At 37.5% G+C, this 116,659-nt stretch overlaps 5 protein-coding genes across 7 annotated transcripts in view; 3 read left to right on the top strand and 2 right to left on the bottom strand.

The window, feature by feature from the left end:
- Nucleotides 1-2,117: 2,117 nt before the first annotated feature.
- Nucleotides 2,118-4,273, bottom strand: sod3b (superoxide dismutase 3, extracellular b). The gene is made up of 2 exons (XM_053501413.1): nucleotides 4,199-4,273; nucleotides 2,118-2,966 (listed from the first exon to the last, which is right to left on the bottom strand). The coding sequence occupies exon 2, from the start codon at nucleotides 2,946-2,948 to the stop codon at nucleotides 2,343-2,345; it is 606 nt and encodes a 201-aa protein (XP_053357388.1). The 5' UTR covers nucleotides 2,949-2,966; nucleotides 4,199-4,273; the 3' UTR covers nucleotides 2,118-2,342.
- A 2,774-nt stretch (nucleotides 4,274-7,047) lies between these two features.
- On the top strand, nucleotides 7,048-11,889 carry ing2 (inhibitor of growth family, member 2). The gene is made up of 2 exons (XM_053501313.1): nucleotides 7,048-7,359; nucleotides 10,274-11,889. The coding sequence occupies exons 1-2, from the start codon at nucleotides 7,221-7,223 to the stop codon at nucleotides 10,990-10,992; spliced, it is 858 nt and encodes a 285-aa protein (XP_053357288.1). The 5' UTR covers nucleotides 7,048-7,220; the 3' UTR covers nucleotides 10,993-11,889.
- Nucleotides 11,890-16,018: 4,129 nt separating this feature from the next.
- stox2a (storkhead box 2a) lies at nucleotides 16,019-72,303 on the top strand. 2 transcript variants are annotated; one of them, XM_053502842.1, is made up of 4 exons: nucleotides 16,019-16,720; nucleotides 56,322-56,474; nucleotides 64,051-66,544; nucleotides 71,237-72,303. In XM_053502842.1, exons 1-4 carry the CDS (start codon nucleotides 16,399-16,401, stop codon nucleotides 71,436-71,438), a joined length of 3,171 nt encoding a protein of 1,056 aa, XP_053358817.1. In that variant the 5' UTR covers nucleotides 16,019-16,398; the 3' UTR covers nucleotides 71,439-72,303. The 2 variants fall into 2 exon arrangements, with proteins under 2 accessions (XP_053358817.1, XP_053358818.1); XM_053502843.1 differs by lacking the exon at nucleotides 16,019-16,720 and adding an exon at nucleotides 30,939-31,934.
- Nucleotides 72,304-84,869: 12,566 nt separating this feature from the next.
- On the top strand, nucleotides 84,870-94,717 carry tmem134 (transmembrane protein 134). Its single transcript, XM_053501290.1, has 8 exons — nucleotides 84,870-85,035; nucleotides 87,927-88,177; nucleotides 88,675-88,742; nucleotides 88,946-89,032; nucleotides 91,472-91,548; nucleotides 91,780-91,824; nucleotides 91,998-92,051; nucleotides 93,254-94,717. The coding sequence occupies exons 2-8, from the start codon at nucleotides 87,971-87,973 to the stop codon at nucleotides 93,334-93,336; spliced, it is 621 nt and encodes a 206-aa protein (XP_053357265.1). The 5' UTR covers nucleotides 84,870-85,035; nucleotides 87,927-87,970; the 3' UTR covers nucleotides 93,337-94,717.
- A 5,722-nt stretch (nucleotides 94,718-100,439) lies between these two features.
- irf2a (interferon regulatory factor 2a) overlaps nucleotides 100,440-116,659 on the bottom strand; it is an 18,307-nt gene continuing 2,087 nt past the window's right edge. The window contains exons 2-9 of one of the 2 annotated variants that reach the window (XM_053502334.1): nucleotides 116,503-116,599; nucleotides 116,311-116,410; nucleotides 115,612-115,788; nucleotides 105,260-105,297; nucleotides 105,055-105,151; nucleotides 104,727-104,912; nucleotides 102,457-102,497; nucleotides 100,440-101,376 (exon numbers count right to left, since the gene is read on the bottom strand). In XM_053502334.1, coding sequence (XP_053358309.1) covers nucleotides 101,104-101,376; nucleotides 102,457-102,497; nucleotides 104,727-104,912; nucleotides 105,055-105,151; nucleotides 105,260-105,297; nucleotides 115,612-115,788; nucleotides 116,311-116,410; nucleotides 116,503-116,599 — 1,009 coding nt within the window. In that variant the 3' untranslated portion in view covers nucleotides 100,440-101,103. The remainder of the gene's footprint in view (nucleotides 101,377-102,456; nucleotides 102,498-104,726; nucleotides 104,913-105,054; nucleotides 105,152-105,259; nucleotides 105,298-115,611; nucleotides 115,789-116,310; nucleotides 116,411-116,502; nucleotides 116,600-116,659) is intronic. The other variant, XM_053502335.1, reaches the window with a different exon arrangement.

The raw sequence follows: 116,659 nt of genomic DNA, 5'->3' as shown, positions 1-116,659 counted from the left end.
TATATATATTATTATTATTATTATTTTTTTTTTTTTACTGTTGTTTTATTTTCACACATTGTTTAAAAAAGCTGAAATAAGTATGTCACAAACTAAACTCCACATTCAACATTTTATGCCTTTTGGATCAGACTAAACTGGCCAGCCTTCACTCCCCACACATGACTATTTTGCCAGTTTACCGTTTTCCTTCCGTGGATTAATTTTGGTAGGTCCTGACCACTGCAGTCTGGGAATGTCACTCAAGAGCTGCAGTTTTGGAGTTGCTCTGAGCCTTCACAATTTGGTCCTTGTCAAGCTTAGTGAATTCTCTGAAATGAAATGCTTGCCTTTTTTTTTTTTTGCTTCCAACACATACACTTTAGGAGAAAATGTTAACTTCCTGTTTGATATATCCCATCCACTTCCAACCGCCATTGTAATGAGATATTAAAAAGTGCCAGATTGTGATGGCTGGAGGACTGGGTTAGAGCAACTCCAAAACTGCAGCTCTTGTTGGATGTTCCTGTCCTGGAGTGGTCAAAACATACCAAAAGTGATCCAAGGGTGGGAAATCTGTGAACTGACAACAGGGTTATTGGCGGCCAAGGCTCACTGATGCACATGGGGAGTGAAGGTTGGCATGTGTAGTCCAATCCAATAAAAATGTTGTTTTGGTTGCAATGGGGGTGAATGAAGCTGGTGGTAATAACATTATGGCTGATCAGTGTAATTTAATAATGTAGATTATTTGGTGTAGAGACGTCTTTTTATGATCTGTGGATCTTGTGTACCACAATGCAAATGCACTTTTGAATGAATTATAATACAAATTGTTGCTCAATTGTTGTTGTTTTTTTTATTTGCTGTCTGATATTCTAGATAGAAGTTAGCTGGACTGAACCAAGACCTGCTCTGGTTTATAAAAAAGAAAATAATAACTTAAGAGTTAAAGTTTACTGCAGGATTTGATAAGATGTTTTAACAAGTACTATTACACCGTAATAAAGATATTTTTTACACGCCAACACTCCAAAACATGACCTCCAGGTTATCATAATATTCAACATGGCCATGATTTATCTTCACATGACCAAGACTTTTTAAACGTAATACAAGGCCACATGCAAGGAAAAAGACAAAATAAAGATAAATACTGCATCACATATTTAGAAATAACTGAACTGGGTTAGGAGAAAAGGCATATTTACATTGACAATTAACTAACGGTGTTTGCTCAAATATGAAACTGTACAGTTTAGAATAAAGCATGTGCCAGATCAGCATCAACATGAGCTGTGTACTACATGGTCATTACATTTGAAGTATTCGTGAAATAAAATATGCAGATCTACAGTAGTTTCCTGTAATCTAGTTTAAGCAGGAATATGATTCGGCGTCTTGAGCTTAACACCACTGTCTCTTAGTTTGACTGTAAAAGACATGTACCTGTACAGTGTTCACACTGTTTTGACACGGCACAATGTTCCTTCACTTCATTACTTGTTATAAACAGGAGTTGTCTAAAGCATTCAGACTGAGGAAACATTTTTTAACAAAAAATAAAAGAGAAAACCACAATATACAAATCTTATGGAATGCAGAAGATCATAAGTTTATTTTGTAAACATCATATATTTCATATATAAGGGGAAATTTAAAAAAGTACATTTTTAAGAAAATCATGTTTCAATTTGGTTTATTTTAACTAGCAATTATGGCTATTTATATTTATGCAACCAAAACAGCACAAACATTTATTTACTTATTTTTATTTATTTTCTGCCCATGGGGCAGCTCAGCACTCTGCTCTGTGCATGTCTGTGACTAGTATCTTTAATAGTTTAACATTATAGAGATTTTATTTTGTCTGTGTATGCCTTTAAACAGCTTGTTGAAGATCTACGTATACAATATATGGAAATAGTTTTTTATTACTTTTATCTTCTTTTAATTTTTTTACTCCATCAGCTACCACCCATTTAAGAATTAGCTAAAATTAACGTTTACATACAAGATTAGTAAATTCTTATATATATAGTTGACAAATTTATGATATAATTCTTTCTTTCTATCTTTCTCTGAGCAAGAGAATACAAAAAAATAAGAAATTAAATAACTGCAGAAGACATAATAAAAAAAGTGATAATAAAAAAGGACACAAAGAGGTTTTATCTCTTCTGTTTACATAATATTTCTGTATTCACAATATCCACATATCCATATATTGTCCCACCCTGATGACACCATGACAGCAAGCTAAGATATGTTTATGCTAAATTATCATGACATAACATCATTTCATTTTTTTATGACAGAACATCAGCCTGATATATCACCACACTCGTATGCACAGACTTCTTTTAGGGATGAGATTTATTCCAGAGTTTGGAGCTGCTCATTCCAATTACACAACAGGCCAGTCGTCCTCCTGCGTTCCCATGGAGAAGACTCCCGGCATCTACTCCTCGTCCCATGTCGTCCTTCTTCTCATGGATCACCACGGCACGCCCGAGCACTGATAAACTGCCGTAGAGAGTGGCTTTTATGGATACAGACCGGCGAATCTTACCATTGCGAGGAATAAAGTTTCCAAAATCTCCAGGATGAAGCGGATGGTTAACTCCACCTGGGTTGTAATGGCCGCCAGTGGAGGTGCAGCCTTCACTTAGATCTCCATATTGATGAATGTGTATTGCTTGAGACTGAGAACTAGATGCAGGCAAGCCGTGTAGTTTTAACATCACCTGTAAGCTCTCATCTGGTCTGGTTTGTTTAAACAGGACATGCCCATACACTTTGGGCAGTCCTAACCCCAACTGGGTGTTGGGATGCATTCTGCAGGAGGCGTACAAAGAGCCGTTAAACAGATCATGCTCAGGAGGCTTCAGTGGGAACTTTTCACTCAGGATGGGTGTGTGAAAGAAAAAGCTGAGCAGAAACACCACTAAGAGTGTGTATGCTGCCATTTTCACTTTTGATTATTCCTAAAGAACAGGGAAAGTAGAAAATTAGGAATTATCTACAGAACACATTTAAGCAAAAGCTATTTGTTTGTCTTCAGTAAATCCTTTCTCCTGGTCAGGCTCACACAAGCCTATTAAGCTTTCATTATGTTTTAAGGAGAAACTGGAGAACGCAGAGGAACTTGCAGACCTGCTGTGTATTGGTACCATACTGTGTGATGAGGTGTTCTTCTAGTTTATCTAAAATGAGAGCACCATTTCAAAATATAATTTGAGCGCTAACATTATTATAAAGTTATATTTCGGTGCAGAATCAAAATGTGTTGATAAATTTTCTACCACAAAAGCACAAGTTTAAATTAATGCATCCATTCTGATAACATTATTATGGCATAGAGAAGTCTTATTCACAGTAAGATGTCTAAAGGACGCTCTGCATGAACTGAGTTTAATAAAGCACTAATATGAAGACATTTTTTCCAGGGTAAGGAGATGTTTATTTAAAAGTTATGAACGTTAATCAATAATGTTTATGTAATTGGTTTAAATAAAATAAAATTCAGTTTATCATATTGCCTAGATTGTGATGAAAAAAAGATATGTCACTCTACATGGCACAGTCCTAAGCCGTAAGAGATTTTGGTGTGTTTCTGTTTACTGCTCTTTAAAGTTATCTTTTATGTAATTTTATCTTTTACATCAAAATATTAATAATATTTTTCTTGAAGCAAGACTTTTGCATAGTACTGTATAGTTGATATCATATTTACTAATTAATAATTAATTTTATGTCCCAAATCTTCCTCTCCAGGCTGTCAAAAGTGTTCTTTCCTGCTTTTAAATAATATCATCTGTAATATCATCACAGTAACATAGTTTTTTTTAATGATACCAATAATCGTTTTTATTGATAAAAGACCTTTTATACAATCGAAATGCAGCTCAAATTGCTTTACATTGTGAAATAAAGAAAATAACTAAAGAGCCAAACAAATAAATAAAATGCAATCATAAGCCAGAGTACTTCTACATGCTCTAGAAATACTTTCTACAGATAAAGCAATACTGTAATATTTCTTACAGATAAAGAGAGCAGAATTGCAGTTTGTCTATCAAACTGTCCTGCAGTGTTCCTACACATTCACCTCTCTATTCTATAACACAGTCACAGTACATTACCCTCCAGAATATCTTTTTTAAATCAGTCTCATATACAGAACACCATCAGAGTTTTAATATACACAAAACTTTACCTTTGTCTTGGGGCTGTTAGTCCTGCTGTGTGTGCGCGCGCGTATGTGTGTGTGTGTGTGTGTGTTTCTGCACCTCCTCCCTCCTTTCCTTCATTCTTTTATAAACACTCAGCCTGAGAGGTTGTGTAAGTCTGGGTCAGATTTCAACGTTTTTTTTTTTCTTTTCTTTTTTTCCCCATGTGTGTGTTTTGTTACTGGAGTGTGTTATTATAATTTCATGAGTAAATACTGTCTCATGAGAAGAATAAAGGGTCAAATGCTATAAAATATGAAGACTACTACTACTACTACTACTACTACTACTGATAATAATACACATTCATATTTACATAATGTTTATGTTGTTTATGCTATTTTTAATGCTGTTTCATTTATATTAAAAAAATAATTTAGAATTCTATTCTGCATTTTTAGTTTTAAACCCCCAAAAAATACACATAAAGTGTAAACATAAATACAATTTAAGTAATAGTAGCATTTTTGCAATATGTTAATTAAATAGCAAAGCTATGAGTGTTAAAAAAAACAAATAATAGCAAAATAACATAAAAATAAATAACAAATACCAAAAATAATACCATAACAAAGCTATTATGTATGTTTCTCTTGCCATGTACTGTTTATTGAGGATTTAAAGCGACATGAATAGCTACATAAGAAAAGTTAATAAAGATTATATTGTTTAAAGGTCCTTAAAAGCTAGATGATTGGTAATAGCCAATCAGAGTGGTGCATGCGTTTACGTCAAGGCCTTATTTACATATCGTGTTCGGGTTTATGAATAGATATGTAATTTAGAACAAACAAGAGTAATATTACTGTTTTAAGTTGCATACCCATGTATATATAATATCTACACGTACAGAATTTGAAACTTCATATGAAAAATATTTCCAAAAGCTACCGTCTTTTAAACAACTAGACATCTGTCGGTGGTTAATAAGACTGGACGCCGATCTCTTCACTGCGCATGCCTGAACACTTGCTTTCTAAGCTACGCGCTGAGAACCCAGTTTCTCCATGTGCTTAGGGGAAAGTCCCCGGACACTGAACAGAAATGTTCTGCCTAAACCGCAGTTCATGAGCTTGTAACGATACTACTTCCTGCTAAGACGTCACTTCCTGGCTGAGCAGAGTATCACAAGCCATGATGGTCAAGTCCAGAGAAATGCAGGTACTGCAAATCCGCACTGCAACTGAACGGGGCTCATTCTCAGGATGCGCGTCTCTTTTGGATGGTTTCATTCTCAGGATGTGCGTCTACCTTTTCAGTATTATAGTATATATTCCGGTAATCATAAACAAAAAAAAACTTAAACGGCGGACTCATTTTTATAATCACTTATCCTACAACCAATGTCACTGCACTCCGATATATGGAAATATTATTCACCATTTTATGAATTAATTGAGAAGTAATTCGGTCCGTTTAACAACAGCCCCTTCCCCCTCCTCCTTCCACCCTTTCGTAGAGGAACAATCCTTTTCCATGGAAACATGGGCCGCCATTTTCAAACTTCCGCTCTGCGGAGACGATGGTACACATTTCGCAGGGACGCCGTATGAAATGCCTTTAAATTCATTGCGAGCCAAGAACCGCCAGATTTGTAAAGCCTTCTTTATAAAAAAATACTTTTTTATTTTAAAAGTCGTAGCATAATAATGAACAATACTTGCACGTATTAAGTCATAATTAAGTCGTATGAGATATTAAGTCATAAGTAAACGTTAGTAAGTCGTAATATAATGTCATTATTTTAGATCATAAACATGCACATATCACTGAAAACACACATAAAATTACTTTGTTTTGTTTATAATGTTTGTTGAGTAAAATAAATTTCACTTCAATATGCACAACGTTGTTAACATCATTTATTGTTATAGCCAAATGTAAATATACCAATTTGAGATCTTCACTTTCGTCCTTCCCAAAAAAGGTGTAAATGTTTAAAATAAAAATAATCATATATACTGACTATATATATTAATGTGTGTGTGTGTTTGTCTATTGGTCAGAACTTGCTCTTTCAATGATATCTTTACGTTTCATACATTGGAGGACCTGTGGAGGATATGTATCTACATTACATATACATATCTCAGAAAATTTTCTGTCTGTATGTCTGTCCAAACAGATTTTTTTCACAGCATCACACAAAACTGACAGATTATAATAAGATTTTTGCAGTCCATAGATAAGTTTAACATGCACCATACGTAAAATCATACTGTTGAGTAAAAACAATGTTATGAACAGTACTTTGCCAGATTTAATCTACTTAATTAAATAAGCTACTTGATCAATGTAAACAAACCCCTGTACTAATAAATATTAATTAGAAAAGGAAAATTTTATATTTCTACTGGGATTATTTAATATTTTCACAGCTGAAATAACAGTGCTGAGTGAATTTTAACACACTGGAGACGTTTTAAGACGTTTTTGATTACTCATCTCAGATTTACTCTCATTACTGAATAGGCAGTGTATTTGGCTGATGACAAAAGAAGTATCGAGTAAAAGTAAATCGAGTGGAAACCAATACAATACACATTTGTATTGTACCTGTACGTGGGCTTCAATCTGAAATAATAATATCACTGATTACATTAAAGCTGATCAGCTTATATTCAACTTCAACTATTTCTAAAAACTATTTTACTGTCAATGACAGCTACTATTAAATCGTGTTTATTTAATTATTTAATCAGGCGTTTATCGCGGCCGCCTAAACCGGGTCCTGAGGACGCAGAACAGCACGAGCTCTGATCACCCTTTCCCCCGCCTCCCCCCTCCCCGCACCTAACGCGGCAATTTTTTAAGATGGGCGGATCTTGCGCGTGCGCATTAGCAGCAGTTTTGTTTGAGGGGAGTTCTCGTAGTCAGAGAAGTGAATTTTGCCCGGAAAGGCAAGAAGAGACGGAGAAAAGCACATACAAACAGAGCGGTTTAACCAAACTTATGAGCGTCTTGTTTGCTCCCGGAGACCTCCTGGCTGCTTAATGCGTGGCTTTTACGATGTTAGGACACTATCCGAACGCGGAGAAATCGCAGCTCGTGAGCTATGTGGAGGATTACCTGGAGTGTGTCGAGTCGCTTCCTCTGGACATCCAGCGAAATGTCTCACTCCTGCGGGAAATCGACACCAAATATCAAGGTTTGTAGAGTATAAAGTCTGTATTTTAAATCCCGCGTTTGTGTTTCGGAGATCCTGTTTGGAGATCTCTAATCTGAGCGGATCTGTTTTCTCTTTCAAACAGACCCAGGTTTTTTTTTTTACTATAAAGCTGTAAACACTTTACATACTAGTATTCTTCATCCTTATCTTCTTCTCATCATCATACAATAATACATTTATAATTACATTTCACTTTTCATATTAATCACACAATAGTCTCTCTCTCTCTCTCTCTCTCTCTCTCTCTCTCTCTCTCCACCCGCCTTCAGCCATTTTGCTCATCCTTCTTCCACTCTGTTCTGGTTTTCTGCTTAAATTTCACTTTAATGAAAACACTTTTGTTCTTCATCTCCATTTCTCTCACCACACGGGTCCTCCTGCTTAAGATGTAGATTATATTTAGATCCCAATCCTGGGAATCAGATCCAGTCCATGTTTTTAGTGTGTTCATACACACACACACACACACACACACCTGAGCAGGTAATCTAGTGTGCTATAGATGTGCTGTATACGAAGTATACAGTGTACCATAGAAAGAGTAATACATACAGTAGGGTGAGTAAATAAATATTTCCGCCAAATTCACTTTGTTACCATGGCGACAAATGTTTATGACCTATTCGGACCAGGGGTAAGAAATTTTTAGGTAGTATCAAGTTCTGTTCAAATAACTGGTGTTTTCTTCTTCTTTGTTTTTAATGGTGGTTGGAATCCAGAAGGTTACATTATTGAAAACTGTAGGTCTCATTCTTCCTCATCTTCCCGACCTCTTAAAGCCAATTTTTCATCTAATGCTTCTTTCCCTGATCTTTTTATTTCTTATACTTCTCGACATGTTTCCTCTCAGTACCACTAGTTGCAGTTCTTTAGGATGTATCACCACCACCTACGGGTCTCTCTGTCTCCTCAGCTTCCCTGTCTTTTAAGGCTGACTTTCCGGTCCAGTCTTCCTCAAAAACAGCGTTAAATGTTTCCTTCTCTGGTTAATGTTTCCGTCTCTGGACCCTTAACTATGCTTTCTATTCTCCCTAGTAATCACGCCACAATATGTAGTGTTTACAATGTAGTATGATGACATCACAGTTTTTTCCTGCTCTATCACGCCTCGTTTCAGGTTCAGTTACATGAGTGTAGAGATACCGTGATGTACAGAGACACACTGATGCATTCTGTAAGGATGTGAGTCACCAGGTGGCTTCTGATTGGTCAGTGGAGAGGGGAGTCCCATTGTGTAGGTGTCAGTTTTAATAAACATTTTCAGAGATCGGATGTATTAATAAGCGTTGATTTTGGTTAGTACAGTTTGAATAGTTAAGTAGTTACCAGATTTGACGAAAAGACGAAAAAACCTTTACAACACCTTTAGCTTTGATTTCAGAACAAAATTATTTCCCATGCTCCCAGAGCCACTCTTTCACAACTAAGTACTGTAATACGGCCGTGCCATCAGAGAAGAAAAACTCTTAAGATGTGATAACTTGGTCATTCAGTACATTCAGGTCATCAGCTGACTTCATTTTATTGCCACGTAACATTGCTGAGCCTAGACCTAACCAGGTTAAGCTACCCCAGATCATAACACTGTCTTCAGAGGCTTGTACAGTGACCAATAGGGTCAATCTGATCTAATCAGATCACATGACCTTTTTCCATTACTCCAAAGTCCAATACTTATGCTCCCTAGCCAACCAAAGGCTTTTTTTCTAATATAGTTTTTATAGTGTTAAAAAACAAGAGGTTTTCTTACGGACACACAGCTGTTTAGTCCCAATCCTGTAAGTTGTCATCACATTGTGTGTATGAAAATGTATTTACTTTTACATGGCATATTAAACATGGGTTTATTTTTCCCCCACAAAGGTTCAGCACGGCAGCACTACCCTTTCTGGTTTCGATAATATGTTGAAGGATTCTTAACCCAGTTCCAGTCATTTCAAATCTCCTTAATTGCTTTCTTTGCTTAATGCACTCCAATAATTTGACCCTTCTGAAATGGTGACCTTTTTTGGCTAGACAGTGTATTTATAGGAATATTTACTTTTAGTTATATATTAGGACACCATGTTTTATCCAAGAAGACGTACAGGTGAGTAAGTGATGTTCAGAGATACAGTTTGGTTAAAAAGCCTATCATGCGCAAAATCAAATTGTTCGGCTGTGATCTAAGGCTGTGATCCTAATGGAGCTTAAAAGTAAAGGGTTTGTTTAATTACAAATCTCCACAGTGCCAGTTCTTGAAAATTTTAAACATGATTCAAGTCTTTCCATTATAGCACTGATTGTTCCAAACAAAAATCATAAGAACGCCCTGATTGATCCAAACTAAGATCATCTAAATGCAGCTGTGTTAAAAAAGTTTAAATGTGCCTGTTGGTCCAAGCTAAAGTGATCAGAATGTTCCAGTTGATCTGAATTAAGTATGTATGTATCCAATGATGTAAACTTTAAAGCACTTTTTGTAAGTTGCTCTGGATAAAAGCGTCTGCCAAATGCCTAAATGTATATTAAACTGATCTAAATGTACAAAAGCTCCAATCCAGCATCGTTTGATTGAACAGTCGTTTCAAGCTCTAAAACCTAAACCAGCTAAAAACTGAAACCAGCTGAAAATCTTCAGCTTTAGAACATCCACACTAAATAAGTCCTAAAATCATCTGAAAGTCAGCGTTGATCTTCGTACACACTGTTTGTGTTAGTAAATAAACAACCTGAATGTGTCAGGGCCAATGACCCTGCGTGGACATTGGTTGATTGACCAAGTTAATTTTGGTTAAAGGAAAGCGGTGTAAATTAGTTTCTGTAGAAGTTTGGTGTAAAGTCAGTCCAGATGTTTAAACTCCTAAATGCAGCCCTTTCACTCCTGAACTTCCTGTTTGTTTTTTTTTCTCAGAGATCCTAAAGGAGGTAGATGAGGTGTTCGAGAAGTATAAGAAGGAGGCGGATGGCGCTCAGAGGAAGCGTCTCCAGATGCAGCTGCAGCGCGCTCTGATCAGCAGTCAGGAGCTCGGAGATGAGAAGATCCACGTAGTCACGCAGATGATGGAGGTGGTGGAGAACCGCTCGCGCCAGATGGAGGCTCACTCTCCCTGCTTCTTGGACCCCGTCGACGCCGAAAGGCCGCCTGAAAAATCTCGTCACGAGACAGGAAGTGGCGTGGCTAACGCTGTAGCAGAGCGCGCATCGGCACGCAGGCCCCGCCGTCATCGCAACAGCGAGAGCCGTGACTCATGTTACAGCGCAAATGGTGCAAACGGGGTTCTGGAGGACCCGAGTGACGAGCCTGCGTCTCAGCCCCCTCGTGAGAAAAAGTCCAAATCGGCGAAGAAGAAGAAGCGCTCGAAAGCGAAGCCAGAACGCGACGTTTCTCCCGCCGTCGAGTTTAACATTGACCCGAACGAGCCGACATACTGCCTGTGTGAGCAGGTTTCTTACGGGGAGATGATAGGATGCGATAACGAGCAGTGCCCTATTGAGTGGTTCCACTTCTCCTGCGTTGGACTCACCTACAAACCCAAGGGCAAGTGGTACTGTCCCAAGTGCAGAGGAGACAGTGAAAAGACCATGGACAAAAGCACAGAGAGGCCCAAGAAGGACCGCCGGTCCAGGTAGTGGCTCAGGATCGAGTCACATGTACGGTGACCGAAACATCAAGCCTGAGCCACGCCTTCGGAATATTCCAGACTCTTCCTGCTCCACAGATTCATTCTGATCTTCCTCACACACTAAACATGAGAACTTTTTTATTGTATTAACATCACCTCAGTGTGCTGATTGGTCAGAGTTTAAAACATCCTAAAGCAGTGATAGGTTAGTTTATAAACAACATCTGGAATGGCTCAGAGATCTGATTCGCTGTCGAGCAAAGCGAAAGTGGACTCCGTTTGTGCACTTCCCCTCCACGCAATCCCCGGGTTAAACCCCATCCGCATCCTGGGGGCTGTTCTGTTTGGTTATCACTTTATCTGTGCAGAAAGATGAACGAATCAGCATCACTACTCACATCCCAGAATGCATTGCTATCTTTTTAAACGCTTTACAGCACGTCATGTTTCAGTACCACCGCCTGTTCAGGCATCGCGTTGTTTCTCGAGTTTATTCGTTAGATTAGACTGAGGGAAATAAAGGCGCAAGCAGGTGAGGGAGTATCACAGAGAGCGCGGGAGCAGAAAGCCGACTGCCTAAAGACTTCCTGCGAAAAGACTCACAAAACTGCCGTCAGTGTTTATATGATGCTGAAGAAACGTTTTCAGACTTTATTTTTTCATTTCAGAGTCAGTTGTGTTGTAAAAAGAAAAAAACGCACAGGATTGGAGCCGTGTTTTTTATTTTTTATCTTTGGATTTCATTTAACACCGAGAATGCTAAAATGTCTTCCAGTGTGAGAGAACACTTGTGTGTTTTCGTTGGTTTGACAAGTCTGGTGTAATATTGGGTTTGGGTTTTGGGTTTAGGTTTCCTTTACAAGAAAAAAAAGTTTTGTGTATTTAAATAAACCTGTGCTTTACATCTCGGCTTGTCTTTGGTGTGTTTGTAGTTTTAACCGGACAGAAGTGCCACATGATGTGACACGTTTGCCGTAAAAGTGAGACATAAGACATCTGAGAGATGCTTAGATGTCTTACCCTTTATACAGCGGCTTTATAACTAATCATATAAACTTTGGCTCTGATTTGGATTTTTATATAAAATCTTGGGAATCTATTATTTGATTATTTTTTCATGTTAGGAAAACTTTTTCCTTTGGTATCTCCACTAATGATCATGTATGTTGATACATTTCCATTATGAAACAGAAACTCAAAGTGATGATGTGTGAGAACTAGAGCTGTGATTTAATTGATTTTGCAATTTAATCGATCTTTCGTCAGTCAATTCAAGGAATCAATAGGTCAGTGTTTGATAAATTGAGAATCTCAGAAGCTGAGAATTTTAGCTTTTATTTAGCTAAACTTGCAAATGTTAAATGCTTTAAAACTGGTAGAGTCCCTGAAAGATATACCACAGCTTTAGCTGACCAAACAAAATCTTCTATTTTCCACTTGCAAGGCTGTGTCTTTGAGTGTATGAGCAGTTGGTGCATTACTGCCATCTACTGGACCGGATCTAAGAGCAGAGGGTTGGCAGGAAGAGAGATTGTCTTCTCTATAAGACATGTCATTTAAGCAATTAACAACGTACACAGCGTTTCAGTGTTTATTAGATTCTTATAGTAGTTTTTTATACGAAAATAGCTGCCAGGACCGAAAACAAATCGAAATGAATTGACAATCACAATGCCCAAAGAACTGAACTGACTCGAGTCTATCACTGATTCAGTTAGAACAGTCAAAAGCAGTTATAATACATCAGACCACACCCTCATCCAATGTAACTAAACCTGACACAAGTCATAGTAGAGATTTTATTCAGTCTTAAATTTTCTAGCCGTGGAGGATTTCTTAAACTTCTTCTGTTGGTTGAGATTGCCCCTAGTGCTGGCGCATATACATTCTGCAGAGCATTTAATTGGACGAAAAGATGAGTACAGAACAAGTTGTTAAAATTATAATTTTTACACAAGTGATTAGGAATAAAATGATTTGAGTTTTTACAAAAAGGTGTAATGTTTTTTTACCCGAAGATATTGTCATGTTGATAATCATTTAAAGAGCATTTGATTAAAAAAAATTCTTAAAAGTTACAGAACTATGTTTTAACCGCATTGCAGTGCTGAAAATTTTGTAGCGATTTTTGCCAATCAAATGAAATTGCAGCACAGAATTATATATACATACTTTAATTGTGACAAATTATTATTCAATTCATGTAATTCGACGTGCTGTTTTGCTTTGCGGAATTTTGGCCCTGGTATACTTAAATCCAGATCTCCTAAAACCGTATTTAAGTTGAAAGAATGATGGAAGTAAAAGAAAATAAAGGTCACTTATTTTATACACACACACACACACACACACACACCCATAAAGGCAGACAGTTATGAAGCCTTTATTTAAAGATGTAATCGTCTTGTATTTTACGGTCTCATTATCTTGACTCTTTACTATCTTGACTATATATATATATATATATATATATATATATATATTTATTATTTATATCATATATATGATTATTTCACTTGTGACACTCAGTCTGGGTGAAAAAGTTTCACATCTGTTTCTTTATACTTTTTATTTAGTTGTTCTAACGAGTGAAAAATCCACTTCAAGTAATTTTTTAAGAACAGATAATCTGATCCAGATGCCAAACATAAACCCTTCGACTAATTATTTTCTATTTTATGACAGGCCAGTTTAACTCTGCTAGCACATTTCTCCATACTGATCCTACTGCAATACAATACTACTGTACAATATAAGCAGTAATCAGGGACGCGGCCTGCAGGGGGCAGTGATGAGCAAGCATCTCCAACTCACTGTTACTCTCGGCATTTTCCCACATCTACAGGACAGAGAATTTTTTATTTTTGCTGTCAATATCTTTACTACGAGAAAGAGATAAAAAGAGTCTGGTGAGGAAACAACACACCTTGGGGTGGAATAAGAGGTAACTAGGGATGCGGTGTTATAGTGGTAACAGTAATGCTTTATCACAACTGTCTTTTCCTTACTTACAGCATAGAGCATCTTATTTCTGTATTCAGATTAGTCAGAAGGTGTTGATGAAGTATATTAATGAAACACAACTTGGTGGTATGATGATGAGTTCATGTTAGTACAAATAAACAACATCGGCTTTTTCTCCATTTATAGTTACATTAAATATTGTGGAATACCCAGACTGTAAAAAATAAATCCAAAATACCTACAGAAAACATAAAAAAGACAACCAAAATGATCCTTCGTTTTTTTTGTTAAATTCAATTCAATTCAATTCAATTTTATTTGTATGCATGCTTTTGTGGCATAGTTTGAATAATTAAATACGTTTACTTTATAATTTGTGTTAGAAATCCCTATTAGAATTAAATGTATGTTTTTACAGTTCACCACTGATGCAGCAGGTTTTATTTCAGGTTATGATTTACTTCTGAGAGTCTTTCATGTGACAGGTGCAGGGTGTAGTGTTCGCTCAGATGAGATAAAAAAAAAATAGTGTCACTTTCACATCACTTAAGATCTTGTGCTCGCAGTCCACTGATCACAAACTTTTCCCCAAAACACTGATGTAATTTAAGTCCTCCTTAAATGATCCCATCAACAGGAAGTAAGTTTCAGGGCACCTCCCTTCTGACAAGGCTTTAATTTGGAGTAACTTATATAAAAAAAGGTTTTGTCTGTACATTGGTTAGAACTCACTCTTTCATTATATCTTTACCTAAAGGTAAACCCATGCCATAAATCTTAAATCGAATCCTGGTCAGAATTTAATTAAACTTTTGCAGTACTTTGTTGTCTGTCTGAAGTTTAACCGGCACAATAAGTCAAATCAAAATGTTGAGTAAAAGAGATGTTATGAACAGTTATGTGCCAGATTTAATAATGTACTTAAACAAGGATTGTCAGTAGTTTAAAAAGCTTCTAATAATTGGCTACTTGCTCAATTTAAACAAACACCTGCACCAATAGATCATAAAGGATAAACAAATAATATAAAAATGAAAAAAAGCTAGGCCAAATATTTTTACTGAGCTTGCTTAATATGTTCACCGCTGAACAGAAGTGGTATAAGTGGTTATTAACAACACGCTGGAGTCATTTAAAGACAAAATTTAATCTTTATCTGATTTACTTTTCGATTTCTCCTCTGTGATTCGCTCTTTTGCCCCTTTACCAGTCCAGTATTGTATTTGGATGATGACGAAAGAAAAACAACTAAGTGTAAACAAAAATTAAGATACTACCTTAGAATTTAATTTTTAATTTTTTTGGATTAATTAACTTAGGCAGAGAGCTCTGCTGCGCAAAAAGTTGATAGAACAAAAAGTTAAAAGTTACGAGTTCTGCTGTACAAAAAATTTAAAAGTTAAGGTGCAGGTAGAAGTGTGGGTAGAAGTGTAGTTGTAAGTGGTAGGTAAAGGTGTAAGTGGAGATTTAAATAGTTTTATAATTAAGCGTTTTAATAAGTTTAAACGTAAATTATTTCCTTTATATTAAAATACACAGACCAAAAATGAAAAATAAATTGAAATGAAAGCACTAAGACAGCAAACAGCCAAATACAGCTTTTTTAATAGACATATTTCATTTTAATATAAAACGAGAATATTTTTTAAAATTTGTTCACACAACCCCACATTTCATATAAACTACTTTAGTTTTTTAGTTTTCTTTATTTAGTTTCTTTTTTAGTGTGGCTTAATTTTATATTATAATCCCTTAAACTTTAGCTCATTAAAATTCCCGATCGGTCGTAAATATCGCGATATCATCAGTATCGTGCCTCACCGCAGTCCAGCCTGTAGGTGGAGCGACGGAAACATCTGCACGCGCTTCATACCTCCTCCTCCTCGCGCGCGCCTATCCGATACGCAAAAACCCGGTCAGAGGGAGCGTCAGGAGTGTCGAGCTGCCGGGCACGTAGAGCGCGCGCCGCGCCGGGACACATAAGCGACACGCGCTGTTTTCGTCCATGCGATTATTTCAGAGAGGAATTATAAATCGTGTGTGTGTGTGTGTGTGTGTCATTTTTTTTATTACTTTTTTTTTTTTTTTTTTTGGAACGAGGCATATTCTCTAGGAATGTAGGGAGGAGTGCGCGTGCCGGTGCATTTTATAAAAGACGTGAAAATGAACGGATGAATTGTGCGTGCACAACCCAGTGATGATTGACCTGTTTTCCGCCAGTAAACGTTTTTATCATCACATTTATTATCACTTATTTACCGCTCTTGCGTGGCGTCATGATCTGGTGCTCGGTGATGGACTGCACGGATTTCCCGTGAACTCGTTCCTCAGACCGCAGATGAGCCAGTGAGATGTGGCGGGGTGCCGGGGTGTTGCATGCGCAGTGAAGCTGCAGTGTGGAGCGAAGCCTTCATGGCCTTCCTGTGAGAAGCCGAGTGAGAAGGTGGAGATGGAGAAGTTCCTGCAGATCGCACCTCACTCTCTGGCCATTGTGCTGAGCCGCGTGGGCTCGGACGACTCTCCCACGGTCACAGAGAAGCTCCAGCACCATCACACAGGATATGAGATCTTTGCTGACTTCAAAGCTGAGAACATGCAGCACTTCTGGAACAAGAAGGTGACGGACGCCATAGCTGAGACTTTCTTCCTGGGATGGATAGACGATCACGTCCTGCTCATCCAGGGCAAGGAGGACCACTTGGAAGTGCTCAGGGAAGGATGGACACGCAGGGCCCTCAAACCTCCACGAGGCTTCGAAATCAAGTGCATAGGTAAGTCTGGAGAAGAAGTGTGTATCGCTGGACTCTCTGGAATCTGTAGTGGTTGGTTTTTGCATTTCCTTCACTTTACCTTTGGTGTCATTGTGATAAGTTAAATTTTCTCAGATCTCCTTAAATCACACCTAAAGTGCCCGCCATCTAAAGGGTAGTGGTAATGTTTTCGATTGACAGGAACAACACCATCGTTTGTTATATAACTGATGACTAAAAAGTGAAGCAAAATTAGCATCACGAAGCATTCTAACGAACTCATATGAGCTGAATATGTCCATGTTGTGATGGCTTTAAACTTGGCTTTGGCTTTAAAATGGCCACCATGACTGTTTTTAGTTGTGCAGTTTGCTTTTATGATCTTCTTACATAAAAGAATGTGACAGGAATCATAGAGAAACATTTATTATAATTCCCAAAGAAGTCCACATGGTTTAAGACAACACTAATAGGATTTAGCACATTATTGTCTTATACCCTTATCTGTTTAGTGAAGTTGATATATAGCCTTCATGTTTATAGAAAAGTAATGTCATTTTAGAGCAGATCTAAACTACTTCAGAGCTGATTTTAAAATACTAGATCATAGCAAAACAGATAACATCAGATCACACCAGACTACTCCATATAAAAACTGATCAGGTTGAATTAAGATTTTAATGTTACAGGAAAAGTTAAAAAATAAAATATCATCACCCTGCACTATTCTGGCTAGCTATAAGCATAAATGAAGAAAAAAAATGTCACATGCTAGCTTACATGGTGATTAGCTCTATATGAATAAACACACTTAACCAGATCTTGGTTGTGGACATTACGGAGATGTTACTAATAAAGCCAAAGTAAAATCTACTGGAGATTTAAAATCTGTGACTCTTTGACGCTTATTCAGAATTGTTGGTCAGTGCCTGTGAACTTCCACCACATGGAATGTGTAGAGTCAATAATAATTAACTTGGGTGTTTGTTTTGGGGGAAGTTTTAATGGGTTTCATTTTCAGTGTACATTTGTTTGCATTTTGGAATGAAAAATTTATGAATTTTTTCTCACGCCAGGCTTTCAGGGTTTTTTGTTTATATATATATATATTTTTTTTTTGGTTCACGAGTTCAGTGCTTGGTGACTAACAGCTTCATAATTCTACTGGACAAACAGAATCGCTTCAGGGGTGAGAAACCACCATATTGGGAGTTGCATGAGTGATAAGGAGCATGCACAAACACACACACATACACACAGCCAATTCTGCCATGTAGTGATGCTACATGCCTTGAAAGTATTGGAACACAGAGCCAGTTTGTTTTTGCTACACACTGAAGACATTTGAGTGTGATCAAAATATTGATCAAAATTTTAGCTTTAATTTCCTGAAATTTACACTGAGATGCACTAAACTCAGAATATGGTGCCTTTAATGAGAGACCATACAACCTTTAGATGAGCAAGTGGTTAAATTTAATATTAATGACACATAATATTTGTTTGCTTATCTCTTCAAATTGTCTTCATGAACCAGTGACCCACTGATATCCCCAAACTGTTACTTTTGTGATGCTTTTCTTGGTCTGTAGTAAAGTTTCTTTAAATAGTGTGAGTGATTTGGAAGGTTTCTCTCTCTAGTCTCCTATTCAGCTGGTGAAACGCTGATCATGGTCTGATGGTAAACTTGTCCGTTCTAAACCTTTAGATCATTCCTCCTGATGAAGTCCTGTGTTGTTTTGCAGCGTTTTTTAGGTCGTTGTCTTGTTGCATGATGAAGCTTCTCCTAGTTGCATTTCTCTGTAAATTGAGAGAGAAAGTTTCTGACAGACAGAGATTTCTGAATACATTCTGTTCCATCATTTACATTTACATTTAGGCATTTGGCAGACGCTCTTATCCAGAGCGACTTACAAAAAGTGCTTTCATGAGTTCCATCATCAATTAAGATTAGAGAGAACATTCCAGAAGCAATCATGCAAGCCCAAGCCATGCTTCTACCGCCATCGTGCTTGATTTCGTTCTCCACATCACCTTGATGGAAGTTCATTTTTGTTCCAGAACTTTTGTGACTCATTCCTGTGTTTCTTTGTGAATTCTAGTCTTCTGATTCTTACTGCACAAACAGCAGCCTCTATGTTTCTTCATGTGAGATCTTCACCCATGCCCTGTGGAGATTGTTGTCTCTGACTCTCTTTTTTGGGTTTTTCTTCAGCTCTCACAACGTGTCTGTCTTAGTCCGTGTCTGGTTCTTGGTATACCATTGGTTTCTTTCAAAATTTCTTTGCTTTTCTCTCATAGCCAGCTCTATAATCTTAATGTTGGTTTATTTATTTATTTTTATTACAACAAATCCGGCATCATGCAAAAAACAAAAGGCTATAGCTAAGAATAGATGTTCGGTACTATTCACTGTTTAAACTCACAATATAACAGGTCACACACTTGGGCAACAAGAAACACCTGTCACAAATTCTGAAGAAAAAAAAGAATCTGTAATGTATGTATGACAAATGAAGTCTTTTTCTTCTTCTTTGATAATATATTTGTATATATGTTTGCGTTTGTATGTGTGAATGGGTGTGTATATACATGTGTGTATGTGTCCTTTTAAGCAGAAAGCTAACTCCAAATAACATTAACATTAAAGATGATCAGCATGTATATGTAACCTGGAATAAAGGTCTACTAGCAGGATGATGAAAGTGTGTGTGTGTGTGTGTGTGGTTCTCAAGTAAATCTCAGATCAGAGATCATCACCTCAGTGTAGGTCTCAGTGGTCTGTTAATAATAAGAAAAGAGATTTGGTTAATCATTACTCAGGCACTTATAGCTGTAGAACAAACGCAGAAGTAGCGGCTTTTCTCTCGTAAGTCCTTGCTTTTTAGGCAGACCCGGGCAATAAAATGGTTTTATTGCATCATGTTGCATGATATCCAAAACCGAATAAACAACCGTAACACTGTGTCTCAAATCACATCTACGCACATAGCATACCAGTCACCTAGACTTTCTGGGTTATTAAATACTTTTAATTAATCAATTATTTAATTGATTGATTGATTGATTGATTTTCGATTTATGATGGGCATTTGGACAAATGCACATTTTCTTAACATGATAGTTGAATACACATAAACAAGATGCACTTTTTTTCCTCAATGTATGTGTTATTTAAACATATCTAGTGGCCCAATCCCAACTAATTTGTTATGTAAGACAAATTAGTAAAGCAAAAATAGTTTAAACAAACTGAATTATTATAATTATAATAATTTTTAAAAAGCCTGTAAAAAAAATACTGCTCACTCTTTACGGCTGCAAAAAATTAATTAGAAATGTTGAATACAGCACATGACCTAAACTGCAAGTGCGCCCTCTTGGACAAGTTAATAGATATGTAAGCTACAGAGAAATACAGTGCAAAACCATCATTATAAGTTTAATGGATAAAGTTATTAAGATCAATTCATCAAATATATTATGAATCGTTAATTAATCATTAACATCTTTTATTTGAAAATATTTCAGAGTAAAAGCAGTTAATTATTTAGCACATTTTTTGTCATTTAATGACATTTGCATGGCATGTACAAGTGTGAGAAGAGTGTGGAGTGTTTTTAAAAATATATATTATTCTGCTTTCTCTCTGGTATCTGTAAATGTTATTTATGTAAAGTTCGTGCACTTGGGGGTTGTGACTGCTGTCATAATGAGGGCCGTGTCTGTGTGACTGCAGGGCCATGACTATGCAATCCCATTCAACTAGTTTAGAGACAGAACAGTAGCACTTGGTCTCATCCAGACATGGTGGAAACCTCTCGTAGATGCTGTGGTAGATTTAGCGTGCTCCATCAAAGGAGTCGAGGTCACTGAGCTATATGGAAGGATTTGTTGATGGACACAAGCATCCATGCTGCATGCTCTCAGTTTCAGAACCAACCATCCTAGCTGAGAGTAATATTTAAGTAGTTCTAAATTACTGCGTGACTTGCAAACACAGAAATCCTTGCAACAAACCTGTAATAATTATTGTGAGTGGGACTCATTTGAGTTTTATGAGGTTTGAAAGTTTTTAAGTTGGACGTGTTTGAAACAAAGTGAATGATGATAGAGTCACCTTCTGTACTTTCGTTTAAAAAAAAAACCTCCAATTGAATATGTTTGTCTCACTGATGGGAGTTTTGATGAAACTACTGGATGGTTCCTTATCATTTTCCTGTGGGGTGAAGATAATTGTGTATAATCAGATGTTTGAAGGTTAAAGTGTGTGAGATAATCAGCATGCTAGCACACATTTATGGGCTGTAAACTTACCTTCTCATCCGAGCTCATTTTTTCATCTTAGTACAATAGGTGTTGAGTGCGAGAATCTAGAGAAGCCTTTCATTATGCCTTTATGAGTTCGGGAAATAAGAGCTATGGTGGTGCTCATGGTGAAGGAGCAGGATGGAAGGATGGAAGGATGGATGGATGGATGGATGGTTTCCTCTGAATATGCAGGTGTTAAGGTTTCATGTTTCGACCAAAGGTCACAGATCAGGAATTTCAGGTGCTTCCTGAACAAGGCTCACACAAAGGTATGTTACAAAAGGGAAGAAGGAAGGTGTATGAGGATCTAAGACTGACTTTTTAGCCAGTTTGAACAAGATTGAGTTACATTCTGCTAGGAAATAATGTAATAATAAGCTGGAGCTTCTCTGTGATTTTGTTTCTGTTTTGATCAGACACGCTGGTGTTTTTCTTCCTCCTCCCTTAAGGAAATTACATACGACTGTATTATTTTCACCAACTCTGCAGTCGTCTGTTCAGTTTTTGTCCCGTTCCAGAGACACACCTCTGTGATTTTGCAGAAAGTCGCTGCCTCCTGTATGGGGGAAAAGTTTTTTTTAAACACCGCTGCACAGTTATGTTTAGTCATTTATGTCTAGAGATCTTACAGACTAATTAAAAGCGTTTTAATTTTTTTTAATATTGTAATGTAAGTTCTAGCAGATACAATCTAAACAGACGTCTCTCTTACACTCTATTTTTTTTTTTTTGCGTGTATGTGTGTAAAATAAATTAATGGCACTGCAAATTGTGTTTTTTTTATTATTTCTGCTTTAGAGAATAAAACCTAGGACTTGACAATGTCTCGCCATGCTGAGTTTGTTTCCGTTTCAAACCAGAGGAGGAAGGAAGGCATAAGGACCAGCAGGAAAATGAACCAATGTTACAGCACACACACCCACACACAAGAACGCTAACGATTACTGTTTATCAATAGCAGGAAAGGGAGGAGAAGACGGGAGAGAATAGCGGGAAACGAGCAGAAAAATAACAAATCTACACTACAGTTAGGAAGTTAGTAAGTGAGGCAGGGAGAAAGTGAGGGAGGAAGAGAGTGTGGAAGGGAGTGAGAAAGTGAGGGAATGAGTGTGTGAGTGAGTGAATAAGTGAGTAAGGGAGTGAGTGAGTGGATGATTGAGTATGTGAAGGAAGGAGGGAGTGAATGAATAAGTGAGGGAGTGAGTAAGAGTGATGTAAGTTATTAAGTGTGAGGGAGGGAGGTGGAGGGAGTCATTAAGTGAGTGAATGTTTAAGAGAGTGAGTGATTAAGTGAGGGTGTGAATGAGTGGACATGTCCTCTTGGTCAGGGTTCTATCCGCTCTTTCCTCATCCATGAACCTCTTCTGTCCTCTATCTTCTAAATCCAGCTCTTGCTCTGCTCCTTGGCTATCAGCTGTGTGACTCAGCAATCACAGAGAATTAAGTAGAAGGAATCAGGACTCATCACAGATCTCATCTCGAACTGTACTCTCATGTCAAAATTCCACAGGGAAAAGTGGAATCAACATAGCTCATCAACATAATTTTTTGATGCATAACCCTGAATGAATTAATACTACACTCAAGAAAGCAAGGATTATTCCCAAGCTGAAGAAACCCACTTTGGATCCTCTGTACAAGTAAAGTTTAAAACTTTTTAGCAGTCTGAAAAAGCTTTTTGAATGATTAGCTCAACATTTTAAACCAACCAAAAGAACTTCACCTAAATAAACAAGAATTTTCATAGAGATTTTCATAGCATCCTATTACCTCACACCACTTATCAGACCCTGAACTGCACCATGTTCCCTCCCATCCTCCAGCACTGCTTGACTGCTCCATCCATCCCCTATGGTTCTCTCTGTTTTGGCCCCCTGGTGGTAAAATGAACTTCTGGATGTCTGAACAGCTGAGTCCCTGGCAGTCTTTAAACAATGTCTAAGCACCTACTTCTTCCTGAATTAGCATTGAAATGCGTCCTTGGCCCGTCTTTAGCTTTGATTTTAGCAAGCATTTGCCATGGCATTGTTTCCCCAATGTTTTGCAATGTCACAACATTTATTTCAACACAAATTTTGACTGAGATCTTGTTTTGATTCCAGGAGAGTCTAATCATCCATTGTCTTCTCCAGCACGCTCGAGAGGTCCTCACTGAGGTTAAGGTTAGGATTCTGTTAAGTCGAGTTCATGTAAGAAAATGATCTCTCTGTCACAATCTAAAATCTGAGTCTTGAGCCATCAGGGAAGGAAAACTCCATTGATGTGACAACCTGGTCTTTCAGTATATTTAGGTTGTCAGCTTACTTCATTTTAATACCACATAACGTGGCTGAGCCTAGACCTCACCAACTGAAGCAACTCCAGATCATAACACTCTCTCTAGAGGCTAGTACAGTGTCCACTATGCATGATGGGTCCATCACTTTATGCGCTTCCCCTCTTACAGTACCCTGACTCGTCCATCGCTCTGGAATTGGGACAATATGGACATATCGGACCACATGATGTTTCCCTTTGCTTTAAAGTGAAATCATTATGCTCCCTAGCAAACTGAAGGCTTTTTTCCCCCAATGAGTCTCACTAACAAGTGTTTTTATGGACACACAGCTGTTTAGTCCCAGTCTTGCAAGTTCCCTTCACAATGTAATTATGGTAATGCTTTTACTTTCACAAAAAAAGGAAGAAAGCAAGAAGAAAAAAAGTATTGACTGCATCATTTCCCTTCATTGACTTTCACATCATTACAAAAAGTGTTTTGTGAGTTTCTAAGTCTTTAGGTGTGTAAGGAAGACTATGTGCTGTGTCATTATGGTGAGTTAAGTTACCTTCCTCCTGCACCAGCCATGTGTGTGTGTGTTTGTGTGCGTGTGTGTGTGTGCAAGATACATATACACTTTGTCGCAAAGTTTCTCTGTCAGCACACACCATATTTAAAAGTAAAATAAAACACACACACACACAAACACACACACACACACACACACACACACACACACACAGATCTGGTAGTGTTGATTAGGCATTGTGTGTTGCTGTTACCTGAGTTCCTTTCAGCTCGTCACACACACTGCCCTTTTGGAATGTGGACGATTTTCATCCCCATAACTCTGTACATTTACACTTTACTCAGTCTTCTACTGCTCACACACACACACATGCGCACACACACACACACACACACACAAACACACACCCTTAGGGCATGTAAAAGTTTTACTTAGATTCTCTCTTTCTCAAAAAATGTTTGTGTCAGTCTTAAGGAAAGAAAGAAAAAATTATAAAGAAAGGAAATAACAAAATAACAGAAATATAATTAAAACAGTGAAGTACAAAAAAAAAAGAAAGAAAAACTAACAAAAAAGGTTAATAATTGAAAAAGGAAAATGTGACACAAACAGACAAAAGACAACAAACAAAAAATATTACGGGGGATTTTAAATAACAGAAAGTAAATGAAAAGTAAAAAAATAAGAAAAAAAGGAAAAGAAGAAAGAAATAATAAGAAAAAAAAAAGAATAAAAGGGGAAAACTCCAAGACAAAAAATATATATATATAATATATAATATATATATATATAATTGATGAAATGAAACTAAAGAATAGGAGGTGTGGCCTAAATGTTGGAGGCGGAGTTATATATTAGACGTGACTTCATTTATTTTAATACAGACATACGTAATATTTCTGGAGCATGCATGAGTGTGGGATCTGCATGGCTACGCTAAATTGGTAGCTTTAAGCTTCCTTTAATTGTTAGCACCATTAGCCTTATGGCTCCAGTGCAAACTGAACATGTATCAGCTGATTTCCTCTGTCTTTTTCCTTTTAAACCATCCTATGTTTTTTGTTTGTCGCGGGTATCGTAAAATAATCGGCGTAATTACATCAGGGATACTGTGCTATATATTACATAAATGAGATTAAATGTATTATATTGTTATATCAATATATGTTCTTGTCCTTGCTGTATAAAAGGGTTAGATAAAGATTTTAAACGTGACAGATCCTGCACTCATCACTCAGACAGGTCGCGTGTTTTAGATCTCACGTCTCTCAGAATAGCCGAGGTGTTCGTAACGTGGCGCCACTCTGGGGAAATTTTGTGAACACGTCGTTTCTGTGTCTTTACAAGTTCTCACTTGAGCATGGGTGTTCTGCAGGAAAGCATGAAATTATAGTGAGGACGATAACAACACTTCTGCTCACGTGGCAGCCTGGGAAACGTTGAATGTTTGATAGAGCCATGTTCAGCCTTTGACGGTGAAATGGCACATATTGTATTGAATATTTTACTGATGTATTTCTTAGTGTATGTAACACTAAGTTAGGAAAAGCGTTAAATGGATTGACTGACTAGCGAACAATAATGGACATTAGCAACATGTAGACTAACCATGTGCATTCTTATTTACACAACCATGTTTAGTGCTGCTTTTGTACTAGTGCTAGCATTTAGGGGCTTGATTATGTATATTAGAGAGTGTTTGATTGGATATAAATTGGACAAAAGACAGGCTGATCATAATCAGCAAAAGATTTTATTTTCACCAAGAAAACTTCTAAACAGAATTAAAAAAATTACACTCGATTAATGCGTACATACAGTGCTAAAAACACCAATTTAGGTTTTATAGCTACTTTTGCATGACACGCATTTGCAGTTACATTTGCTTGCTATATAAGACTGCAACATCTTTATTTAAATGCGGAAAGTTCCTGGTCTTCAGAGTCGAGTTGCGCATTTGCTTAAATAAATTGTCTCAGCCTTACATTCAGATTATTTGTGTAGTTTTCAACTTATCTGAATTTTCTTGAGAAAATGTGTCCAAGAGCGTTATTAAATGTCATCTAAATCATGGCTTTTAAACAAATTCAGTATGTTCAGTATGCTTAAAGCTAAAAAATAAATCAGAGATAGAAAATGTGGACTAAAAAAGAAAATGGAATTGTTTTTTTCTCTTTACTTGTCAAATTTAACACTTATTAATAACACTTGTTATTGAGCAGCACATAGAACAGCACTTGATCCAGCACACCATTAAAGCTCTGAGAGTTACTTGTGCATATGTTGTTTAGCCTTTACTGCACTCTGATGTAGAAAACATTTAACGTAGAAATGTTCAAGTCAAATGATTTATATTGTGAGGTTGAGCAAAGTGACATACAGAGAGAGGTATAATACTAGTCTAAGCAAATTAAGGATTTAAATAATACATGAAACTATCCAAGAGAACACACTATATATCCATTTTGTACAGCCGTGGTAGGACCTCTAGTCAACTTTCACACACTACGGGCAATTTGGGAACACCAATTAGCCTAATCTGCATGTCCCAACCTGTGCATGGAGTTTGCGTGTTCTTTCCGTGCTTAGTGGGATTCCTCTGAGTTCTCCGGTTTCCTCCCACAGTCCGAAGACATGTAGATTAGGCTAATTGGCGATCCCAAATTGCCCGTAGTGGGTGAATAAGTGTGTGTATGTGTGAGTGCCTTGCCATGGATTGGCATCCGGTGGAAGTGTTAGTGTTATAGACGATGAGTGAGGGTTTTGCCCCCCAAAAACCCTAAAAAACCCCATAAAGTTTAAACAAATTGACTGATGCATAAACACAGTTTTTTTTTTTTACATGAAAGCAGGTGGAGACACACTGGCGTAGTAGTTAGCACCTTTTACCTCCAGGGTTCGGGTTTGATTCCTGTCTTGGGGCTGTGTGCATGGAGTTTGCATGTTCTCCCCATGCTGGGTGGGTTTCTTCCAGGTGCTCTGGTTACCTCTCACATTCCAAAGACATGCAGATTAGGCTAATTGGCAGTCCCAAATTGCCTGCAGTGTGTGTGTGTGTGTGTGTATGTGTGTGCGCCCTTTGATGGATCGGCACCCCATCCAGGGTTCAAATGACCCCGTCAAGTCTCCTGGGATAGGCGTATACAGGACAAATTGAAATAGATGATAAGTGAGTGACACAAAGATGATCAAAATGATTTTAAAAAATTTCATTCATTAGTGGTGTCAGATCACCTGCCTCCTGCTGGTTGTTGGTCTTTTGGCTGCTCCCGGCAAGGGGTTGCCACAGCGGAATACCCGGTCTGCATAACAACTTGGCACAGGTTTTATGCCGGATTCGCTTCTAGACACAAGCCTCCCATTTTATCTGGGTTTGGGACCGGCTCTGTATCCAGTGGCTGGGGGGTTTGGGCACTGGCTGGGAATTGAACCCACCAACCTTCTGCATGGCAGGTGAAACATGTACCACTGAGCCACCAGTGCCCCTCCTGCTGGTCATAGGGAGAAACTCAAGGTTCAGTCTTTCTTACAGATATTTTTTAAATAATGGCCTTGTACTCAGAAATTGAGAATAAAGTGTTTAAAGGGAAAGGGCTTTGCTTTTCAGTACTTATTAACCACATTAGCTGAAGTAAATTAGACACCATATTTGCTGATTCATTACTTTTAAGGTCAAATAAAAAATCAAAAAAACAAATGGTAATAATTTTAGGCCAAGTGTTTCTTTTCAAACCTTTAGCAAAAAGTCTGTCATATTTGTTTCTCCAAAATCTTCAGATTACATTTAAAACCAGGCACTTTTCTGAATTAGGACTCTCTCTCTCTCTCTCTCTCTCTCTCTCTCTAGCTGCAGAGCCAGTGAGCTCATCGGCTGTTGCCATTGCATTGCCATGGTTACGGCTGCAGTTGCGGCTTAAAGAGAAGATGGCTGTCGCGCGTGTGTGTGTTTTACTCCTCTTCCCTTTTGTATGAATGAACAGAGTGATCTTGGCTGCATAGTCCCTCCTCCCTCCCTTTCTGTCTTATTTCTGTCTGTCTCTGTCTATCTTTTTCTCTGTTTTTCTGCCTTTCTGTCTGTCTATCTCTTTCTCTCTCTGTTTAACTGTCTTGCTTTCTCTGTTTATCTGTTTGCCTGTCTGTTAGTCTGTCTCTCTGTCTTCTGGTCTGTCAGGCTCATTTCTTTCTTTCTTTCTTTCTTTTTATTTCTCTCCTTATCTGTGTGTGTGTGTCTTTCTGTCTGTTTGTCTGGCTTTGTCTCTTCCTCTATTTTTCTTCTCTCTATCTCTCTTTGAAACACACACACACACACACACACACACACACACACAGAGACACACACACAGAGACACACACACACAGACACACACACACACACACACACACACACACACACACACACACACACACACACAAGAATATGCAGGAGTATGTTGACAGACAAAAACTCAAACTCAACAGCATAATAACAACAACAAAAACCCATACATTATTTATTACCCTGATTATAGTAGGCTCTAAAATGGTGTTCCTAATGTAGTTCCCCTAATGTAGTGTACTGTTTAGTGTAGAGTACCCTATGAAACAGGGTGTAGTGCACTTACTGCACTTGCGGTGTAAATTATTACTGTGTGTATAATAAGAATAGAAATGAATAAACTGAGCTCAGAGCTGCAGTAACCGGTCTCTGCCACTAAGTGGTGCTGTAGCGCTGAGAATAAACAGCGCTTTATAGGTTTTCAGGCTTCATAACAAGAGTCAGTGCAACTCAGGCACCTTAATACTTATTACTACATATTAAAGAGCAGAACTTCAACACTTACCATTTTAGGAGATTCAGACCCCATTATATTGGTTGGATGGAAAACACTCTGATGCCAATTAACAACAGCAAATATCTTTGTGTGCTTAGAAACCTGAAAAAGTAGTATTAAAAAAAGGTCAATGTGTGAGTTTTAAAAGCAGTAGAAATATAAATCTAAAATACAGTTTTACAATTTTAATATCTGAACATCACAAAATGTATAATAAATTATTGCATAAAATATATAAATATATATAGTGAAATACAAAAAAATACATAAATACAATAAATAAATAATTGAATACACAATGTCATATAAAAAACTTTAACTATTAATCTAGAAATGTATTTTGAATGAGAAATAATAATAATAATAATAATAATAATGCACAGTGTTGGATTCAATACAAACAAACAAATATAAAAAAGTAAAATATATAATAAATAAAATACACTTACTTTATTTGTATAATAATTTATTAAAATGAAATGAACACAAATAAATTAGAAATACACAATGAATACAAAGAGCAAATACTACACAAATAAATAATAATACATAACATATAATAGTCTGAATAGTATGAAATCATGGTAAAACAAATTGATAATTATAAAAAAAATAACTTATTTAACACTGAAATGTCACACACATTCATGTGCATGTGTGTGACTTTAGTGATTGTCAGTGTTAAATGAACTGTGAGTGTGTTTAATAAAGGGGGCGGAGCAGAGTCATCTTGCTGTTCTATCAGCCACATATCCCTGCCCCCTCATTTGTATTCATGAACATCAGCATTGTTAGTTGTTGATCAGTTTCATTTCATGTGTGTGTGTGACAAAAACGTTCACTGTTACAGAGAGTAAAAGACTATCAACATTCATATTAGAATAGTACACTGAATATTATTACGCATAATAATATATTAGGATACAAACCATGTCCTGATACTGTTTATGGTTTGTGTGTGTGTGTGTAAAAATGCAGAAGCCTGTCCCAAAGTACAAACTATTTGAATAACAGATTATGGCATATGCAGTTTTGGTCCATAAAGTGTTGAATTTTGGGTGATAATGTCAATAATGCAGTTAAATTGATCTTTTATTGGTTGAAATTAAATGGTTTAAAATTGGCACATTCTGTGAAATAATACCACAGTGTTTGCAGAAGATACAAATTTCTATGCTTTTATCTTCCTTTAAGTACTTCTAAAACATCGTTTAATGACTGGCTGGTGCATTTCCACCCCCTACTGGACTGGAGCAGAAGATTGGCAGGAAAACATCACTTTGTAGGAGACATGACATTTAAACAATTAACAAGACACGTGACACAGCATTTATGTGTTTGCTGAATACTTTTAGAAGTTTTTAATACATTAAAACATGTAAAAGTTGCCATATGAAAGTGTGTTTCTGCACATCGGACAGTGATTGCATTTCAAGAAAAATTGAAAAAAAAATCCTTATTGTTATTTTAAATAATGATGTAGACATTTTGTGTTTAAACAAATTTAAACATAAAATGTCACATTATTTATAACTTACTTGTTCATTTATATGCTGAAAAAATAATCTTGTTTTTTTTTTTTTTCAAACACCTGCAATATTTTCTAAAATATTTAGCCCTTTATGGTTTTGAAGAGGGTTTTTTTTTTCTTAGAATGATACTTTTTCCAGTTTTCTAACTGCCTTGGCAGTTGCAGCTCACCTAACGGCCAGAAGAAGGCTGGACATTACATACCGCTGCTTTAATCAGTGTTCTAGCAGTTAGACAACTGAGAGACAGAGAGAGAGAGAGAGAGAGAGAGAAATAGAGAGAGAGATAAAGGGAGAACGAGGAAGTATAGGAAGAGAGGCCAAGGGCAAGAAACTAATGGAAAGAAAGACAAGGAAAGACACGCAGATAGACCAAGTGAGACAGAGACAGGAGAAAGCGATACAGAGAGATAGAATGAGGATGAGACAGCTAAAAGGGAGACATGTGTAATGCCATCAGAACATTTCTGTCAGTCATTCCTCTATAAGTTGTTTGGCCCTAGCAATTAAAAAAAATTTTTTTTCGCTTTTTAAAGTTGTTATTATTTCTGTTCTTATTTGCCACACAAGCTGTCCATCACTTCATCTTGTAATCTCCTCCTTCTCTCTCTCTCTCTTTCTCTCTCTCTCTCTCTGTCAGACGTGTGCACTCACACTCGATCGCTCGGTCTCCCGCTCTCCCCCTCCCTCGTTCCCCATCCTCACACACACACACACACACACACACACACACACACACACTCTCTCTCTCTCTTTCTATCACACAAACGCACACACATACACACATACACACACGCACACACACACCCTATCAGTGGAAGGTGCTGGCAGTAGCAGCAGAGGAAGAAGGGATGCAGGCGTGTGAATGAGTGTGCGTCCTCCTTCAGCGTGGATTTACTGAACAAAAGAGGAGCAGCTTCTCTCTTTTTATTTTATCCTCCATTTTTTTTTCTCCTCTGTCTCTCATCTATTGGCTTGCTGGTGCTGGTGGTGCTGGTGGGCTTGTTGTTTTTCGAGGCTGTAGGAAGACGGAGGACGAGTGCCCCTGCCTCCTGTTTCCTGCTTCACATTTGCGTTCCTTCAGTGTTTTTCGAGGTCGCCTCCTCCTCGAGGACTGCACTCGTTTTTTTTATGTTCTCTCTTTCCCAGTGGAGGCCTTTTGTCTCGGTGCGGCGTTGAACGGAGCTATTGTTGGACACGCAGGCCTCGCTCTGCTCTCTCTTTCTCTTTCTCTCTCTCTTTCTCTCTCCCTCCGCAGTATCCTTCCCTCCCTCCCTCCCTCGCTCCCTCCCTCCCTTTTACTCCATCCTCTCATTCTGAGGCACCTTGCTTAAATCCGGAATCCATCCTTCTGTCCATCATTCTTAATGTGTGTTCTGTGGAGTGTGTATCCCGATGTTTGGCTTCGGGTCATCCGGATTGGCTCAAGCCGAGCCTGTGTGTCGTTCCTAGTGCGTGTGTGCGCGTATGTGTGTGCGAGTGTGTGTGAAGAAACCATGCATCTAGCCTGATGCCAGGACCGGGGTGCCCCATTCCAATGTGGGAGGATTAAAGCATCACATCTGCACCCCCCTTCCTCCCCACCCCTTTACCCCTTTACCCTCTTGCTTCCTCACCCTTTTTTTGCCCCTTTCCCATCCCATCCCATCCAACGCAACGATGAAGAAAACACGCAACCTGCGGCGCGCATGGCCCGGTCCGGACGGACCCGATTTGGGCTCCGATCGCGACAAGGACTACCGGCTCCACAAGCACTTCCCCCCTTCTCTCCCCCCTCTTGCGCCCTACATCGCTCAAGGTGGGTGCAACTTATATTAGCCTAGCATCCAAAAAAAGGAAAGAAATAACTGGAGCACATATATGCTCATCTAATATACGTGTGTTTAAAAAACTATTTATATGTATTCCAATATATATATAATTTTAACGAAATATATATATATATTTATTTTTTTCCTTAACACATAAACACATTCTTAGCCTGCTAGCTTCCTGCAATTGCAGCATCAAGCTCCAGCGTCTCGGCCTGGTTCCGTCTTTCTCTACCAGAGTGTGCGTGTTACAAAAAAGGGGTGTGTGTGGTGATGCTCATGTTTTTCCTGAGCGATATCGAGGTGTAGAGATTAGATAACGAGAGGGAAAATAGAGGAAGCATATAAGCCCTCATCCACCATTTTGGTCCTTGGCTTGAGAATTACATCACCGAGGTTGTGATAAAAATTCAGGCAGCCGGCCTCTGAGTACGCCACAGCTTCTTTCATGACAAGGATGAAAATGAGAGCAGAGAGAATGCGAGAGAGAGAGAGAGAGAATCTGTAGTAAGAGAGTAAGAAAGAAAAGGGGAAGAAAAAAAGGAGTGGAGAGATAGGGTCCGTTTTTTCCCTCCATTTTGGTGATGGCTGCATCGTCCTGGTGTGTGTTAGCGCAGGGCAGTTGTGTTGATTAGCATCGGCCATGGTGCGGTGACGAAACTCTGTGTCAAACGTCACTTCTGTCCAATAGAGACAAGAAGGAATAGAGAGAGCGAGGAAGTGGAGAGTCTGCTCCATGTCTCTGTTTTCTCTGTGTCTTACTATACAGCTGAAAATCAGTCTCCCTTTTTGTCAGCATAACGTGTGTGTGTGTGTTAGCATGTGATGGTGTGTAAGTGTAGTAGGTTGTGTGAGTGTGTGTGCGCATCCTCGTGTGCTGCCAGGAGAGAGGGTGGGTGGAGAGAGTTAGCGTAGCTGACGTCGTTAGCTTACAGGCTAACCCTCTGCGCACTTAATGCTAGCATGCTAGACACAAAGTCGTTGTCGTAGCGCAGTGGAGTCTTGAATATCATCGTTTTGTGTTTTGGAATGTTTCTTATTAACGTATCGACAAGATTAATTGGAACGACAGAGATTTTTTTTGTAGAAAGCATAAGCTTAGTGGTTATCTTTTTATATAAAATTCTAAAATTTTAAACAAAAATATTTGTCGGTCTCACAGAAGAGTGTAATAATTTCTGACCTGGCAACCAGGGTTTTTTGTTTTGGCAAATAAAAAACAGGATCCATCTTTATTGTTTGGGCCTTTGCAGATTTTCACTCAAACCAGGATTCGTTAGTGCTGATTATAAAAATAATTTTAATCAACGTCTTGAATAATTGGTTACTCGATATATCATGAGGTAATATTTTTGTTGTTTTATATTTTGAGTTTGTAACTGCGTTACAATTCCTTTGTAGCACGTTAAATCATAATATTAGCACAATGGTGCACTAATAAAAAAAAAAAAATTCTACGGCGTGTCAAATCTTACCTCATAAATTATATATAAAGCTGGGTAATCACAAACATACTGTGTTACAGTAAACAGGATAGTTTACTAGCGAGCATTAGACAGTGCTAGTTTGTGTGTTAGACATTCTCTATAATGCCAATTTGCTTATTTCAGTATAAATGGTAATTTATGGGCTTATGTAAGGATTTTGTGACTTAAAACATGACACCACATTCTTTTTGTAGTGCATTAGATAAAAACTGTGGTATAATGCAAAACCAACAGATATCCCAAAATGGCTGATAGACATATAAAGTAGGTGTGGGTAGGCCAGGGGTAGCTCAGTGGTTAAGGCATTGGACTACGGTTCGGAAGATCCCAGGTTCAAACCCCACAACGACCAAGTTGCCACTGTTGGGCCCTTGAGCAAGGCCCTTAACCCTCAACTGCTTGGATGTGTAATGAGATAAAAATGTAAGTCGCTCTGGATAAGAGCGTCTGCCAAATGCCTAAATGTAAATGTAGGTGGTCACATTGATTGTCCTATAAAAAGTTGTAAACACCAAAATATTACACGATATACAGAAATATTACCTCATGAACATTGCCGTACCAGAAAAAATATAAACAAGCATTGCCATTCAGTAGACAAACTATCAAATAGCATTATTTAGTCGCTAAATTATAGCCCTAGTGTGCTGGTTAGCCTAGAAACAAACAATAGGCTATGAACTATTAGAGTAATGAAAGTTTACGTGTTTGCTCTCTACAATACTAGTTTATTTTAATTGTTTACTAAATATAAAGTAAACATTTAAAGGTAGTGTTTTTATTATTTTAAGTAATGTTTTCTTTTTTATTATATGTATAATAAATTTTAACTAAGACTAAAAAAAGCATTAACTGGAAAGTTTAAATGCTAAGTGCAATCCTGTTCACTATAATAGAATTTCATGAGATACTGACAGAAAATAATAACTGGATGTTCAAAACATTAGCATTTTGAGTATGCACACACACATTACAACCCCCAAAAAAGTAAAACTACCTGACTGTCTTTCTTTATCTTGTCGCCTTTAGTTAAATTAGACTGGTGTCTTAGCCTTTTTACTTCAGTGCTAGTTATTAGCTTAACCCAGACAATGATTTACCAAATTAACTTATAACTATCAATTGGTTTCATAATTTCAAAAATACTTTGTTTTCCTTTTTTAAATTCATGTTTTTTTTTTACTACTTTATACTTAAGATTAATTAAGTAGATTAATTAAAAAAAATCATTATATTATTGACATTGCGAGAAGGTTTGGGATTATTGGAGAGTAACTTTTGGTGTGTTCATGTTTTTAGGTGTTTGTTTATCTGTTTTATACACTTGTCTTTGTATGTAGTCCTGTTAATTAACATGGTTGCTGTTGTATTAATGTTTTTGTATTTATTTAAAGAGCCCCGGAAAATGAGATCTCAAGGGGTTTAAAAGTATTAAGTTTTAATAAAATTTAATTAATAAACATCCCTCTTCTCCTGGAAGTTCCGGGAGACTTCTGCACATTGATATTGGCCCTTACATCTGCAAATCATACACAATCTCACAGAAATCTATTTTGTTAAAGTGAGCAAGTTACCAAGTGAAGTGAACCTATCATGTCTTTTTTCGTGGACAGTCTTTGTGTGGTATTACATTCAGTCTTTTTCCTTTCTATTATTTCAGTTAAGTACATTTAGGCATTTGGCAGACGCTTTTATCCAGAGTGACTTACATTTTTATCTCATTACACATCTGAGCAGTTGAGGGTTAAGGGCCTGCTCAAGGGCCCAACAGTGGCAACTCGGTGGTTGTGGGGTTTGAACCTGGGATCTTTTGAACCGTAGTCCAATGCCTTAACCACTGAGCTACCCCCTGGCCCTATAAGTATATAGGGCACTGGCAGCTCACTGGTAGGTGATAGGTGTTCCGCCTCAGTGGTAGGTGTTTCGCCAGCCATATGGAAGGCCTGGGTTTAATTCTGCATCCAGTGGATGCAGTGCAAGATGCAGTGTTGCGCCAAGAAGGGCATCCAGCGTAAAAACCTGTACCAAGATTGTATGTGCAAAATGTAGAAGCCCCTTGTCAGGAGCAGCCGAAAGACCAACAACAGTTTCACCTAAGAGTAAAACGTCCTTTACTTTACATCAGTAAGAAATAAGGGCAGTTTTGCTAGGTGCGTACAACCCCTTTTTTATTGTCCATAGTGGGGTAAATGACTGTATAAAGCAATAAAGTAAGGTTCACAGCATGATTTGTTCATTAACATTGATAGCCAATGTTATTTAAGCTACCTGGCTAGCTGTTACTGTGGTAATGGAAAGTTTGTTTACCTGTGAGAATTTTCAATATCCATACATATAATAAAACTGTTGGCATACCTTTACAATTGAGCTATTTGCGAAAAAAAATCAGGGGGCATGTAAGATAAGTAATAAAGCACATTAAGAAGGCTTTTGGAATTTTTATTTGTCTGTTTGTTTGTGCACATACTGAACAGGTGTATTTGACCAAGCTTGAGCTAACATATAGGCTATCAGCCCACAGGAGGAGAAGAAATGCTACTTAACCTTGAATGCTAAATGCTAAATTAACCTTAAAAAAATCATTGGTTCATCTCAAAAAACAATATATGCCGCTGTACATTTTTCACACACTTATAAATGTGCAATTGAAATCTACTTAATAAACGCGATCTTACACCTTTATTCTGCGGACTTCATGGTAACATGGAAAAATTTAGTTAATTCCATTATTCAACAGATAGTGTTGTGCAGTTTTAAAAAATGAGCTCTTATGAGTGTGCAATTCAATACCACGCAAACAAAGTCACGGGCACATTTTGAATAAATGGGACCTAGCCCATCATCAGATTTTCACAAAATTCCCAAAAGTAACACAATTTAACAAATTACACAAAAAAGACTAAACTTGGAGATAAATATTATACCAAGTATAATATCTTAATAGACTTTTAGGAATCATGTGAGAATCTAATAATGTTTACGGCATGTTTTTATGCACCGTTGTAGCTAGTCTTCATTGAAACCCTACATGATGCGGTCAAACTCAGTGTATATTCGGTTAAAGTTGTAATACATTTTTTTTTTTAATACTAGATGAGTTGATTGATGTTTTTGATAAAATGATAGATGGTGTAGTGGTTAACGCTTCTTGTACTCACTAGAGCTGGTAAATCATGCCTCTCATTTGTGTGTGTGTGTGTGTGTGTGTTCTGCATGTTCTCCCTGTGCTTTATGGGTTTTCTGTGGTACTCTAGTTTCCCCCATAGTCCAGAGTTTTACAGCGTAGGCTGATTTAAATTGCTTTTTATCTGTAGTATATAACTGGGTATTTGCACTGGTTTTCCTTAAAATCTGTTTGTTTTTCTGTTTGAAATGAGTTTTGCAGATTGAGATGTTTGGCATAAACTTTTTTCGCTTTGTTCTCCATGGTGCTAGTTCATTAGACAGTTTACAGTTTACAGTCATGTACATTAAGCACTGCTTTTGCATAATTTAGATTTGTGAAATTTGGCGGCATGGTGGCGTAATGGTTAGCACTGTTGCTTTGCCCCTCCAGGGTCCGGGTTTGATTCCTGTCTCAGGTCTGTCGCCCTGTGTTTGGTGAGTTTCCTTTAGGTACTCCGGTTTCTCTTTCACAGTCCATGCAGGTTAGGCAAAGTGGTGTTTCCAAATTATCTGTGTGTGCATGTGCCCTGGAATGGATTGGTAACCCATCCAGGATGTACCCTGCTTAAGTCTTCTGGGATAGAAGAGGCCCCCTGCGACTTGATAAAGTACTATAGATAAACTACTACTCATAGATTAACTTTAGATGCACTTAAATAAAGCTAGCTTGATGGTTAGCCATTTTACTGTAATGCTAGTTTGTGTGTAGCATAATTGCTATAACGTTAGTTTATAGATTAGCCTTAGCCTAGCAAGTTGGGTTAATAATTTGTCTGTTTGTGGGTTACACCAAATCCTATAAAGGCTCATTCACATGATAGTCTGTTTACCATAATGCATAATGTGCTTTATTCTTGTTACTGTACCACTATTAGCCTGTTTATTGCACTGCTAGTTTGTGAATTTAGTTTGTGTGCTATTTTAATTTACTGCTAAAATTTTGTTCACTGTGACACTAGTCAGTAATTAGCCTGTTTGCTGTATTAATAGCTATTATAGTTATAATATTATCGTTGTTTATTTTTACTTTATAAATTATTCTAGCCTATTTATTGAACATAGTTTTTGCTACGGATTCAGTTTTTTAACCTTAGTCCGAATTTATTCTAGCAAATGACAAAGCAAGAATGAAATTCTGATTTGATCAATTCTCCTCCAATTAGGTATGACAAAGGAATCAAAACTAGCTTGAATGATTCCTAGTGGTTTGCTGATATCCGAGCTTGTGCAAACATGGACGGAAAAATAAAAAAAAATTCTCTTGTCATAATCAGGTTAAATGTGTTTAGACAGATTATGGAAGCTTGAAATGAAGTATCAGAGGTCCTTGGTGCATTTGGTAAATGTACTGTACATAGCTAGTATGAAACAGAGCTCATACATATTAAAAACACAAAGTCCTGTTTTCACAGTGATTAAATTTGTCCAGCTAGTTTAATAGTTAGCTTGTATATAAACACTTCTTATTGGGAAAAAAAAGAAAAGGCCATGGCCCCAAGCATTGACCAAAGCACTTTCTATTAATAAGCAAAATGTTGAGGCATTTTAAGGTCATAAAAATATTTTTTTCCACTTTTTGTTAATTGCTAACTAAAAAGCATACTTAAATTGGCCATTGTTGAGTGTGTGTGTGTGTGTGTGTGTGTGTTTGGGTCTCCTTTGTATAACATAAACGCCAGCTGTGTGTACATAATCCTTACCTGTACATCGGCCTTGTGCCTCTCCTCGCTATCTTACACCTCATCATGTCATCATTATTTATTTTTCCTATTATAATTTGAACGCTGAGTCAGTTTGCCTTTTGATATTCATAGAATATCATACATAGAATAACATACATAGTATGTTTATGTTTGTATGCCTGTGTGTATTTACACAGCAGGATACTTATTGTAGGATCAAATCAACAGTGTTGTAGATGGATTTTTTGCAACATCCTAATCAGTTATTAGTTGTGCGTTGGGAATCTGTTACATGACACTATATAAAATTACATTAGGTACATGCTTAGTATCATTATCTTATTTATTTATTTATTTATTTATTTACAAATTTTGTAAATCAAAAAATATCACAAACCATTTAATCACATTATTAAATTGTATTATTGATGTGTATATACATGTGTGTGTAAAGTGATTTTGTATGAATATTTTGACAAAAATAACCGTAGTTCATTCCTGTGCATCTATCTATCCAATACACACAGAGAAACACACTGTCCCAGCTGCAGCAGAGCCTGTGATTTAGGCGTGGGAGAAAAAGGAGGCCACGGTGGTGCATTAATAGCCCAGCCTCTGTAGTAACCCATAGCAAAGAAACTCCAAAATAAGATCTTATGTTAATCTCTTCTTTGTCTTCTAGACAGAAATGAGCCATCTTTAAGACTTGAATGAGACTTAGGTCTCAAATGTGGCTTAGGTGTCTCAAATGTGGCTTATTACCTTTAAATCTCAGAGATAGTTAATATTTGTCTTGTGTGCAACTCACATATGCAAAAATGAGCCATCTTTAAGACTTAAATGAGTTTTTTGTTCTTTTTTTAATTTTCTCAAATGTGTCTTAAATATGGCTCATTACTTCTAAATCCCAGAGATAGTTCATATTTATCTTGTGTGCGACTCACATATTTTTTGTTTTCCCAAAGCAGTGTTTCCCACACATAAAGTATACAGTACAGTGGAATCTTGTATTACAAGCATAATTCGTTTCGGAAGCTTGTATTTCAAAATATTCGTAAACCAAATTTTATTGTCCTATAAGAAGCTCTAATGACTTGTTCCACAGCCCAAAAAAAAATACATAAAAAATAATTAATACAAAATATAAAGTAAAAATAAAACAAATTAACCTGCACGTGACCTTTAAAAAAAAAGTAAAAATAAATCCCAACAGATAAGTGCTTCCGTTTATGCGCGCAGGTGCTGTGTGTGTGTGTGTTTGTGTTTGTGTATCTGTGTAAATCTTAAGTAAGAGGAGCGTTCACACACATAACGACAGGCTGAGGAAGAAAAGGGATTTATAACGTTCCAGTGAGACTTTCTTTTGCTTTACATGCGCACACACATGTGTTATAAAAAATAGTTTGTGTACAACACGCGTGCTGTACACATGCGCACAAAATAAAATATGTTTTACGTGCACACACATGGTCACAGTGTTAAAGTAAACATTACACGCATGCACAGATGTTGATTATACCAGTGAGAGACACGCACTAAGATTCAGCAAGGGTCGTAAACCAAGACTTGCTCGTTTTTCAATTAAAATCTTTGCTTGTCTTGCAGAACACTGTCAAACCGCGTTACTCGCAATCCGAGGTTTCACTGTACTTATAAACTGTGCATTATTATATATTTTTTTTTTCGGGGGGGATTTTTTCCCTCGATTTTCTCCCTAATTTAGTCGTGTCCAATTCCTCCCTGTCACTAGGGGGCTCCACATTAAGGCTACTACTTCCACTCAGTCGGGAGGGCCGAAGACTATCACGTTTCCTCCGAACCACGTGACGCCAGCATCTTTTCAAACTGCTCGTTCACGCACCGTTAGGGGCGGCGTAACACACTCGGAGGAAAGCACTATCCGCTCCTTTCGAGTGCGGGAGCTCACAGACGCCCCTAATTGGCTACAGAGCCGTGATTAATGTGGGAGCACAAAGTGCCTCTCATCCCTCCTCTCTGAGAGAGCTCGGCCAATCAGCTTTCTCTAGACCTCCGGCTGTGAGAGGTTACAGCATACCCCGTAAATCAAACCATCAATTTCAGAATATATACTGCTGAAAATATGTCACTCTATATTGCACAATCCTGACTCATATACAGTAAATGTATTAAAACATAATGCAAAAAATGGCTAAAAATGCTTTGGAGTTTAAGGGCTAGGGTCTCTGACAAACAGTGCCATCAACACTAAAAAGTGTTTAGTACTCTTTTTAATACTTCATCTTACTCTTCACATACGGGTAGATGGAGGGGAGGGTTAGTAGGTTGGATCTCTAAAATGAAGATATGTAGATATGTTGGATGTAGATAAGTCAATTACAAAATTGCTTTGCAATAGATAAATGTTTTATTTCGAAATCTAGTTATATTGACATACACCCAACCTAGTTAATCAACATAGCGTGTACTGGAATTTATTAAAATTAAACTGCCAAATGGTAAACTTACTGTACATTCTGTACAAATGTCATTACCAATAAGGAACTAAAATAGAATATACAATTTTCTTTTTTTTTCATTTTTAACATGAAGTAAACCAATGAGATAATGTTTGTGTTCAATGATTTCTGTATAAATTTATCATTAAAGACCAAACCTATTTTTGATTGTACATTTACAGTATGACTAAATGTTCAACATTTTTTCATGGTCACCCAATTAAGCCTACAGTACATATAGATTCTAATAAAGACATAATTTCCCACATTTTCTTCTACACATGCTCCAACCCTGAAAATGTTTAGATGTCCAGTGTGTTAGAGAAACGTGCAGGGCATCGCCAGGCCTCAGTGTCAAGACAGCAAAAACCACTTAATCCATCATTCATCCAGACCTTTAGCAGTAGTGCACCACCTACTTTGCCTGCCTCAGATAAAATGAAGAAAAGACCAAGAAGGCAAAGCGGACTGTGAAGGTGGGTTTTTCTTTTTCGCACCAAATTTAAAATTAATTATTATTGACAAGGAGTTAAAATGTAATGGAATTCACATGCTACCTGTGAGTGGTTTAGCATGTGGATTAGCATATCTAGGTAACTAACACTTGTTTCATTATTATTAGGCATGTCCTAATATTCTATAAATAAAGACCAATATGTTTGTTTGTGGTATCTTGGTAATTATATACCTTTTACTTTAACTGGTTTCTTTTCTGAAGCATGCCACCTCAGGAGACCACAAATCTCAACAAAGAAACTGCAGGAGAATGTTCCAGAGTCTCCATCAGCACCACATCATCAGTCAGGTAAGCACCAGCCCATGAGCAAGCTCAAGCCACCTCTTAATCTTTAGAAAGTTGGGAATGGATTAGCTGAATGATGTTTAGGTAAATCTCAAATGTTTTAATTTTTTTATTTCCCATTAGATACTAAGCAACTCCAGGAGTTGCAGACTTCGGACAAACTTGTTGGACATCCACAAAAGAAGACTGATGTAGCCAGGGAGAGAACTTTTCCTGGCATTGGCCCGTTCTTGTAGCTATAACATACAGCAAGCAACCAATTTTTCTTTAACAATTTTTCATCTCCTTTTTGACTGGAAGATTTTGCTACAATTCTGAGGCCTTTTGTAACTCCTGTATAAATCATACTTTGAGTTAAGCAGTGTGACACTTAATATCTTTGTCAGGTTGGGTGACATTTTGTATCATTTAGTTTCTTGATTTGCCAAATTTGGCTGGTGTCTGTTATATTTGTAAATTGTAAATTTATTACACTGTATGCTGTTAATTGAGGATTTTTTTTATATGTTCAATAAAACAATAATATTTCTTATTTGTGTTTTATGCATCTCATTTATATCTAACTTTAATCTCATTATGGTCTTATATATGGCTCATTTGCTTCTCCTTCAAATGCAGTTCTGTTTCTCATGTACATCTCAGCTTTCTCAAATGTTTCTCAAAAGTACAGTATGTCTCGCTTTGTGTCTCAGTTATGTCTCTTTGTTTCTCCTAAGTAGGGTTAAGGAGAAATAGAAAGGACAAAGTCGAGCTTGTAATGAGACAATTCAGTCTCATGAGACAAAAAAAGCTCATTCTGAGCACCAAAATTTTGCTATGGGAACACATGTAAAAGAGGGACGCAGGGAGGGAGGGAGAGAGGGTGGGAACTCGTAATAGTGAGAGAGGGACTGAGAGAGATGCCATGTGTGTAACTGCAATCTCCATCTTCAGTTAGCTGAGGTTCAGTCATTGCTTGTATGGTTTTGGACCAGTTGTAGCAGAAATCCCGCCTTCTGTGTTATGATTGGTTAGAAAACTAGAGCATTGAGATTTATAGAGAATGTAGAAAATTTAAGCTGAAAATATTTTTGTGTAAGTGTAAGGAATACTGAATTCTAAAGTGTACAGAATATTAAAAAATTGTAATCCTGTACTGTATGTAGGTAATTGTTAGGGAATACCGGAGAGTAAGTAAGGATGAAGTGTACTCCATATTGTAGTGTATATGCAGACTGAAGTGTGTGGAATACTCAAGTGGAAAAAATAATGTTGTGTAAGGTTTTGGAACATACGGTCATGTACAAAATTACTATAGTGTAGGTAATATGATAGTATAAGGAACACTGAAGTATGGAAAATAATGATGCACTCCGTAGAATGATTGAAAATGGCTCATACAAATCATAGCATAAATGTTATTTTTGTCACCTTTTATTTGTGAAATGTGTTAAGAGTTTCTGAAGAGCCGTGAGTCTGTCACTAAAGTTTAGCTAAAGTCAGACTGCTATTATTAGTCTTTTATTGTCAGACCTTGCCAGCCTTTACATATAGTTAACTGAGGATTGCTTTAGATAGCCTTCTCTTTATCTTGGTAATTATTAAGCTAATGTTCGCATTGTTATGTCAGGAAAGCTGTTTTGCTAGTCAAGTCAGAACTAAGCTATCTAATAGCTGAGCCTTAGGATTTAGCTCGCTAGCATAGAGCTAAAAAGTCTTTGATACAGACCTACTTAAGGCATAGTTCTAGTTTAAATGACTAGTCAGAAATTAAAATTTTTCCTTTAGATGTGCTAGTATGTGATTTTGAAAAAAATCCCCCAAAAGCTAAAATGTCACAAAGCACCAATACAAAGCAAGTGACTTTCAACAGATTTAATGGCTATTTCGAGAAATGTCACATAAGCACTGTAATGCTGCACGAATCAGAATTCATTTTTACTATTTTGTTTTTAATTCAGTATTTTTACACAGCATTTCTGTCACTGTCAATCTCAAGTCCACACATGTTTTCTTTGTTTTAGTAAATAAAAATGCCTCACATGAAGCTGTCCATGCACCCTTGTATGTGTAGCATGGCAGTGTGTTTAGCAAAACCTGAGAGTGTGTTCTGGCTCCAAAGGCCGTCCGGTACTCACTCTTGCTAAATATGGAACTCATTGCTACTGCATCTGCTTGGCAGGGACGCAACTGAGAATAGCAGCATCTTAGGCTTTCTCTTCCATTTGTATGTTTCAGCTTTGCCAGTGTGTGTGTGTGTGTGTGTGTCTGTGTGTGAGGCTAGTGTTTCTTTCTGCTGCATGATTTTTTTTTTTTTTACTGAAATGTCTTTAAACCCAGCAGATGTGTTGCAGACATGTTTTATTAATATTGTTATTTGGGGGCATTCTGTCCTCATTATTGTGCGTGATTTAAAATAAAAAAATCAAGTTTTAACACTTGACATATATTACAATAATGCAAATGTTTGTGTGATTGAGACATACTTATATACTTATATGTAATATATCACATACATCGATCAGCCACAAGATAACTCCACTGCCATGTTGAATTAATTAACATCGCTTATTATTTATGTACCTGTAAGCTGGTGACCGAATCATGGTCACCCAAGGCCAGCCCATTTGGTACAATAGTATGGAAAAGCCTGTGCAGCACACGTTGCTAAAAAAAGATTTGTGCTGCCCACGATTAAAAGGCACCAGTACACAACGTACAAAAGGCTCCAGTGCACAACAGCCCAACGTGTACCCATCGGTAATACAGTAGTACCCACGATAATAACATGAGATCGAGTCTTCTTTTTGAATAGCAGTGGCTTTAGCCGTGAAACTCACCCATGGACGCCATTTTTCCCAGTCTCTTTATTACTGTTGAATCACTGAACTTAACTGAGGCAAGTGAGGCCTGCAGTTTTTAGCTGTTGTTCCTGTTTGTTTTATGAGCTACTGGATGAGTTGTTGTTGTGCTCTTGGAGTAGTTTTGGTAGGGCAGCCCCTCCTGGGAAAGTTCACCCCTGTTCCAGGTTTTCTCCATTTGTGGATAATGACTCTCATTGTGGCTCGCTGGAGTCCCAAAGCTTTAGAAATGGCTTAGAAACACTTTGTTTACTGATACTGTATATGTGAGTTACTTTGTTCCTTATGTCTTCTAGAATTTTTTTAGATCGTGTTGCTTTTTGAGATCTTTTAGCATGCTTTGCTAAGTCAGACAGTTTCTATTTTGGTATTCCTTGATGCAGTAGGTCTGCCAGTAATCACATGTATATATGTGTGTACAGTAATCACATTTATATATTTGTGCACATTATATTGCCAATAGTATTCACTTGCCTGCCTTCACATGCATATGAATTTAAGTAACATCCAGTTCTTAATATAATGTTGTCCCACTCTTTGCAGCTAGAACAGCTTCAAGTCTTTTGGGAAGGCTTTCCACAAGGTATAATAGTGTGTTTATGGGAATTTTTGGCCATTCTTCCAGAAGCGCATTTGTGAGGTCAGTCACTGATGTTGGATGAAAAGGCCTGGCTCGCAGTCCCCGCTCTAATTCATCCCAAAGGTGTTCTCTCGGGTTAAGGTCAGGACTGGGGCGGCCCAGTCAAGTTCTTTCACACCAAACTAGCTCATCCATGTTTTTATGGACTTTGCGTTGTGCACTGGTGCACAGTGATGCTGGAACTGGTGTGGGATTGTTTTTCAGGAGTTGGGCTCGGCCCCTTTCTTCCAGTGAAAGGAACTCTTAATGCATTTTGGACAATTTCATGCTCCCAACTTTGTGGAAACAGTTTGGAGATGGCCCCTAACTTGTTTCAACATAACTGGTCACCAGTGTACAAAGCAAGGTCCAAAACTACATGGATGAGTGAGTATGGTGTGGAAGAACTCTTCTTCCTTCCCAGAATGGTTGATGCTGTTATAGCAGCAAAGGTATGGTGTGGGCTAACATCATATTAAACCCTATGAATTAAAAATTTGACGTTACAGAAGTTCATATGCATGTGAAGGAAGGCAAGCGAATACTTTTGGCCATATAGGTTATACATAACACGGTGACTAAAATTCACTGACAGATTTATGATGCAGCGTTACAGATTCAGTAACCTGTGTGACAGGGTAATGTAATAAAGCTGAGTTATATTGTTACCCTGAAAGTGATTATTTGGCTTGGTTGATTATTAGCATCACATGACCAAGTGTCTTTTTAGACTACACTAATTTTGAAAAGAATAAACGTATCTGTCCTAAAGAGGCCGGAAAACTTTAAAAAAATTCTCTAACTGTAACTGAGTGCTGATACTGGAGACTCATTACAGCATATCAACAATTACACATGCTTATAAGGAGCGTCTGCTGTTCAAGTCTCTGTGAATGAGCAGTTATTATATAAACAAAAATGTATTAGAGCTAGTGCATAAAAATAAACCTGTGATTAGTAGCTGACCAATCAGAATCCAGAATTTAACACAGATAATAATCTATGTTGTTGTTGGTCTTCTGGCTGCTTCCGGCAAGGGTTCACTACAGTGGGCCATTCAGTCTGCACGTACAAGCTTGGCACAGGTTTTACGCTGAATGCCCTCCCTGACGTAACCCTCCCATTTTATCCGGGCTTGGGACCGGCACTGCAAACAGTGGCTGGGGTTTAGGCACTGGCTGGGAAACAAACCCAGGCTTTCCACATTGCAGGCGAAACACCTACCACTGAGCCACCAGTGCCCTTGGTATCAGAATCTATGATAAAATAATTTTTTTTTTTCTTGCCTGTGTTTGGGTGGCTGCTTTTATCTCTGATGCAGACTTGGAACAGTAGTGCGAACGATTAGAGCAGTGTGTGTATGGCACAGACTTTATTCAGCAGCCAATAATCAAATATAGACCACCAATGCTTTCCAACCTCAGCAGTTCATTATGAAAAAAAAAAAAAAAACTTCCAGCTGTCCTGACTTGATCTTCTGTAGACATAAAGTGGAGTAAAATTTTTATTCGGCTTTAATAATGCATGTGCAACCTTTTTAATAGATCCCACTCGTCTTTATTATTTAAAGGAACAGAACAGAAGAACGTAGTGTGTTCAAGTGCCATCAGCAGTCCTTTGTTTGTTTGTTAAAATACACTGAAGTTCTGTCAGCGTGAGAAGTTTTTGATTGGCGCTGCAAACATGATCTTCTAAAAGCCCCCAGTAGGATGATACCAAATCTGAAAAATCAAAATGAATAGTTGAAAGCATTTGAGCAGCTGATCATTTAAGAAACCAACTTGCTCACATTAATTGCCATAATGTTCTCAGGTTATGTTCTTGACCTTACAGTATGTCAGTGAGCTGCCATGCTACCATACATCGTAAGGCAAATGGACAGGTTAAAATTAGGCAGAAACATCATATTTAATGTAGACAATAATTCTAATCATAATTCCAGGTATAAACTCGTTCTTGTCTTTGCTGTCCACTTGTAATTGGATTACCTGAGACTAAGGGTAAGAGGATAACCTGATCAGTTTAACATTTTAAATTAAAATCATAGCAATGTCCAGACTGTAGTTAAAAGTGTTTTATAAAAAAATTAATTGAATTTCATTCAATTAAATGTTAATACCAGGTGTGATCATGGCTCCTACATGTGGTTCGTGAGGTTATTTCCAGGTAAGCTTTCTTAAATGTAGGCTGACTTGCTCTTTTGACTCACACTATATGTTAAGCTTCTGACTTGTGCGTTTGTAGACTTGTTGATTAAGTATCAGACCTGATGTGCTTTTAAAGGGCGCAATTTGTAAATCTGACTTCTGTGTGACCCGTGCTTTAACTCTCACATGTGTAAATTTGACCTGGGTTTGACTCCTGGAGGTTCAGGCTGGATGTAACTAGGACAGCGGGAGGAAGTTTAAACACTTGTCACACACCCGGCTCTGTGTGAGCTGCGTTGCAGACGCTGTGAACCAGAGATGAACCCGAGCTGCAGTAGGTCTGATGAAAGAGTGAGAGAAAACCAGACAGATGGAGAAAGTAAAAAGAGAATGTTTGGTGGGTTTTTTTTTTTTTTTTTTTGGAAAAGGAATAAATCAGGAATATAATTTCGTCAGATCCGTCAGTGTTGTCGGGATTGTGTCGGCCAACTTCTCTGATCATTTCAGCATATGTCTGTTCGTATCTTCTATGTCGCAATTGTTTGCTGAACCAGATATTGATCATAACGTACATCACTCTGGCTCTGCGATCAGCTCTTCATTTCTCAAATGGCATAAATAATAGCTTTAGAACATGAAGCAAAGTATTAAATGATTAGATTTTTTTCTGAGGTTTGCTAACTAGTTGTTTAGTAAACTAGTTTTTAAAAGTAATATAAAATATGTGTTGTACAGCAGGAGTGACAATATTTTTTATATATTTATGTAATGGGTATGAGTGCTGTTTATCAGAACATTCCCACACAAAGTGTGTGTTAATGCCCCAGCTGAAATACCCCTCAGATAGTAAATTTTCTTTAAACTTCCTCTTTTTCTTTCCTTCTCCAAATGTGCCGTTTCTGTGTCTGTGTAAATGAGCTATTGATGAGTTTCTACAGGGAACTGAGCAACAAAGCAGAGGAGGGGCTTTCTGTATATGAGGTCACAATAGGGACCTTAGAAATATTAAATCAGCTTTTTTAAGCCTGATGCAAACATGGAAAAAGGTCCAAAATCGGGGCACTATTTTAGTTGCTTATTTAAATTTCTAAGATAATTTTGTATAATAGATGCACTTTAAAAATTACCAAAATGCTGAATCATTAAATAAATAGTTCCATTATTTGTCACATGTGACTTGCAGGAAAGTGAAATATTTTTTTTTTCACAAATCCCAGTTAGGAAGCTGGGGTCAGAGAACAGGGTCAGCCAGAATGCAGCACCTCTGGAGCAGACAGGGATAAATTAATTTGTTCAAGGGTTCAACACTGGAAGTCTGCTGACGGTGCTGGGGCTTGAACCCCCGACCTTCCAACCACTAACCCAGTAACCCACAGCCTTAACCAATTGATGCCCCACTGGCTCACATTTATTCACATTGCCTTAACTTATCTTTATTTGCTAACATCATCTTTTTCTTCTTTTTTGGTTGAAATTTAGTAGGATGCTTACATTACCGCCAACTGTAGGTCTCATTCTCCCTCTTCCCGGCCTCTTAAAGCCAATTTTCCAGTCCAGCCTTCCTTAAAAACATTTAATGCTTACTTCCCTAATCTTGTCTTGACTTGTTCTGTATTTTGAACTCTTCTTCTTTCCTCTAAATTTTTTCCTTTCAGTATCACTCTGTGTCTTTAGTTGAAGTTCTGTTGGTTGAATCACCACCACATACAGTATAGATCTCATTCTCTCCAGCTTCCCTGTCTATTAAAGTCGGCTTTCCAGTCGCGTCCCCATCATCTTGTTTTATTGCGCTATTTTTTTCTATAGTAAAGTGGACACTCAAAATAAATGGATTAAAAATGTGTGCTTGTTGATATGGGACAAAATTTCTATAATGAGATGCTTATTTAACTTAAATGGAAGGAGTCTCAAGTGTCAGAGGTTTTCTGACATCTTTCGGACAACGTAGTGTACACTTTATTCTTCTCTGCTTGGTAACATGACATGCTGTATTTTTTTTTTATGAACAAATAAATGTGTTTTGCAAAATTATTTGTTTGTTACAAAAAACCCGTCGCAGCCCACCTGCAGTACCCTTACGGGGCACTAGGGTTGCGTAGCCTACACTCTGGGAAACACTGCCATTAAAGAGGTTCTGCTCACGTCATCAACCAGTGTGATAATAATCCGGACTAGAACTTGCACAAACACTGATTGTGCTTGATGTATTAAGTAAGATTTGTTTCTGTTAGCATATTTTGTTCCTCGTATTTGTAGCTGTGCAGTGAGTTTGTCGTCCTCCATCCTCTTATTCCTCTTGTGGCCCCAGTACTCACACTCTGAGATTAAGATCACAGATTTCTGACACAGCTTCTTTTCAAGCTGGGTTTTCGTCATAGCTAAATCGCGTCATGGTACTCGTTCTAATACACCAGTCATGTAATGACGTGGTCACAATGACGCGGCTGACACTCATGCAGGGAAAAGGGCTTGACCTGAAAGAAGGAGATGTGAGGAACATGAAGCAGTGTTGATATTATGAGATTATAATGATTTATATACAGGAAGCACTGCAGAGGTGTGTGTGTGTGTGTGTGTGTGAGAGAGAGAGAGAGAGAGGGAGAGAGAGATTTTTGCTTGAAGCATCACACTGTCTGCTAATGAGTAAGAAAAAGTGTGTGCGTGCGTGTGTATGTGTGTGTGCGTGTGTGTGTGTGAATTAGGAAAATAGAGATGTGTGTGTAGTAGCACGCTGCTGAGGAACAAGAGGGAGCAACTGGGATGCGTTGCCATGACTACCAATTCAGCAGGCCGCCCACTAGCTCATGAGACTGAGAGGAGGAGAGAGAGAGAGGCAGAGAGAGGCTGCACTGAAGGACAGTGTTAAAAAAAAGGCTGCGCTGTGAGCTCAGCTCTGATTGGTCACACCCCTCCTGTCTTTGTGTGAGGTAGAGCATTCTGGGTAATTCACTTCAGTCTGAGGGGAGGAGCTTATCTCTGTCTGTCTGTCTCTCTGTCTCTCTCTTTCACGCACAGTCTGTACCTTGCCTCTGTCTGTCTGTCTGACTCTCTTTTTTTAGTCTTTCTCTCTCTCTCTCTCTCTCTCTCTCTTTCTGTGTCTTTCACTTCATCTGCCTTTACATCTTGTACTCTTTTCCTTTTTTTGCTATCTTTTCTATTTTTTAATATCCATCTCTGGTTATCTTTTTTACTGTCTCTCTATCTCTGTCACACACACACAAACACACACACACACACACACACACACACACACACACACACACACACACACTTCTATTCCTCTCCGATCCTTCTTTTTCTTTCGTATCTCTTTCAATGTCTTCATCCATTTATCTTCTTCCTCTTACAGCAAACATCTCTCTCCTTTCTCTTTTTCACTTGCTTTCTTGCTCTCTGTCCTTCTTTCACTCTCTCTGTCATTCAGCCTTCTTTCATTCCTCCCCTCCCTCTCTCTCTCATTCCCCCGCCTTCGTACTAAAGTAAAAGCAATAAAACCAATGCGGCTGCGCGGCGAAGTGTGTGTCTCTGTGTGTGTGTGTATGTGTGTGTATACGTGTGTGGGGATGTTCCTGCTACAACCTGCAGTCGCACAAACTCGAACATAAAATCATCACTATCTATACCGCTGCCGCACACTCGCAGTGTGTGTATTAAAAAACCGACAGTAGGCTTTCTCACACACACTCTTACACACGCATTCTCAGCAGCTCCGTGTGGATGATGTCATCCTGCATCCTGCAGTGCTGCCGGCACACACACTCGTCTGCACTGAGGTCAGTGTTGCGGGAAAAAAAAAAAACGAACATCTTAACACAAACTTGATTAGCGTAGAATTTACACTAGTTCGGGTTTACGCTTGAAGCTTGCTAGTTTTCTGTATTAGCGTGTCAGTGTGCGTCATTGTAGTCCCTGGCTGTGCTTCAAATCGAATGCCAGCACCTAGTTTAAGTGTATAACGTAAGTGTGTATTGTGTTCACACTAGGAAACAAAACAAATGGAGGATAGGTAGAAGAGCTGGATGATGATTAGGCTTAAATTCATGCTAGCACGGTGCTTGTCGCTTGTCTCATAAAGGGGTGTAGCAAGCGTTACTGTTGTTGCTTGTGGGCGTGGGCTGTATGGGATTTTTAGTTCTGATACAAATAATATAAACAACTAGAGTATATCCTTTAAAGCTAACTAGCTAGCTAGACTGACTACTCTGAATAAAGCTAACGCAGTAACCAATGTTAACATCAGCTGTTTGGTTTGCACGTTATGTCCTTGGCTTGAAACTAGCTTCATTTCTTGGATCAGATTAGCAAAGCAAACTGTCCTAGGTTCTTACATTCAAAAGAAATGATAATGATTTATGCTTCTTTTCAAGCTGTATTATTTTCTATACATTTAAAGTGAGGTTGTATATAACACAAATAATACATTTAGCATCAAACATCAAACGGAAGCTAATTATGTGTGGGGAACTGAAAAGACGTCAAATCCCGTTTTAAAGCACAAAATAAATGCTTATGTCCTACTTTGCTACTTGCTAACAAGAATTTTACACACACACACACACACACACACACATAAATTTTTTTTTTCATTAACCTTTAAGGGCAGAGCTAGTATTAGATCTGAAATAACTAATGCTAAATATTAAGAAGGTTGCATGTGTCTGTTATGTTTCTTGTTAGCCAAAACTGCTGGTTTAGGTAGCATTCCATCTCAGAGGGATATCATCGGTTACCGCTAGTCGGGCTATTTCTTATTTCTTCTTGCCAGCTCCTAAATTCAGTCAGCGATGACTCTGAAATGTTACCGTAATAAATACAAATAAATGAAGTAATCCAAATATCAAACATAATGTGACACTTTGTTAATGCTTGTGCTTATTATAGAAGAATGCTTAGCAGATGATGCTAAATCTATTTACTTTGAACTTGTGAACAAGCCCTAGTTTATGCTATAGTTTACTTTTCATTTAGTTAATTGCCAGCTAGCTCGTTCTTTGTAGCTAGCTCTTATTACATTTTAAAAAAAAAGAAAGTGTTAACATGTGTACATTGATACAGGCAGGCAAAAACATAGCCTAGCTATAACTGTGACAGAGTGTGACTAAGCTAGAACAGACTTAAACTAGTATTGAGTATAAGTATGAGTACTGAAAAAAATTAAGCAGTGAATGTTAATGTCATATTCATAGTAGTAGTAATTTGCACAAGTTCATAGGGAAAATAACAGTTTTAATCTAAAAGCTAACAAGCTACTTTTGTTTTTCCAGAGATGGGAGTTTAATTTGAGAAAATAGTCCATTAAAGTTTTGTTCCTCAGTACCATTTACATCTTTCTGATTTGCTTAGAAAAATAAGTTCTTGTTTTTACTAATAAGATGGTTGAGTAGGGGTGTACGCTTTAGGAATTCTTTGTCTTTACTTTGTTTTGATCAGAATTACAGGTTGTAGGAAGTAGAGCTGTATGATTATATATGGATTTTTTAAATCACATTGCGATTTTTTTTTTTGTTTTGTTTTTTACAAATATTGTGACTGCAATTTAAATTCTGATACGAACTATTAATTATACCATTCGGAATTCAAACATGATTATCTAGGGTAACAGCCAATACTTGCAAAATTTAACAAATGAATTTAAATCATAATTTAAATAATGGTTCAATTTGTGAATTACGATTCACATGGTGCCTCCATTATAAAATCTTTTTTTTAAGTTTGGTAATTTTGTTGATTTTCTCTAGTTTTAAATATGAATCAACCTTAAAACAGAGTTAGGTTTGATAAATGGATGAGGAAATAAACACACTGGATTTAAAACACAACACAAGAACATCACTGAGAAAAGGAATGCGACACAGCAATCTTTTAATCTCGATTATCTTGTTTTTTTTTTGTTTTTTTAATAATCACTTGTAAACAAAATTGTAATAGAAATTGAAATTTGATTAGTTGCACAGCCCTAGGTGTGTGTCCATATTTCTTGGTTGCCTAGCAACAATATAAATGTGTAATGGATTTGTCCTGATTCATTTTTATTAGTATATTGCTAATAAAGATATTTGCTACTTTCTTCTCATTTGTTTAGCTTACCTCTGAATTGTTTCTTTCAGAAATGGTGTAAATGTAATTTTAGAAATTTTAACACTTTCAAATACTTATTAAATTTGTGTGCTGGCTGATAAAAAAAACTTATTTTCTGTTTTTTATGGCAGGTAATGAAATATTAACCTCTAACCTTATATGTCTTAAAGGTTAACTTATTAAATAAAAATATGAGGGGCATTCAAGTCAAACTGGGACTTTGAAATTATGAAATTTCTTTTGAATGAAATGAGACTTCTAAGCACAGTACAGTGATGAGACTCTTAGCTGCAGTAAAATATTTAAATGGTGCAAATGTTTTAAAGAAGGCTGTACACCTGTGAATGATGATCCTGGTCGAGAAACTTGGCTGAGAGTTATTGCCACATCCCAGTTACAGTCATGGCATTGCCCCAAGCCATTTCCACATGTTTGGGCCATTAAAAAAGTTCCTGGAAGGCCAGCGTTTCAGATGTGATGTGAAGCAGGCAGTCAGATCTACTGCATTAGTGTAGCAGGGATTATATAGAGAAATTATGGGAGGTTTTATGCTCATAACTATGTTCTGTACAATTAAAAGCCTAGAGTCGACTTGAACACCTCCTGTGTGTGTGTGTATGTGTGTGTGTGTAGGTGTGAGTGTGTTTCTGTTATTATCTCATTCTAAAAGCATTATGCTTTAAGAAGAAATTTAGGATTTACACATAAATAAATAATATTCAATATAATTATCACCTTTAGTGGGATCATTGTTAAATTGTTTGTTATTGTAGTTTTATAATATAGTTTCATTATCTAACTTAATGTGTATTTATATTACAATTATGCATGTTATACATGTTATACAATTATGAATGTACTGGGACTAATAAGATGAATTATTCTGGATAACTCTGGCATATTTTTAAAAATGTAATTAATATACACACTCCCTTCCAAATAAAGAGTAGTGAGGTAATAAATGTTGTCTATAAATCTATAAACATACATTATATTTACATAAATAAATAAGATATTTTTTTAGACAAATTTGAGATGGCGTTTAAACACAAGAGCTTGACTTTTATCACACACACACACACACACACACACACACACACACACACACACACACACACACACACACACACACACACAAACACATTTCACACACAGATTCAGGGATAGGAGATCGGGAACTAAAGAAGCAAATAGCTTTCCTTCTGTTTTATTTTGCCGTCTAATGTTATACGACGAAAGGACAAATTTAAAAACTAATCAGTTGATATATGAATGAGAAGATAGTGAGCTCTGATATAAAACTATTAGGAGAATTATGGAATATTTTGCTGGTTTTCTAGTTGTAATGATCAGATTTATCACTGGTTTAATGAACGCAGTGGCTTTTAATAAAAAAATATCAATTAATCTAGCACAAATAGACATTTTTACATTTAATTCAAAATGTTACATGTACACAACTTAATGAAGCCATGAGACATTAACCTAAGGTCATTAAAGTTGTAACGTGCATGCAGGATGTAGTTTATTTTATTATGCCTTTATTTTCATGTGTTGCTTAGTCATGTTAGAATAATGTGTTCTCTGTTCTGTGAGTAAAAATTGATCTCAGTTTGAAGTACAAGCTAACCTAGTGCTTGTTTGTTACTCTTACAGGCTATCTGTTTAATTTTTACATTATGAATAAATATAAGTTTATACATACTATTTTGTCCACAACATAAGCAATGTCTCTGATTAGGATGCGTCTCATTGAAGGTGGAAAACCCTCCTCTTTGGTAGCCAAATCATATATTTCAGGGTTATGTGTTATGTTTACAGCATTTGGCAGACCCCAAATGCTAGGGTATGAACCTGGGACCTTCTAATAGGTATTCAAACACCTTTACCACTGAGCTACTTTTGTGCCACACTGTATTTAAATTTATTGAAACTCTTTAATATCGTCTCCCTTTGTTGTATGTGGTGTATCAGTAGTAGAATGTAGTATCAACAGAGCATCCTTTCCTGTTCTTAAATTCTCTCTCCCTCTTTCTCTCTCAGACACACTCACACACAAACACACACACACATACACACACAGATATGATCAATCGTTATGCGTCAGCTGTGTTTTAAATGGATTGTGTGTTGTAGACCACGACTCATCTGCTATAATATATCTTACAGTAATCTCACTAATGCTATAACACTGTAATCAAATACAAGATGATTTAATAGACATGGAGTGAGTCGACATTCCTTATATAAATCCTGTGTGTGTGTGTGTGTGTGTGTGTGTGTGTGTGTGTGTGTGTGTGTTTTCCCCTTTGGAATGGATATTGATATAGACAAGGGTTTTAATGCATACAATACTAAACTGTCAGTGTAAGGTTACCACACACTCAAACACACACCAGTCCTCTGGTTGACCTTCATATTGCTTTTATCCATCCATATCAAGAAGAATAATAATGGATTGTTTTACATTATGTTATGTAGTAAATGGATATAAATTCAGCTCTAATTTTCATTAAAAATTTACCTAAATTAGCAGGTGACTGTCAAAGCCCTGTCCCACATTACTTTGAATTTGACCCCGATCTGCTACGAATTCAAGATTGTAGGAAATTGTTCGATACGGCTTGTTAAGTATGGCTTACTGTGGATCATTATAACAAAAGGACATTTGGGAGGAGATATAGCCCTCAAAAACATTTTTCTAAAATAAAAATAAAAAATTGCAGTAAGGTCATTAAAATAAAAATGATCAATTCTTTTTCTTTCAAAGGTGATTGGTATTGGTTTGGGGGCTTGTAGACTTTGTAGATGAGTTAAATCACAAGCTAATCCTCTTTATGTCAAAGCCTTTTGGGCTATAAACACTAAGCTTAAAACTCAGGGCATTTAAGACAGCTGCCATGTGGAGTGTTGCACTCAAGTGTCTCATTTGTATCTCATCCAGTGGACTATGGTATAGTTTATTCTCAAAAATGTAAATATTTACAAATCTCTCACTATTCACCTAGCGCATTGTCCATAAGTCTTTTAAACACTGGCACTAAAATATTTCTATCTGTCCATGTTTCTCTTTGTAGGTGACGTGTCCCCCATCAGCATGTCTCCGATCAGCCAGTCTCAGTTTATTCCACTCGGTGAGATCCTGTGTTTGGCCATTTCAGGCATGAACTCAGCACGCAAACCTGTTACACAGGACGCTCTGATGGAGCACCTGACCACCTGTTTCCCAGGTAAACACACACACATGTGACATTATCATTGAGAGAAACATTGACACTGTTCTAGAGGTATGATGACATTTGGCAATATACTTTACTTGAGAAGACCTTTGACCTGTTTCATGATTTAATTCTTTAAGTTCTTACTTCATTCACCCTAATTCACCTAATTGTGAGGACATTTGACACTGCCTTGTCATTGTGAGGACATTCGAAACTTACTTCTAATGGAGAGGACATTTGACATTGACTTATCATTGTGAGGATATGTGAAACTGTCTAATTAAGTGGATATTTGACACTGTCTAATTGAGAGGGCCTTTGACACTGTTTTATCATTGTGAGGATATTTGTTTTATCATTGTGTATTATCATTTTAATTACATTCAACACTGGCATGTGCGGTTGTTATAACTCAGTTATTACCTAGTAATAAATCTGTTAGATCTCATCAGACAGGGTGAGCATGTGGCCATTTGTGTGATAGGAAATTACTGACAACGTGATAGACACACGCTCACCCCGTCTGATGTGATCTAACAGCGTTATTACTAGGTAATAACTGAGTTATAACATCCTCACATGCCAGTGTTGAATGTACTGTAATTAAAATGATAATACAAATATCCTCACAATGATAAAACAAATTCATTGTGAGGATTGTCAATTGTCTGCACAAATGACACTGCCTTATCAGCGCATTTGAAACATTCTCTTATAATTATAAGGACATTTTACAGTGTCTTATAAGTTTGATGAAATTTAATACTCTAATAATTGAATAATTAAATAATTTTAAAGACATTTAACGCTGTCTAATAATTAGAGGGACATTTGATGCTGTCTTAGGATTATGAGGACATTTGTCACCGTCTCATAATTTAAATGACATTTGACACTGACTTATAATCGGACGGACATTTGACACTGTCTCAGGATAACCTAAACTGCCTGTAGCTGAATGCTGAAATGTTAGTTAGAGGGACCTCAATCTTGGACAAATGGAGTTTTTTGTTTTGTGTAACTCCACCCACTATCATGTTAAATTATCAATTAGCAAATTAGCAAAACAGAAAGCCTGAAGTGATCTGTCTGATTTAAACTTAAATGCTTAAAAATGTTTTAGCAGGTTATTTATTTAAAAATTAGATAACTGGGATTTAATAATTTTGTTTAAAGAAAATATGTAAAGATTTACACATATTTACACACCCTGTCCATGTACACACAGCTTTTTTTTTTTATATTATTTTTTCACCATGTAATTTTTAAAAATAGCCTTCATCTACATAAAAAGCAAGAGCAAATTTTTAAATGCTCTCGTGAGTACATCAGTGCAGTGACAGTAAATTATTAAGTGTTACATCAAAAGATTCAAGAATAATGTTAAGAGCTGTGTATTGATCGAGAACAAGAGTAGAGTACTGAAAAGAGAAAGACTGTGGACTGATGCTAAGGTGGAACTGCTGGTCAAGTTTGAAGTTAAATACAAATCTTCATATGTTCGCAATGTTCATAGTATGATTTGTCACACAGAGTTGTGGTTCTTAGAAGATTTGGAGTAAAGGGATCACTGTGTGTGTCTTGATCACGTCTGCCCCTGTTGTGTAATATCCAAGTCCTGTTTGTGTGTAAGACACACAGTTTCCGTCATTGTGTTATTGAGATTTAATGCAATGACATCAGCTGCTGCAGGGTTTTCGGGAATAACGACCCCAAGCACACATCCCTAATCGATTTTGTGCTGACGAGAGTTTTGGAGCTCAATGATGTCATCCTGGTGTTGTCCATCATGGTACGTGATGAGTAATGCAGAGTCGATAGAGAGCCTCAAAGCATGATGGGAAATTACAGCAGTAATGTTTTTTTTTTTTTTACTTATTTATGGGATGACATTTACGATGTCTGTTAGGCTTAAAAAATGATCACATACAAATGACATACACACAATAAAGAAAAACAATACTAACAATTATTCAATATTAACTGTTAATGTTACCACGTTAATGCATGTAATCGATCTAGAAATTTTAACACATTGCCATTTTTTTACGTAAATTAATCATATGATCAAGTTTGACTCTATTGGCTTCCCATAATCAAAGTGTGGTTACCTGGCTGTGTGTGATAATGGCAGGTTTAATGGCAGTGGGTAATAAGATGAGTCAGGAAAAATCACCAGGTGTCGGAACAGCAGATTTTAATATGAGAACCTTCTAGATGGAAGTTTAAATAAAACCAAAATTGTGTGCCCAAGTTACCTTCAATAGTAACTCTTTTTACAAGAACACAGTAAATGTAAGATACTGAATAAAGTTATGAAAGTGAGGCAGTTGGCAAAATCAGCATGCACTTATTGCACTTACTTAAGAGACCACTGGTCATCAGTAAGTAACCATACCTACCTCAGTCTGACAGCACACCTAATAGATGACAAATGGCAACTGCAACTGCACTACTTGTACATGGTAAATACAGAAGAAACACCTTTTGTCACCGCTATAGGAGCGAACAGGGCTCACAATATGAATGTCGCTGCAAGTTAGATTTTAATTTAATATTTGTGAAATGTTAATGTTTGAGATATTATAAAACTGCATAATCTGTTTCCAGAAATGCATTTCCAGTTGATTATGCATTTCTTTATTTTAACATTGCATGTTTAGAATCCAAGTAAATCTGAGTATTTTAAAATTGAGATTAATTGTGATTAATCACAGTCTATGCCTGTGATTAACTAGATTATATTTATAATTGATTGACATCAATATAATATAATATAATATAATATAATAGGTTATAAAATATAGTACGGTTACACGAAGAGAAACAGAAAACTTTGTTTAAAAGTAACACAGTAACGAGTAATCTAACGCATTAGGTCCACCATTTAAGTACTCAGTTATTTAGTCATATTTTCAAAAATGTAATCCGTTATTTAGACAATTTATGTAATCCGTAAGCCAGACAGCAGTCATTCCGTTGTGTGTGTGAAAGTCGTCCTACAAGCCCCGCCCCTGATAACCCGCCCCCCCCCTCTGTTATTCCTGCATTTATACCCCTATCTTACCTATGTGGTTTGATTCGCGATGAGAAGCAGTATTACGCACCGTGAGCCGCCGCGAGTGACCACCCGACGTTTCGCTAAGTTCTGCAAAGTCTGCAAGCTTCTGTGAGGGCCGACGCGCTGAAAAATGGAAACGTAATCACAGCGCCAAAACTCGCGGTAAATCATGATGAACCGTACGGCCACTACGCGAAACCATGTAGGTGAGACAGGGGTATTAGTAGCTAACAGATTATGGGCCCAACTTCACTGAGTGATGATGGTAGAATTATTATAAAGGTCTTGAGTAAAACAACATGCATGAGGAATAAATAACAATATCAAATGGTATTAATTTTTTTACAACCCATGCAAATTATAACATCTTCCATGACGATATGCTTGATGTCACAAATGCTGTATTTATATAAGCAGTTCAGAAATTACCAATACTCTTACCCATGCTCTTCAGTATCGTTTGTTTAGGCATTTGGCAGACACTCTTATCCAGAGCGACTTACATCTTTATCTCATTAAACATCTGAACAGTTGAGGGTTAAGGGCCTTGCTCAAGGCACCAACAGTGGCAACTTGGTGGTTGTGGGGTTTGAACCTGGGATTTTCCAAACCGTAGTCCAATGCCTTAACCACTGAGCTACCTCTGGCCCTGTTTATGTTTGATACTGATCTTAAGTTGGAAATCTGTTTGTGGCTGAAGAAACAGTACGGTTTTCCTGTGTCAAAAGGTTTAATACTTTGTGCAGATTAAAAAAACGAAAAATTACCTTCTGATTGATTTGTGAATTTAACATGCAATCACCCAATTTTAACATTATAAATGTTTTCCAGATTTACAGGCACTCCTTAAAGTGCTCTGGATTTAGTTAAGGTGTGGTCTGAACTCAGAAAAACACAATTAAATATTGATCAGAAAAGCCAGTGGTCGGAGTTAATGTCTCTCCTGAGGAACCTCGTGAAGCCTTTATGTGAACTGTTAACTGGATCTTCTGCTGAGGAAGCGAGAAACAGCACATGATGACTGAATCACTACAACTCTGTCAATATCCGATTAGCCTGAGCTTTGCTGACAACACATGCATGTGCTTAATAGCTGTAGAAGAGCCTTGATTGTGCTTCATCTTGTAGTGTGATTACTGCTATGTGAGATAAACTCACTCAAACTCTATAGCACTGTACAAGGCCTGGAGCCCATCCCAGGTGATTTGGGGTACGAGACGTAGTATACCCTGGGTGGGGTGCCAAAATCCCATCCAGGGAGCAAACCAGTAATTTTAGCTTTTAAAAGTCATGTAGTGTCTACCTGGGTTCATGTGCCGTATTTAAAGTACTAATCGAGTTATAATATGTCATTATTTACATAGGAAATTTAAAATTTTTGGAGTATTCCATTCCAATTATATGATTTATCTGCACATATTTCACATTAGGTTTAACACCTTTAAACGAGAAAACAAATCAGGCATATAAAATGTGATTTTAAAACTTTTTTTTCCCACAATTTTCTTTTTTATTTAATTGTGTCCAAAATCCTCCTGTCATGTTATGGCCCTCCTACATCAGCAACCATAGAGAGGCGAGGCTACCACATGCTTCTAAAGATATGTTTATGATGGATTGGATTTCTGTAATATAATGCACATAAGTGCTACATAAATTAAACTGAATTGAAATCTGAATGAGAAGATGGTGAGGATTAAAATAAAGATTTTTTTTTTACCAGTATCTTGCTCCTTACTCGAGCCAATATCAGGCAAAAAGAATGTGCTTCAGTTCAAGATTAGAATCATGCATGACAGGGGCATGCCTTTGTTTCACTCAAACGGCCACCCCACATTTTTTAAGAAGCCTTCTCACATTCCAGAATTTGATCCCGATCTTGAGATTGTAGAAACTCATAGGGAGCTTATCAAAAAGTTTAGTATGGTACATTGCAGTTCAGGAGAGATCATGAAGCAAGTTTTGAAAAGTAGTTACAGATTTAAAAAATGTAGCCTTGTAGCAACATTGCAGCAATCCCATATCATGCTCTAGCTGACACACCCCTCAGATAACGCATTTTTTGTACCTTTACTCCTAATCACTAAAATTGACCCTCATATATTTTCTCATGCACACCAGAAATGTTGTGGTACACAATGGAAACTTTCTTGTTTGTACCAGGTCATGTGTCATTCTTTTCTTTTTTACACATCCGTGCTTTAAACTAGACTACTAAATAGTATGCTCTAAAACAGGAGTCGGCAACCCTAAGCACAACACTGGCACAAGAGCCAATTGGACCCGTTTCCCACAGAAAAGAAAACACCGGGAGCCACAAAACCCTTTGGCATCTAAAATTAAAATAACACTTTTACCTTTAAGCTAAAAAAAAAACTATAGTGTGTTGCATTTATGAAATCTATTAACTACTACAGAGAAAACTGTTATTTTAGCATGCACCAAAAACATTTTGAACTCCAAAAAAAGTTGGAGAAGGTTGGTTGAAGGTTGCGTTTAAATAAAATACTCAATGCCTATTTGATTCTTTCTCGTATTTATGACATTAAAAGACGAACCTAAATTATTCACCTGCAGCAAACCGAAAACGTCGTCTGCTTCTGTGTGCCATTATCCTTTTATCGCGTGTACTGGACTGGAGTTAGAAGTCAACCTGTTATAAAACCGGTTGTCGAAAAGCTCAATAATAAATAAAAAAGATACAACAATGATTATGGTGAGGTTTATTACAGCAGTGCACAGCATCTGTACAGAGTTGGGCAAAGTACATAAATCCTTTACCCAAGTTAAAGTAGAAGTGCTCTATTTAATTTTGTACCTGCGTTATAGTACAGAAGTACACAAAATTTACCTATCAAATGCGCAGGCTCACAGTAGCCTTTTCCATAGTAAAAAAAAAATATATTTATCACAAAATTATGCATAATAATTGTGGGGTCCTACTGTAGGTGATTCTTAAGCATTTTTTTAACATTTTGTAGCTAACGTGTAATATGTTTAGTTTTAAGTATCAAAAGGGTGACCAAGTATTTCAATTCAGGTTCAGGAATGTGGGAAAGGCAGCTTACTCTTTCATGACTAAATAGAAGATTAAGAATTGTGTGCAATTTCAATATTAAATTCAGACAAAACATGCTAACTCTGAATCCAGTTCTATGAGACAAAAACAACTGCTGAATAAAATCAGATGAATGCAGGAGTAAACATGTAATTCAAGTTTTACCAAATTACAATTAAAGCGCAGGACGTTCAAACTCGCTTGAAATTAGCGCCATGTTTACTACTTCCCAACGTTGGAGGTGGCAGAAAAAAACGTGTAGTATCCATAGTTGCGTCATGTTGTTATGGCAACTGCCAGGGTATGATGTAATGGTGGGCAATACTTAACCCTGACCAGTTATAGCTTATGTTCTGCTTTATCCTGCTTGATTCTGTGTGTGTGCGTGTGTGTGTGTATGTATGTGTGGTAAAGCTGATTGAGGTAATACAAGGACCAGAGAAAATAAGGACATTGTGTACTCTGTGTGCTCAGGCCTCTGCTGTGTAACAGCCATGGGTTTAAAATACTTTTTCTTTTTTATGTTGTGTCACAAAACAATATTTAGGTTGTATAACATTTATATTAGAGTCCCTGATCTTCTTCAGATTATTTTTCTAATTATGTAGGAGGTTTGCGACCACAGGTGTTCCTTTGGAGAAATAAAGCTATGGTCTGTAAATAATAAATTATATTTTTAACAAAACACAGGACCTGTATTTAAATAGACTGATTTATTTAAATTCTAATTTTTTAATTTGTTGATACCATATGCTGTGGAACAATGGTCATGAGAAACACACGTGTCTGTCCATGCACATTTTTTTTTATATAAAGCATTGATTCGATATTAATTAAGTGCATGCGCTAGCTAAATTATTTGGCTCATGTTGACAAATGTTAAAGTAGATTATGGGGGGTGGGAGGGTTTGTTTCAGTTGAAAAAAATCTTACTTTTCTCTTTTTTTCTCTTACCTGGCTAGTGTTTGCAGCTTGTGATGAACTTGTGATTTAAGCAAAGTCTGTTTTGTCTTAACTATTAATCTTGTAATATGTTTCTATGTTGCAGTCATTTTCTGTTGACTGTTCATTACCACAACCGTGTACACTAAGATTCAACACATATTGTCACAAAGTAACAGATGTTGGTTTGGAAGAATTTTTCAAAACTATTACGACTAGGAATAAATGAATTTTTTTTTTTATATATATATATCCCTAGTTTTGCATTATGCTCACTTGCTTGTCCCTTGGATTCTTTATTAGTTTTAATAGACAGTGTCACCTTATTTGACTATTTGCATATTATCATAGTTGAAACTTTAAGAAATTAGTCTTGATTAATTTGAAACTATTTTAGAACTAACTTTAGACTGTTTTTGGCTGCTTAAGAGCCCAGTAATAAATTATAAGATAATATCTGAACTAATGTCAGAACTTAGGGCAGAATACACACTTATCTTTTTTCTTCTGCCTTTTATCCTCAGGTGTACCAACACCGACTCCAGAGATCCTGCGTCACACACTTAACATGCTGGTTCGAGAGCGGAAGATCTACCCCACACCTGAGGGCTACTTCATCGTCACACCGCAAACTTACTTCATCACTCCTTCCCTCATTCGCACCAACAGCAAATGGTATCACCTGGATGATCGGCAGCAGCAGCAACAACAACAACAGCAACAACAACAGCAGCAACAACAACAACAACAACAGCAGCAGCAACAACAGCAACAGCAGTGTACATCACCACAGTCTGGCACAATCACCCCTTCCACATCGGGCTGTGTGCGTGAACGACTAAATCACAAAAACCACTGCGATTCTTACAACTCCTACCGCGATGAGGTGCCTAGCAATCACACCACATTACAAAGGAAGTCACCGAAAGAACCTAAAGGAGATCCTCCCTCATACCCACAGCCCCCACCTCCACCGGCAACCACGCAACACCCATCAGATCCAGATAAGAGCAGGACCAATCCTTCCTTTACGTATAAGACGGACACTTTGACCAAGAAAAAGGAAGGGAGTACTGGGGGCAGCAGCGAAAGGCAATCAAAAAAGTTTGGGTTGAAGCTTTTCCGTCTGAGCTTCAGGAAAGACAAAACAAAGCAGCTGGCAACCTTTTCTGCACAGTTCCCACCAGAGGAATGGCCTCTGAGGGATGAGGACACACCATCTTCTGTTTCGATTCCTCGTGAGGTGGAGATGGAGATTATTCGGCGCATCAATCCAGACTTGACGGTGGAAAATGTGGCACGGCATACAGCTGTGATGAAGCGTTTAGAGGAGGAGCGTGCCCAGCGCTGTAAGGCCAATTCATCTGCTCAGCACAGTGCCCGAAGCCGTCGCAGCCGAGGTCACCGTCGTGTCCCACATGGGAAATCACGCTCACATAGTAAGACTCGTGCCTCTCGCGGCGATCCATCTGAGAGTTCCAATCTTGACCTGGCAGCGGTTGGATTGGATCGGGATTACAGATTCTTTAGTCAGTCACTAGTGCGCTCACCCAGGGAGGGGATGTATACAGTAGAGCGAAGGAGTGGCGCTGCCTACCTCGTCCACAGCAACCCTAACATTGCTGAATCATATTTCCCAGTTACCCCTGAATGGGACGTATCAGGGGAGCTAGCGAAGAGGCGGACAGAAATGCCATTCCCAGAGCCTTCACGTGGGACTTCCCATTCAAGGGTGCATCGGAGTCACAGCCACACACAGGACCGCAAATCTCGAAATGAACGAACGGATAAAGCCAAGGAAAGATCGCGATCGATGGACAACTCCAAAGGTCCACTTGGAGGTGGAAGCTCCCTGTTAGGACCTCCTGAAGACTATGATCGCAGTCCGGATCACCGAAACCGCTACTACACCGATGATGGGACGCTTAGGGCCTCATCACAAAAATCGTCCCACTATTCACGCATCATGTTTTCGGCTGCTAAGTTCAGCTCCGAGATGTCTGTTCCTGATATGGGCAAGATGAGCCTGGACACTCCTTTGGAGCGAAACAAGAGCAGGGACAGCCTGCCAGCCTACAGCGACATGAAGGCCCTGTCGCCCAAGCCTCTGGCAGATGACTACTTCCAGTGCAATACGTCGAATGAAACAATCCTAACAGCCCCGTTACCACTGGGCAAATCTGACCACGACACTTTAACGCCATCAGACGGAGTCTGCAAAGGATCGCCAGCTGATCGGCAGACACCGCACCTCACTTCCCCTCATCCCATGGAGTACAAAGAGGATACCTCAACCTCCAAGGGACACAATGGATCTGGTAAACCCACGCCGAGCCAGACTCCAGAGCCCAATTCTAGTGGTCGTTTAATACAGCATCAGCAACACAATGCTGACCCTGGGGGAGGAGGTGGAGGTGGTAGTGGTGTGATGGTGGATAAGAGGAAAGAGATTTTCAGCAAGGACACTTTGTTTAAGCCACCACACAGCATCTTGACAATGAGCTATGTTGACACTGGCTACTCCAAGTCAGGCACATTGCGAAAGACCCCGCACATGAAGTCGTCTGAGGTGCTTGATACTCTGGAACCCCAGCCCCCATCTAGCTCTGGCCCTTCACCCGCATCCGTTCCAGCACCTACAGGTCCGGAACAGGGAATCCCGTCTACATCAGAGGCCGCTTTTGACTACTACAACGTGTCGGATGACGACGATGAGGAGGTGGAGGAAGCCTCTCATAAAGAGACGGCTCCACCAGAGGGAAAGGTTAGGACCGGGGGAGGAGAGAGTGGTGGTGGGGGTGGAGTCAGTGTTGGGGGTGTGGTTGGGGGCGGGACTATGCAGTGGCTGCTGGAACGAGAAAAGGAGCGAGATTTACAAAGGAAGTTTGAGAATAACCTGACTCTGCTGAGCCCCAAGGAGAATGAGAACACCAACAGCCAAAAGTCAGCGCACTCAGCACGCCTGGACAGTATGGACAGCAGTAGCGTGACCGTCGACAGTGGATTCAACTCACCACGGTAAGTCTGATGGTTTAAGTCATGCAGATTAGCATGGAGGTACAAGGAGTTATTTAGAGTGTCTTGCCATGTTTAACTTTACCATTTGTGCTTAGGATGTAGATCTATTGGAGCTTCTGCAAAAGATTTTTTAGGATTATCCTTGTGTTTCTTGTTTTTGAACTCACTTATATCAGATCCCAACCACAATTCAAAGTATTTTCTCACACCATCACTTTCCGTCCTCATGTGGTCCATTCAAAAGTGGATTTTTTTGGTTGGGGAGATCTTGACTATATGTAGGAAGCTTTGTGTGTGGAACCTACTTTCATTTAGCTAGGTGCTGATAACAAGCCTTTGTGCTAATTAAGCGACTTATCAACTAGCAAAGGTACCACTTAAGCCCAATCCCAATTCTACCCCTTACCCCTACACTTAGCCCTACCCCTCCATTTGGCGCGTTCACGTGAAGGGGTAGGGGTGTCTCATTTCTCTTTTGGTTGGAGGGGTAGGGGTAAGGGGAAGGGCCAGATAGCCCTCCAAACGAAGATTTTTCGGGACCTCACTTCAAACGAAGGGCTAACGAAATTTTCAAGATGGCCGCTCACTCGAGCAAGCAGACCCGTAAATTTTACGAATTTTTGCCATTAATAAGGATTTTTATGACAAGTTTTCATTATATGTATATTAATTTTAGTCTTGTGTTTGTGTTTATGGTGATGTTTTGTAAAAAAACGTTTGCAAAAAAAACGCTAAAGTTTGCTAGCGGATAGTGCAGATTGCGCAATATTACAAAAATATATTTTTATGTCATATACACTTTACTGCATGCTACAAACAAATATGAAAGTTCAGTAGCACGGCAGTTTGCCGAGCTTTTGATAACGCATTGTTTGTTTTGCTTACGGCCATACTGTATGTGTACATGTAAATGAACGGATACGTATAATGACGTATAACAGTGTTGTAGTGGTGTCCCATTTCTTAGGGGAAATATTTTAACCCTTCCCCTTTCCACTTTGTTTCAAGGGACAAGGGGAAGGGGCGAGGGGTAGGGGAAGGGGTAGAAAATAGAATTGGGATTGGGCTTTAGTGTACCATTTAGACACTCAACTTACATCAGCGATCCTGAAAAAAAAATTCAGGGTAACAAATCAAAATGATGTATTTTTTGTCTTAACTCCTCTTGTTTTCATTTAAAAACCACTGCTTGACTTTTTTTTCTAAAAGACGAAATCTTACAAACACAGCGTATCCTGCGTAATGTCTGCTCATAAGGGCTCTGAACTAACATCCTTAACACGTCGACAGTGAAAGGAAGTCATTGCTTTGTTTAAAACACCACATGGTGGTAAATTCTACTAATAGAATCAGAATCAGAATTACTTTATTGATCCCAGTGGGGAAATTCTCTTTCATTACAGAACAAACTCCTGATGAAAATAAAGAAGAAGACATATAAAGATGGCAGAAAAGATTTAAATAAAAATAAAACAATAAAGTAATTAAAAAAATAATAATAATATAATAATAATAATAATATGTGGTGTAATAGCAAGTCAAATTAGCTAGATAAATAGCTAGGTAAGAATTTATTAACCACATGATTGTTTCACAGTTCAAAATAGAAACCATGGAGAGCTGTAATGGCATGTTAAACACGTCCTACTGTATTATGAAATTAATTTGTGGTGTAGCCACATAATGTTGTAATTTGTTATAATAAATAAAAAACTTCTAGTTGCTGGTAAAGCCTACTGTAGCTAGCTAAGACTACTTGCTAAGGATCAAGTGTATTATTTTGACACAGTTTAATATTTATTTTAATATGAAGCTATTTGTAGGGGTGAAAAAAAAAAACTCAGATCAGATTCTTTTAACACAAAAGGTGATTCATGCAGCAGGTCTTTTCATAGGTATGTCTAGAAGGTGTTCATTCTGTCATAATAATATCATTCTAAATATTAAGTAAATAAGACATTTAGTATTTAATTTAAAGATAAACAGTTTTGGGTTAGCTAGAGTGCATGGTCAGTAGTCATGCTAGGTTTCATTTTAGTTACAGTAGCTACCGAAGCATGCTAGTTTATGATTAGCCTAACACAAGTGAATTTATTTTTACATTGTTTAATACAGTAATAAGTGATTTTAAGGGCAAAAAAAACAGAATGATGGTTGTTGAAAACAGATTTTTTAACATGAGTTTAATGGGATGATTTAATGACAGAATTATTAGCTACTTTTCAAAATGAAGCACACAAAGCTATTAGCAGATAATGCTGCCTGCTATTTTGAAATATGTTAATGGCTAACATTGTTCCTCTCTGTTTTTTCTGGATCAGATGCTAATTTGTTCTCTGTTTTCATTGTTTTCATGTCTATTTTCTTCACAATTCTTTTAAATTAATAAGCTTGATAATAAAGTCATCATTCATTGTAAAGTAACAGTCATAACAGGAAAGGAAAGAGATTTTCTTCAGCTCACCCCTTAAAGATCACATGTCTTTGACCTTAGTCTGCTGTGTCAGCAGGACTAACTGCTTATAACAGGATTATGTCATACAAAATAAGTAAAGTTAATCCATTCTTACTCCAAAAAAGAGAAATAGACAGTAATCAGATTACAGAGACTTTGGAAAAATAAGGTGATTATTTGAGGGATTACTTTCAAATGGTAAAAGTTTTTAACAGTGTTGTAAACCCCGTTTGGTGGATACAAACTGCACAAAAGTCATGTGGAAAAGAATGTTGTGCTTTATTTATTTATCTATTTATTTATGTATTTATTTAATAACTGCACTAGGGCTGCACTAAGGTCATTAAATAATGGAACGACCATCACCTCATATCTCTCGCTCTTTCTCTGTTAACTCTAAAATACCTTTTGGATACATAATGCACTTCATTATATTGTACATCTAGATCACAAAAAGTACACATACTCTTCCACTAGTTCTTTATTAGTAAAAGGGGTGGACCTTGCAGGTTTGAGCATGTTTCTAGTTTGCATATTCATAGAATTTTATTATGTATAGAGAATGATAAAATTGTTTACTGGATTATGAATTTTTGTCCACTTAACTGAATGACTTATGAATGAAAATTTGCATAGCAAACACATAACACACACATAACATAGCAAAACATTGCTAGAGATTGCTAGAGAATATTTTTTATCTGCATTTTACAATTCAAATTTTCAGCTGACACCATAAAAAACGTACATAATCAAACAACATATACATTTGTTTTCTTGACATCAGCTGTGGACCTCTATGTTTCCCTAGTAATCAGACAATCATAATAAAAATGTATCACATACCAACCTCAGTCAGAACAGTCTGACTCAATACATTCAGTAGGTAAATATTTGCCATGTAAGCATTTAATCTCCTGTTGGAATAAATCTATCCTTTCTGTGCATGTTTGCACCACGTGGGTGCAACATTAGGCGACGTGACAAGATTTCGGCTTCCGTTCCTCATCTGTAAACTACGTAAGAATAATTCTTTCACAGCAGACTTTGCTTGGACTTTCATCCTCTGGCTCCTGGTGAGTGGTGGAGCGAAAAGCATTAAGCGGTTTAGTGTTCTTTATGAGCTGTAAAGTTCCTCTTGCGCTCTCCTCCTGTTTATAAACCACAGGAGAATGATGCATCTCTGAGGTCACAACTTCTTTAGAAAGAACATTTGAAACAGTCTAAAAGATCATAAAACACAGCTAGTCAGATTAAACCTTTTTCTCATAGCTTTTGTTCACTCCTTTCATTCCCTCAATTATACATCTATCCCAGTTCTGATCTTTCTTCCTGTCATTCATTTTTCTTTTCTGGTGTCCTCAAGGTTTTCTTTTGCTTCCTATTATCTTACATTCACTCTTGTTTTTAATTTCTGTTTTGCTCTTACTCTTCCCTCCTTTACATGGAGTATTTCAAAATTTTTCTGTCTCCTTTTCTCGCTTTTCTTTTTGCCTCTGCTTTTATGTCCTGTTCTCAACTTTTATTTTGTCACCCTTTTCCCCTCATTCTCTCTTTTCTTCTCTTTTCTTCATTAATTTCCTTTTATTCTCCGCACCCTTGTTTGAGCTTTGTCTGACTTCTTTACTCCTCTCAGCTCATCTCTGTTCTTCTGCTCTATTTCTCAGGTTTCATTTCTATTCCCTCCTCTCCTCTTAAATTTTTTCCAAACTTTTAATTTTTTCACTTTCAATTTTTTTTTGTTACTATATATCTTGTGTCCCTCTTGTTTTCATCTTTTGTCTTTTTGTTTCCTCTTTGTTTTCACCATGTTGTGATATTTTTCTTTTTCCTCTCATCTAATTCAACAATCATTAATGGATCATTACTGTCATTTAACCTCATCTCCATTTTCTGATGCTCCTTTTGACTTCCAGTCTTTTTGCAGTGCCATTTTTACTTTTTTCTTTTATTTCTCCTTTGTATTTCTATACTTTTCTCTCCTCTTCTTTCAAGTTATTTTCATTTTCTTAACATTTTCTTATCCTTCACTATTCTTTTTTTCCATTGCTTTTACTGACATTTTCTCTCTGCTTTTACCTCCTCTTCTCTCTTTCCAATGTTTTTTCTTTCCCCTTCATGTCACATCTTTTCTCTCGTTCTCCTTCGATCTCATCTCATCGTTCTTCTATTTTCTCTCCTCTTCTTTTCATCCTGTCATTTATATGTCTGAATTTCCTTTTCTCTTCCTCCTTTAGGACGCGGGAAAGTCTGGCATCTAACACCTCGAGTATTGTGGAGAGTAACCGACGTCAGAATCCAGCGCTGAGTCCGGGTCACATGGGCAGCTCTCTGATTAGCACTCCATTCTCCTTCCGCTCTGTGGCCGAGGCTCCCAGCACGCAGGCCGAGAAACTGCAGAAACCCAACAACTGCCTCGCCTCCATCACCAGCGTCTGACCCGGCTCGAGGAGAAATACGCAAAAAAAAAAAAACACGCATAAGCTCGGGCCCAGAATAACAGAATAAACACTAAACAAAAACACACACAAAAAAAACAAAGACTCGGGCTGTGACAAGCACCTCAAACCTCCACGGGGACTGTTAAACCCAACAGGTATGGCTTCCACTGACTGTTCTACAGCATCGCAACAAATCACTGCAAAAAAGAAGAAAAAAAAAACAAAAGAAGGAGAAAAAAATAGTCAAAATGGAAATGAATCATGATTTATCTCAATCAGGAAATTCTCCAGTTATTTTCATAACCCGGGATAGTCTTGAAGTATCTGGTCATGTTTTTTGTTTGTTTGTTTGTTTGTTTGTTTGTTTTTTTTAATTTTTTTTCAGTAATAATTGTTGTTTTTTTTTCATCCTGCTGATGGATTGCACTCGGACATGAGGATCCCGACCGTTTTAAAGAGATAGGAAATCGAAAGTGTCACATGGAAGAAAGCTGGTATGAGATCTCAACATTATTTCACGGTTCATAATGTTGTATGATAAAAACCCAGAGAAATAAAGTCATTCCTCATGACGGCGTTAGCTCTGTTGATAAAGTAATAAGAACTGGAGTCATACTTTTCATATTGCTTATTAAAAAAAAGAAATAAATAGTACTTAGATTGAATTACTATAAAAGAAAACAAACTTATTCTGAAATTAAAGGATTCATTTAGGGTTTAAAAAATCACGAAGACTGTTGACTTTTTTGTTTGTTTCCTTTTTTCAGTTGAAATCCCAGACGAGGCAAAGTGTGTAACGTGTGTGACTGTACATCACGTAACGAATTTACTTGTTTCATTAAAAGTTTCTATCTGACATTTAATCTCAGGTCATGAAGAGTTACTCTGTTAGCGGGAAACAAGAATATATCTGGAGTCATGTGTGCTCAGGAGATGGTTCGCCATTCCTCCTTTATCTATATGTTTATCTACACACCCAAGAGCTCTTTAATTTCAGCTTTCTACCATAAAATGGTGAATCAGGTTCCTGCATTTATATCCATTGTGTGTTTCTGAAGCTGTGTGTGTTTGTGTGATGGAAAAAACGGGCGTTAAAGTGCAAAAACTCGGCTTCACATTCTAAAAAGAAAGGTCTGCTTGTGTTACATGATGCTAAATCGTCACACTTTGTGCTGCTGTTAAATGATTTTTATTATTTTTTTATCATTTGTCTTAAATGCAATCCACAGAGCTTATTCACTCTCTGTGTTCATCACCTTTTCCACTAGAGGTCACTGTTTCTTCCAATTTCAACCTTAAAACAAGCCATACTTTTAAAAAGACAACTCATATTTGTCTTATTAAATATAAGAGGCATATTAAATATAAGAGACATAAAACAACACTGTTTTCTTAATTGATATTCATTAATGCTTATTAATTATGAATTTCAAGTTGATCAGGTGTGGGTGTTCCCCAACTGCATTTTGTAACCATGACAACATTTGTGAAAATTATTCTTATCTACTCAGAACCATTCTTTCACAGTTCTGGAATATGCCTGTGCCATCGGGGAAGAAAAACTCCCCACATGGGATAACCTGGTCCTTCAATACATTCAGTATGTGAAATTGAGTTCTAACTTTTTCTGCAATGAATCAGATGCTTCTTAAAGCCAATTCTAGTGATTTTAATGTTTTCTTTTGGTCAATACTTTGACCCTTTTAAAACGGTGACTTTTCTTTTGATCATGATAAGTAGCAAGCGATTATATAGAAAAATTAAGGGAGTTTTTACTCTCCTAACTCACATCTTTAAAAGTCCCACCTTGACTTGAACACACCTGGTATTTACGATCACCCTCATCCAATGAGCCAAACATGTGGCAGCAGCAGAAAGCATAAAATCACAGCATCGCTGCTGGTGCCAGATGGGATGGTTTGAGTATTTCAGAAACTATGTATCTCCTGAGATTCTTACACACAACAGTCACTGGAGTTTAAACAGAAAGGTTTGTAAAAAGACCAATAACAACAAAAATACAGTAAGCAGCAATTCTAGGGTTGGAAACGGGTCAAAGTAGTTTGAGCTGACGACTACAGTATCATAAATAATCATTGTTTACAACTGTACTGACCTGGGGTCCGTTCTTCGTACGTCGCTAACTCAGTTAGCTTGATTTGATTGTTGTGGATTTGTCCTGATCTTGGATTGTTTCGTTCTTCGATGCGCTTCTAGCATTTGTTGTCATAGCAACAAATCCGTAAGCTTGAACCTGATCGGGAGCAGGTTTATTTCATGTAAACAGGATTTAGCCTGCGCTCCTGCCGGGTTATGATTGGTTGAAATGGCGAGGTCACATCTGATTGGTTAAAGAGCACGACTGACTCACGTGGAAAAAGAAAAGTATATGCCCCCTGCCATGGACTCCCCCCCACCCACACACACACACATGATCACTATCAAATATTATATATGAACATAAATTCATAGGTTTAGTATTATCAAATATGATATTACTATTATAATAAACCCTAGGCATGAGACAGCCGTCGAGACCATTAATACAAATTCTTGTATAATGTTTCTTTTGTAACATTTATTTTTCAGGGGCTTGTCATAAAAATATGCTAATAAATATTTATATATATTAAAAATTAATATTTTATAATGATAAATTGGACGAAACTAATTTTATTATAAAATAAACAATATAAAAGTATACATAATATTTCTATTTTTTCATATACGACATATTTTTTTCATATTGCTTATTTTATTTTATTGTCTCATGTAATTTGTAATTTGTAAACCATTAACCTATGCATTTATGTTCTAATATAATATTTGATAGCGATTATGTAGGGGGGGGGCAATCCATGGCAGGGGGGCATTTCAGCACATAACACGTGTTACAAAAAAAATTGAGCCGCTCTTTTTCCATTTCGTTAACCACCCGGAGGGCTTGTGATCAGTGAATCTACTGTCGATGCATATCGCCTTTTAAACCAACGCACAAGCGCGCAATAATCCTAGACAACTCAATCCAGCTATACTAATCATCAACCACAGGTGAGCTCAAAGAACCAACTTAGCCGGATCGTAATTAGCACGATGATCTCATCTTAGATGTGTCAAGCGACGTACGAAGAACGGACCTCAAAAAAGTATCTCAGAGTACGCATGACATCAAACCCTGAGGTGGATGAGCTACACCAGCAGACAACCACATCAGGCTCCACTCCTAGACGTGTAGGATACATTTCATCCCTTAAATCTCAGGACTACCAGACAGTCAATCAGAAACCCTGAGATAAAACCTACACTTGTGACTTCTCAGCTTTATGATTTAACAGATGTAAGGTGTTTTTAAACATGGCCGTATTAATACAATACAAATGAATTTCTTTATATTATTGTAGCAGTTGTTCCAGGCGTTCATGTTTTGGAATAAATCTTTTAATCAAACTAGACCGCGAATTGCAAAAATGTGCTAAGGTATCTCGCTTCTACCTCTAGCTTAGTTAGCTTTTTAAGTGTAGTTGTGTACCTTGCCTTTTTTTTACATTAAGTGTCTTGTTTCTCAACTTGCTCTTATGAAAGTAATTAGCTGATTTTAAAATTTGTCACTGACAAGAATCAACTAAACTAAAATTCTAATGTACATCATCTAATTATATGTTTTTGTTATGTGTTTCATATTCAGTCTTGGTCAGGGTAACAAAATCATTTGTGTGTCTTTAGTTTTTTTCTTGATGATGGATGGCATCATTTGCCAGATTTAGTTTGGTGGTTTTATAATGTATTACACAGATACCAAATATGTTTCTCTGTACATTCAACGCGTATGTTGTCTAACACACTGTTGTTGGTCTTTCGGCTGCTCCCGGCAAGGGGTCAACACAGCGGAATACCCAGTCCGCACTACAACTTGGCACAGGTTTTACGCCGGATGCCCTTCCTAACGCAACCCTCCCATTTTATGGGGGCTTGGGACCGGCACTGCCTCCAGTGGCTGGGGTTTGGGCACTGGCTGAGAATCGAACCCGGGCCTTCCCCATGGCAGGCCAAACACCTACCACTGAGCCACCAAAGTAATTTTCACTTTGAATCGAATGATCTTTTCTGGTGTGTGCACTTGCAGGTATAGTTGTGATTTTTCCCAACCACAATTTACTGTAGCTTGAGAGTTAGCTACTCTGTTAATTTCCTTGCTTGCAACGTCACTAGCAGAGTAATGGTTCACATTTCTGTCAATTTACATGTACATTAACAAGTGTGTTACAGGTAACAAAATTACAAAAGTGCATTGTTGAGTCTGTTAAAATAGAACATGTTAAACGTGCAGGCACAGATTGGTAACAGTGCAGAAGTACCATTAACGGTCAGGGCCCGTATTTACTAAGCGGTTTAAAGTTAATTTGGGACTACAGTATTTCTAGCTGAGAGTAGGACATAGATTTCTTTTCTTAAAGGTGCATGTATTGATGAGATGAACAGTTTTGTTAATTTTTTTGTGAACTGCTGATAATATTTCTTCTAAATTCAACTATTGTTGTTTAAAGTGTATATTTAAAGGAAATGACAACATCACAACACATCAAAATAACCCAAGATCATACAGTATTTGCACTTTATACCACTCTTTAAAAAGTAAATTGCAGTGGTCAAATTTTATATATATATATATATATATATATATATATATATATATATATATATATATATATATATAATAAATATAATAAAAATATATATATATATATATATATATATATATATATATATACACTACCCAACAATGTCAGTAGCAGGTGTTTCTACCATTTGCCGCCATGACAGCTTGACAGCGACATCTCACGCTCCTCATTAGCCTCATGATGTTGTTCTGAGGCAATGCGTTCCACTCTTCCACAAGTGCTACATGCAGTTCTGCTAAATCCCATGGGAGTGGGATACGATCATTCAGTCTCTGCTTCAACTGGTTCCAAACGTGCTCTATGGGGTTCAGGTCAGGGGACATTGATGGCCATACCATGTAAGGCACTCCAACTTCCTGAAGTTAAGCTGTGACAATTCTGCCACGATGTGGTGGAGCATTATCATCCATGAACAGAAAGTTGGGGGTGTGCTGATGAAATTGGGGGATGATGATGGGTTCTTTGATGTCTCTGAGGTAAGAACCTGCAGTGACTGAGCCATGTACAATAACCAAATCTGTTTTGCGCTGACTGGTGATGCCTGCCCAGACTGTTACACCTCCTCCACTAAAAACAAACCCTGGGGACCATGTTGACTTCAACGTATCACTTACCTCGCCTTCTCCAGCAACGTTGATGACAATCATCAGTAAACACGACGGTAGACCACTGCTGCATTGTCCAGTTCACATGGTCTTGTGCCCACTGCAAATGTTCACGGCGGTGTCAGTGAAGTAACCTGCAACAGTTGTCTGGCATTCAAGTCAAAGCGGTGGAGTCGGTTGCGAATGGTTTGTCTGGAAACCCTAGTACCCCTCACATCTCGTAAACAGGCCTGCAGCTGTGTGACAGTTGCAAAATGATGTCTGAATGCAGAGGTCCTTAGGTACTGGTCATTGTTGCAGTCTGTCACTCGTGGGGCTCCACTACTGAGTCTGTTATGAACTCTGCCAGTAGTTCTGTGTCTTGATGCAAGTCTGCTGATGACACTTTGAGACGCACCAAGTTCACGAGCAACATCTGACTGCCTGCCACCGACCTGAAGGCGCGCCATGGCCAGGTGGCGCTGCTCATCCGTTAAGTGACATCGTGTGCTCATGGCTGTTTGAATGATGAATTTGGAATGATGATGCCCACAACTTTACGAAAAACAAGCGATGAATGCAGTTTGTTTTTCGTTGATTTTACATAAAGTAGTAGTCACCTGTGGAGACGACATACGAAATAAACCAAGCATTCAATTTTTGTTCAAACGTATCTTTTATGACCTCCGCGTCACTCAATGTTACCAAAATGCCTCTCTTCCACCTGCATCTCTGCCTGAATGCCATTTGCTCCTAACTCCTAAACAGTTAGGACACCTCCAAAATTCTTCTACATTTTTCTGAAGATAGGAGTGATTTCCTATTTTAAGAATGTTGATAAATTGCTCTTATTGCTACTGGCAAAAATAGGAATAAAATCATGTCACTCTAATTCGAATGTTTGGCCACGTAGGAGCGATTTCGTACTCTGAGACACTTAGTAAATAAGAACCATGAATCGGGATGAATCTGAAGGCTATTCACAAAAAAGCTAGCCTAGAGGCAGGAATACACCTTGCATAGGGGCAGTGGTGGCCCAGAGGGCTAAGGCACAGAGGGCCTGTCCACACGGAGACGCGTTTCGCTGTATACGTATACATTTTTTATCGTATTGCCGTTTCGTCCACATGGATCCGGCATTTTAGGAGACTGAAACCGCTATTTTTTGAAACCGGGTCCCAAAGTGGATAAATCTGAAAACGACACCCTTGCATCTTCGTGTGTATTGCAAATCCGTATATTTTGTAAAACGATGATGTCATCACATCACGTGTCGGCTGCGTCACACGTAACACCAACAACAATAATGGCGGACTACATGATTGTGTTCGTGTTGCTACAAAGCCTACTAGCTTTATTACAGCAAAATCTATTGCTTCTATGCAACCGTTATGAGCAACAAGCGATAATGGACAACACCATCTTGGTTCGTATACAGTGCGCAAGGTTATGCGCATGCTCAAAGTCTTCTTCTCCGTGTATAGTGTATCTCTATGGCAGAATTACAGCGCCCCATACTGGTCTGGCATATATACTATACCGTTTTCAGTGGTTTCGTGTGCACGCAGATATTTCTTGAGACAACGCCGTGTTCACGAAAAAACATGATCGGATAGGGAACGCACCGGCTTTGTGTGGACGAAATCTGAGTTACTAATCGGAAGATCGGCGGTTCGATTCCCAGCTCCACCAGGTTGCTACTGTTGGGCCCTAAAGCAAGGCCCTTAACCCTATCTGCTCCAGGGGCACTGTATCATGGCTGACCCCAGTTATGCTGGAATATGTGAAGAAGGAATTTCACTGTGCTATAATGTATATGTGAAAAATAATGGCTTAACTGGCTTAATTTGAGAGACAATTGTAGGACACTTGCCCACTCACATTCTTTAGGGGGAACATGGAAAAGCAAACCCATCTCCCTGCATGATTTCGTGTGTGGAAGGAACCTGGAGAACTGGTCACATGGGAAACATTCAACAGTAATCCATTCCTAGGGTTGAATCATGGACCCTAGAGAAGAACAGAGAAGAGATTTGATGCATGTGTTTCTTGTGTTTTCATGGATAGAGGGTCAAGTCAAATTAATCCATGCTTGAAGAAAAAGCAAGTGGTTTGATTTGTCTTCAAGTTGGTTACGGCCTGTTTTAGAAGGAAGACCTGATGGGAGTAAACTGTAGAAGTCCAAGACAACATAAGGGTGGAGAAAAATGCCCCATCCACATTTTGTCCTAGTCATGGATAGATAGTCGTCCAGAACTACCCTAAGCTTGCATACATAGTCATATATTGCAGCCCCAGATTTTACGAGTGATGTAGCAACAAGAAACACAACAGCATACCCTTGCTAAGATTTAGTTTCAGGTGATGAGCTGTCACCTGTTACAATGTACTGTATTCATTCTGAGATCTGGGCAGAAACATGAGGCTTGAGTGTCATCTGCATAGCAATGGTCTGAAAACCCATGTGGAGATCTGGCCTCAGTTAAAAAAAGCAAAGACAGAAGTAAAAACATGCCTGAAGACTTATGGGATGCCATTAGAGAGTTTACATGGATTCCATGTAGACCTTCTCCATGTTACCTGATTTAAAAAAACAAACACAACCATGATCAGACACTAATGCTATGTTCACTTTATAAGCCACATTGCTCAATTATGATTTTGGGGGTCAGATAGGATTTGCATGTCATAATGGTTGACATTCATAACTACAATTTACATTTATCTGACTCTAATATGGATATGTCTGCCCTCTGAAATGTCACACATGCGGACATCGATATGTCTTTGCTCATACCATCTGTGTTAAAACACCACATCATGGGTTTGTGCGCAAATCGACTTTGCTCTAGAGGACGGCAAGCAGTTAGTCGGCTGTACTGTATTTATCCAAAAGAAGGAAGAAGGCCATATAACTTGTTTTGCTGTCTTGAAGTCAGTTGGTACATGACCATGTTTTATGGAGTTATGTATGATGGAAACGATGTAGTAGAGGTCTTGTGAGATGGTTTGGAGCATTACGGAGAAATAGCAAACAGTATACAGTACAGTAACTTGCTATGTTTTATGATATTGTTGATAGAGAAAAAAGGTGTTTGTGTGTGGGGCTGCTAGAATTCAGGAAATCAGAAAGGAGGGATAGATTTGAGTTAGTGTTGAGACGTCATATCGTCCAGTCTCCGATTTGATCCTGAGCTCAAGTTACTGTCCATATAATGTACTACGGTGTGAGTTCTCCCTGTGTTAAAATAAATCTGGTAGCTTAATTGCATGAATTTCCTCACAGCCGTCCTATCTTAAATGTACTCCTGCCTCAGACTTAGTGTTTCCAGGATAGGCCTCAGATCCACCAACATCCCTGACCAAGATAAAATGCTTACTGAAAATCAATGTGTAGAGAGTGGAGGTTTTCAATGACAATTTGTGGTGTAAAATTGATCCAAGGAATTCAGTGGATCCAGTCTTGTGAATGTAATGGTTTACTACAGAATTGTAAAAAAAAAAAAAAAAAAACTTGATTTAAAGGTTACTTGTTGTGCCAACTATGTGCCACTTGCCACTACTATAGAGTCTCTGTGTTTCTGGTGATGATCTGAGGTTAAGCAGGGTTATGTTGCTGTCTAGAACAGATGAAGGTCAGCTAAAATCCAGGTAAGTCTATGACATTTTTTCTTAGTGTCACATCAAAAACGTACAAGAGAGGAGACAGGATGAGTGAAGCTTGTCAGAAGGAGGGATGAAAAGAGGCGACGTCTCAAAGGAAGAGACTCGTGAGAACTTCCAGGTCTTCTCCAGTGTTTCCAAAGGGGCTTAATAGATGTGTGACAACAATGATAATAACTAAGATCATGATGTGAGGTAAGACTAATAACATTAAATTTAAATAACTAGATGATAAGATAAAATCAACAGAAACAGAGGCAAACATCTGGCAGTCTCTCCTTCGTGTACACAGATAAAGGAATTGATGACCAATGCTAGTTAGGCCTAACTTCAACTTCATCATCCACCATTTGGGGAGGAAAATGCTAGTGCAGCAGTGCTTTATGGGTACTGTGATGCCTTTCAGTCCCTCGAGTGACACTCATCAAACGTTGTAACTCTTTCTGATAAAGACGGGGTGGACATTGACAACTGAAGATTAACTGCTGTTGTTATGCTTTTATTTATTTATTTATTTTTTGCCCAAAATGTTGGGTCGATTCCTCATATATAGGTATGCTAGTTACTATGTGTATATTCAGCAACGCTCCAAAATATATGTTAAAGTGATAAATTCACTTAACATGTTCTAAAGTCACATTTTTGTAAACTTTAAAACAGACTCTCCCAGTAATTTTGATAAAAACTGATTTTTAGGTTCTAAACTGCTTTTAGGTTCTATAAACACTGCTAACCAGCTAATGCTAGTGATAAAAATATGCTGGTTGTTATATGAACTGTATTATATCGGTATTACTGCTGTACTGTAAGTAATGAAAGCCTGTCTGGACACAAATTCCACACAAAAACCAGAGTATGTTTGATGCTTATCCTCCAAATGGCTCAATTCTTATGGAGATGAGATGTGAATTCTACTAGTAGAGTGTTAGTCTATCACCTAGAGCTGGGTACAGACAGTGGACCATCGAGAACCATCCAATGTTCAAAGGGTGACCTGGATTAGTCACCTACTCTCAGTAATATGTAAATATATATCACTTAAATGGTGCGACGTCACTATAGCACAAGAACAGTAGTGAGTCATCAAAAAACATCAAAAGATGTGATCACCACCATTTAAAAGTAGAAGATCAAAAGATGTTAATTACAAATGGTTTCAGTGTATAGTATTTAAAACAAGCATATTTACATAAGGCGTGTAAAGGGGGGGGGTTGTTTTAGGAACTGTATAAATGCTTTAGTCCAGATATTGGAAGTTATTCCTTTTGACTCAGAGGAATCTGAAATGCTTAACATATTTTGTTACCCTTATGCTGCATACAGTAATCTGGGAATCTTCAATGCGCTCATTTTTTCCTAACACTGCTGATAAATAAATAACAGTGAAAATCATGATTAAAATTGAGACCCGGACACTGAGAAAAACACTCATGTTTGCCTTGGACAAACTGAAACTTGACTCATATTAGTGATATTAATTATTTACATTACAGCATTTTGGCGGACACCCTAATTCAGAGTGGTTTACATTTTTATGTAGTTACATATATGAGCAGTTGTGGCTTAAGGGCCTTGGTGGTGCGGGTGTTTTAACCTGGGATCTTCTGATCAGGAGTCCAACACCTTAACTACTGAGATACTCCTACTCCAAATGGCACTGATTTACTGGCATATGTTTATAGATGCCAATCATTTTTTGTATTTAAATGAGCATCTAAACTAATCGGAGCAATTTGCTGATTTGACAAAATGACAGAAGCTAATTTCCGCCCTCTGGTGACCAAATTCAGTAAAATCAACCGAGAAAGCGGATATCATAATAATTACAACAATAATAATAATAGGTGGACAAATTAAAGTGAGGCTAATAAAAAACAAAAGACATGATTGACAAGTTATAAATAAATGAATGAATGAATAAAAATAAGCCAATTTTAATACGTGAAAAATATTTCAAGCACAGAAAGTTGTTGTTATGTTTATTGCATGAGAAGATTTCAGAGCAGTGTTCCGGTCTTCGTACGTCACTTGACACATCCGAGATGAACTGACACATAGGTAGGTTTATGACACATTTATAGGATAATGGTTTACAAATTACATGAGACAATATGTGAAATGTAAATACAATATGAAAATAAATATGTTGTATATGAAAAATTAAAAAAATAATATTTTTTCAAATACAAGTATACTTTTATATTGTTTGTTATAATAAATTTTTTATTTTATATATAAAATTATTTATTTGCATATTTATGACAAACCCCTGAAAAATAAATGTGTCACAAAATAAACATTATACAAGAATTTGTATTAATGGTCTTGAAGGCTGTCTCGTGCCTAGGGTTTATCATAATAATAATATATTTGATAATAAACCTATAAATTTATTTTGTAATATAATATTTGATAGTGATTATATATATATATATATATATATATATATATATATATATATATATATATATATATATATATATATATATATACATACACTCAGAAAAAAAAGAAATGTCCTCTGACTTTCAACTGTTTTTACTTTTAGTAAACTTAATGTGTAAATATTTGTATGAACACTAAAAGAGTCAACACCACAAGACAAACTAAAAATGTTTCACAATGTGTCCCTGAATAAAGATACCAGTCAGTATCTGGTGTGGCCACCAGCTGCTTGAAGTACTGCAGTGCATCTCTTTCTCATGGACTGCCTATTGTGGACAGTCTGATCACTGATGGAGGGATTTTGTGTTCCTGGTGTGACTCGGGCAGTTGTTGTGGCTATTCTGTACCTGTCACGCAGGTGTGATATTCGGATGTATCGATCCTGTGCAGGTGTTGTTACATGTGGTCTTCCACTGCGAGGATGATCAGCTGTCCTTCCCGTCTCCCTGTAGTGCAGTCTTAGGCGTCTCACAGTGCGGACATGGCGATTTATTGCCCTAGCCACTTCAGCAGTCCTCATGCCTTCCTGCAGGCATGCCTAATGCACGTTCACACAGATGAGCAGGGACCCTGGGCAAGTGTTTTTAGATGTTGTATATGAAAAAATAGAAATATTATGTATACTTTTATATTGTTTATTTTATAATAAAATTAGTTTGATCCAATTTATCATTATAAAATATTTATTTTTGATATATATATAAATATTTATTTGCATATTTTTATGACAAACTCCTGAAAAATTTATGTGTTACAAAATAAACATTATACAAGAATTTGTATTAATGGTCTTGACGGCTGTCTCGTGCCTAGGGTTTATTATAATAGTAATATCATATTTAATAACAATAAACCTATGAATTTATGTTCATATATAATATTTGATAGCAAATATGTGTGTGGGTGGGGGGGGAGTCCATGGCAGGGGGCATATACTTTTCTTTTTCCACGTGAGTCAGTCATGCTCTTTACCAATTAGATGTGACCTTGCCATTTCAACCAATCATAACCCGGCAGGAGCGCAGGCTAAATCCTGTTTACATGAAATAAACCTGCTCCCGAGCAGGTTTAAGCTTACGGATATGTTGCTATGACAACAAATGCTAGAAGCGCATCGAAGAACGAAACAATCCAAGATCAGGACAAATTCACAACAATTAAATCCAGCTAACTGAGTTAGCGACGTACGAAGAACGGACCCCAGGGATCATCTTCCTAAACAAAAGAACAAGACAGAAAGCTCATGCATTGATCCTAAAAGCCAAACAATTAAAAATGATTAATGTGTTGGATGATTTGACAGTGTGTCAGGATTCTGGAAGCAGCTTTTTGAACCCTGTACAAACTAACACATTAGCAGCAGGCCTCAGGCCAGATAAAGGAGCGCTGCAGTAATCAGTGGCCTCCAGAGCTTGGAGATATCACCATGCTGATTGTGTGTGTATGTGTGTTTTAGTTACAAAAATTAGGTCACTTGAAATATGACTTCTTGATACTTGACATTATTTGTGTTATTCTCAGACAGGAAGTCTACATAAACAAGCATATCTTTGTTTTACTTCTAGAAGGTTCTGAGAGTTCCAATCATTAATGTCAAAAGTGAACATAAACATAGCCTGCATTTAAGGTAAACAGGGACATCTAAAACATATTATCATACATTAACATTTTAACTATGAAAAAGCTGCTTTATCATAGTTCTTAAACTGTAGATGAAATAAAATAATTACTTCAACTGAAATTTAATATAACACTATTAGCAAAACAAAGTTTAATTCCTTTTGTTTTAAGCCACTGAACACAGATAATGTGTTACATTTAATGACATTGTGTAAATTATTGACATTTTGTATATATTTTTAACATTATTTTATAATAAAAGAAGAACTAAGCACACTTTATTACGTCTCTGTATCCAATGGATCACGAAGCGAATAACTAAAACGAATTCTATAAAATAAAACAATAACACTTCTATTCCAGTCCGCGAGGGGGCAGTAGAGAATAGATGCCGCTGTTACGCGCCGGAAGGGAAAAAAGTCAACAGAAAAAGAAAAGTCGCTCGCTGGCTAAACTCGCAGAAAAAGTTCCGTGTAAAGTTTTTGTTCATGTGAATGCGCGGATTTTAATATTTTATAGATTTTTTTTACCTTCACGCACGGTTACCTAGGAAACCTTATGGCGTGAATGTGAATCTCGGCATAGAAACGCACAAAAAACAACAGTAAGTATAAGATTACGACTTTATCACTGGTTCTAGTCTGCGATAGTGTTTTAGCCTACCCGTATTCCGATTGATCCCGCCTCCTGTGCTGTGGTAGGCTGAGCGTTTTCATTCCCGCTGATTATTGGTACACTGCGAGTAAGGGTGAATTTAGCAGCCAATCCTGGCGCAGCGTTGCGGAAGTAGTTGGAATAAGGGTAGTGTTAAAAAAAAAATAACGCCCGTAGTCGTCTCTTTAATTCTAAAAGCTTTTGGAATAACGGTATTATTTCACCAGGTTATGATTATATTGTACAGTAAGTACATTAAAATTCTATTTCGTCGAATTAATTCAAAGTGAAAAAGCTTAAATCAAAATATGTCGTGGTTTATGAGTTAAACGTTAAAAGAGACGCACAGCCTGAGCATTTCCTGTGGGTCTGATAAAACGGTGTCTTTGGTTTTCTTTAAATATGTCCGGATTAGATCTACATTAAAAAGATATTTCATCCTTAAAAATTTGCCTGAGGTCAACCTTCAGAAAATTATACTGCATTACAGTATACAGGGTGAACAATATATATCCTTCATTAATCACTGTATTGGTACCGAACGTAATAGATGACGTCATCAGGGTGAACTGTTCAAATCCAGAGATTAAATTAGATAAGATTCGACTTTATTTACTATTATCTTTGCAAAGTATCAGTTTGCACCTAGCCGCAAGTTTTCTATTTACAATAAATAGCATTTTGTTAAATGAGGTTATAGTTAATATGTGCAGAAGTGAGAGTGATCAATGTGTGAATAAGCATAAGGTATATATGGTAATATACATGGCCATTGGTGGCTCAGTGGTAGGTTTCTCGCCTTCTATGCAAAATGCTCCAGGGTTCAGTTTCCAGCCAGTGCTCAAACTCCACCCACTGGATGCAGTGCCAGTCTCAAACCCTGATAAAATGGGAGGGTTGCATCAGAAAGGGCATTTGGCGAAAAAAACTTGTCCCAAGATATGCGTGGATTCAATGGTCCGCTGTGGCGACCCCTTGACAGGAGGGGTTTCCTGAATATAAGCAACAATATATGGTAATATTCAGTATAACTTGGCAAATATTGTGCAGTGGATAAGATGTGTCAAGAAGATATCACATTCAGAAGTTCAGGTTTTTGTTCATAGTATATATAAGCACTTTACTAGTCTGATCAAATTATGTACAATAATCTAAGTAATCTGATCAAAATGTTTATAACAACACCTTGAGTATTCTAAATAAATTGTTGCAAATGCATAGTGATCTGATTAAAGAACTAAAGTAATCAGAGAAAGCCTGATAAAAGTATTTACAGTGGTAGGATTCCCACCTGCCATGCAGAAGGCCTGGGTTTGATTCCCAGCCAACGCTAGTGCTGCTCCCAAGACTGCCCAACGAATGGCGTCTGGTGTAAAACCTGCGCCAAGTTGTACGCTGATCAGATACTCTGCTGTGGCGACCCACTGTAGACCCGCATTTCAGATCTTCAGTTGATAGAAATAATAAATAAATTACAGAAAAAATTTATACGATGAAAAAAAAAATCTATTAAATCTAGCGATGGAGAGTTGGAAACCTTTTTTTAAAAAACACGTGTGTACAATGTTCATATAACAAGAAAAAGCCAAAAACGTAACCTTTTTTTTTTTTTTTTTTTTTTTTGTGAATGTGTTCCTTGTAACAGTGATGTAAGCGGCCAAAGGAACGTTTATGAAGAATATTTATACTCATTTTAGTGACCTTAACAAAATATTTTAGGAAGTTCAGAAATCTGATTAAAGTGTTTACGCATTCTCAAGTAATCTATGTATAGGAGACACAGAGTTATCAGATTCATTTTAGTCAAATGGCTAATAAAGCATGGTGGCTTGAGCAGACAATGCTTACTGGAGTACACTAACTAGTGTGTTACTAATTACACAGGATTCAAAATTCAGCACCAGAAGTCTAATATAAAATATTTAAATAAACATCTGTGAGGTAATTTAAGTTAAATTAAGAAATATAGGATATTTTTTATGTTATAAAAGGAGTCTCCAGTGTCAGTGCATAGTAATATTTAGAAGTGGTCAGATTTTGCTATATTATGTCTCTTAAATTGATCCTTTCTGGCTTGATTCGGACGTAAAGAATGATGCACCGTAATTGATATGTGTAGAGTGGGCGGGGAATATATTTAAACACGGTGTGCGTTCTGCTCTGTCAGACTCCTATATGAGCAGGGGCGTTCATATAATCCTGCTGCAGTGCTGTTATAGAGAAGAGAATTAATCAAGACCTTCTGGCCAATCAGAATAAACAACACAGCAGCTCTATGATGTAATAATATGATGTAAGGGTTTATTTTGTTTAATTGCTGTATAATATAACTACTGCTAATAATAATCTTTTAAACCCCTAACATTGGCCTGGTGTTTTATTTCAACATGTTAGTTTACAGAGCTGTGCTGCTTTACGCTAATAGACACTGGGTAAAGGAAGTGTGTGATCCTCTTACAGGAAGCCGTTTCCTCTGCGTCATTCCTGCTCCTAAAGGTTGAATGTGCCCTTCTGGTGTGTAGCTACCACACACCACTGAGTTGTGAGAGACAGTAATTAAGAGTTTTTTTTGTCCTGTTATCCTGTAGTGATGTTTATAGCTTAACAGAGCGACCACCAGGGGGCAGCAAACAGCAGCATACTTTTACAAAATGTTAAAATTTAGCAATTGTCTAATTAAAGAGAATATAATAGTATTTTATACATTTTATTCTAATCAATGTTCTTTTATTATTCGTTAAAGGCATATAATAGTTTTTTCTTAAGTTAATTCTGCTTTAAATTCTAATTCTATTTACAGAGTCAATCTTTTTCTTTCATTAAAAACAATTTTGCCCCTAGTGTACATCGCTCTCCACCCAACAAGAGCCTGAGGGTCTGTAACCATGTCGAAGCAGTTCACCATCGACGATGCCTTCTCATTGGAGGGGGTGGATGAAGGGGCGGGGCCAGACGAAGAGTTGGATGGATGGAAGGATAGAGAGAGAGAGCGTGATGGAGAGATGACGTTCGGCCCTTTGACTTTCTCCAAACCGCAGAGTCTTCCGTCGTCCTCCACAGGAACGATGGACCACAGCAACCTCAAATACCAGGCCAGGATTCACTCGCGTAGTTCATTTCACACTCTGACGAATTACTTTAAGACTTTTACACTTTTTTTTATTGTGCTTGCAGAGGAATTTGCAGAGATTTTTTTAAATCCAATTTAAAAATATATGCATTTGTGATAAACATATTTAAGAATTTGACAGGTTTTTTAAATAATAAAAAGAAATCAGTTGTCATAATCTATCACACAAATTTTATTAATTTTAAAAATGTTTTTTTAATTAACTTTATTATGTTTAGAAAATTTTTGTATTTTTTCCTAAAATAATATTGTAAATATTTTAACCTTTGAGTATTACAAACTCAAATATTTAAACTTTAGTGGATATTAAATATCTAAAAGCCAATAACAAATAAATATATTTATTTAATATATATTATGTGTATTTTATTCATATATATATAATATTATTTTTTTAATGTAAATGTTTGTTTTGTTTGTCTTGTTTTTAAATTTTATATTTTTGTATTTACTTTACAGAACTTGGAGAATGAGGAGGTTTTGGGGAGTCCAGTAAACTCCACCTTCAACAACCTTTTTAAAATCAGGTCAGATGTTCAGTTCCTTTCACATGCTGAGTGTGTGTGTGCCTTTCATGATGAAAAAACATTAGTGAAACTTGTAATAAATGTTCATATCACATTAATTGCCCAAACTTTATTGTATTGATTAAATGATTAAATTCATATTTCTAAACTCGTATTCATGCTTTAAAGAGTATTTTTGGTTCGTTTGTGTGTGTGTGTTACAGCGATCCAGCTACACTCTCCTACTGCAGCTCTCAGTGGTCTTTCAGCACACTCAGCTCTGTTACACAACTTTCTGCACATTGCTGCGGGTAAACACACACACACACTGAGGGATTGAACAGCAAGATACTCTGACATAAAGCCTGCTGTGTCGCCCCTCAGGGTATCTGAAATCGCTTTAATAAAAAAAAAAATTAAATTAAACAAAACTGTTAAAGTAAACAAACCTGGAAATCGAAGTGATTGATGATGTCACTGACTTGCAGCTTTGGGTTCACACACTGACTCTGTTGTTGACAAGGCGGCTGCCCAGTTCTCTTACCCTGCTGGTTGCCATTTAATCATTCACTCTTGTCATAGACTCTATCACAGTCACTAAGTAATGGGTTAGCGTTTCCTTCCTTGATAGGTTGTTAAGTGGTTGGTTGGCTCTCTTATCCATTCAGTCATTGATTGATTGATCACTAAACATTTGCATTACTGTTATCTGACACCACACATGGCTTTGTATTGCAATGGTAATACACTACATGGACAAAAGTTCAATTCAATTCTATTCAATTCAATTTTATTTGTATAGCGCTTTTAGCAATTTTCATTGCCGCAAAGCAGCTTTACATAGTCAAAAGAATTATTTAGGTTTGTATGAAATGTGAATTTGTATGAATCACAATGGTCAGTTTGTCCCTGGTGAGCAAGCCGAGGGCGACAGTGGCAAGGAAAAACTCCCTGGGATGGTAATAGGAAGAAACCTTGAGAGGAACCAGACTCAACAGGGAACCCATCCTCATTTGGGTGAAACAGAAAGCAGTAAATGATCTGCATTAATACAGTGTGTAGGGTGGGAGGCAGTTCAGCTATAATAGCTGATGTTAATTGATGTTAATATGGAGTCCAGGTAGTTATTGAAGACCCAGGTAGACTTGTAAGAAGTTCCAGTCATGAACTATCGAACTGTCAAGTCCCCAGAGAAACAGTTGCCAACACCAGTCAAGGCCAGAACCATTTTCTAGGTAGAGAGAATCATTCCCAGACACCAGACGCATCCCAGAGAGACACACGGGGCATCCATGTGACGAGATCTTCAGCCAGAAGCGGGGCACCAGGATTAGTCAGACAGGTCCGGAGGGCAGAGGGAGTCTGGATCACTGGCAGCTCAGGAACGACATGTGTAGCTCGACAGAGAGAGAGAGAAAGAGTGAAAGGGGGGACAGGAGGAGAGAGGAAAAAGAAAGAGGGGGGGAAAGAGAAGAAGAGGAGAGATGGCAGTTAGGTATGGTCACAGTCACACAATGTATAATGTGAATGTATATTAACTGTAGAGTGCAAGCAGAGACTCCGGCAGGACTAACTATGACAGCATAACTAAAAGGGAGAGCCAGAAGGAAACACAAACATGAGGGCTTCCTGACATGTAAAGCAAACAATCACCTCACCGTCAGCAAACCTGAGTGATCAATGAGAGTGAGGAAGACAGCATCAAAACATACCAGTTCACCATAATACTCTACGTCCATGAGTCCCCCAGATCTGCTCCTTTACCTATGGCAAATCTATTTATAAAAATGCTCGGCTAAATAAATAGGTTTTTAGCCTGGACTTAAACACTGAGACTGTGTCTGAGTCCCGAACACTATTTGGAAGACTATTCCATAACTTTGGGGCTTTGTAAGAAAAAGCTCTGCCCCCAGCTGTATTTTTCATAATACGCGGTACTGACAAGCAGCCTGCATCCTTTGATCGAAGTAGGCGTGGCGGATCGTAAGACACTAGCAGTTCGCTCAGGTACTGCGGCGCGAGACCATTTAATGCTTTATATGTCAAGAGTAGTATTTTAAAATCAATGCGAAATTTCACAGGGAGCCAATGGAGTGAAGATAAGATAGAGGTGATGTGCTCATATCTTCTGGTTCTGGTGAGGACTCTCGCTGCTGCATTCTGGACTAGCTGAAGCTTATTTATGCATCTAACAAAAGTATTTGGCCAAACCTATTAATTATTAAATTCAGGTGTTTCAATCAGGCCCCTTATTCTCACTGAAGGACAATCCTAATGCTCCTGCATACCAAGACATCTTGCCAAATTTTTGCCAACAGTTTGGGGAAGGCCCTTTTCTATTCCAACATGACTGTGCTCCAGTGCACAAAGCAAGGACTATTAAGATTCAGGATTCAAAGAACTTTATTAGACATGGTTTGATGGGTTTGGTGTGGAAGAACTTTACTATCCAGCACTAAGCCCTGACCTCAACCCCATCGAGCACCTTTGGGATGAACTGGAACAGAGATTGTGAGCCAGGCCTTCTCGTCCATCATCCGTGTCTAACTCATACAGAATGAATGGGCACGAATTCCCTTTCAAGAAGAGTGGAAGCCATTATTGCTGCAAAGAGGACAGACTCTATATAAAAGTATATGTATTTAGATACAATGTTATAGCAGGTTTGGCCAAATGCCTTTGTCTGTATATTGTATGCGAATAGCTCATATATTTTAACTTGAGATCTGTTTTTTTGCTTGTGTTCTCAGATGGACGTCTCATCCTTTAATTAAAAAGAACAGGAGAGTGGTGCTTGCCTCATTCCTTCTCCTCATCACTGGAGTCGGTATGATTTATTAAACACTGCATTTAAAGACAGCTTTCTTTTTTTTTTTCTTAGTTCATTATGGGCTGATAAGCCGGAAAAACGATTACAAAACCAGTTCTGCTTTGTGGACTTGTTAGCATTGTGTTTAATTTGTTGCCTGGTCATGAATTTCTTACACCCATTTAGAGAGTAGTTTGCATAACCTGCTTACTGAACGCTACATGTCTCCGTCTTTCTTTGTATCCTTAGCCCTGATTTTTACGGGTATTGTCCTCGAACTAAACCCACAAGCAGGTGAGATTTATCAGCAGAACTCAGTGCTATAATAATCCTGAAAATGTTGTGTAGCTAAAAAAATTCAAGTAGCACACTAAATTTAACTCCACAGATAACTAACACACACTTTAATAGCTGAATGTTGATGTGTGCTACTGTATGTTTAACAGTTCTCCTCTGTTTCTTCACAGAGGTTTCAAGTGCGATTTTCTTTGTCTCGGGATTCCTTCTCTTCATTCCTGGGGGTATGTTATTAAATATTTAACAGAAAAATTGGACAATTATGGAGGTGCATTAAGTTAGGATTAATGTACAAAAACAATAGTATTTCACGTTAGTCAATGAAATCTGATATCATATTTGATGTTGTATGGTAATAGATGATAACATGAAAGTAAAAAGGCGTAGCCTATTTGTGATCTGCAAGGAGACTGTTAAAAGAAGTTAGATATGTCAAGAACAATATGTCACACCTTTTATGTATTTACAGTGTTATGCAAATGTTTAGGCACGCCTTAATAAATAACAGATTTTGGTGTTTTTAAAAAAAGATATTTTTTATGTCATTAATCAAACAAAGATAAAACATAAAAACATTATTGTGGCACTGTGCAAAAGTTTGGGCACCCTACATAATCAGTACTTAGTAACACCTTCTCTGGCAGATATCACAGCTTGCAAATGCTTTTTATAGCCAGCCATAAGTCTTTTAATTCTTGTACTTGGAATTTTCTCCTATTCCTTCTTGCAAAAGGCTTCTAGTTCTGTAATATTCTTTGGTCGCCTTGCACGCACAGCTCTTTTAGGATCTACCCACACATTTTTAATGATGTTTAAATCAGGAGACTGTGATGGCCATTCCAAAACCAACAGCTTGCGTCTCTTGAGGTATTCCATAGTGAATTTCGGGGTATGTTTAGGATCATTGTCCTATTGTAGCAGCCATCCTCTTTTTAGCTTCAGCTTTTTTACAGATGGTGTGATGTTTGCTTCCAGAACTTGCTGATATTTAGTGGAATCCATTCTTCCCTCCACTCGTGCAATGTTTCCTGTGCCACTGGCTGCAACACAACCCCAATACCCCTGATAGATCCACCCCCATGCTTAATAGTTGGCAAAGTGTTCTTTTCATGAAATGCTGCTTCATTATGCTGTCATTTACTAATGACAGATGTCGCCATGCATCAGATCTAATGAGCTGATTAAGGTGTGAAGCTTCTGAGACTCAAGAAAAGAATTGAAAAGAATCTGAGACTTTTTGGGTGCCCAGACTTTTGCACAGTGCCATAATAATGTTTTTATTTTTGTTCAATTTAAGGCATAAGAAGTAACTATGCATCAATGTTTGCTGAAAATATTAAGTATTATGATTTAAGATAAAATAAGTGCACTTTAAGAACAAAATTTCTTTGATGTATTTAAATATATATATTTTCTTCCCTCACAGTTTACCACGTCATCTACATAAGCTGTGCTGTTAGAGGGCGAAGAGGATTCAAGTTCTTTTACCTGCCATACTTTGAGAAATAGTCTCTCTCTGTTTGTCCAAAGTCTTTTCTTTTTTTTTTTTTCACAAAATACAGAAATGAGATAAAGCTCTAGAGGTAACGCTTTACAACAAAATTCCCTTAAATAAAATTAGTTAAATATTCATTAATGTGAGCAATAATACACCATTAATAAGATTAAAGTAGTTAACACTTGTATTAACACCATTGATTATTGTCCAAAATTTTTCACAAGATGTTTGTGCTGGTTTTTCTGTAGGAATCACAACATTTAATCCCGCTGAGCTCCAAAATGTATAATTTACTTAGTGTAGATTTATCTCGCATAATTGATGGAATATGCAAGAAATAAAACGCTCTGTTTTGGATTGTTGGAAAATACTTAACATCTGGGTGGTGTGGTGCAGTTTGAAGCAGAGTTACTGTAACCAGCCTGAAAATAATTGATTAATTTTTTATATAACAGCACACCCTTAGGTGTTTAATTTATTCCCCTTATTTTACAGCAATTTATCAATTATTAAAATGTTTTTATTTATTAATCAGTCATAATTTTAATCCGGTTATAGTTATGTTTAATGCCGAGGAAACAAGTTCCAAGTTCTTACTTACATTATAGCAGCTGTAACCAGCCATCCAGGAACCAGCCAGATTTTTTTTTTTGTTATCCACTCGTTTTCTTTTTTATTAAAAGGGGAAAAAACACGGCTTGATTATTATTGATGTAAGAATTGAATATTTGAACAATCGTTTAGCACAAGTGTTCATTAATTTAATGAAACATTAATTCTAGTTTAATGTTACCTAATTCAATAAGTAATGTTTGTGAACCTAAATGTAAAGCGTTGCTGCTGTATTTGTGCAATCGTTATGTTAAATCCTGTGAAAAGTTTTCTCATTTTAGGATGTAATCTCATATCTTATATCCGAGTAGCTTTACTTTGCACATTACAGATCATAGATCCAGATTCAGGAGCAGTCACACAGCGACTGAGCTGAAATCACACTTCACTTTACTGAAACATTTTAAAGTTTTTTTTAGATTTTGTAGTTTATTAGATGTTGAACTTTTTTTTAACCCTAAAGCAATGGCATTGACTACATTTCTGCTGTAGGAGCCGTTCAGGGAAAAAAAAGTTGGCTTTGTCGTGAAAAGATGGGTGTAAATTTTGAAAAGATATTGATGATGAGCCTTGTCAGAAATCTTGAATGAAGTGATGAAGTACCAAGTTTCCTTTTCCTGCACTGTTTTTAATCTCTAATGAACTAATACCACTACTAACACTTTGTACCACTCAGTGAAATTCCAGCATATCTGCATGGAAGAGTTATTTTATTCTTTGTGTGTGTGGTTATTTTTTTAAAATCATTGTGACACTACAATAAAACTTTTTTTTAAGGAACTTGCCTTTGAATCGACTGTAACTGTGGCGTGCGGCTTTTTAGATCATAAAGCAGTAGGGGTGTCTGAATTAACTATAAAATACAGTTAAAAATGTAAGCGTTTTAACGCAGAAGCTGAGTAGGCACTTTTACTAACATGCAATCATTAGACTTGGATTACTTCAGCGTTGTACTGTGACCACAGTAATGTGTATTGCAAAAATTTGAGAAAAAAAAAATGCAAACCCTGCGAAAAATGCAGAATGAGTCATGGTCAAAAAAATGGCATGAAAGTGCACAGATAAAATAGGATGTTGCCCTAGGTTCCCCTTTGATACATTAATTGTGATAAAGTACCATCAAGGGTGCCCCTTTGGTAAATAAATGTAATGAAGTGCCCCCAGGGAACATAAATTATGATAAAGTACTCTGTAGGATGCCCAAAGTGATGGGAAGTTCGGATCATTTTAGTGACTCGGTTCTTTGAATCTCGTTCAGCAAAATTAACAAATCTTTTTTTGAGTCATTTAGTTCATTTCGTTCTTTTAATCAGAAAAAAAATAAAATGTTACCTTTTCAATAAACAGACCCCCAATACGTCTACATACACAAATTTTGGCTATATTTCCAGTAATGAAAATATTACAATGCAGCTGAGGACATATTATGATAAACAAAATGAGCAGTTCACCTTTTATATCATCTGGTCCAAATTGTTTGTTCTTTTGTCACATGACTCATAGACGCTATGCTGTGAATTACACAGGAAACAGAATTAAATGGTTCTTCCTATGGGTCTTCTAGTCTGAGTCGTTCGTTCTTTTGAATCTTTTGCACTGCATAGGGTCTATGGGAATCACGTGACAAAAGAACGAACGACTCGTACTAGAAGACTGCCCCTCATTTAGTGTCTCCCTGTCGATACAGGTTATTTCACTATATTAAAAAACAAGACTTTCTAGGAGCAAAATACCCTATTTTGTTGGACCAAATCTAAAATGCTGGCCTCCAATTCCTTTAATGGCCCAAAGATGTTGAAACTCCTTGGAGTGAGCCCAGGACTGTGGGCGGATGTGGCAATAACTGAGTTCCTGTATTGTGCAAGTGGTGTTAAATGATTGCGTGTACTTTTTCCAGAGTCAAATGCGTCTCTTCTGCAAGTTGGTGATAAATTAGGCGTTGATTTTCAAGGATCAGGTTTTCCACGTGCTGAATTTTCACAGGAACGACTGCAGTGGGCTCCGAGCCACCTGTCAATCACGTTTACACCTCTAATCACGGGCCTTTTGTTGTTTCTGAGCTCATCTATGAGTTCCAACTGTTATTGCATTACGGTTGCATTCCAGTACATGAATTGTCCTTCAGGCCATTTCCCCAAGCTGTTTTTTTTTGCCCTCTGACCAAGAAATCACAAAGCGGTTAAAAATTACACCATATCAACTGTTAAAGACGCACGCTCGGGTGCTCCAGAAACGTCCATCGGTCCACAGTTTTACTCTGTGATAAAGCACGGTTCTTTAACCACAAAGGAGATAATAGTGTTCCACATATTCACCATTCTTGTAGATCATGTTGGGTGTTACTTACCTTGTATTACCTTTTTTATAATGTTTTTTGTTGTTCGTCTTTGGGCTCAGTAACACTGCCGACCGGTTCCTCATGAGATCACCTGTATGCTCAGAGATTCTGCTTAGACCTGTCTGTGATTGGGAGATAGTGTTGTAAAGCTGTACGTAGAACCTTTAAATGACCATTGAGATGACACATTACCGACCTGCAAATCAATCCTTTCATTCCTTTTTTCAGGCCAATAACCAAATGTGTCATTGTTTCATTGTTGATTTATCAATTTTGATGAAATTGTTTAGTGACTTCTGTAATACATAAATACAACTAATGCTTACTACGCACGTGTGTGTAATGATAGAAGTGGGCATGGCTTTCAGGTGGTATCATTTCTTATACTACAGGTGGGAACTAGTACAGTACAATAGTTTCTGGTTTAATCCTGGGCTCAGGTTACGGAGTCTGTGTGGAGTTTCATATGTTTTCCTCATGTCCATGTGGGTTTCACTCAGGTTCTCTCCGACATCCTTCCACCTACCAAAAACGTGCCAGTAGGTAAACTGTACAAGTTAAATTGAGCATGAGCTTGGGTGTGTAACTGTGTGCGTGAGATGTCTTGTGACTTCACTATTTATTGTGTCCGCCCATTCAATGGAACAGTGCTGTGATTGTTCAGGAATTGAATTAGACACCCAGTTAGACACAATGCTTTTACATTATTTATTTATTTTTCATTCATTTCTAAATTATTCTCTCAAATTTTACAAATATCTATAAACACCCCTCGATAATAAACCCTAATGTAAAAAAATCAAATCATTTAAAATTCACGTATACGTACTCCAAGATCACTGAAGGTTTCAAAACCTTGTGATAACTGAACATCTTTTGCGTAACAGTTTAGTGTTTCTCAGTGCTGAAAACACCAGATTCAAGCCAACGCTAAGTGTGTGTGTGTGCACGTGCAGGAGAAAAAAAAACACCAAACTGTGTATTAGAGGAGCTACAGGGATCACACTGATAGATCTGCTTCATCAATGTCTAATAAAATAATAAGCAATGTTTAACATCGTTCTAATGCAACTACACGGCTATAAAGGTGACCAGGTGTAAAGGTGAACTTTTATTATTGAGAATTTATTTATATTGAGAAATAACTGCATTATTTTTTTTAACCAGGTATGTGTATTTGTATTATGTATGTAATATGTATTATTTTATAATAAGCATTAACTGCATTCAGATTTAAGGAGAAAAAAAAGTAGTGTATTTCATCACTTTCTAAGTATTATAGGCCTTATCATCATCTAAAAGGTTGACCCTGTTGTTTGCCCGTGTAAGAATTTTTTTTTTAACTAAAAACATTAAGGTCTCTGGATATTTATATAAGCGATTCTGGCTAAACATTTTCACTGGCTTCCGTAATAACTACATTTAACCAGCTATGCATGTGTCTAATAATCGCTTCGTCAAATATTCACTGATTTCATGTTCATGAAGTCAAAATATTCTCCATTGTCCTCTTTCTGACCCCCCGACCCACCATGTCTGCTCTGTACGATGCTGTTCACTGACTACACCCTGTCTCACCATGTGCTGTGAGAATGACTATGGGAGAATGATTTCCATATTGAAATTGAGGATGACGTATTGGACGAGGGTTTGCATGAGCTGCTACAAGGTAAAGTCTTTCAGCGGTATGATTTAAAGGGAGACGCGGCGATGCTAGAGACTGATAATTGATAGTAAATACGTGTCTTTGCATTGGGCACAAACACACCCTGTTTCTGATTGGTTGGAAGAGTGTCGAGTGCTGCGATCCGCACCACAGTGTTTATTTCTCAAGTACAATGGCAGGGTTGTGTCCTAACACCAGATTAGGAACGGACAGTTAGCGAACCCTGAGGAGGTATTTGCTGAATTTGACTGAGCATTGGATTAGAATAGCTAATTCGTCCTTTAATGCAAATTAGGCTGCGAAGAGTGAATAAAAGGTGTTGTTCCTATCTGTGATAGATTTTATTAGGCTTGAGCTACCTATATCCAGATGTTTTGCGCATGTCCGCCCTTTGCTTAACGACTGGGCTGAAACATCACATTCAAAATCATTTGAACCGTTTGCAATGGCTGCCTTATACAGTATGTTTTTTTTTTTTTGCAAACCTGGTATGACCAGCCATATGAAAAACTTGTGGCTAGCACCTGGACATCTCCAGCTTCACATAACTGTACCTATCACTCTTGGAATAGTGATATCTTTTTTAAAGTTGGAGAAAAATAAGTGTACCCTAAGATCTTTATCCTTTCCTCCCATCCTCGCTTAACAAACTGGCCGGCCATATCCGTGGCAAATAACCTTAGTGTCTTGCCTTGTACTCTAAATACACACGAGTGGGCGGGGCTTACAGGTGTCCTACTTTATTATTAACACCTGAGCGAATCATTCCACCGACCAGCTCATGTCCTGTTTTACTGCAGAGGCAAAGACACAAAATAAGACCCAGAACTCCTACGGAAAATGCGACAAGGTTGCCAGGTCTGGTAAAATAATATAATAAGATCAAACGTTACAGGATATCTTGGCAGTGTAATATGGTGTAAAGGCGATTAAAACGCACAATCCTTCTCAAGTACAACCTTTCACTTTGGTCCAAAAGTGAACCGTGCACTTAAATGTATGTAGTGTATTAATAATCTATTAAATCTCTTAGAGACTTTTCTATTAGCGGGCAAGATGGCACCGTGATCGTGACATGTGCTTACAGCAGTTCTTTCAAACCTTTTCACCTCCTTTCCTTCTGTTATTTTTCATTTCTTCACCTTTTCTTTCTCCTGCTTCTAGTTTTCGGTCTGTTTACACACCAGGGTTTTAGTTATTAGTAATTATACACACAACGCCTTATATCCATGCGCTGCCATTTCACTTCTGTTAATTTTTCATTTTTCACGCTCTGTTTAATGTTTGTACTGCACTGTACTGTACCACATTAATTCCACTCAGTGCTTGCGTTTGTATCTGGAACGTTCCCATCTAACTGCCCTGCTACGTCCCACTCATGTGCTCTGTTCACCTCCCTTATATCCATGTATTCTTATTTTGTCTTGTTAGAAATGTTAAATGTTAAAACTTTCAGTAAACTACGAACTCTCTGCCTATTATAGGTGAAGTTCTATCGATTCTATCCATCTATCATTGTCTTGTTTAACACCATCGACTTTGCTTTACACCAGGCCACCTATTAGCATTAACGATATAGCATTAGCATTTCTTATAAAACCTTTCTAGGATTCTATGATACAATCTGTGCTATTGTATTATTAACATTACTCTTACCTGAGAAATGTAAACACAACTTCACTACTAGGGACACATCGATACCTGATTCACTTCGTTTGCGGTACTTGTTGATAGAGATACTGTTACCAAAATGATTAACCTACTGGGTACTGATTAATCAGGGAGCATGAGCATTAGCCTTGTGTATGTCGGCTGCGTCTGTGTGCTCTTATTGATGAACTCATTGTGGTTTGTAGGTTTACACTGTTATGGTGTGACCATTTCTTGTGTGTGTGTGTGTGTGTGTGTGGGTGTGTGTGTTAATGCCCCATTTGTTACTTCTCTTATGTGTCTATGTAAATGAGCTACTGCTGAACCACACCCCATAGAGAACAGCAAAGCTGAGCAACAAGCCAGGGGCTAAGATCTTCTTATATGAGGTCACAATAGGTGAGGGGAATCTAATTGGCTTGTTTAAACCCTGACCAATACAAACATGGAAATGGATTTCCGTCTCCCTTTTTAATGCACACACTGGAGACCCAGCCATGTCTAAAAATGACAAAAAAAGGTGAACTTTGCATAATAGGTGCCCTTTAAATCCTATAAGTAATCGATTTATCAGGGTTAACTGTATTGTAGGAAGATTCTACACCATAGGCTTATGTCACAAATTATGAACAACTGTAACGGACAACGATACTGGAGCATGTTTTATGAGTAATTCAGGTAAACCGATACCTAGTACCAGGGTCGCTATCGATGCATCCCCACTCGCTACTCTGAAAGCTGGTTTTGATGAGGACCTGTCCCAAAATCTAAGATCTGTGCTCCTGTAATTAATACTTCACTTCAAGTGCAATGAACCGTAGATAAGTCTCTGAGGTAATTCCATGATTTTTGTTCTTTTTTTCTTTTTTCTTTTTAAACGTACTGTTTAGCTGAGGTATGTCTGGTTTAGGCCATGCAAAATTAAATAGCTTAGGTTTTCTACATTAACGGAAAAATGAAAAAATACTGTAGTGTTGAATAAGTACGTGATGATGATGTTATACCCGACATCTCGATTTATCGCCAGAAAACGCGATTGAAAATTTTTGTATATTTATCTTTAGTTAAATTAAAGTGTGTTAACAAGTGTTGCTTGTTATTTTATAAGTGGACAGCTAAAACATTCCAATCCTGACAGGGCTATAAAATACTAGATGGTGCAGAAACATGTTCAAGTTAAATATTTTAGGATTAAAGATAATCCGCTCTGAAATGATCCTAGCTGCTAACTCGGGAGACACGACTTTAATGTTATTGCTATATAAAGACAACTTGTATACTTGTAGCTTTTTTAACTTTGCATGGCCTTACATTCAGATAAAAGTTACTCCTTACACGCTTCCAGGGATTGAAAATAGCACCAGGAAAAGAAATAAAGGGAAAGGGGAAAAAACAAAACAAAAAAACACCTTTTACTGCACCTCTCCAAGGACAGCGATGAAAAGGACAGGAGGAAAAAAAAAAAAAAAAAAGACATGCAGCAGAGCAGCTGTTCAGCGCAAATTCCGTCTTCTACGTCTTTTTAGAGGAAAGGTCCATGGCCTTCATAATGACACTAGCGCGTGCCGTGGAGCTGGTGCTGAAGTCGAAGGTGAGGGCGGGGATGAAGGGACGCCAGGGCTCCATGTCGTAGCTGATCATGGGCGAATCCTCTCGGCAGCTCGTCACCCAGAAGTTCGACTTTTCTGCCAGTAACGAGTGTGTTTTTTCCAGGAGGCTGGGTGCTATCCTGAGCACTGAGGAGCAAGACTTTCTCGAACTGACGGACAAGTCCTGAGGCTGGAGCTGGGGAAAGAAAAGTACAGATTATTTAACGTTCCATCGTGTTCAGAGAGCAGAACTACTTTCATTTTTATCAGCTATTTAAAACAGAATTTAACGCACAATAAAGTTTGTTATTTGCCGTTGTCCCTGTTTGAACACACCTGGGACGTTACATAAGCTAATTATTGTAGGATTTATTGTAGGAAAACCTCGAATATGCACGGCAAGGCTACTAAACACACACTGTTATTCACATAAACATCAAAAGCTGTGTGACAACACGACATTAAAAACAATGATTTAGGTTCATCCGTTCAGAGACATGACTGTGTTCATTTGGTGACTGGCAAAACTGGCGATGTGAAAGACCATGACTTCTACCACCATAGGTCTATTTTTAATTCTGTTTTTAACACCTGGTTTTAAATAACACTCTGTGCAACTCCAAAATTAGGAGGGGAACAAACAACTAAACTGAAAGTACATGCGGGCAGCGTCAGGAGAACTACAAATTCACACTAAGAGCTTTAAAGTTTAAAGCAAAATGCTAATCTAATATACTGTATGTATCTCTAAAGGTAACAATATTTGAAACTGAAACTAAAGCGATTCTATTCTAGTTTTTATAGTTATGAGTGTAAAAAATATATTAATACAAAAAACTTATAATAACAATAATAATAAGCCTTAAAAATGCTTGAAGCTAAAAATGAAAAAGAAATTCTGATAATCCAAACTTATAACACTTTTAATTGTATAAAAATACATTCAAGGTAAAGATATATTTAAATATCAACACAAATCTTAAATCTCTTCTTAAACAGAAAGACGACTAAAAAATACACTATTAAAATGACATAAAAAAAAATTCAGCCACCCTTTTTCTTGTGCTCGGACTACTTTTACTTTTTATATACATGATTCTTATATATATATATATATATATATATATATATATATATATATATATATATATATATATATATATAATCTGTTGTAATTGAAGTTTAAAAAGTGATGAAACAAGTGAATGATGCAAGTCTTGGTTATCGGCTGTGTATAAAAGGCTGATCAGGGTGAGTGCAGTGTGAGTTTACACACCTCCGAGTCTTCCTCGCTGTGTGTGCTCTCAGCATCGCTGTCTGTTCAAGAGAAACAACAAAGAGTCAAACTTAGTGTGGTGATCTATTACTAGGCAGAGAAGTTCCACATGGCTGTGGATTACCGATTACATTTACACAAAAAACAAACAAAAAATTATATAAATAAAACCAAAATTCACTGCAAACTACAAAAAAACAAAATGCAACACCAAACCGATCAATGCTACAAAGAAAATTAGAAATATATACCCAATTCAAAACATGTTAAGTAACATAAATTGAAATATTTCTAACCGTGAAAAAAAGACTAAAAACTAAAATAAATAATTACTAACATCAACCAAAAAAATCCCTAAACTAAAAAAAAAAATATATATATATATATATATTAAAAACTACTGTCATTGGGATTTAAACTGTGATATGTGAAAGTACTATTCTTTATTTAAATGTATTCATCCAAAATACGAGCAAATAACTGGACAGATGATCTCATTTAAGGGAATTTTATACATCCACTGAAAATTATAGATATAAAAAAAAACAATCTTAAATAAGACTATTTTTATGCAATTAATTGTTCAGCACTAGTAAAAGCATCTCCAAACATAATGGACCACACCACGAACAAATGACAACATGGTGGAAATCGAACCCAGGAGGTGCAAGGCTAACCACTGTCTACCGATAAACTAGAAAAACATAGAAACATAAGAAAAACACTAAAAACATCATTAAACCTGGATCAGGAAAGAAGACACACCAAAAAAAAAAAAATAATAATAAATCTATAAAGTGAAACTTAGAATATGCTTAAACCAAAAAGGAGGAATTTCAACTATAAAAAAAACCAACCAATGTTAAAAAAAAAAAATCTATTTAAAACATGCTATAAAACAATTTGAAAAAGTACCGACACTATGACCAAAAACTAGAAATTTCTTTATACATATTAAAAAGCATGCTAAAAAAAACAAGAAAAAAAATACAAGCATAAAAAATAAATGTATAAAAACATGTAATTCTGTTTAAATCGTGTCTGTTATTCGGAGGAAGTGAGTGGGGTGGAAAGTAACCCAATGAAACCGCTTTAACAGATGGGGTGAAGCTGCTGGTGAGTGGTGAGTGGAGGGCTACTTCCTCAGTGGCTTGGCATGAAGTTGTGATTTTGCCACACACAGAGGAAGATGAAATAGAAGCGATGCCTCACTGGCGTATATAATCTTTAATAATTATCTATCTACTGGTATTGTACTTCAACAACGTCTTTACATTTAAACTATACGAGGGTCCACAGCTGTAGAATCTTCACCCACGTAAAAAGCAAACAGTTCCAGATCACTGACTTGTTCTTGTTCTGTATAATTCAAAAGACATTTACTGCACTTTTCAGTTCTTCTTTCAGTTCTTTTACACAAGAAACTCAGCGATGTTTCTGCTAGCGTGCTTTACCTTTCTGTAACTGCACTTTGAAGCGTTTTATTCCTCTTTTACACCACACAATTATTTCAGTGCACATTTCCGAAAATGTCACCATATCAATGATTACAGACGTTTTTAATGCCTTTGTGTAGCAACTTATGTGCTGTACTCATCCATGTGAACGAGCTGTTGCTATGGAAACAATACTGTTTTATAACAATCTGGTTTTATTTTTTTTATATACTGTATATATACACAAATTTCTCAGTTCCCATTTCTTACTTCTGATTTTGTCATTCTAAAGCACACACTAAAATAAAAACTAAACTAAAAAAAGAATTGAAAAAGAAAAACATAAAATGAGTGTAAAACATAAATCTGAAAAAGACAGAAAACAAGATTAAACCATCAATATAAAATCGTACTAAAACATATAAAAAAAAACTACAAATAGAAGATATTTCCAAACCTAAAAACTAAACATCTAACCCTAAAACACTTTATACAAAAAAATTATACATTTTTTTAAAATAAAATTTGTATCTTTAAACATAAATACAATAAAAACTAAATCATGTCCAATTCTACAAAAATAAACCAGAAAACAAATAAAGATATCTCTAAACTAACTAAATTAATTAATAATAATAAAAAAAACATGAACCCATTACATAAAGTTTAACCAGAAATGTTTATATGGGGGGTTTAAAATCTTTTTACTGGCAGTATGTATTAAGAAAACATTTGGGGCACGAAGAAAAAGTTTTACCATGCCACAAAAATCTGATTTAAAAAAACCCTGGACCCAATAAACCCTCAGAGTGAGTGTGTACAAACGGAACGTACCAACGTAACATGATGCGGGGGAGATCTGCAAGTTGTAGGGGATCTGAGTGGAGCTGACTGCTGACTCCTCGTTCTCGGTGGTGACCTCCACCACGGCACAGATGTCGGGTAGATAGCTTATCGTCGTCTTATTTGGCGAACTGCGATCTGGTTCAGATCTGGTTGAGGCCTGGCTTCGATCCGGTTCTGCAGAGAAAAAGAAAAAAAAAATGTCAGGACCTGATCACATTTTGATCTTCATGCTAAATTAGTACTGATCAAAGCAAAAACAAAGACAGAAAATAAGGAAAAAAGGCAAGGTGGATGCCATGTGATCTGAGAACCTAACCTGTTAATAAAACAGTGCTGTCTGGCAGCGTGTCTTCCTTTAACTGCAGCTCTTTCTCCAGCTCGCTGTTTTTGGCTTTCCGTCTCTGTGTAGGGCCCTACAGATTTACACCCCACGGAATTTAATAATGACGTAATGTTTGTGTTTCAGTTCATTTTAAAACACATTCTCTATATTTTCTCAAACTAAAACTGGGTGCACTTACTTTTGCTTTTGCCTCGCGTTCCATCTTTTTCTTCTTTGCTAAAACACACACAATAAAGACAAGACTTGAAGTTGCAGATTTTTATTTAAAAATACTACCTTGAGGACGTTTTGTCAGTTTGGATCCTGTGGAAGTATTTTTTTTTAAACGTCTAGAGAACACATTAAACCTTATACAGTAGGTGTTCTGGCTGCTCACTTATGCAGTTACAAAAATAAATGCTGTATAGGTCAGTTATCTTGTTGTAATGGTCAGATGAAAATAAATACACACAGGTAACATAATAAGGAGTTGAATTAGATACCACAGGCATGCCGGAGACGCCCCGCAAGGAGCCTAATACTTTAAACAAGAAGAAAAACTATTTCAGATATTTTAGACCACTTCCAAAATGTCAACAGATCATCTGCTGGTTATGATGACAATTCCAAATGCAAGGGTTGTTCAAGTCTAACTGGGACTTTTCATTATACAGAACACAGTTTCACTTCACATCTAAAACGCTGGCCTCCCAGGAACTCCTTTAATGGCCCAAACATGTGGAAATGGCTTGGCTCGACTCCCAGCCGAGTTCCTATGATGTGCAAGTGGTGTTGGTGAATGATCGTGTGTACAGTTCCCACAGACAAGAGCGTCTTTTCCACAAGTTGGTGACAAGTTCTTAGTCGATTTTTTAGGATTTGGTGTTCCACCCGCTGAATGTTCACCGAAACGACTGCAGTGGTCTCCGGGATCATCATTCACGGAGGCGCAGCCTTCTTTAAAACGTTTGCACCATTTAAATGTTTTACTGTGGCTAAGAGCCTAAGAGTCTCATTACTCCACTGTGCTTAAAGTCTTCTGTAAATGTCAATCGCTTTTACGACCACTGCTCACCAGAACTTTCAGCACAAGTCCCGGTTTGACATGAATGCTCCTCGTAAATCTTACAGTCAGTCACTTGCTCTTAAAATATCTCACTTATATGAATGTCAGACAGACTGGCAGACATCCTGATGGAGACTTAAAAATACACACCAAGAGCAGCCAGAACTGTGTGTTCCTGCACTTCACGCTGTGTTTTATCTAGATAGTTAATAATTGCTGGCTGGTTGGCTATACAACCACTAGCACCACTTTTACACTGCTGTAATAAACAGCACATCAGGACAACAGCAGCCAGGCATGATTTGTGCTGTAACGTGAAAGGTTTGCAGATACAGGCAAATAGAAACAGTACTCACTTTTTCCCCATGCTTAGACTGTTTACAGTATATTAAAGGTCCTATATTTTATTTACTTTTTTAACCAGTTAACGCAGGTCTAAAAGCTCCCCTAAAATGAGTTTGGTAATGCTCCAAGCAATAAGCTGGGGAAGGGTTTCTGCTTATATGAGGTCACATTAGTTACACATTAATTACAAGACTTAAAGGGGTTTTTACTTGACGGTCAGCCTTTTGTAATGTGACAAGGTAGACAATATTAAAACAGTGTTCTTAAGATGTCCGGTGTAGAGATTCTCCTGGTTATATTTGTGTCTCCTGCATCATGCCCTCACCAGGCTGGGAATTATTACCAAGTCTTTTTAAAAGACCTAGCATTTGCAATATGCAAACCAGGTGAGGGAACGTCTGCCAAAAGCTTGAACACAAAACAAACCTTATTTGCAGGTTAAAAACAACGCAGCGTTAACAGTCCGGGTATGAAAAGTTATCCGCAAAGTCAGCAGCTAAATCTTATAAGACGCCCCTCACTCACCCACCTATATCATAAGCGCTCAAAAAGCTCGAACTTTGTTGATGAAAAGGCAAAATCTATTATCACAAAAATCTTAATGAAAAGAGAAATAAAGAGCAGTTTCCAGATCTGGGTGAGACAAGCCGGGTTTAAGCTCGGGCTGCATGCGGGCTGACAGTGAGCAACTATTCAGCACATCTGGACACATTCTGTATGATAAGAGGAACAGATTGTCTCTTAAAAATGCAGTTTTTAATATTTATAACGAAATGCCTGTCCTCAGTGCTTACCAATGAGTAACCATAACTGGCTCGACAAACTGACTGCACTGAAGGTTTTTAAGTAAACACACATATCAGAGCTTCGATCTGTTATTCATTGCTGCACTCGCTTGTTTCATGTGCCACATGTCATAACGTGTAGTTATAGTTACAGTATAGTAGAACAGTCTCGTTTTAAATAAGCATTTTAGCGTTTGTCAGAGACTGTTGATGCTAGTTAAGGAATGTACTTTTTTTTTTTTTTGCTTTTTTACTCGAGCATAGGCTATTCAATTGGTTTTAGCTTCTTTTTTTAATTTCCATGAAATAATATGATGATGGAATATGTGCATATCTTACCATCCAATAAACAAAAGTTTATTTTGCATTATAATTATGTTTATCCACTGCTGTTTAGCAACTGGTGTTGATCGCCGTTTCCCTGAGGACTTGACTGCAGTCGCTCAATAGTTCAAGACTGGAATTTCCTAAAAGTCTACCTGAGTCTCCAATAACTACCTGGACTCCATATTAACATCAAATAACATTAACTGTTATAGCTGAACTGCCTGCCACCTGACACACAGTATGAATGCAGATCAATTCCTGCTCTCTGTTTCACCCAGATGAGGATGGGTTCCCTGTTGAGTCCGGTTCCTCTCAAGGTTTCTTCCTATTACCATCTCAGGGAGTTTTCCTTGCCACTGTCACCCTCGGCCCGGGCGACAGGGACAATCTGATCATTTTGATTCATACACATTCACATTTCTTATAAACTGAAGCTTGCGACAATGACAAGTGCTATACAAATGAAATTGAATTGAATTGAGTTTAGGATAGTTTTTTTACAGCAATAAATGGTAATTAAAATGAACAATACTACACAATAAACAAATAAAAAAATAAAGTCGTTATCGGACGGCCCAAAAAAGACAGATCGGAGCACCATTAGTGTAAACATTTTCTCTCTTGCATCATACACACTGCCCTAAGTTCACACAAGTGCATGACACTGGAGACTGCTCCCAAAAACATCTAAAATAAACATCTCCTTACCAAAAACCTCACACACATATTTAGAATGCAGATGTGAGACCAGTACAAGTCCCTGTGAATGAGCCGTTGCTATGGAAACAGAACATTATTCAGATTAAGCGCATTAATGCTACCCTGCGCTACAGTCTGAGCTGCTGTTAGAAATAAAAAAAATATACATTTTTTTAAATATAATATAAAAAAAAAATTATTAAAATAAAATTTTAATTAACAGCACTGTTGTTTTTGACCTAAGGGGAACTCGCAAAGGCTTATCCAAAATTCACTTGATAATTTTTCTTTGGCCATTCACAAATTTTCACGAACTTTCCCTTTAAAGTTACCACCGGGATCAACGTCAGTCATGACGAGAAGGAAAAAGGAGTAGCAATTTGTATAGCGCTTGTATTTCCTGTCTCGTAGCCGTTTTATTTCATGTCTGGCTAATATGGCTAGCCTAGGCTTCTTTGGTCCTTAATAAAAAAAATAATTCATTAAAAAACCCAAATGGCAGAATGGTTAGCTTTATTTCGGTTAAATTTCTATCTATAAATTGTTTAATATTTAGAATGTTATTGCGAATCAACAGCTGCATCCACACACACAATAAGTTGGTGGCTACAGGATTTCCCCCTTCCTTTTTTAGGCATACGAGAAAAAAAAAATCCTGTTCTGATAGGCTAGATTTATTTTTATTTTTTTGCACTTTTAAAACAAAAAGATATAAGGGGATGGTATCTCATTTGCATTTGATGCTACAGACACTGAAACAGCGCGTTTGAAAAAGGAGTGAGACTGAAGTGAAGTTACTTGACCTGAGGGGGATTTCAGCAGGATCCTTAACACATACAGTCGTGGCCAAAAGTTTTGAGAATTACATAAATATTGGAAATTGGAAAAGTTGCTGCTTAAGTTTTTATAATAGCAATTTGCATATACTCCAGAATGTTATAAAGAGTGAGGAGATGAATTGCATAGTCCTTCTTTGCCATGAAAATTAACTTCATTCCAAAAAAACCTTTCCACTGCATTTCATTGCTATCATTAAAGAACCTGCTGAGATCATTTTAGTAATCGTCTTGTTAACTCAGGTGAGGATGTTGACGAGCACAAGGCTGGAGATCATTATGTCAGGCTGATTGGGTTAGAATGGCAGACTTGACATGTTAAAAGGAGGGTGATGCTTGAAATCATTGTTCTTCCATTGTTAACCATGGTGACCTGCAAAGAAACGCGTGCAGCCATCATTGCGTTGCATAAAAATGGCTTCACAGGCAAGGATATTGTGGCTACCAAGATTGCACCTAAATCAACAATTTATAGGATCATCAAGAACTTTAAGGAAAGAGTTTCAATTCTTGTCAAGAAGGCTTCAGGGCGTCCAAGAAAGTCCAGCAACTGCCAGGATCGTCTCCTAATGAGGATTCAGCTGCGGGATCGGAGTGCCATCAGTGCAGAGCATGCTTAGGAATGGCAGCAGGCAGGTGTGAGCGTATCTGCACGCACAGTGAGGCGAAGACTTTTGGAAGATGGCCTGGTGTCAAGAAGGGCAGCAATGAAGCCACTTCTTTCCAAAAAAAACATCAGGGACAGATTGATCTTCTGCAGAAAGTATGGTGAATGGACTGCTGAAGACTGGGGCAAAGTCATATTATCCGATGAAGCCCCTTTCCGATTGTTTAGGGCATCTGGAAAAAGGCTTGTCCGGAGAAGAAAAAGTGAGCGCTACCATCAGTCCAGTGTCATGCCAACAGTAAAGCATCCTGAAACCATTCATGTGTGGGGTTGCTTCTCATCCAAGGGAGTGGGCTCACTCACAATTTTGCCCAAAAACACAGCCATGAATAAAGAATGGTACCAAAACCCCCTTCAACAGCAACTTCTTCCAACAATCCAACAACAGTTTGGTGAAGAACAATGCATTTTCCAGCACGATGGAGCATCGTGCCATAAGGCAAAAGTGATAACTAAGTGGCTCGGTGACCAAAACGTTGAAATTTTGGGCCCATGGGCTGGAAACTCCCCAGATCTTAATCCCATTGAGAACTTGTGGTCAATCCTCAAGAGGCGGGTGGACAAACAAAAACCCACTAATTTTGACAAACTCCAAGAAGTGATTATGAAAGAATGGGTTGCTATCAGTCAGGATTTGGCCCAGAAGTTGATTGAGAGCATGCCCAGTCGAATTGCAGACGTCCTGAAAAAGAAGGACCAACACGGCAAATACTGACTCTCTGCAAAAATGTCATGTAATTGTCGATAAAAGCCTTTGAAACGTATGAAGTGCTTGTAACTATATTTCAGTACATCACAGAAACAACTGAAACAAAGATCTAAAAGCAGTTTAGCAGCAAACTTTGTGAAAACTAATATTTGTGTCATTCTCAAAACTTTTGGCCACGACTGTACATACTAGACATATGTTACCTTGTTAAAGTGGGGGTATGGATGTTAAGGATGAGTTAGCAGGCGGTCTCTCCTGTATGTAAATAGCTGATTTGCATAATGGAAACAACATCGCCTTGAACAAGAGCTGACAAAGGGACCAGTACAAAGTGTTAGTAGACTTCAGGAACCTAACGCCACCACAGGAGGTCCTTGTTTTGTTAGCTAGCTGTCTCTGCTATATTAGCTTCGTAAACATTCTATGATTGTATGACTAAATTTTTACATCAGAGTCGAATTGTTTAATGATGAATTCTGGCACTAAACTTGAGCAGTTTAACCTTTCTGTGTTTTTCAGTACTTCGGAATTATAAAGAGGTGGGGTGGCTCGAGACTTTGACACAGTGTACAAAGTTACAAAGTACAACTGCCTTGCCCCAAAAAAAAAAGGAAAAAAAAAAAAGGTCACCACCTGGATGACTAAGATAGTTTAGTGGCTTCCATTGAATAATTGCTGCAGGGATTGATTAAAACAAGTAGCTTCTTATTTATTACACAACCATGGCTTGAGACATATCCTGTAGTCGTGGCACTCTGTCTCAGAAGGGTCAAATAAAATAAAAAATAAAAAATAAAAAAAGGGCATTCATTTTTTCTTCCCTGATTGTACGGGCACATTACAAGATGACAATGCCAGGATTTATCGGGCTCAAATTGTGAAAGAGTTTCACACATCATTTTCACAGATGGATTGGCCAACACAGAGTCGGAGAAGACCTTAAACCTATTAAGAATATTTGGGACGTGATGGAAAAGACTTGTGGTCTGACTCTCCCATCGTCAATACAAGATCTTGGAGAGAAATGAATGTTCCGACTCTGGACGGAAATAAATGTTGTGACATTGCTTAAGCCTACTGAAACAATGCTACGGCGAACACAGTATGTGACTTGGTCGGGCAGTGTATATGCACACACACACACACACACACACACACACACACACACACACACACACACACACATTTATTTATTTGACATGCATCATCATCATCATCATCATCATCATCATCATCATCATCAGGGATGTCACAGTGAGCACTAATTTAACAGCTCTACACTGAAGACTAGATTCTGCTCGACTTTCTAACCAACTCAAAACACTACATTAAGATTTGATGTCCTACATTCAGCGCTCTACATGTTTTCAGAAGGATACCCCTCCCTATTTCCTCTGCTGGAAAGCAGCTTTACAGACTGAACATTCCCAAACAGTATCATCTAACAGCTTTTAAAATGTGACTACATGAGAGCCCATGCCGAAAATTCCAAAGCTAACCAAGAAAGAGAATCTGAAAACCGTAAGCAGCTTCTAAACAGAGCTTTAAACTAAAAAAATGTCGAACTGCATTTTTTTTTTTTTAAATGTAGAAGAATTAAATGACCATGCGAGACACCTTAGAAATGACTGAGAATTAGTGCTTATATTTGTTCTATTGACTCATCGGTCTCTTCTCTTCGGTAACACCACACCTCAGTCTACGTACATCACATGAAGGTTTGGGAGTTTGTATTCATTTGCCAGGCTTTATCTTGGCTCATAGTTGCACTCCTCTGTGTTCTCCATTCATTCATGATGACATCACACAACAAAAGCCTCATTTATAACTTGAGTGCAGCCTGTTAGTTTTTACAAAATCCAGTGTCGCTGCTAGATTTTGCTCATTTCCTCCACTCGGTCCAGCGCTGTAGCAAGTTCAGATTGTCCTCTTTGAACCATGAAAGAGCTCATGTTCATCACACCATCATCTAATGTTGATTATGAATGGATTTGATCAGACAAATATTAAGGTAGTTCAGGTACTATTTGATGTCGATCGATTACTTTCACTGGAAATTTCCAAGACTCTTGTTTTCCGCATGTTGAGACTCGCCATTTGCTCGGCATTTGCGTATTTTTTGTTTATTTGTTTGTTTTATCCTGATTTTTGCACGTTTTTGTCAGTTCAGTCTATAGGAGGTGCTGTTTTTTTGGGTTCAGATTTCTCTGTCCAAGGTGGCGTTCCTTTGTTAATGCAGAAATTTCTGCCACCTGTGGATTAGGGATGGGAACCACCAGGGGCCAACTGATATGATATTATCCCGATACCTTGCTGCCAATTCGATTGAGATTCTGCATGTATTACGATTTTATAAGTAACACGATCCAATATGAATTCTTTCCCCCGGTTTTGTCATAATTCACTTCTACCACATGGGACGCTGTGCTACCTGCCACCGTCTGAATAGTTTAACTGCAACATTTTACCACCTCCAGTGCAACCATACACATTAAACAAAAAAAAAAAAAGATTTTGGAGTCAGTTTGACAATCTCTACTGTGCATTATGTTTGAGAGTTACTTTTTTTACCATCCAACTTCTTCCACTTAAAGAGCCTTTATATCCTTTATCTTGCAATCTCTCTGGTATGTCATCTTTTTATGTTCTTAGTTTTTGTCAAAGGATTCTTTAACGACATCAGCTAGCGATCCTACCATTTCACCCTACAAGTTCATCCTGCACATCAACATCTCTTGCACACAAACCACTGAAACACTTTTCAACATTGGGTCTCAACATTAGCAGCACAACACCCATCCTTACACGTTCTCCATATTTCACTTCCACAATCACAATACTTTGCCGCATTAGGCTGTAATCAGACATCTGACACTATAAATATCCAGATTCATTTTTCATCATCAACAAGAATTCCTCCTCCATCTAAGGTACAATTACGCTTAAGGTTTATTCTTTATGCGGTATAACATCCACCAGAAACATGCTCTTGATTCTACTTTTACAGGTGTATCTGGAGAAGACTTAGAGCTTTGAAACGATCCACAGCAGGGAAAACAGCGGACAGATTACTGCTTACCTCTAACTCATCTCTTGGAGAGAAAAAAAGGCTTCACAGTATCCTTCCGACTTTTCAAAACTGTGAGATGCAAGCAGGTGCAAAACTTAAAACTTGAGATGAAATTATGATCAAGCTTCAGACTCATGCAGAAGTCATCTAAGCGTCGTCACTTCTTCAAGCTCTCATTTAACATTGCTCTTTCTTTGTTACAAACTTTCCCAAAACCCAAGGTCATTTATGTCTAGGGAGGATACCATGCAAAAGAAACTACAACACCCACTACATTCCAGTATCTGTGCAGGTTCTCAAGCAGAGCAAATGAGAGGCCCTGGCAACGTGTAAGACTTCGCCACCTTGCTGTAAATGAAAATTGGATTTTGTTAAAATCCTAACTTCTTTTATGATTTAAGCGTAAAGCGTGAAAAGAAGGAATGAAGGAGTAAAAACCTATAGTGCGAGTAAACCTATCATATTTGGTAAATTAAACACAGTACAGTATATACATTCAGCCTTAAAGACTAGGTCAGGGACTCAAGTCAAAGATTGGAACTTATCAAGAGTCTGAGCCTAAAACCATCACTGATCAAAAGTCAGAATCAACTAGTAGAGCCTGAAAGCCGTGGCTATTCATTTTAAACCAAATGAAACCATGTTAGAATCCTAAAGACTGGATTTAACCAGCAGCGAGACTGTAAAGACTGGGACTAAAATAAACGCAGTGCAGTAAAAGTATTTGCCCTCTTCCTGAATTTTAAGAAAACAAATTTGAATATTACACAAAGATAACCAGAGTAAACAAAATCATGTAGCTTTTAAATTATGATTTAATTTAAGGAAAAAAAAAAGTCATCTAAACCTACTTGACCCTCTGTGAAAACGTAATTGCCACTAACCAAATAATTGGTTGAGCTACCCTTGGCGGCAACAACTCCAAACATAATGTCATCTCGAACAGATTTAAGTCCGGATTTAGGCCACTACAAAACCATTTTTTTTGTCATTCAGAGGTGACTTGCTGCCGTGTTTGCTAAAGTGCACTTGAGCTTGAGGTCACGAACTGATGGCTGGACATTCTCCTATGACGAGTCATTCAGGTACCAAAGCTGCAACACAGCCCCAGATCATCACACTACCAACACCATACTAATAGTTTTTTATCATCAACAAGAATTCACAGTATTTTCTTTAAAATACTGTGCTAGTTTTACACCAGATGTACACACACACCTTCATCAGTCCACTGAATACTTGACCAAACATCTTAGGGGTAATCAAAATGGTTTGGTAAATGTGAGACGAGCCTTTATGTTCTTTTTTGGTCAGCAGTGGCTTTTGCATTAGATGCCATTTTTGCCCGGTCTCTTTCTTCTTGTTAAATCATTAACACGGAACTTAACTGAAGCAAGTGATGCCTGCAGTTCCGTAGAAGTTGTTCTGAGTTCTTTTATGAGTTCCTGGATGAGTCATCATTGTGCTCTTGGAGTAATTTTGGTAGGCTGGACACTGAGAAGGTTCACCACTGTGCCAAGTTTTCTCCATTTATGGATAATGGCTCTCTCGCTGTGGTTCGCTGGAGTCCAAAAGCTTTAGAAATGGATTTGTAACCCTTTCCAGACTGATACATTTGACCTACTTCAATTTCTTTAGACCGACTTGCTTTTTAAAATATTTTAGCATATTTAACTCTGCTCTTTAACTTTTATTTAACAATTGATTTAGCAATTGGAGAAATTACTTTTTTTTGCACTGCATATATAACTTTGTTGACTTTTCAATAGGAAAATGTCATTTTTTTAAAAATTATTATTATTTACAACAACAAAAAAAAAGATGTCTTTAAATTATTTTATTAAGTATTTCAATCATCTGCAGTAGGAACCTTATGTACCCCTTGGCTAATAAATGTTCGTGATAGTGCTCTGTGCTCATAAATAAAAGCTTTGGATTAGATTCTGCACTAACAGCTTTATGCCTGGATTCAGTTCAACCTCACACGTGTAAAAGCCTTGGATAAAAGCAACCGCCGCATAGCACAATGTAACTGAACATACAATACCTTTCTTGGCTGCTCTTTCTACTGGAGAAAGCATTCGATACATCCTGAATGCGTTGCTTCCACTTTTCATACTTTTGTCTTTTACTTCCTCTATGTCTGGCAAGGAGTTCATGGCACAGCGGAAGTTCGCCTTCCATGTCTTGGGGTCAGGTTTGTTCACTCCGGGTTGGTATTTTCCTATAGGAACGTGCAAGATGAAGACATGAGTCACCATGTATTTCAACGTCACATAATGTTGCCCAGCTTGGCAGGTCTTAGATTACTTTTGTTTACAGTTAACAGATTTAAAGATTATGAATTTCTAAGCGACGCCAGAACATTTTGACAGATAATGAGGGAACCCCTCTCGGCATTTTTTTCCCCTGCCTGTTCTGCCATGTTCTGCTCTTTCAGCCCTCAGCATGCCCAGTACTGCTGGCTGTATAAGGATTATTAATTTGGGTTTTCTTTATATCTTTTAACTTTATCAAAAAAATGTGTAGAATTTTGTTTAGATTTTACATGTTTGAAATCCCTTCACTTTATTAATGTTGATCTATCATGTATCTGTTCATTTGAGATAACAAGAATATGCTCATAACATTTAAAGAAAATCTTTTCAAAAGTTTTTAATAAAGTTTGTCATTTAAGATGACAAAACAGCTAAGTTTTCTATAAAACATACAATGAGAACTTCGCAAACCCCCCATATTGTGATACCTGTGTGAATGGCCCAGTTCATAAAGAGCGGAGCGTCTTTATCCAATTCCCAGCCATGCCGAGCAGCGTGTATCCAAGGGATCTGGAATATCTTTTCTTCCTATTAATAAATGTGAGGGAGAACATAGTCTTCAATAGTCTTGCACAGATTAAATAAATTTGATGTTATGCTAGTCCTTTTTTCCCTCTCACCTTATTAACCCAGATCAGGCCCTGGATTTTACCACCGTTTATCTGCTCCTCGAGCCATGGACGCATCCGCTGCCTGTCGATCGGCATCTTTACCCTGCTGGTTAAAAAAATTTAAAATAGAAATCAGAATAATATAGAATCTGTCAGAATAGTTCTC

The sequence above is a fragment of the Clarias gariepinus genome, chromosome 8 (assembly GCF_024256425.1).
Source record: "Clarias gariepinus isolate MV-2021 ecotype Netherlands chromosome 8, CGAR_prim_01v2, whole genome shotgun sequence".
Classification (NCBI taxonomy): Eukaryota; Metazoa; Chordata; class Actinopteri; order Siluriformes; family Clariidae; genus Clarias; species Clarias gariepinus.
The sequence above is the reverse complement of the archived record's forward strand: the minus strand, read 5'-3'. Positions and strand labels throughout refer to the sequence as shown.

Coding starts and splice junctions, on each gene's coding strand:
- ing2 (XM_053501313.1), top strand. CDS start 7,221: ATGTTAGGACACTATCCGAACGCGGAGAAATCGCAGCTCGTGAGCTAT. Junction 7,360..10,273: donor AATCGACACCAAATATCAAG/GTTTGTAGAGTA, acceptor TTTTTTTCTCAG/AGATCCTAAAGGAGGTAGAT.
- sod3b (XM_053501413.1), bottom strand. CDS start 2,948: ATGGCAGCATACACACTCTTAGTGGTGTTTCTGCTCAGCTTTTTCTTT.
- tmem134 (XM_053501290.1), top strand. CDS start 87,971: ATGTCGAAGCAGTTCACCATCGACGATGCCTTCTCATTGGAGGGGGTG. Junction 89,033..91,471: donor CTTTCTGCACATTGCTGCGG/GTAAACACACAC, acceptor TTGTGTTCTCAG/ATGGACGTCTCATCCTTTAA. Junction 91,549..91,779: donor TCTCCTCATCACTGGAGTCG/GTATGATTTATT, acceptor TTGTATCCTTAG/CCCTGATTTTTACGGGTATT.
- stox2a (XM_053502842.1), top strand. CDS start 16,399: ATGGAGAAGTTCCTGCAGATCGCACCTCACTCTCTGGCCATTGTGCTG. Junction 16,721..56,321: donor CTTCGAAATCAAGTGCATAG/GTAAGTCTGGAG, acceptor TTCTCTTTGTAG/GTGACGTGTCCCCCATCAGC. Junction 56,475..64,050: donor CCTGACCACCTGTTTCCCAG/GTAAACACACAC, acceptor TTTTATCCTCAG/GTGTACCAACACCGACTCCA.